The following is a 144,179-nucleotide window of genomic DNA, read 5'->3' as shown; positions in this document are numbered from 1 at the left end:
TGACATGGGCGTCAGAAATTTTTTGTAGTTCTCTTCATGATTTAGTAGCTCAGTTAAGCAAAAAGACATGACAGGATGTGTGTCATGCTGGGACGTTGCCATGTCCGTAGTGAACTTCACAAACCACACAAAACATGCATATGGGGAGCTCTGTGTGACATTGGAGGAATGGAATCTACCACCCTCAATCAATGGGCCGGAAATAGCAGCTGCAGCTGAGTAGTAACACTTTGTGGGGGTTTTGGACTTCTGGCTCCTTCTAAGTATACATCCAGTAGTCTCCCCTTGGGCCTACAGCCAACAATACCCCCATTCACAGAGCTTCATTTGCAGCCATTCTGCTCATGCCCAAGTGGTAGGGAGAAGTGGGAATAGTGGCATGAAAAGCCTTGTGCAGACCATTAGCAGATGGGTGAATTGCTGAAATGACTATTAAAGTCTATGTGTGTTTGTATAAGGATTCCAGGATTGGGCCCAGAAAGGGGAAAGAATGAGGAAGAGGAGAGCAGAGCAAAGATGACAGATGGCAATTAAAAAAGCACAGAAGAATGAATTGGGGTACAGCAACCATGGTCCAGAGAAATAAGGGAGCCTAGAACAATAGCTACTAACAACAGAAAACAGACAAAAGAGAAAGAAAAGCTTAATTATTGTTTGTTTGTTTTTATATCAAAATGTGTAATTAAAAGACATTCCATGGCATTAGAAAGTCCTACAGTTTGAATGGCCAAAAGCCATTCTTGTGCAGTGTATGTGTGATGCATTGCAGCAAGACAAAGTAGTTCCAAACTGACATTATGACAAAATATCACCTTGGTTACTAAATAGTCCGATGGAAGGATTTACAAGATTTCACAATAGTGCTATAAGAAGTGGGGGTGTTGGGATGGGCTAATGCTGTGCATCAGGTGGGTTGTTAAGAGGCACATGCCGAATACCACAACCACTCAAAAAAAAAAAAAAAAGTAAGATGACATCCTAGCACAGCAGCATTGTATTGGGATTATATCCCCGTGTAATTCATATTTGGGAGAAAGAAAGGAAAATGATTTGTTTGATTTTATTTTTAAATAAAAAGGTATCTGATGTCTCTAAAAATAATTCCAAAAAGATCAGTTAAATGAAATGAAAACTGCCTTGACTTCTGTTGTTTTCTAATGCAATGCTTTTTTTCTTGATTTTTTTCCTCTCTAAAAGAGTTTGACTAGGATGCCGTTAGCCTTTGCTTCACACCTAGGAAGCTGAATATGGGGCTGAACAGAGACTTGGCTTTACCCTTTACCGCTGTTGAAGTGGTGCTCCAAGCGATTTGGATCTGATGTGCCAGGCCACTGTTTCTCTCTTTTGGAACCCACTTTGTTTTGCTTTTGAGAATCAAGCCCAGTTCCATCCAATTCAGATGTGTTGTTTGTTCTCCTTTTTTCTGTTCACAGCTTTCTATAAGCACATATCCCAAACAAATCTCTAAGTACTGTATTTTTCCTCTCCTCAGAGTAAATACCTTGGGCCTGATTCTCCATTGCCCTAAAGACTTTGTCTAATAACACTGCTCTACAGCCAAAATGCTTCTGAAATAAATGTAGTCAAACTTTACTAATTCTGGGTCACTGAGAACGAAAATGATGCTTAAAATTGTTGATTGGCTCTAGTTTTCAAGATATGCTATTGGGTCAGTATATACGACCCTTGACTTGGGAATGGCGGAGGATAAGTGAGTTATAAAGGGAAGGGATCTCAATTTAAACCAGAAATGACTAAAATACATCTTTGACTGGATCTATGAATAAATCTATGACTGGGTTTGGACAGTACTTGCTTTTTAGGCAAAACAATGAATGATGCAATCTGAAGCTGGTATTGCGTCATACATGATATGAATTGCATCATGTTATTCCTAGAAGTCATGGATGATGCAATCATAACGAAGCTTACATCACTCTGCTGAACAAATTGCCCTATATCAGCTCTAGAAATCATACAGTGTTGTGCTCTCTTATTTGTCAGTGTTTGATTTTGCAAAGGGACACATTTCTGTTTAGCCAAAGTGAGCAGAGATGCCTCGTACTTGTGTGAACAGTGCAGATAACTTCTGCTATGTTTGTGGTGAAGTGACTTTTGCATCACAAAAGCGCAGTATAACCACTATGGTTAAGAAAGCCTATCACCTTTATTTTGGCTGCAAAATTGGAGATAAGGACAAGAGGTGGGCCCCACACATATGCTGCAACACTTGTGCAACAAATCTTCGCCAGTGGTTGAACAGGAAAAGGAAATCTATGCCTTTTGCAGTGCCAATGATTTGGAGAGAGCCAACAGATCATACCAGCAATTGTTACTTCTGCATGGTGCCTCCAGTTGGGAAAGGTGTGTCAAAGAAGAAAAAGTGGACTGTGCATTATCCAAACATTCCATCAGCTATATGCCCAGTACCCCACGGAGAAGGACTGCCGGTTCCTGATGCACCAGAATCATTCTCACTTGAGTCAGACGAGGAAGAGGAAGAGGATGAAACTTCTGGTCCTGAACCATCAATGTCACAGGACCCACATTTTCTCCCATCCTCCTCCTCTGAACCACACCTCATAACACAAGGTGAACTGAATGACCTTGTCAGGGATTTGGAACTACCCAAGAGTAAGGCAGAGCTGTTGGGCTCCAGACTACAGCAGTGGAATCTCCTGGCAGGTGATGTTAGGGTTTCCATGTTCCGTGACCGTCAAAAGGATCTTGTCCCATTCTTCTTCATGGAAGGTGATCTTGTAGCCTGCAACAACATCGATGGTGTGATGGCAGCCCTCAACATCGTTCACGATGCAGATGAGTGGAGACTGTTCATTGATTCATCGAAGACGAGTCTTAAAGCTGTTTTACTGCATAATGTCAATGTTTTGCCATCAATTCCATTTGGTCATGCAGTCCATCTGAAGGAAACCTATGACAACATGAAACAACTTTTGAGGTTCATAAACTATGACCAACATCAGTGGCAGCTTTGTGGCGATTTGAAGGTTGTTGCTCTCTTGCTTGGTCTGCAGACTGGATACACAAAGTTCTGCTGTTTTCTCTGCGAATGGGATAGTCGTGCAAGAGATTCCCACTACATCAAGAAAGATTGGCCACTCCGACAGTCATTGGAGCCTGGGAGGAAAAGTGTTGAGCATCCACCACTTGTTGAATCAAGGAAGATTTTGTTACCACGCTTACACATCAAGCTGGGTCTGATGAAGAACTTTGTCAAGGCCATTGACAAAACACAAGCAGCTTTCAAGTACCTCCGTGGAAAATTTCCAAGGTTAAGTGAAGCTAAGATAAAGGAAGGTGTCTTTGTTGGTCTTCAGATTCGTGAACTTCTTCGAGATGATGCATTTGACCATGCACTGCGTGGCAAGGAAAAGACGGCATGGAAAGCCTTCCAGTTAGTGGCAATAAATTTTCTCGGAAACAACAAGGCAGACAACTACAGGTTGTTGGTGGAAAACCTCCTCAAGGCATACAAAAGCCTTGGTTGCAACATGTCACTAAAGATACATTTTTTGCACTCTCATCTAGATTTTTTTTCCACCGAACTGCGGAGCAGTGAGCGACGAGCACGGCGAGCGATTTCACCAGGACATTGCAACAATGGAGAAACGCTATCAGGGCAAATGGAGCCCATCAATGCTTGCAGACTATTGCTGGACAGTGACAAGAGATGCTCCATTTAATGAATACAAGAGACAAGCCAAGAAGCGCCGAGTAGATACTGAATAGGACTAAACTATGTACATAATAGTTTTTGCCTTTTGTTTCATAATAAATTTTATTTATATAACCCTTTTGCTGATTTTTAAAGTGTTACATAAACAGGACAGGTGAAATATTATCATGTAAAGCAACCATAAAGACATGAAAAGACCTAGGTTTACAATTTATGATTAAAACTCTACTATCTACACAATATACATAGACATAAAATGTAAAAACTTAAATATCTTAGAAACAGTAGCCAAACAGTTGTTTTAATTGTCATCTTTGAATTCAGCACATCAAAATACATAATAAATAGCACATTTTATCTCTGAAGCAGACGACTTCTCAAAAATTGTAGACCAGTGTAATTACACCAATGCAAAATGAGAGTAAATTGCCTGTCATTGCCATTTGGTAGCATTTTACACCCACTTTGAACTGGTACAAATGACTAGACAAGATACAGTTCAGAACAGAATCAGGCCCCCGTCCTGAATTGGTTCTATAGAGATAGACGATACTTTTCTCTGAGATGCTCCCGTATGCTTTGTTTTAGGCCAGGTCTATATGTACAGTACTACAGCACGTCTGGTAAAGAAGCTCTATGCTGACAGGAGAGAGCTCTCCCATTGGCATAAAAAAACACCACCTTGAGTAGCAGAAGCTATGTCATCAGGAGACGCTCTCTTGCTGACATAGTGCTGTGCACACAAGCGCTCATATCAGTGTACATTATGTTGCTTAGGGGAATGGTTTATTCATCCCGCTGAGCAAGATAAATTATGCTGACATAGACTATAGTGTAGACATAGCCTTAATTTCATTTTGATTTATATTTTCTGCTAGTTCCTTTGAGCTTTCAGTGTGAACTGGAGAACCTAGGAAGGGTGGATTCAGGGGCAATCAAGCTCATCTCTTGTCCAAGTAATGACTTTGAATATGCTTTGCTAAACAAAGTTACTACAGCCCAATGGCTGGAATGAACTGCAGGGGACCTTTAGCCTCCTTGTCTTCACCTCCACGCCATAGCTGAGGGACAGGGGGATCTTTGCAGTGGCTCTTTCCAGGGCCCTGTCCACAACTCTCCTCCTACATGTCTATCTAGTACCCAGTCTGGCTACATAGCCAGAGCACTGGGGTCTAGATCTGGAGCAATGCCGTTTTGCTGCATAGGGACCCTCTGCAGCCATGGTAAAGGGGCCTGGCTTTGCCCTTCATTATTTAAAGAGGAAGTTGAGTGTTGAGTCATTGATGTTACTTAATTATATAGATGAAACCAAGCCAAAAAGCTCAGATCCAAACTTTCTAAAGTTTAGGGCTCTTCATAACCACAGGTTTAGTTCAAGTTCATCTTTAATGTTTAACTGCAGCTTTCACATGCCCCTTGACTCTTATACCATTAATACATTTTTGCCATGCCGCTTCTACCAACTCCACTGGCTTTTCCCCTTATATAAGGACATTACAGTGGCTTGCAGCAAGCACCCCAAACACTCCAGTATGACTACTGTAGCATACAGAGTTCTGGGTTTCTTTGTTGTAGAGCACAGTAGTAGGTTGTTGTTTTTTAAAAAAGAGCTTTCACTCCCAGGGTTTCCTCAAGTCCAATGTAAAAAAATCAGAATAAACAACCCTTAATGCAACACATTTCCTGTACCCCATCACGTGGCTTTACTTAGTTCTGATGGAGAACAATGGGGTTAACCAACATTTGGCACATCTGAACACGTGATCGTCTCGCCTCACAAAGTAGAGAACATCAGAAAAGAAAATACCACGAATTGTTTTGAATTACTAAGGCATTTTAACAAGATGTAATTGATAGAGATAAATGGGCTTCAAAAGCTTTATGAAGGCAAAGGGAAGTGTGCAGACAGTGGTGGTTTATTGAAACTATACTTGTGTTGTAGGGTAAAGCAAATAATAATGCTGGTTAATTTGGAAGTCACCACAGTTTTATTTTTTATCTGCTCTTTATACTCTTCATTTCTGCTGTTATCTTTATATCTGAGGCAAAATAGATTTTAGGCTGGAAGCTCACAGGTACTATTGGAGACAAGGAGTCAATACAAAATTCTAAGATACAATATAGACAGATGGAAACTGGATGGGGGAACCAAAACAAAAACAAACAACAACAAAAACCACACAAGGGAAGGAAACAAAGATACAGAGCTAACTTTGAAATGAGTAACTTACATAGTAACTAACCCTAAGAGCAGAGGAATCTGGACTTGAGGGAACAGTGTTTCTTGTGTTTGCAGTTTACACAGCTCTGTGCCACAGAGATCCATACCTTTGTGATCTCTGGGCTGGATGAGTGCAACGCACTATTGCAAAGGCAGTAATTTAAAATCATATATTGTACATACTAGGCAGAGTATTACTTCTCAAAACTGATGCTCTACTAGGCCAGAAGCATTGATGGAACTGGACTGATATGCTGGAATTAGACTTTTCCCAGATGACATTTACAGTTAAACTTCTTGGCATCTTTTAGAGCAATTCTGAGCCCTTCCTTAATGAACTCAAAACTCAAAACGAGTCAGTGTGACTTTTGCCTAAATAAGGAGTTCAGGTTCAGGCTCCTATTTTGGATAAAGTAAAATGAATATTCTGCCTGTTTTACTTTTTTAAGGTGCCTCACACCATGGTATCGGAAACACCATACAACAATTAAAATAGTCTGAAGCATGCCCTAAATGGCAATATTCTTGTAGCCTATCTTGTTCCTGGTATGCCTGCTTGGCTGTGTTTTGGGGATTTTTTTTACTTTTTTTTTTCCTTCTTGCCTTCTATTCAGTGCCATCTCCCCCAATTATGGGATGGGACTACGAAGAAGCCATTACTGACTTACTATCAAAGAGATGGGTGCTGGAGGTCTGTGAATGAAGAGGCAACTTCAGAGGTTGCATGGACCCATTAGGAGCCTTGTAAATCCTGTGACCTTAAATTCCAGTTGGTTAGCATGATGTTGTTACGTGAACTTCATCTTATTTGTGATGATCAAATTAGTCTCCAGCCAGAACAAGCTACTGGTGGTGACAAACGTGATATGAGTGGACTCTGCAGATTATTTTTGTCTGCTTTTAGAACCTTGACTGTGCTTAAAGTTGACTTTTAGGCTTCCATTCTAGTCATCGTACAATAGGAATTGTGGTTCAGGAAGTCAGGCATGTGACTGTTACTGCACTCACTTAGGGCCTGATCCAAAGCCTGTTGAAGTCAGAGTCTTTCCATTTACTTTAGTGAACTTTGATCAGGCTCTTACACTGGTGTGAGTGAGGAATAACTGCTGAAATCACTGCATCAGTGTAAAACTGGTGTTAATGAGAGCAGACACTTGGGTTCTATTTCCCCACTCTGCCAGTGACTCATTGTGTGACCTCAGACAAATCACTTACATTTTCTATACCTTACTTTTCCCAACTGGGGGGGGGGGGTGAGGAGGGAGAAGCTTTCCTAGTTTTGTAAAGTGCTTTGAGCTCCATGGATGAAAAGCAGATAGTGAGTCAGTATCCTAGTTCTACCAATGTAAATTCAAACATACTGAAGTTACTCTGGATTTACACTGGTAGATGCGATCAGAATCTGACTAAGCGACTGCCAAATATGATTAATAACAATGTTTAAAAAATTTATACTGAATGCAAAGTAAAAGTGGGTTAAGGCAAGAGGAAATAAGTTATGGCCGAAAGGGTAGTGTTAGCACACAACTCTCTGTTGGGTTTCTGTTAAAATGTTGATTTATTTTAGGGCTGTCGATTAATCGCAGTTAACACACACGATTAACTCAAAAAAATTAATCACGATTAAATACATTAATTGTGATTAATCACAGTTTTAATCTCACTGTTAAACAATAGAATACCAATTGAAATTTATTAAATATTGTGGATGTTTTTCTACATTTTCATATCTATTGTATTCTGTGTTGTAATTGAAATCAAAGTGTATATTATTTTTATTACAAATATTTGCACTGTAAAAATTATAGACAAAAGAAATAGTATTTTTAAATTCACCTCATACAAGTACTGTAGTGCAATCTCTTTGTTGTGAAAGTGCAACTTACAAATGTAGAACAAACGTTCACCTGGCACTTATGTAGCTGGTGTTGCAAGGAATTTACGTACCAGATATGCTAAACATTCGTATGCCCCTTCATGCTTCGGCCACCATTCCAGAGGACATGCTTCCATACTGATGACGCTTGTTAAAAAAATAATGCATTAATTAAATATGTGACTGAACTCCTTCGGGGAGAATTGTATGTCCCCTGCTCTGTTTTACCCGCATTCTGCCATATATTACATGTTATAGCAATCTCGGATGATGCCCCAGCACGTTGTTCATTTTAAGAACACTTTCACTGCAAATTTCACAAAACGCAAAGAAGGTACCAATGTGAGATTTCTAAAGATAGCTACAGCACTCAACCCAAGGTTTAAGAATCTGAAGTGCCTTCCAAAATCTGAGAGGGACGAGGTGTGGAGCATGATTTCAGAAGTCTTAAAAGAGCAACACTCCGATGCGGAAACAACATAACCTGAACCACCAAAAAAGAAAATCAACTTTCTGGTGGTGGCATCTGACTCAGATAATTAAAATGAACATGCGTCGGTCTGCATTGCTTTGGATTGTTATTGAGCAAAACCCATCGTCAGCATGGACGCATGTCCCCTGTAATGATGGTCGAAGCATGAAGGGACATATAAATCTTTAGTATATCTGGCACATAAATATTTTGCAATGCCAGATATAACAATGCCATGAAAACGCCTGTTCTCACTTCCAGGTGTCATAAACAAGAAGCGGGCAGCATTATCTCCTGCAAATGTAAAGAAACTTGTTTGTCTGAATAATTGGCTGAACAAAAAGTAGGACTGAGTGGACTTGTAGGCTCTAAAATTTTACACTGTTTTGTTTTTTAATGCAGTTTTTTTGTACATAATTCTACATTTGTAAGTTCAACTTTCATGATAAAGAGATTGTACTACAGTACTTGTATTAGGTGAGTTGAAAAATACTATTTCTTTTGTTATATTACAATGCAAATACTTTGAATCAAAACTAAATATAAAGTGATCACTGTATACTTTGTATTCTGTGTTGTAATTTAAATCAATATATTTGAAAATGCAGAAAACATCCAAAATTATTAAAATAAATGGTATTCTATTATTGTTTAACAGTGCGATTAATCACGCAATTAATCGTGATTAATTTTTTTTAATTGCTTGACAGCCCTAATTTATTTACAAAACAGTTTAGCCACTATAACTTAGAACATCGATATTTTTCAGACTAGCAGCTGATGAATACTTTAGGTAGGATATGTACAGCTTTATATAGTATGTCCCCAGTCTCCAAAGAGCTAATAGAAATTTCAGTAAAAGATGTCACCACAGATTGGAGGAAAAGGGACTTATTCTGATCACTCTAATAGCATTGTTTTTACCATTGTAATTCAACTGGCTTTACTCCTGCTTTATATCAGTGTAACTAAGAACAGATTCAGGCCCCAAAAGTCTATTTTACATCAGATGATTCCTTTTGAAACAAGACCCCTTAGTAAAATTTGTTTCCAATTGCTTGTTGCTTGAAGTATGTTCCCTTTTAACAACATCTGTTTTCTGCTTCTCATAGGCTGCATTTTAGTGTAGCGAAAAACTTCATCACAGAATGGAAAAAATAAAACCTGTAAAAATGTAGACATTTGTTTTCTGCATAGCCAATGGAGTTCCTAGTTGCATGTCCATGCAATCTCAGCACTGGGTATTGAGAACATAGGTTATTGATCTTCTTTTTCTGTGCCCTATGTGGGATTTTCCATTTTATAGTCAGAGCTGGTTATAGTGATTCAGCACATTGCAGAAGCCAGTCCTATGAGATTTACATTTACAAAAGTCCAAAGGAAATAGCTTATGTGGGGGAGGGAGAAGATGAAATTGTCTGTTAAGGGTTTACAGGTGACAGGGTTTTTGTGGAAAGTTAAACAGAGGATGGTCAGATCACTAACTGTGATTTCCTGCATCCTATGTCACAAATGACAAAACCAAATAAAGATATGAAACCCTTTTAAAAGAAATTAGTTTCACAGCACCCAAAATGCACAGAATATCCAGATGCTAGAAGCCTATATAGAGCTGGAAAAACTATCCTGTTGACTCAGTTTGAAAGCCAGACCAGGTGATATTAGCTCCGACCCAGGGTTGTAAAGGATTTCAGTGTCTCTCTTGTGGAACATGGATACGGAGAAGGAAAAAGAACAAGGAGTACTTGTGGCACCTTAGAGACTAACAAATTTATTTGAGCATAAGCTTTCGTGGGCTAAAACCCACTTCATCGGATGCATGCAGTGGAAAATACAGTAGGAAGATATATAGATATATAGATATATATATATACACACAGAGAACATGAAAAAATGGGTGTTGCCATATCAACAGAAAAGGAGAAGGAAAAGAGATCTTGCCAAGGAAAAGCCTAGGAACACCCAAACTGATGTGAAGGTGGGATTGATGGCAGCAGCAGCTTCTTAGGTTAACATTTGTAGTCATTATTATTTAATGAGCAACAAAAGCAGACTTAGGCGAGAGGCTAAGTGTGATGCTGGCAGACTAGGTGCCAGCTCAAGCCAAGGTCCCTAGGTCTCAGCTGAACACAGATAAATACATGGTGGGAACCAGTCTGGATCATTGGTGTGTTATTATTGTTAAAATAGGAATTAGAATTGTAGAATGAGTTTAGACTTTATTAAATGCTTGTAAGTTGCTGCATGCGCTAATCTCACTTGCAGTATCGGTATCCCATGTTATAAGGTAATATATAAGGTCTTGTTCTTGTCTACACTTAAAATGCTTCAGCAGCACAGCTGCACAACTGCAGTGTTTCAGTGTAGACACTACTTGTTGTGCCAACAGGAGAGACACTACCTATGCCAATCCTGCATTTACCTTTATATTGATTGATACTTTGTTAGTGATTGTATGAGGCTGATCCTTCTCCATGCAAATGGGAGTGTTGGTTGTTGAGGAACATAGGCCCCAGGTGGTGAGCATACATGAATGAGGAATGGGTTTATAAAAACAGTCATTACATTCACTTTCTATTTTCAGAAGCTGGTTAATATCTGAAAACAGACAGGTTAAAATTAACATGTAAAGTGCGCTCAGAGGCAAGCCAGGATCAAAGCACTATTGATTCAAAACAAGGTACTCACAACACATGACTTGCATAAGGAGCTGTCAGCTTGTTTCTGTAAAATGCCATGCATCTCAAGGAGCATCTCCTCCCACTTTCTCCACAAAACAACCCCGCATTCTAAGGGTGTATCGACACTGCGGCTGAGTAGGTAGCCAGGCCAGAGCAGGTAGACAGACACACACACTAGCTCTGCTTGAGCTAGCACACTACAAATTTCAGTATCGCCTGGGTAACACTGATGGCAGCTCGGGCTAGCTGTCTGAGTACAAACCTGCCTGGAATGCCAGCTGCCCATGCTATCCTAGCAACATTAGTTTTAGCACACTTGTACATGTCTGTCTACCCACACTGGAAAGCATGCTCCCAGCCACAGAGTAGACACATCTTAACTGTGAAGTTGTAGCAAAAAAGAGACATTGCCTGTCCCTCTAAAAATATTTTCTTGTTTCTTAAAAATATTCTAGCTGACCTACTAGGACAAACTCTGCTCTTACGGACACCAGTGTAAATCAGATGTATTGGAGCATAAGCTTTTGTGGGTGAATACCCACTTCATCAGATGCATCCCACGAAAGCTTATGCTCCGATACATCTGTTAGTCTTAAAGGTGCCACAGGACTCTCTGTTGCTTTTTACAGATCCAGACTAACACGGCTACCCCTCTGATCCTGGAGTGTAAATCAGGTCACTCCTTTGTCAGTGGAGTGAGTGCAGATTTACACCGCTGTGAACAAAAGTTAGACTTTGCTCTCTCGAGACTTTCTTAATAAAGTGAAGGAAGATTTTGGTTTCTAGTCTGTTCTTCAAAAGAAGCGTTCCCCTGAGATTGTGAATTGCTTGTTCTTCTGTATTCTGTGTTCCCTATCTAGTATATATATTATTTGTGGTTTGTACAGGCTTCTGGGGGGATTTTTTCAACCTCTTGTTTGGAACTCAACCTTTTGACGGTCTCTGGTTAGAGAACACATTAGGGTGTACATCCTGATTCTCTTTGAGATAATATGTAAATATTTTAGCAATAAGCTATTTTATGGTGTAACTTGAAATTGACAAGGAGGAAAGTGGGTGGGGTGGAGATTTCCCTGTGGTTCCAAATTTCCCTCAAGGGGTGTGGCTAAGGGCTGTGTGGGATCTCTTCTGTACAACATGTCAGAGTTAGTCTCTGAGGTCAGAAACACAATGTGTTTCTTTGGCAACTACACTCTGCAAGAATCTGTCCTACCTTTTACTATCTTGGAGTCCTGGAGGTGAACCTAGAGGAAGTGGTGTTGGGTACAGTATCCTATTGTCTGTGAGTTGATTTTTAATTAAAGCTAACCTTGGTTAGAAGGGAGATAAATCGAACTTCAGCCTTTACTAATAAAACACCCAAAACGTATTAATTTATTAAAATGTCCATAGCCCACAGAAACAATACTTATTTTAAATAACTATATTATGCAATTTCAGCAAAGGGGCAATGAAGATTTCTCAGCTACCATACTTCAAACCAGGTAGGACCTTAATTAAATATGCTATATTGCTTACCATATATAATATAACTGTATTCTATGATGTGCCTATTGGTTTCTGGATTGATTTTAAGGCATTGGCTTGACTTATCAAGCTCTAAATGGCCTAACCTATCTGTCCAAGACCCTGATGCAACGGACTTATTCACATGGGGAGACTCCTACTGATTTCAGTGGGGCTCAGTGTGAATGCAGGGGTCTATCCACAGGAGTGCAGCTGCAGGATCAGAGTCTGACCACCACAGTTAGTGATATATGGGGATGCATGAGCTGGAGCCCCATTGGTAGAAAGCTGAAAAAGCCTCTCAGGGTATTCTTCATTAAGGCCCCGACCTTTAAAACACACTTCCTCTTTGGAGTATAATAGAAAGAGATGGTTAATAGGGGAGGGTTGGAGTGAGTGAGAGATTCTATTGTGGGGGGGTTACATTAAATGTTTTGTTGTTGCTAGGTTATTGTTATCTAGGGTAACTGATGGATTGGTGGAAGTGGTTTATTTTAAGATTGTGTTTTGAAGAGTTTCAGGGTGCCCAGAACCTGCAATGGTTGTCTTATTGTGGAATAGTACAAATTTAAATAAATGAGAGGAGGAGATGAAGACATCCAGTAGAACATTGACTTTATGCATCAGCCTTTTTTTCTCTGGAAACTTGGGCTGAAAATCTGCTTTTGTCCCAAGTGAAGTGAGTTTGGTGGTCTGGTCTAGTCTAGTCAATACTGAACATTTGCCAACATCTCAGAGAATGACATTCAACCTGGTTTGCAGAAACCAGAAAAACTCATTTCACTTCTGATATAAGTCCAGGCCTGCAAGGGTGAAAGGATAAGATTGACAGGTTGCAGAAAGGGGCTATTTTTAAAGTACATTTTACATAGAATAATTCAGGCTTCATTATACATAAAAAGGTTACTATAGGAACCTGGCAGTGCTGCTATAATTAAAGATGAGTTCTTATTCATTCCTATTATAAATTCCAGTTTTCAGCATTTTATCATCTCGGCTATTTTGATTCGCAAGGTTCTATTATACTTGTTATATTTGGCCCAAATTCTTTATTTTTAAAATGGCATTAAAGCAATGTGGAGTTTTGGAGTGCCAATAAATATAATTTGGACTTGGTTTACGGTGTTCTCCTCTCTAAGCTTCCTCATACCCTACACTTATCAAATTCAATATATTTGCTGCTGAACTGTTTTGTTCACAGTGCAGGCTTTCTTCACTGGAAACAGGCTGCCTTAAATGTGATTATCCCTCTTGTTTCAAACAAGAACTTTGTATTTAACGAAGTTGGCTCTATTGTTTTCTCCTGATTTGTTTCATCTCTTGTCTTTTATCATCTAATCTATAACTCTTTGATCCACTGTTTCTGCCATCAAACTATAATTGACAAGTTGACTTTTATTTTCTTCTTTTTTGAGTTTTTCTTTAGCAATCATAACTTAATGATGGAAAACTATTCTTGAGTGGTTTTGAGCAATCCTATTTTTCAGTGACTCAGATTACTGTATCCTCCCCCTCCCTTTCTCTTTGGGACAGCCTAAAAAAATCTCACAACTAGGGACTTGTCTAGGGGGTGGTTTAAAATGGATTGATTAGACATGCATTATTTAACTTGCAGTATGTAAGCCACAGATGAGACAGCTGTTCCTCTTTCAATCTGCATTATTGTGTACACACAGCGGCATCTTGCTGAGTATTAAGCATACGGCATTCTCGGAGAGCATCCCACGGCTATTTTTTTTTTTTTTTTGCTGCTGAGCAGTGTGCATTCTGGGATTTTTCTTGCTCTGCATTTTGGGATGCATAGCAGAAGCCAGGCAGGTTTCCACGGGCTTCACCCCATGCTTCCTTTCTGGTTGAGCTAGCTCTGTTTTCGAATTGCTGTCAGCCAGCATGGACCCAACAATGCTCAGCAATACTATACTGGCAACTCAGAATAGGCAGAGGCTATTTGGGCTGTATTTCAGCACTCAAAGCTGGATGAATTCAGAGATTTGAGCTGGCAAACTGTGTTTGGATGTAAGGGGGTTCACCAGGTAGGACAGACGTGGAGAGCGGAAAGGAAAATATGTGGATGGGCATGGTGTCCTCCATGGCATGGGCCTAGATTTCTGGCTGGGAATTGGGCTCTGTTGCTCGCATCAGGATTCTCTGTCCCAGAGATCCTGGCTTTCTGGGGACAGCTCTTCACTGACCTCCTCATGCTCATCATACAATGAGTCTTACTGGCCATCCTTTGAGGGGTGGGGGAGGTTAGCAGAGTGGGCAGCAGCATCCACAACCTTCCTGGGTTGGGCAGTAGGGTAATTGATCAAAATCTTGTCCAACTCCTGAAAAAAGTGGACAGGTCACATTTCTACTGCCAGACTTTTTCCTGTCAGCCCCAATTTGAATGTAAATCCTCCTGAGCTGCTTGCTCTTTATCCTGCACTAGTCAGCATCCCAGTTGTGGCCCCTTGCAGTCATGTCCACAGAAAGATCCTTATTCCGGTGACTGGCCACAAGAACTTCCCACCCCGACACCCCTCCCCACCTGGGTATAACTAACAGCTGACTTTGAGTCTGGGTATCGCTTACAATCCAGTGTATCACCAATAAGCACCATAAGAGTCACTGGTATTCACCTGATGTTAGTGTAGTAGGTAGTGGATTGAATGGGCAGTTTGGAGAGCTTCAGCCAGAAGTGGACTGAAGCCCATGAATATACCCATACTAACGATTATGCTTCTTTTTAAAGGAGAAGATGAAGCGCTTCTTATTGCTTGTGTCTATGGTCTTGTTCACAACAGGTGAGTTTTCATTCACTGCATAACTCATCCATTTACAAACAGTAAAAAATGGTAATAAATTATTTAAATATGATCACCCCATGCCCAAAGAACTGTCTGTATTAACTCATGGCAGGAGAGACTATGCAAAAACTTTAAAAAGAAAGAACTTCAACACATATATTCTTTCCATATTTGTTTTACATTCTTGCTGTTAATTTTATCCTATGTTATCTTCCAGATTCTTCTAATTGCTTGGAATCTGATCTTCCATTTTGCAAGCAAGTTCCAGGTAAATAACTCTCTTTAGGCAATAGCCAGTTAATGGCAAGGAGCTCCACTGCTGAAGGAAATCCCCCAGTTGAAGTGATTGGGTAATCAATTTGGGTTTGAAATATTCATTAGTGTAAAGTTTTTTTGACTGCAATCCAATCTCCATTGGATAGGGATTTCTGAAAGTAGCACCAGAAGTTTCTTCAGAGCATGAACCTTTACTCATTGGTGTTCCACTGCAATCAATGAATTAATTCAAGGGCACGGAGCAGAGGGCTTTACTTGGAAAGATTAACTTTTTATGTTTGCAGATTTAGTGAAAAGCAGAGACATTCATGCCATTGAAATGGTTGACATATAACAACTGAGCATTACTATTGTATGGATACAACCAATCCATGCAAACATGCAGCTACTCCAGGCCATGGAGTCTGTCATCCTAGCTGGCCCTATTGCTATAATGTCAAACACTGAAGATTTTAGAATATTTGACAGAGAAAGACAGTGCTTCTGCATCTACTGACAAGTGATTGATATCTCATATCACAGTGATCAAAATAGTCTAATTTAGATAAACTATTTTCAACACAGTTGTTGAAGCAACTGACATGCTGCTGTTATTAATGTTACTGTCACATCTCTAAGCCTCCATAATGGACCAGGACCCTATTGTGCTAGACACTGTACAAACACAGAACAAAAAGATTGTCCCTTTCCCAAAATGCTTTTGCTGTAGGTAGAAGATGAGACAACAGATGGGGAGTGCAAGGAATCAACATGAAAGGCAGTTGTCTCAGCACCTCAGCAGCTTAACCATTGTCCATTTATTTTTGGTAGGCATTGTAGCGAAGGAGAATTTTGAGGAGGATAATGTGGTAGCTGTAGGGATGTTTACAGGGAGCTCTACCCAGCCACAAGGAGCATTATGAGAGAAAGCACAAAAGGGCTTGTTTGAAAATAAGTGACCAATGGAGACTGACATCAAGGGTCAATCTGAGGCAGGAATCAACACCTTGATAGTGAATGACACATAATAGGTAGGGTGGGCATTGACTGTGAAGGGCCTTGAAAATTAAGACAATTAGCTTATGTTTGGTTCCCCGTTCTCTGTTGCCTCAATGGAGAGATGTGACATGGTCAAAATGCCAAGCTAGGAAAATGATCTTTGCAGCAGAATTCTGAATGGGTGTGAATGGGGGTAAAATTGTATTTGTCAGGGCCAGAGAGAAGGATGTTGCAGTAATCGAGGTGCAATATGATGATGCAATAGGGAAGGGGGAGCCAGTGGATGAAAGTTTTAGCTGTGTGGATAGATAGGAATATCATAGAGATGTTATGCAAGATTTCGATGTAGCCTGGATGCAAGACCCTAGAGAGAGGTCCAAGTTGAAGAGGAAACCCAGGTTACAGGCCTGAGTGACCACCAGGATTGTGGAGTTGTCCACAGTGATTGAGAAAGGAAGTAGCAGAGAGGGTTTTGGGGTGGGAGATTAAAAGCTATGCTGAAGCCATGGTGAGCTTGAACTGACTGCTAGACAGCCATATGGAGTTGTCTGAGACACAGACCAAGATTTTAGTTTGGACAGAAGGAGACAGAACTGGAGTAGAGAGGTAGTTTAGTGAGCTGTCTGCATAGCATTGGCAGTTGAATTTGGATTTGTGGATGAGATTACCCACAGATAAAATGTAGAGTGAGAGGAGAAGGGGGATGAGGGACCGAGCCCTGTTGAACCCCCACAGACTGGGTCTGAGCTTTGCTAGGAAGGGGTCACTGAAGACTTTGGCAAGAGAGGTTTCAGTGAACTGCAAGGGATGGAAGCCAAATTGGAGAGAGTCTAGGCTGGAACTATGAAAACATTGCTGAAAAATCTTGCTGACTAATAAAAAGAGTTGTCAAAGTGAAAAAACTAGGCCATTTCCCCTTTGTCTTTTCAAAAGAGATTAGATTTCTGGTGGGAGGAGTTACAGTGGAGTGAAAGTAGAAGTCATTGGATGAAACTGCAAAGGAAAATTTAAGCTCAATAAGGAAACACTTGATAATGGGGAGCTTTATTTGACTGTAGAATGAAGTGGTGGGAACATCGTTGTTTGAATAACTGAAAACTGACCTAATCAAGGTACTGGAGAATGTAATGTACAAACAGACCTGCATTAGCGGGGAGAGGGATCAGCTGAGCTAATAGCCCTTGTCCATCTCTAATTCCTATGATTCCAAGTTGCTCATTATAGTGTAATCACCTGCAAACTGAAGGCATTTTTGTAAAGCCACCAGTACTAAGACTCAGATGATCTCCTCCACAAGCATAGGGAGCTCTTCAACACTATGGCCACTTCTTCCCTGACCCCACAAAAGCCCCATATGCATCCAGGGAATTTTGACTGGTGGAGTAAGGAGAAAGAGTTACTCTCTGCCCTTGCAAAGGTAACAGGTATCTGCACTTAAATTAATGCAGCATTAATTTAGACTCCACAGAAGCCCTTCTTTTGGGTAGGAGTGCAGGGGCATTTATGCAGGTGCAGTGTGCTTGACCATTGGCAGAGGAACAGATGCCAGCAAATAGCATGGAGGGGCTGGCTGTAGGACTGAAGCTTCCTTTCCCTGTGAAGCTTTAGGGCCACAGGAATTAAAGGCTGCACTCCGTCTCCACTTTGTGGCCCTAAAACTCCTTCTAACTGAAGGAACAGATTCCTGGGAACATCAGAAAGTCAAATTCTTGGAGTTTTCTGGCTCCCTGCTCCTTCCCATATCTTCTGCAGTGAAGACCAATGGAAAGAATTCATTTAGCTTCTCCACAAAGGCCTTGTCTTCATTCAGTGCTCATTTATCAGCTCCATTGTCCAGTGGCCCCACTGATTATTTGGCAGGCTTTCTGCTTCTGATATACTTAAACTTTTTGCTGTTAGTTTTTGTGTATTTAGCTAGTTCTTTACATTCTTTCTTGTTCTACCTTACTATACTTTTACACTTGCCAGAGCGTATGCTCCTTTCTCTCTTCCTCAATGGAATTGATTTCCAATTTTTAAAAGATGCTTTTTTTGCTTCTAACCACCTCTTTTACTCTGCTGTTTATCCATGGTGGTATTTTTGGTCCTCTTACTGCTTTTTTAATTTGGGATATACATTTAGTTTGAGCCTCTTATGGTGTTTCTAAATAGTCTCCATGCAGTTTGTAGACATTTTGCCCTCATAACTAGTTCTTTTAATTTCTATTTAACTAGCTTCCTTTGTAAACTTCCCTTTTTTAAGTTCAATGCTACTATGATGGGTGTCTTTGGCATTTTTCCCCCCACAAGGATGTTAAATATAATTACATTATGGTTGCTATTACCAAGCAGTTCAGCTAGATTCACTTCTTGGACCAGATCCTGGTTTTCACTTAGGACTAAATCAAGAATTGCCTCTCCCCTGGTGGGTTCCAGGACTAATTGCTCCAAGAAGCAGTCATTTAATGGGTCTAGAAACTTTATCTCTGCATCCCAATCAATGAGGATAATTGAAATCTCCCATTATCATTGCATTGTCTGCCTTTGTAGTAGGGCAGTCAAATGATAAAAAAATTATCAGAATTAATCATGAGATTAAAAAAATAGTCACAATTAATCACAGTTTTAATCACACTATTGACTATAAATATTTTTGGATTTTTTTCTACATTTTAAAATATATTGATTTCAATTACAACACAGAATTCAAACTGTACAGTGCTCACTTTATATTATTATTGGTTAAATATTTGCACTGTAAAAAAATAAAAGAAAGCATTTTTCAATTCATCTCAAGCAAGTCCACTCAGTCCTGCTTCTTGTTCAGCCAATCGCTAAAACAAACAAGTTTGTTTACATTTACGGGAGATAATGCTGCCCGCTTATTTACAATGTCACCTGGAAATGAGAACAGGCATTCACATGGCACTGTTGTATCCAGCATTGCAAGGTATTTACATACCAGATATGCTAAACATTCATATGCCCCTTCATGTTTTGACTTGTAAGTTCTAAAGTTTTACATTGTTTTGTTTTTTGAGTACAGTTATGTTAAAAAAGTCTACATTTGTAAATCTTTCATGATATGGATTGCACTACAGTACTTGTATTAGGTGAATTGAAAAATACTATTTATTTTATCTTTTTTACAGTACAAATATGTGTAATAAAAATATAAAGTGAGCACTGTACACTTTGTACTGTGTTTTAATTGAAATCGATATATTTGAAAAAGTAGAAAAAACATCCAAAAATATTTATAGTAAATTTAAATTGTTATTCTATTATTGTTTAACAGTGCGATTAAAACTGCAATTAATCATGACTATTTTTTTAATCTAGTTAATTTGTTTTGCTTTAATTGCATGCATTGACTGTGATTAATTGACAGCCCTAGTTTGTAGCATCTCTAATTTCCCTGTTCATTTCAGTCACCCTCACCATTCTGGTCAGGTGGTCGGCAGTATATTCCCACTGCTATACTCTTATTGTTCAAGACTTGTTTCTATCCATAGAGATTCTGTGGTACATGGTTTGATTCATTTAAGATTTTTACTTTGACACAATGCTTCCTTTCACATTTAGTGCCACGCCCCCACCAGCACAACCTATTTTGTCATCCCTATATATTTTGTACCCTGGTATTACTGCGTCCCATTGATTATCCTTATTACGCCAAGTTTCTGTGATACCTATTATATCAATATCGTCATTTAATGCCAGGCTCTCTAGTTCACCCATCTTACTATTTAGACTTCTAGCATGTGTGTATATATAACACCAACAGATCCCAGTCGTCAGCGGGTGGGATCGAACCTGGGACCTCTAGTGCATGAGCCTCTACTATATGAGCTAAAAAGCCATCTGGCTCTTAGATAAGGCTGTAGAACAGACTCATTAATCTCTCTCTCTCAGAGGTCTCTCGGTCCACTAGATGGGACAGAAAACCATGCCCAGGAGGTCAGTAGCGTAGCGGGGGGTGGGGGGGAGTGGCCGCTCCCACACTGAGCACAAGTGGCGCCTTTTTAATTTTACTCACCCGGGAGCGGGGGGGAAAAAAAAAAAGGCGTCCTCCGCGGCAGTGCTTTTACTGACGGGGCGGCGCTCTGGGTCTTCGGCGGCACTTCGGCAGCGGGACCTTCACTCGCTTCGGGTGTCTTTGGCGGCACTGAAGCTTCATCACCGAATTGCCACCGAAGACCTGCAGAGCGAGTGAAGGTGCCTCTGCCGAGGTGCCGCCGAAGACCCGGAGCGCTGCCCGGTCAGTAAAAGCGCCGCAGCAGGTGGCGCCTTTTTTTCCCCGCTCCTCCTCTTCCCTCCACCTAGCTATGCCACTCCAGGAGGTGTGTGGGTTACATACTTCTCCTAACTGAGGAAGCGCGTCCCAAGCTTCAGAAACTTCCCAGTTGAAATCCCAGATGAGCCCGCACTTGTAACACTGACACACCCTGGTCGTTGGTGGGATTGAACCTGGGACCTCTGAAGCTTAGTGCATGAGCTAAAAGCCATATGGCTCTTAGCTAAAGCTGTAGAACAGACTCATTTTCTCTCTCTCTCTAAGTGATCTCGGTGCCACTAGATGGGACAGAACACCTCACCCAGGAGGTGTGTGGGTTACATATATAAGCACTTGTACATTGTCAGTATTCAGTTGCTTACCTTCATGTGTTCTATTGAAGTAGGACTTTTACATTTGACTGTTCCTCAGTAGCTCCTACCTGTACTTTACCAACTTCTCTCCTATCCTCTTTACTAGGATATAGAGTTCCCCTTTTAATAAAAATTCATCCCTAAGGGATGTCTCTGCCTGAACCATGTTCTCATCTGTACCTGTTGGCTTTCTCCCACCCCTTAGTTTAAAAAATCCTGCATAACCTTTTAAATTTTACATGCCAGCAATCTGGTTCTGTTTTGGTTTAGGAAGAGCCCATCCTTCCTATAGGCTCCTCTTTTCTCCAAAGCCTCCCCAGTTTCTAATAAACCTAAATCCCTTCTCCCTATGCCATGCATTGAGACCCTGCAGTTCTGCTGTCTTCCTGGCCCTGTGCTTGGAACTGGAAGCATTTCAGAGAATGCTACCATGGGAGTCCTGGACTTTACTCTTACCTAGCAGCTTAAATTTGGCCTCCAGGCCCTCTCTCCTACCTTTCCCTATGTCATTGGTACATATGACCGTGGGCTCCTCCCCAGCATGACACAAAAGTCTATCTGGATATCTCATGAGATCCACAACCTTCACACCCGGCAGGCAAGTCACCATGCAGTTCTCCCAGTCATCACAAACCCAGCTATCTATATTTCTATTAAGTAAATCCCCCACTCTGCTACCTGGCTCTTCCTAGTAACTGGGTCCTCTTCAGTGGGTAGCCTCAGTATGAGGGGATATCATGACATCATCTAGAAGGTGGTCCCAGCTATGGAATCATTTTCCTCTGCTCCAGCTTTGTTTCCTTCCCTGAGACCTTCATCCTCCTCAGCAGTACAGACGCTGTCAGACTGGGGGTGGGACCGTTCTTCTGTGTGTCTGAAAGTCTCATCTACGTACCTCTCTGTCTCCCTTAGCTCTTCCAGTTCAGCCACTCTGGTCTCAAGAGCCCGTACTCAGTCTCTGAGGGCCATGAGTTGCTTGCACTGAAAATACACGTCACCTGCCCACAAGGCAGGTAATTGTACATGCTGCATTCAGTGCAATAAACTGGTTAGTTCTGACTTCTGCCGGTATTATTTTTACTCTTGCAGGGTTTGTTTGTGACCTAAGTTTAGAGAACGTTAGGTGTAGAAGATTGTTTTTGTTTGGTTTTTCTCCTCCTTTCTGTGTTTCTTTTCTCAAGGGTTTTCTGGAGTAGTTAGGTTAAAACCCCTCAGCCTCCTCTTCCTGCCACTGAACTGTCTCTGCTGCCAAACTCTCCTTGGTAGCTCACTCTGTCCCAGGGCCCTCTCTGCTTGAGAGCTGGACCTAGAAGGAATGCCTCTCTGAACTCCCTCACATAACTCCCCTGTTTGCTGCTGGTGGTCACTTAGGAGCTGGCTTTTTAAACCCCTGTTCTCATTGAGATACGATACCTTGACAAGGGCATGGGGCCAGGGCCGTAGCAACAAAGAATGTGGCCCCCTCCAAACGTGTCCTCCTCCGAACATATGTCCGGGCGGGGCCCCTTACAATGCAGAAACTGGAATGCGGTATTTATTTTGCCACTTTTAGGGACCCCCTTCCTTGTGGGGCCCCCTCCGGTCGGAGGGTACGGAGGGCGCTCGCTACGCCTCTGCATGGGGCTAACGGGCTTAGGGATCAAAGAATAGCACACTAGAGCCTCATTAGTAAGCTCTCAGCCTAGCCTAGCTGGCCGCTTGGCTCAGCACACAGCCCCCACAACAGATCACACCATGCTCTAAAATGTACCTAGTTGTAGTTAATTTCAAACAAGTTTATATTAACCTGAACTAGGTACATTTTAGTATATACCAGCAGGGTCTAGATGGGCAGTTAGAGCACAGCACACTTGTGTGCTTTACAAATCACACCCCTCTGGTGCTCTTTGTATAGACAAGCCCTAAAGTGGTTGGGTTTTAAGTAATTCCTGATTGTAGTCCTAATTGCATAGATGTCTGTTTTGCCCAAACACTATCATTTTGACAGGAAATCCCACTGGTTAATTAAGAAGTTGTATCCCAGTTCAGACTTGTTGCCTTTTTATTTTGAGAGTTGCCTTCCTCTTGTTAATGGAGTATTATAAATAGATGTCCAAGATAGGCCTTCACTATATAGTGTGATTGCTTATTTAGTTTGCTTTCATTTTGCAGATTGGCCTGGCGAACTGACTTGCTACACAGAGAGAAAAATAAGTCTATTTTGCTCCTGGTTGTCTGTCCCCTGTGCTCCAAAAACTACTACTTATACAATAATTTTAAAGTGGTAAGTTTGAAAGACATTTCAGAAAGTCTGTCGTTGCTTGGTGTGATTCTTTCTGGCCTGACTTAAGTTCTCTCTCCTATATTAGACAAGCAATCAGATTCAGGACAGTTAAACACTGAAGGTCAAAGTCTTCCCTCAGATTTTGTACTCACATGTAATACCCACTGATTTCAGGGGGAACTGCATTTTAGAAACAGATGGGAGAAATTGGTGTGGAGGATGAAAAAGATTCAAGGCAGGTGGGCTAGTAAGCAGTGCAGAAGCATACAGGACCTCTGCATAGATGGCTCTGGCCTCCACCAGTTTATGTATCTATCTCAACATTTCCTATAGAGTCCACCACACTAGTATCTAATTTCAGTAAGTAAAGGGATTAACTGCTCTGCTAGTTCCATAGGGGAAGGTGCGGGTGACAATCTCTTCCTTGTTGGGGACAAATCAATGGAAATGCCATGAATATGATCTCACAGGTTTCCTGTCCCTTGCAAAAGTTCTTCCTCCTTTGGGGACAACCTGCCCATGTATTTTTTTTAAAGTAGTAGTAGAAAGCAGCAGTACAAGTTGGTAGTTGTACTGGGGAGGAGGGGGAAGTAGTGGTCTGAACGGTGATGTGATTTTTCACCATACCGGGGGGGTGACACATACACCATTTGCTTGTTTACATTTACAAGAGCCGTGGTTAGGAGCACATCCTAATGCTGTGTAAATGGCTGTGCATTGAGGAATTCCCCTGGTCCCACTGGGGCCAGCGAGCAAGAGAATAATCTCTTACAGGCCGGTCTGGCAGTGGAGGTGCTTGGCAGCTGCAGTGCTCCCCACTGACTCCTGCACTCTCCCATTCTGTGAAGAATGGCTGGTGGATCCACCCTGTGGAGGATGCACTAACTCCACTCCAACTCCTCCCCTGCCCGGCTCAGTCTCCAAAGCGCCTCTATTCCCTGGAGTGCTGGGAACCGTTTTGGAGCACAGACTTGTGTTGAGAACCCATTGCACTTGCCTTGACCCAGCAGAAGCACCAAATCTGTTGCACTCTGTAGCCGTGCAGAGCAGGCAAGTCTTGCCTATCGTTTGCCTCACTCCTTGCTGAATGTGTGTTTCTATATATGTAGTGGATGTGAGTATTCCAATGGCTCCAGAAGACCCCAGCCATCATCAGGCCCCATTATGCTAGGTGCTGTATATACACATAGCAAGAGAGAGATCCTGCTCTGAAGAGCTCACATTCAGAACAGAGAAAGGAGATGAAGGGTAGGAAGAAGAGATACAGCATACAAGCAGAAGACTGAGAACCAAGACACAAAGAGAGTGTGACTTTTCCAAAGTCACACAGAGAGACTGTGGCAGAGACAGGATTTGATCCAAGGTCTCCCAAATTCTAGTCCAGAGCTCTTAACAAGAAAATATTCTTCCTTTTTATTGGGTTTTAAAAAAGCATTTGCTTAAGCCAAGCTGAGGACATTATTGCTTTCTGCAATTAACATCAGTTGGAAATGGGAAGAGTACTGTATTTGATTTAGCTGTCATGAAGGAAGAGATTAAAGAAAAATCTCACACAGATGCTCTAGCTGTGCACTCAAAAAATCATGCTTTGAAACATTAACCGCTGATCTACAGCTAAGCTGACTTAGAAGATGCAGGAGAAAACCTTTAAATGTTGTTCATGTATTAAATATTGCATTGTGATCACATATTGAATTCTAAAAAATCTGGTAGGTAAGTAATATCACTAGCCATAAAATAAATATTCCATTTTAAAAACAGTGTTGAGACTGCACACCTTAGCTGTACAAAGTCTCCTGTCCTCAGTGTGCAGGAAAGGATGTATAACCTTTTAGGGGGAGATAAAAAGATAGACACTGTGGGAACATCCTATCTCCCATTTTTGCTTACATGCCAGGAAATTCTATTAAAAGCTGTGTTTAAGTATCATTAAGGCTCCATGATTAAATCACTCAGAGGTCAGGAAATGCCAAAGTAAAGGTTTGTCCGTAAAGTTAATCTGCCCCCTTGTGAATATGCATTATAATGCAATTTTTAGTTACATCACATACTATTTCCCAAATAATGCCCTGTACTATTGTGACGGTGCTGCCCATGGGAGCCTGCTGAGGTCACTCAATTAGGGTGAACTGCAAACAAAACGGGGCAGACAAACCCCAAAAGCTGGTGGATATTCTAATACTTAGATTTCCCAAGCCAGCACAAAACAGCTTCTATAGTACCTCACTGCTTACTCAGAAGTCCAAACAACGCAATTCCCTTAAAGTACCCAGCCTCAGGCCTCCGTCCAGACACACCTGTTAGATATGATGATGATTACTGAAAATCTTATCTCATCATATAAAAGAAAAGGTTCTTCCAACCCCAAAGGGTTAGCCACATACCCAGGTTCAATCATAACTTAGATCTTACCCAAAATACACGCTTAAAGCCAATTCTTATTAACTAAGCTAAAATTTATTAAAAAAAGAAAAGAGAGAGTGTGTTGGTTAAAAGATCAATATACATACAGACTTGAATTCAATTCTTGAGGTTCAGATACATAGCAGAGGTGAGCTTGTAGTTGCCAAAAGTCCTTTTAGAAATAGTCCATAGGTTATAGTCCAATGTCCATATTCAGGGTGGCTCAAGTCAGTGACTGGGGATCTCAATCCTTATGGCTTAAGGTTTCCCCGTCTTGAAACTCAAAGCAGATCTGAGATGAAGCAGGATTGTGTCCCAGGGTTCTTATACATTTCCAGCAGCCTTTTGGCCTGAGAAAACAATAGGCTTAACTCTCCTTCTCCCAAACATCCTGGCAATTAGCACAGGGTAATTTATCTATCAAACAGTTCAGATACAGGTTACCACAACCTTCAAAGAGACATATAGACAATAATACTATTTCACTCAAGTATCATCATAAATGTTAATATTCCTTTTTTGATCTTTGAATTAAAGCTATAGCAATAGACAAGACTTGTTTGCTTACATCACAAGACCTGAGCAAACACCTACCCTTCTATCTCTAACAATGCATTCTATTCTATTTATGTCCAGATTTAAGTGTCTTTACAAATTTGACATGTAATTTTTGTTGAATATGAATGCAAATAAAATAATGCTAGCCTTACTTTGAGATTCCCTACATGAACTTTACAAACACTTGAGGCTTTACAGTCAAAGGTTAACTCTGCCCCCACACATATCTGAATCACATGGTTTCTCAGATATATCACTTTTCCCTTTTGGTGAGGGTTCTATCTGGGGGTGCAGGCTCTGGGGATGAGGGGGTTGGGATGCAGGAGGGGGCTCTGGGTTGGGGGGGGGCTCAGGGCTGGGGTAGGAGCTCGGTGTTGGGGCTTGGGCTTACCTCAGGCAGCTTCCAGTTAGCTGCACAGTGGGGTGGCTAAGGCAGGCTTCGTGCCTGTCCTGACTCCACACTGCACCCCGGAAGCGGCCAGCGGGTCCAACTCCTAGGCAGAGGCATGGCAGGCAGCTCTGCGCAATGCTCTCACCCACAGGCACCGCCCCCATAGCTCCCATTGGCCATGGTTCCCAGCCAACAGGAGTGCGGTGCTGGTGCTTGGGGCGGGGGCAGTGCATGGAGCCTCGTGGCCTCCCACCTAGGAGCCGGACCTGCTGGCCGCTTCTGGGGTGCAGCACAGAGCCAGGCCAGGTAGGGACTAGCCTGCCTTTGCTCCTCAGCACTGCCAACCGGACTTTTAACAGCCCAGTCAGCAGTGCTGACCAGAGTCACAAGGGTCCCTTTTCGACCGGGTGTTCCAAAAACCAGACACCTGGTCACCCTAATAAGAGGCTGGGTTAGCCAGCCTAAACTGCAACAAACCCAAAGAGACAGTTAAAAGCAATGTCCTAAACAGCCCAGCACTGGTACAAGTTTGCCAGGTCTTGGAGTGGCTGATAGTGTGCCTTGCCTGCATTTTTTCAGCAGTGAGATTACAAGGAAAAGTGAGCACCAAAGACAGAAGCTGCATTTTCTGTCTGCTGTTTTCTTCTTTCCCCGTTTGTATGCGGTTGTCTTGTTTTGTTTTCTAGGAAATGGGATTGGACGTTAACAGCGGCAACAGCTGCTCCAGCCCATCTCAACTAAATTTCTCTTTCACAAAAAAGGACAATTATCACCATCTTTAATACCATCTAAAAGACTGTCAGACAAGCAGTTTTTCTTTATGAAAATGTTCTACAGTTAAAGGGAAAGGGAACAAAGGATATTATTAAAATATAAGCTTTATTACTTTGTTACAAATTCAAATGCTTTAACTTCTTTTTGTATCTTTGGTAACAGGTTTAAAAGATTTTTAAAAATCCCTTTGCCATGGTACTAAGCAGGTTGAGGTGACTGAATTCCAAGCCTGAACTTTATTTAAAATTGTTTAATATTGGACAATAACAGGGTCATGTTAACACCACTAAATCTTTGGGCCCATATATTCCACCAAAATTAATACAAGTCTACACCTTTGAGATTGCCTTTTAAAGTTGTTGTGTGTGTTCTAACTGCCCCCCAAATTCACCAGTTGTCATATTGCTGCTTTAATAAGTTATAGTTCAATAATGTTTATTTTAATGCTCTTTGCTTCAAGGGATAAAATCTCAAAACCTTTTGCAAGAACTACAGCATCAACGTCCATCACAATAGAACGAAAATTCCTTTACATGAATCGTGCTGTAATTATTTGGGTATCAGCAAATTACTCCCATGAGAGCTGTGTGAAAACAAAGAACATCTCCATTATACCCAGCAAGGCAGGTACAGTGCCTCTAATATGGTTCATTATTTGTATTACCATAGCATCTAAGATGCAATAGTTTGGCTAAAACTACAGTATAATTTTATTAAAGTATGGATTTATTTGCTAAATTGTAACTTAGTATAAACTTCTTACCACCAAATCAAATAGTTAAACCATAATTTGGACCTCTGGGGTGAAATCCCCACTCTAGTGATGTTAATGTGGGAAGGATTTCACACCTGGAGTGTTTGCGAGACTGTAAAGGAGCAATATCCAGAAACATATACATCAATACACACACACTACGTAGGCTCTTATTTTGTTTGCTGGCTTTCTGAAGGGGGGGCTGGTTCAGCAGCCTGTGTTTAAGGAAATCTATATAGTTAGAATCTCTGTGTGTTCTCAGTCCTTTTCCAGGTTTTGGTCTGTTTCTTGGGCCGCTAAGGGTATGTCTACACTTAGGGGGGGGGGGGGGGAAAGGGCCTGGGGCCGGGGGGGGGGGGGAGGGTGCAAGCCATGGCAGTGAGTCTGAGGTCAGATCTACAGACTCTGGCTCACAGCGCTCACACTACAGTGCTTAAAAATAGCAGTGTAGACATTCTCACTCAGGCTTAGAGACCCACCCTGCTTGCTGGGTTTCAGACCCCCAGTGGGAACATCTATACTGCTATTTGTAATGTAGTGCCTGCACAAGTCTGTAGACCCAGGTTCTGAGTCTCGCTACAGTGGCTTATTTTTTGGGGAGGGGGCAGTGTAGATCTACCCATTGGGTAAGACCAAGTCTGATTCAGGTTTGAGCTCAAGTCCCCCTTCCATCCACACACAAATCAGTCTGACTTGGATCAGCAAACACCCAGGACCTGGGTCCTACGACCCTGCTATAGGGCTCGGTCAGAGCCAGAGTCCTACTGTGACTGTAGTCCAAGCCCTGCCATTTTTCAATGTGGACACAGCTCAAGCCATAGACCCAAGTCAGTCAGTCTGTGTAGTGCAGTATGGCCACATTAGCACAGCTGAGACCTGGGCCCAGCAATTGTAAGCCCAGGTTTACAGTGCAGTGTGCATGCTCGGGTGCAGCCTTGGAAACCAAGCCTGGGTCCCACAGACCTGGGTTTACAATGCAGTGTAGACATACTTAAGTTAGTTACACAATAATTTTATATAAAAGGATACCACCTGGTTACAAATGAGATATCAAGTCCTGTTCTTATGATTAGGTATTTATAGTGAATTCACCATGGTATCCAAGTATTGCTCTAATCCTCAAGTGCTGCCCAAAGACTGAGAGTAACTTTGGTCACGGGCTCTTCTAGGAGACATGGGATTGGAGGTGGAAAGGAGAACAGAGTCCTCACTACTGCAGCACCCTACCAGAACCACTCCACAGCTGCTACTCTAGCCTCTGTTGGGGGCCTTTGGCCACCTTACATGTGTTAGGTTATGTCTACACTGAGCTGGAGGTGTGATTCTCAGCTCGAGGAGACACCCATGCTAGCTCTCAATGAGCTAGCACACTAAAAATAGACTGTAGCCCTGACAGTGAGAGTGGTGGGAGGTGCTGCCTGTCAGAGATGCTAGATATGTAGTCTGGGCAGCTAACCCTTCCCATCACTTGCACTACTGCAACTACATTCTATTTTTAGTGTGCTAGCTAGCTCAGGTACTTCTCCTGGAGCTGGAATCACACCCCCAGCTCCAAGTGTAGCCATAACCTTAGAGAAAAAGAAATTGTACTTGAAATTACACCTCTGACATACCCATAAAATACAGAAGCAATTAGGGAGTTCAGGATAGTCTTTTTAAACAGCATTATTGCTGGTGCTGTAGACGTTCTGATTTGAGGATTGTGCCACTCATGCTGACTTTGAATGGTGTCTGATACCACAAATTCTCATTGAAATCAACAGGACTACCTGCAGAGAAAGATCTTACCCTCACTGAGTAAATGTGCCAGAACTGGGCCTTTGTCTCATACTGCAAAATTTTACTAATGAATTCTTTCTGGATTTGAAGATTTAAAATCAACATATTTAGTACTGAACAAACAGAAGGGAGAAAAAAATTGTATTTATCATTGGTTTCCTGCTGTGTGTGTGTGTGTGTTTACGGCTTCTGCATTGTTCATTTTAGAGAAGTGTGCTATACACTCCATAAGTGCTCACCAGTTATCAAACAAATTAATAATTAAGTGGGACGCACCAAAAAAGTCTATGCAATATGAACTGCAATATAAAGAAGCCCGTCCAACATCCTCACAGTGGATATTGGTGAGTATATGAAGATAGATATCAATTTAAAAGATTCAGCTGAATATTATTGGTTCTACGATACACAGCACTGTTCTGACAAGACCAAAAAATACTCCCTGTTAACCACCATTTAAATTCTGTTAAGATGTCCCAGGCTGTGGGACAGATCCTGAGCTAGTGTCAATCAGAATAGCTCTGTTGACATTAATGAAGCCATGGTAAATTACATCAGCTGAGGCTCTGACCCTACATTGTTAATAGCTAATTTCAGCTTGACAAAAAAGTGCCAAATGTTGCACCCTCTGCTCATGCTTAAACCCCACCTCTTAGACACACATTACATTTTTAAACTGGTGCTCAAGAAATCAGATACACAAGGCATTTTCAGTGCCAGAGCAAAAGCTAGCTTAGCATTTTGAGCATTCACAACTCTTACTAAAAATCAATCTCAAAAGTTGCACATGTGGCTTGAGGGCTTTGAATGTATTACCTCACCTCTTCCATGTGCCTCAGCTTCAACCCCAAAGAAAGTGGAAAGTCTCTAAATCTCTCCATGATTCTGTATTTTCCCCCAAATCAACTTTATTAATAGAAATATGTTACAAAACAAAATATTGTCTCCTAAAAATGCTTCTGCTCACTGTCGTAGCACTAGAGCAAGAGCTAGCCACCTAATTGCTTTTATTCATAATTATCGCAAATATTTTCATGGCAATAAAAACTATAATGAAGAGTAGTAAGGAGACTTTTAGGCCCACATTTTCAAAAGTCCATCTCTGCCAACTATGTACATTGCCTATGTGATCACTGTAATTGTACTACTATTAACTGCATACACAAATTAGCATTGAGGCACTAAGTATGTGCATGCAGTTTTGAAAATTTTTGAGCCCAATGTGCATTTCTAATACTTCATTTTACCTCATTTTCTAGCTCTTTTGAGCTCCTAAATGAGGCCCCAACTCAGTAAAGCTCCTAAGCTTGTGCTTAAATCCATCCTTGGTCACAAAAGTACTTAAGCTTATGCTTCACTTTCAGTACATGCTTGAGTCCCACTGAAGTCAATGGGACATAAGCACGAGCTTAACTTTAAACATGTGCTTAAGTACCCTTCTTGAATGAGGATACTTTCCTGAAATGGGACCATAGTACATGCCTTGAGTGTCTAATGGTTCTCAAAGTGCTTAGGTGCATAAGTCCCAGACTTATGCGCCACTGCAATCCCCAAAACCCCCACCAAACCCCCTAGGTGTCTACACTCACTCAAGTACCCTAGGTGCCTATGTCTCTGACTCTGAGCATACACAATGCTACCTCTCTCGAGGTGTCTGAATGCCTATCTCCTGCCTATGCCCCAGACCGATCCGCAAAGTGGGGGAAGATAGGTGCTCCTCCTTAGTCATGCGCAGGGCCCAATCCAATAGGCATGCTCAGATGCTGCCTACTGGATCAGATCCCATTCAATATCTGGCATTCTGTTGGAGCTGGGAAACCGGATCCTGGGACCTCCCAGGTGGATGACCTCACCACTGAACTATACAGTCATTCACTTTCTCTCTCTCTTGCCCAATGATTGTTCCACTGTGAATAAATACTTAAGTAGTCATTGGGCCAGAAAGAGAGAGAATGAATGTTTCTATAATTTAGGGTCCAGTCCCCCTGTTCCAATCACTAGTTAGTTATACACAGTAGAACACTTTCACCAGAAGAAAGTAAGAAACACTATGTCAGAATATCCCATAGCTCAGAGGGTAGAGCATTTTCCTGAAAGGTGGGAGAACCCTGTTCAAATCCTCTGCCCCACTCAGGTAGAGGGAAAAATGGAACCTGAAATGCTCACATCCCAGGTGAGTGATCTAACCATTGGACACTACCGCCTCCAGCCATTTTGTAAGGAACAAGTCAGGCTTCTAACTCTGTCCCAGAACAAATGACTTAGACACCTAAGCCACCTGATTCCAGGAGAGGCGTTCCCGTTCATGGATTACTGGCAGAGATAGGTGTCTCCCTGCAGCCTCTGAGAGAGAGCTGGAGCTTAGGACACTGCCCTCTTAATGGCATCTCCCATTGGCTAGCTTAAGCGGCTCCCTGCCTTGTGTGCTGGCTTTTGTGGCTTGCATTCTAAGGCACTTCTCTTCCCCGTTTGTTATACAGGGAGCCCAGGTGCCTAACTCAGGCTTTTGTGGATCACAGTGTTGTTCTTGTGATTTTCTAAGTGCCTAAAAGTTAGGTGCCATGATGTTTAGCATTGCAATACCTACATCTCTTTGTGGATCTGGGCCTTAGTGACTCCTGTATGTTGGTGAGTACCCTTAACTTCCATGGAAATTAAAGAATTGGGCCCTTAGAAAGGAGAGCAATGATTACAGAGTATAAAATTATTAAAAGGGAACTTTAGTTTAATGATGCCAAATATTGTTTAAAATTTGTTTGTTTGCAGGTGCCCACAGCAAACGATGCTGTCAATGTGACTGTCTCCGATTTAAACAGTACATCTTCATATGTTATTCAGCTCAGATGCTTACCCAGTGAGGATCACCACTGCGTTTGTGTTTGGAGTAAAGAGATTTTAGTCCCTCATAGTACGTGGCATTTCATTTGGTTGTTCTGGTGATTGGTATAAATCAGTTGTTGTTGCATAAAGTTATGTAGTATTTATAGATTGGAAAATATTAAAATCAAATTATGAGACTGGGTTTCCCCATCCTTCTCTTCTCTAGAGCTGATTGACAAGCCAACAATTTCAGCAAATGAAACCATAGAAATCTCTCCAGGAAGAATAAATGTTTTTCTTCAGTGGCAGGTAATGTATTTGTTATTATTATGGATATAGCAAAAAAGTTAATCATTTTGGGTGACACAGGGGATTTAGTTCATTATATTGAAATGTCAGCAAATATTCTTATGCAAGCAAAACTATATTTGAGTATTGCGATCTTGTGCACCTTTGCATCAGCAATTCCTAGCACTATATATATAAATTTGTACAGTCATGGTCTTAGAGAAGAGTGAGCAAAACCCCTTTGTAAACTTACGAAATGATTGACGCAGCAACATCTGAACTCTGGACATTGGCTTAAATGAAGCATCTTTCCATTCTACACTAAGTATTTGTAGGAGCTGGATTCTCAAGTCTCTCTCTCACAATCACCCGCACACTTCACCTTGAAAGATTCCCTTAGGCAGAGACACCTGAGGCCGTAGAGCTAAAAGACTCTCTTTGTCTCACATATTCATAAGGTGTCATCTTATTCTCAAATGGAACTACAGCTTTTGAAGGAGCCCCACTCTAGGAATTCTGAAAGCAACTTCCAAGTTTATTTATTCAAAAATCTAGATACAGCATAGGTTATGAGGCTCTTGCTGACAAAAGAGTGTCTATTCACCGCGCAGAGTGCTGCATATTCACCATAATGCCATTAAAACTTCAGAAGCTGAAATCTGGAAGTGTCCCTTCTTCCATAATGGACATCATGATCATCAATTGACTGACTACTGTACATCAGCCATTTTTGCTGAATTAATGATGTGAAGGTTTCCTGACAAAGTGAGCACATAAAAAGTGTGAGGGAAGTAAATCCGACAACCTTGAGTTCACTGCCAGGGGGCTAGCAGGACATTTTGATGACCAAGGAGCTATTATAGACTTCAAGGCCTGTGGTCTTCATGTAAAGACTCTATCTAAAACCCAAGGGAAAAAGAGGGCTTCCAATTCTAAATCAAAGGGGGCTGTCATGAGTGAAGCCAAGAGTCCAAGTCAGAATCAACAAAGACACCCATATCTGTATGTGAAGTGATCTATCAAAAGGGACATTTTGCAGCAATCTGCTGAAAAAAAAGAAACTTCTTAGGATGAAGCTAAACTAGAAATAAAATTATTCCTTTTACAGTAATGTTGTAAATCGTACATACTAATTCCAATATCAAACTGAAGGAAGAAATCATCTTTAGACTGAGAGCTTGAGTTAGAGCTTATGTAATTGTTTCATCTGATCCCATCTTCTATAAAATTGAAGGCCTTTTGTGCACTTTAGTCCCATTCAACTCAACTGGGATGCACTTAAGTGCATGCTTAAGTGCTTTCCTGACTTGGAGCCTAATGACTTTAAAGATGCACAATAGTGTAAGAGTAGCTGGGATGTGCTTCTGAGTCTTTAATAATTATAAAATGTTAAGAAAAAAAATGCAGACTTTCCTGCCATGGCTATTTACACAGCATTGGAGCAGAGACCAGTTTGTAACACAAGACTATAGTATCTAGTACTAGTATCTGGATGCTTAAGATGCATTTGCCTTGGTCAGTGCTCACCTTGTTCTTTTGGAGGATTGCTCTGCTCTGTTACCATACTAAACAAACTTAATATCAGTAGGCAAGGACACCTTTCTGCTGTAGCAGTTTAATTACCAGTCCCCTCCTCCTCACAAGATAGTTCAAAATGCCCTATCGAATCTAAGGGATTAAGATTTTCAAAGGCATACATGGCAGTTAAGCACCTAACTCTCACTGACTTTCAGGCTCCTAATAATTAGGGGCACATTCTGAGTGCAGCGTACAAAGTGTTTTAGTGGCTTCATCCTCATTAGCGTTTATTGGATTTACACAGGTAAGAACCCAATTCATCATCATCTCCACCACCACCACCACCCCCATAACCGCATTGGTCATTGGGGCACCATCATTGATGATCAATCAACCTATTATCTCCACCCCTGATGATTGTGTGTCAGTGCTTGAGTCTCTGCGACGTCCATTCCTATCTACTCTTTTATGTTGTCAATCCATCTCTTCTTCTGTCTACCTCTTCTTCGCTTCCCCTCTACTGTCCCTTGGAGGATGATCTTGGCTATAGGCCAGATGATCTTGTTACATGGTTGTACCACTTCAGCTTGCGCTTCTTCATGGTCGTCAGGAGGTCTTCATATGACCCAGCGCATTGGGTGATGATATTGCAGACCTCTTCATTAGTGATGTGGTCAAAGTACAAGATGCCCAGGATTTTATGGAAGTCTCTCATCTCTACTACCTGTATTTTCCATTCAAGTTCTGCTGTAAGGGTCCATGTCTCACACGTATACAGAAAAATGGAGATGACCAGTGCATGCAGCAGTTTCAGTTTGGATTCCAGGGAGATGTTCTTATTTTTCCCAAATTGGCTTTAGCTTTCCCACTGCTGCTGCTGCTTGCGCAGTTCTTGCCAGAATTTCTGCCTTTGATCCTTCATCAGTGATGACTGCCCCCAAATACTTGAACTGTTTCACTATCTCCAGCTCTTGTCCACTGACAGTGATATGTGATCCCGTCACGTTTGTTTGTCATCAGCTTGGTTTTCTCTGCACTGATTTCCATGACGTATTTTGCGGAACCCAGTTAAGCAAAGCATTTAAGCACACGATTATGTGCTATATATTTAAATAATTTTAGTCCCAAGAACATGCTTAAGTGCTTTGTTGAATCATTTCCTAAATCCCCAATCACAGCGCTAAATTTATCTCCTTTTGACAATCAATGTGCAAAGACAGGGAAGATTTGTTTATACATAATTTCATGTGTGTTTTGTGGCTTGCAATTTTTTGTAACTGTTCTAATTTTATTAAGAAGGGGATTGATATCTGATTGTTCAGTACTAATCTTTTTCTATTAGATAACACAAAGCAGGAATGCCATTGGATACTATGTTAATATTGAAAGAATACCCAACAGTTGCAATGATCGACCCGAACGCATCAACGTAACCGAGAGAAGAGTGCATCTGAATCTCTCCATGGCTTATTATCGGTTTAATATTTCTGCCTATAATGAAGCAGGAGAATCTCCACAGATCACTTATGTTGTCCCAGATTTCACCACAACAGGTACTTTATTACTTATTCCAGATAGGTGAAGAAACATTCTTTTGTGGGCAATGTTGCCTTGTGATAGCAACAGTTTGGGAATGATTGTTCCTCTTTATTTTTTTCTTTAAACCTGCACCAGATTAAGGACTCATATGAAAACTGGCCAAAAAGAGCAGTTTTATGGAGCTCTATCAGAACACGTTATGTCACGTGGTACTATCTATTATGAAGATTAAAGTTACTCTTATCAAATTAATGCCTGTAGGAGGAATTCAAACTGAATTCTGTGTGAGCTGATCCAAACCAAGAAATCTGAAAAATAATCTTGAAACCGGAGAGAACAGCTACATTTATTTCAGCTAGGCCATTGGATTAACTACTAGCAGACTAATTTTACTGTGCATTACAAACACTGTAGTATGAGGTGGTTATAGCTGTATATGACCTGTCAGGTGCATATTTACAATTAAATTATCATGCATATTTACAATTAAATTATCATGATCTACTGCTACTCCATTCAGTCTTTATCTTATGTCATCTTCTGGCAAGTTGCATGTGCGCACAAATTTCCAACATGAAACTAATATGATGGTAAGAACAAAATTGAGAGGATGGGGAGGTCCTTCCAAAAATTAGAAGGCTTCTAAGAAATCCAGGAAATATAACTGCCACAGTACAATTTCCATGCTTTGCTAGACACTTGCTTGTATATCTCCATTCATAGTTAAAATCAATGTTCCCATGGACTGGCACCTATAGTACATTGTATTATAAATGTAATGGGTATTGTAAAGATCAATGTTTGTCAAGTGCTTTATAGATTAAATGTGTCACAAATGCTAATTGTAATTATATATTATCTCATATCATGATGACTGTGACCTCTTTCCCTCTGGCCTCCTCCCATATTGCCACTCTCCAATCCATACAAAATGCAGCTGCCAAGAATCTCTTCCTGCCCTGTTACTCTGACCATGACATCCTCTCTCATTGTCCACCAGATCATATTCAAGATTTTTGTCCTTACCTTCAAGACACTGCACAACTCTACTTCTCCCTGTCTGTATGGGTTGTCTCTTAATCCCCTCCCCACCTTCTCTTCTCCATCAACAATGCAAGATTTGAGCACCCAGTTGCTCATTTCTCCCACAAATATCTCTGCACTGTCTTCTATGCGACCCAAACTCATAGAAGGAACACTCAAAACTTAACCTCAAGACCACTCCTCTCCCCTTCTCTCTCCTAAACATTCTCTCTTTTCTGATGCCTATTAAAAAAACAAAACAACCAGTGGTGATTAGGTTTAGTGACATCTGGTTTATTAAAACTTTCAAATGGTCTAGAACCTTATGTTGTGCAATAATTACCTTATGTAGCCACACCTTTGTTTTCTATTACCCTTCTTGTCCTTTCCTACCCATTCCTCCTTTTGTTTGCCATACTCAATCATTGAATCTTATTCCAAACAAGATTTTAAGCACCTCAGGGAAAGGCCATGTCTTCCTATATTTTTGGGCAATGCTAAGTGTACAGGACCTGCTACAGTGGGACTAGCATTTTTGGACTGATCATATCAAAGTTATAATTAGTATTGTGACAAAGTCAGTCCTGAGAGGTATACCAGAGTGGAGGAGGGCAGATATATCAGCCCTAGAATGGTAGAGGTCTGTTCCCTATGAGCGTAACAAGGGTTACCTCAGGTTAACTAGACACACTTGAGGCCAGTTAAGGGCTCACAGTGACATTTAAAAAAACCCTCCTGGTGAGAGAGGGGAGGGGAGATAAGATGCTGCTTGGAAAAAGGCTTCTCCTGAGTGGAAGGCTGCGCTCCTTCCTATAGCAACCATGCTAATGGACTGTTAGGGGAAGGACTGCACCCAGAGGCCAGCATAACAATGGAACCCCCCAGAGAGAGGGCATGAAAAGATATTCCCCTTTTTGTGTTATGAACTTGTTTCTTTTAAAACAAACAGAATGAAGTATTTCTTCACATAATGCACAGACAACTTTATCAGAGGATGTTGTGAAGACCAAGACTATAACAGGGTTCAATTCTGAGTAGTTTGCTGTAAGACTTTCTAATTTGAGTGTAGTTATTGTAATATTATTATTGAAATATTAGGACAATGTATTGTTGTAAGGTAGAATTTCCTATGGCCTGATACTGTGTGTGAGTAAGAATCAGCATCTGGGTACCTCTATCACTCTCCAGCTGATGTGTCTGCAGTTAATGTTTCATACCTTCTCCTTTCCACCCACCACCAGAATTTTCCAATTAGTCCTGAACACAATTCTTCCCCTTCCTCCAATGTCATTGTCACCTTAGCAAATCTCTCTTCTGGTTTCTCTTATTCTTGACTTAGTTCTCACCATAATTTTCCTCTACCTTTCCCTGCCACTGAGGAATATAGTATCCACCACTTCAATCTTTTCTGACTGATCCTACTGATAGTCAATGGTTTACCAAGTCTGCCCACTTAAGCGTCATGATTTTCCTTAGACATTTATTTTCAACTCTAGCTGTAGTTTCATCCTTTGTTTTCCCTAATGTGCCTGTCATAACTATAAAGGGAAGGGTAACAGCTCTCCTGTGTACAGTACTATAAAATCCCTCCTGGCCAGAGACTCCAAAATCCCTTTTACCTGTAAAGGGTTAAGAAGCTCGGGTAACCTGGCTGACACCTGACCCAAAGGACCAATAAGGGGACAAGATACTTTCAAATCTTGGGGGGGGAGGGGGAAGGCTTTTGTTTGTGCTCTTTGTTTTGGTGGTTGTTCGCTCTTGGGACTGAGAGGGACCAGACATCAATCCAGGTTCTCCCCATCTTTCTAAACAAGTCTCTCATATTTCAAACTTTTAAGTAAAAAGCCAGGCAAGGCGTCTTAGTTTTCCTTTGTTTTCTCAACTTGTAAATGTACCTTTTACTAGAGTGTTTATCTCTGTTTGCTGTACTTTGAACCTGAGGCTAGAGGGGGGTCCTCTGAGCTCTTTAAGTTTGATTACCCTGTGAAGTTATTTTCCATACTGATTTTACAGAGATGATTTTTACCTTTTTCTTTAATTAAAAGCCTTCTTTTTAAGAACCTGTTTGATTTTTCCTTGTTTTTAGATCCAAGGGGGTTGGATCTGTATTCACCAGGAGTTGGTGAAAGGAAGGAGGGGGGATGGTTAATTTCTCCTTGTTTTTAGATCCAGGGGGGTTGGATCTGTATTCACCAGGAGTTGGTGAAAGGAAGGAGGGGGGATGGTTAATTTCTCCTTGTTTTAAGATCCCAGGGGGGTTGGAACTGTATTCACCAGGAGTTGGTGGAAGGAAGGAGGGGGGATGGTTAATTTCTCCTTGTTTTAAAATCCAAGGGGGTTGGAACTATATTCACCAGGAGTTGGTGGAACGAAGGAGGGGGGGATGGTTAATTTCTCCTTGTTTTAAGATCCAAGGGGGTTGGATCTGTATTCACCAGGAGTTGGTGAAAGGAAGGAGGGGGGATGGTTAATTTCTCCTTGTTTTAAAATCCAAGGGGGTTGGAACTATATTCACCAGGAGTTGGTGAAGGTTTCTCAAGGCTTCCCAGGGAAGGGAATTAGCTTTGGGAATGGTGGCAGCGGACCAGATCTAAGCTGGTAGTTAAGCTTAGAAGTCTTCATGCAGGCCCCCACATTTGTACCCTAAAGTTCAAAGTGGGGAAGCAGCCTTGACAGTGCCTAAGGTCTTGCACATCAATAAAAGCATTACTGTGATGATATAGGCATTCAGTTTGTTTCCTGTGAAGTTTCCTTAGACCTGGTCTACACTATGGGGTTAGGTCAAATTTAGCCACATTAGGTCGATTTAAAAATGAATGCATCCACACAACCAACCCCGTTCCACCGACCTAAAGAGCTCTTAAAATCGACTTCTGTACTCCTCCCCGGTGAGGGGAGTAGTGCTAAAATAGACTTTGCTGGGTCGAATTTGGGGTAATGCGGATGCAAATTGATGGTATTGGCCTCCGGGAGCTATCGCAGAGTGCGCCATTGTGACAGCTTTGGACATCACTTTGAACTCCGATGCACTAGCCAGGTACACAGGAAAAGCCCCGGGAACTTTTGAATTTCATTTCCTGCTTGGTCAGCGTGGCGAACTCAGCAGCACAAGTGACCATGCAGTCCCCCCAGAATCATAGAGCATAGAATGTTTCTCCCCCTATCATCTCCGTCTGTGAGGTTGTTGCAGATTAGAAGGCGGAAGAAAAAAAACGCACTCGCAATGACATGTTTTCCGAGCTCATGCAGTCCTCCCGCACTGATAGGGCACAGCTTAATGCATGGAGGCATTCAGTGGCAGAGGCCAGGAAAGAATTAAGTGAGCGCGAAGAATGGAGGCAGGACGCGATGCTGAGGGTAAGGGGGGAGCAAATGGGCATGATGAAGCATCGGTTGAGGGAGCAAATGGACATGATGAAGCATCTGTTGGAGCTGCAGGAAAGCCAACAAGAGCACAGACCCCTGCTGCATCCACTGTATAAACGCCTGCCCTCCTCCCCATGTTCCATAGCCTCCTCACTCAGACGCCCAAGAATGCGGTGGGGGAGGCTCCGGGCACCCAGCTACTCCACTCCAGAGGATGGCCCAAGCAACAGAAGGCTGTCATGCAAACAGTTTGATTTTTAGTGTGGCTCCAATAAGCAATGTGGCCTTCTTCTTCCCTCCTCCCCCACCCCACCCGAGCTACCTTGTCCGTTCTCTCTTTTTTTTTTTTTTTTTAAAATTAATAAAGAATGCATGGTTTCAAAACAATAGTTACTTTATTTCAAAGGGGGGAGGGTGGTTGGCTTACAGGGAATTTAAATCAACAAAGGAGGCAGGTTTGCATCAAGGAGAAACACACACAACTGTCACACCGAAGCCTGGCCAGTCATGAAACTGGTTTTCAAAGCCTCTCTGATGCGCAGTGCGCCTTGCTGTGCTCTTCTAATCACCCTGGTGTCTGGTGCGAAACGATTGTCTGCTGTTGCTTTCACGGAGGGAGGGGCGACTGACGACATGTACCCAAAACTACCCGCAACAATGTTTTTGCCCCATCAGGCAATGGGAGCTCAACCCAGAATTCCAATGGGTGGTGGAGACTGAAGGAACTGTGGGATAGCTACCCACAGTGCACTGCTCCGTAAGTCGATGCTAGCCACGGTAGTGAGGACTCACTCTGCCGACTTAATGCGCTTAGTGTGGACATACGCAATTGACTGTATAAAATCGATTTCTAAAAATCGACTTCTATAAAATTGACCTAATTTCGTAGTGTAGACATACCCTTAGATCAAGTTCTCCTCAGCTAGTTTTGTCACTCTTTAATTCTTCCTTATAGCCACTCTCCTACTGTTTTTCAGATAGAAGATGAAATGGAGTTCTCTATCAACCACAACATTCCCTGATGTACAAGTTGCCCATCTTCCTTCTTAGTGTCAGTCAGTTACTCTTGCCCATTTTGATTATTAATGACTACACTATCTAGTGTTCGTTGGGAATTTTTAGATTAAATGTTTTTTTCAGTCAGAAAATGCTGATTTGTCAAAACCAAGACTTTTAGCAGAAGTGTATCAATTCAAATGAAGCTTTTGTTGGGAAAGTTTCTCAGGCCCTGGATGGAATTTCTAGGAAAAACCAGGGAAAGAGAGACAGACACTCAGGTTCAGATCCCCGCTCTGCCTAATTTGGATCCTTGAACCTGAGGATCCCACATCCCAGGTGAGAGTGTCCTAACCACCAGAACTTTGGGTATTCTGAGGTGGAGGAGCCCAAGTCTTTCCTGTTGGAGTGATTCCAATTTGTATAGATAATTAAATATTAATTGGATATGAGTGAGTGAGAGAGAGAGAGAGAGACTGACTCTAGCCTGGTGTTTAGAACACTCATTTGGAATGAGAAGGACTTGGGTTCCAGTCCCTGCCCCTTCTAACTTGGTGCCCTAACTACCAGGCTACAGTCAGTCTCTCTCTGGTTTTTCCACAGAGTTTCAAAACTTTGTGTCTGTTCACAGAGACACAAAACTAAATGCTGAAACCCCAGCTTTTCTTGTGAAATGGAATTCTCATTTTCTAGCCAGCCCTACTATTGTCAGACTTCACATAAAGAAGAATACCACAAAAACATCTTATTTCCCTCAATCTGAAGCCTAACATAACTGTCTCCCCCAGTCAGAAATGTCTCACATAGCAGCACTCCATTCAGTACTACGTATGACTTTCCTGGGGGGAGGATTCCTGTTAAGTAAGGGGCTCCCCTTCCCAAGGTTTGAATGTTCTCTTCCCCCTTTGTAGGAAAGGCCATGTCCAGAAATCAAATGTGGATCTTCGCTAAGGCAGTGCAAAGCACTAGACTGGCTTGAAACTATTTTATAAACTATATTGTTACTAGTGATTAGAGTTCATTAAGCCTTACTACTCAGAGTCTCCATGGCTTGCCACAGGATGCTGACTTCACAGTGAATTTTTTTTTAAATATTTGCTTTCCTATTTATTGATATATACAATATTTTGCTTTTCCCTCAGTTTTGCCTGAACAAATCACTGCCATACCACAGGGAAACAACACTGTTGTCACCTGGACTCCAGAATACATTCCAAAGTGTTTTGTGGTTGATTGGGGCACTGGTAAAGAAGATATGCACATGAAAATAATAACTAAGCCCATGGGAAATTTCACACTAGGTAACAATTCAACTTTCTTTCATGGATTGTCCAGTTATTTTATGGGAAACATGCCTCTTTCTTTCACTTGCAGTTTTAAAAACCACAAGACAGACGAAGATCCTTCCTCACACCTCTACTCTTCTTTGTTCTGTGTATATAGGGAAAAAAAATATTGAAGTACATGGGAGTTTCAGTCCTCCCTGGGAAGCCTACTGGTCATGGTCAGTGAAGAAATGCAGCTATACAAACACAGACTGTTTGTGCTATTCCCCTCCCCCAAATCCAGGATAGAGACTTATATGCTGCAGGCTAACAGCATAACAATGGTGACAACATTTTGCCTCCTAGGTAAACTTCACTTACATGACAGACAGCCGTGTCACAGGCTGCCCAGTAGATGACATTCCATCCCTTTCCCCATAACTTGTCCTTGTAAAGTCGCAATAACAAAACAAAGCTTGTTATGCAGCATATCTGAGTTATGTGCAAAGTGCTTCTGTTCAGGAACATTTTACAGGACTTGCATTCTGCATATTGACTGAGATCATACAAGTGACTCTGGCAAAGATCAGTCAGGATTAATGTCAATGTACATTGGAGACATTTGATCTGAGGGTCACAATTGAAATGTTACCAATAATTCATCCACTGTTTTATGGATCCTCTTAATACATGTGCACCCCAGTTTAAGTTCCCAGACAGAAAAAAAAAAAAATCCATGCTTGAGCCAAGAGGCCTCGAGCTATTTTACTTTCCTGCTTTCCACCCTGTAGCTCCATCTGTGCAACAGAAGCAGACTAGAAACCAATTTGGCATACTTTACAAACAAGGTTGTATATTAATATTTGTCATTTTAATTATGAAAAAAATCCAATATACAGGTTGTATGAGGGTGGTCTAGGAAGCCACCTGGAGAATGTGTACATTTGGACTCTTAACATGAAGACCTGGAATTTGTTAGACTATATTTGGGGGGCTATACAGAAAATCTGAAAGTTCCCTCCCCTTACCTGTTCAGCAAATACTGATTCTAACTTGATTGTTTTCCAGACCATTTACAACCATATAAATTGTACAAAATAATGGTGCATGCATCTGACATATGTGAATGTGAAAGTTTCATGAGACATGAGAGGACATTTGGAGTGACCCACTTCTACTCAGTTCAAGGAGGTATTTCATAGAAAATCTTCATTCCCCCCCTCGCCCCGTTTGTTCCCCTCCACTTTTTCTCCACCATCAGTAATAAGGGAGCTCCACCATAACATCTTTGCTGGGATGACCTAACATAACACTACTATCCACTCAGTCATGCCCCTAACTCCAAGCTGTGATGTGCTGGCTTTGTGTGTGAGTGAATGTGATATTGCTTGCTAGTGATGGGTCCACAGAGATGATGGGGTAACTATTACTATTCCTGGCAGAGATGTTAAGGCAACAGAGCAGGGGGTTTGTCCCTTCTTGCAGTGTGTGATTTGTGGCCAGATTCTGATACCCTTACCCACATTGACTAGCACCTTCCTAGGTGAGTAGCCATTCATGCCAATGTGACTATGGTGAGTAAGGGTATCCTTAGAAATTGTATCTGTAGCAGATGGATGATATGTCTCCACCTTCTTTGGTATTGTTTTAAGCAGGACTCAGCCTCCCACTGTATGTAATTGTTCTCTTTCCCTTCTCTGCCATTAGTTATCTGTGTGTCAGTCTGCAAATTGGGGAGATGCTTCCCATTCAGCAGTCAATGTCTATGTATGGATTAGCATGCTGCACATTGGATTACAGACAATAATTATCTGTATGATTTGAGTTATTTATTTTTAAATGACCTGATGCTTAAGTTCCTAGGACAGGTCCAGCTATTGTGAAAATTTCAAATATCATGAAGCATTCCGCTATTGTGAAATGGACTGAAGTACCTGCAGAAGACTGTTTGGGCTTCCTCCAGGGATACAGAATCAACTACACAGACACAATGAAGAATCTCTCTCTGGGTAGGTCACTATGTCACATCATCATAAGACAAGACCAACATTTCCCACATAGAGCAGTAGCAATCAGACATAACTGTTGCCTACAAATTACAAGTGTTGAGCTACTTAATACCTTTAATCCATACATAGAACTTTATTCACCTTTGATTTCAGTGGCAGTTGAGTCTATCAGCAGATCAACTGCAAGTGAACATTTTAATATTCTAACTGGTTTAGACTATCCAAAGACTTCTAATGATTACAGGGTATGTTCTCAGTTTATTATGAAATGTATCTTTAAAGATTAAGCATCAGCATCACCACAGGAAGCCAAAATTCAGATCAATTTAGGCCATGAAAGAAACACTCAACATATTTTGAATTCAGAAAAGTGTTCAAAGGTTCACAGAATTACCCTCCAGTTCAATACAATTTGTTTTAGTTTACAAGTGATCAAGTTGCTGTTAAAGCTTCAGCCATTTTCATTACACTAGGTTTTAGTGTCATGGCTAAACAAAAGCTTCAAAGATGCTTAAAACTCCTGCTGCTAAAAATATAGTAGCAATTTCTGTTAAATACTGAAAGGAAAGATATGCTATCAGCAGGTTTACCACTTAGCTTAAGTTATTGTGACAATTCACACTATTTCTGTGTTGCATTATGACTCAGCCCATCTTGTTTCTGAAGATCTCTACTGGGGGGTCAAAGATAATGCGTGATTCTTATTTGCTGCTTATTAGACAAAAATTAAATATAGTCTCAACAGTTTCCTGCTCGTATTGAAAGACAGATTAGATAAGTGATCGGTTATTACCAGCTCCAAAGAATATAGTTTTCAGTTGGTTCCTAGAGGCACTATATTAATTACAAAGAAAGATTCATTGAATAGTTGGAAGCTAATGAATGGTGGGCTGATTCCATTTTACATGAGCTCATATCAGAGAAAATTTACAACAGATTCTCTTTTGATTGATATCCTCGCTCTTGTCTGCAGGGGAAAGATTCCAAGCTGCAAGTTACAACACATTGAGGTTTAGAACTTTAACTTTCATAGCTAGTGCAGTCTGCATATCAAGAGAGATGACAAATATTTCCTGAAAACAATAGAAGAGCAAAATAGAAGAGCCACTCGTTTCTAGAACTCAAAAATATCAGCCGATGGACGTAATGGATGATCAAAAAATAATCTAAACTTGGTGGATGAAATCCTGGCTTCATTGAAGTCAATGGCAAGAGTTCCATTGACTCAAAGGGTACGTCTACACTTACCTCGGGGTCCGGCGGCAGGCAATCGATGTTCTGGGATCGATTTATCGCGTCTTGTCTAGACGCGATAAATCGATCCCGGATCGATCCCGGAAGTGCTCGCCGTCGACGCAGGTACTCCAGCTCAGTGAGAGGAGTACGCGGCATCGACGGGGGAGCCTGCCTGCAGCGTCTGGACCCGCGGTAAGTTCGGACTAAGGTACTTCGAATTCAGCTACGTTATTAACGTAGCTGAATTTGCGTACCTTAGTCCGAAGTGGGGGGTTAGTGTGGACCAGGCCAAAGGCAGATTTCACCCCAGGTGCCTGCTTAGAAAGTTTAGTATTTTGAAAAAACAAATCCCAGGGTTGCTTGAACTTTGTGGGCAGAAAGAGTTGAAAAACTGCTGAAGTGTAGTGACAATTCAAGTTGCTGCAACGTGAATTAACCTGACAGATGATTACTGGGTTTTCCAGAAAGGAAGGATGATAAGCTTCATTTCGCAGACTCTTTGCCTCACTCAGCTCTACGGTCACACCTTTTGCTTTCAGGAAATAGCCTATTTTCTTTAACATTAAAACTTCCATATCAAGCGTATCTAAATGCTTGGCAGCATTCTACAACATAAAAGGCATTGTTGTATTGCAAGTGAAGTTATTCTGGTGACAGCAAAATAATCCACTGCACCTTCAGAAAGGAAATAGTTTTGAACTAAACCAAAGCAATACAGCTGTGGATCTGAACATACAGTCCTTTCTCACACAAATACCTACCTGAGTAGTACATCACTGAAGTCAAGTAAGGTGAGTGTTGCTTGATGAATGAGGATTGCTCATGTTAGTAAAAGTTGCGAGATTAGGCCCCATGGTATGTTCCTACTATCACCTGCTTTGACAGTTACCAGGCATCTACAAGCTCTTTTGAGTCATGCATTCTACATTAGGGGTCAAATTCAGGGCCTAGACACTTAATGCAGATGTATAAGCACACTGATTAAGCAATAACATTCAGATAAGTCCTTATTCCGACTGTCACAACAGTAGATACACAGGAAACTCACTTTCAGTGTGTTTCCCGCCCCCCTCCCCCGCCCCCGCCTGCACCCTGTCTACAGAGTATACAAGCCTACCACGGCTACCCTTTAAGGATAGCTCAAGTGGTAGAGGCTTATGCTTTTAGCTCTTGAGATCTTGGGTTAAATACCCAGGCAATTACCTATGCTGGAAGTGTATGGCACACCATCTTCAAATAGCCATACACTGAGATTACTTGTTCCAGGACCCTGATTAATTTCAAGAAGAGAGGATACATAGTGAGTCCTAATCCCAGCATCCGCCATAGAATGCTTTCTCCTTTGGCACCAAGCATCGAAGGTCTGCAGAGTATGGTTTCCTACAGGTTTGGGATGAGGGCATGAAGTTAGGCCTCTTCTCAGCTACAGCTTTATGGGCTTGTTCCTATGTACAGCTTGAATTTGGCTCTAGTGTTCTACTTTTACTGATCCCTCACCCTCTTGTGTTGCAGCTGTTGCTGTCAATTCTTCTACCACCTGCTACCTGTTAACAGGACTTAAAGAAAAAACTACCTATAAAGTACAAATTTCAGGAGTCACCACTGCAGGAGAAGGAGCCCAAAGTCGTTCACAGTTTTTCACTACTCTGAAATATGGTACCGTGACGTTATTTGTGTGACTGTGCTGTGCAGCATTGATCCATACCATAAAAATGGGTTGTGGTATTTTGTTCCAAAACCTCAGTCCTGGGCAATATTAGCCATGAGTAGAACAACCTGTAAAACTGAGAGACAGAGCTAGGGAAAGGGTGACATCCCCCTACAGCTTTTTGCCTCTTTGACCTGAAGGAGGGGTAAACATGATAGACTCCCATGAACTCTCTTCAGCAGACAAGCAATGAGGGAGGCCTATAATTTCATTCCGGTCAGTTTTTGTACAGCGCAAAAACAAACAAACCCACACACCTAGGGCTTGAAGCAGACAGAAATGGGAAAGGAACTAAAATTCCCCTGCAAACATGAAATGGTTCATCATCAACTTAAACCAACTTTCATATGAGAACACTTGGATATAAATTGGCCATGAATAAATTTTAGGCTGGAAGTTAGAAGAAGGTTTCTATAAACCCTCAGAAGAGTGAGGTTTCAGAACAGCCTCCCGACAGGAATAGTGGGGGGCAAACAACCTAACTAGTTTTAAGAATGAACTAGATACATTTTAGTGGGATTTAATGACTGGGTTGCTTGGGAGGAGGAGTAGGCTGGGCTTGGTGGCCCAAAGGGTTCCTTTCGGGTTAGTTTTATGTTCCTAAATCTCATGCAGGACTTTAGCTAGTCAGCTGTAGATGTCAGGAAGGAATTCCTTCCTTCCCACCCATCCCTGGCATAGTCAGAGTTTTTTCCCCTCCCTCTTCTGATGCTTCAGAGATGACTATGCCCAGATGGGACTCTGGAAAAGGTGGGCTAGTGCGCTGAGGCTGTGTAGAGAATTTTCTTTACTGTTCACTTGGCTGGTGGGTCTTCCTCACATGCTCCGGGTCACTGATTGCCAGATTTGGGGTCAGGAAGGAATTTCTCCCCCAGGTCATGTTGGCAGGGAACCTGGGGTAGGGGGTTGGTTTGATTTGGGTTTTTGCCTTCCTCTGAAGCATGGGGCACAGGTTCCTTGCTAGAATCGTCTGGATATATCTCACCAAATCTGGATATATCTCACCAAATCAATTCCCTGCCACTGCAGGGGCTTCGGACATTGGTTTGCCTCAGTCCCTTGTACTCTCTACCTGTGGCACATAATAGTTTAGTCTCCTGAGGGCTGTATTACATTAGTTTAATCGCTAGGTTATTAGGTTCAATGTAGGGATAACTGGGTGGGTTTCTGTAGCTCGTAATGTTCAGGAGATCAGAGTACATGATCTGCCGGTCGCTTCTAGCCTTAAAAAACGGTGACATGCTGCTGCTAAGGAATCAAGCTTGGTACAATCAGTGAGTAAAGCAAGGACACACTGTTTGTATCAGATTCTATTTGCACTAACTTTCAAATGAATGTGACCGGTTACGGACATGGCTGGTTAAAAAAAAAAAAAAAAAAAAATTTTGTAAAGAGAAAAACTCAGCGTTTTTATTTTGAAGTGTTCATTTTTTCAAAGTTTCACAGTTTACTCATTTAAAAATATGAAAAATTATCAAAATGGATGATGTATTGTTTACCAAAATCCTTTTTTTGGAACTGAAAAAATTTACAATACCTATTTAAAAAAAAAGAATTCAGCCAGCTTTATTGCAAGTGTTGTTTGTGTCCACACAAAACTTAGTTAATACTCTGTTCTAATCATGCATTGACCACGTCAACAGCATAGGCTAGCATATGATTATCTTCCAGTAGCTAGGCTAAAATGCTGTTGGTTTTGCTGAGTATACAGGACTCTCTACCTGCCATCTAGGTAACCAAGATGGCATGTACTTCCTTACAGCTCTGTGCTGATGGTGGTCTTTGTGCGTCTCCTCTGGGCACTCAGAAAGGGAGACAGAAAGGGGTCTCTAGCAATACTTTCCCAGAAATTGTTGATGCAAATAATGGTAGGCCGTGTAGTAGGTGTAGTTGTACAGCCACAGTTGACATGGTTGTGTTGTGAATAAAGCTGCCTTTTTGTTGTAGCCAGGTCAAATTAGCAGGTCATCAGCTGATTACAGAATCAAAGTTATAGTTATAGGGGACAAAAGAGAAGATCCTTGGACCAAAATGGCTCCTGGTTTAATTTAGGGCTACTTTAAATTACGCTGGTTGAAGCAATCTCATAATCTGGGGCTACAGATCTGGCCCATAGCTTAGATGGGGCCTTAGAAGACAGAATACTCCCTACTCCACCCACTTTTTATATAGCTCCTTTCTATGGTCAGTGTGTGGATTTAAAGATTTATCATTCAGTCATATGTGGAACTTGAATTTAGTTTTATATTGATTTGATTGTGACTAAGCTCACAGGGATCCCATGCTATAACTGAGGTTTATGCTTTGTGCAAAGATAATTCCATTTCTTTCCAGTCTCTCAAAACCTGGTCCCATAAGTGATTTTCTTCTCTATTTATCTCCCATCAGATAAAGGGGAATTTGAAGGTATTGTTGCTGCCCTTTGTCTTGGCATCATATCCACCATGTTTTTTCTACCCATCATTTGTTCTTTGATGCTTAGAAGGTAAGAGAGTAATATTAATTGGGCTATTGCACAGCATAAGTACATTTTACTGACCTTGCACATTCTGTAGTGTTGAGTCATGTCTTATTTTTGCACAATTGGTCTTTCTAATTTGAAATTAGAAATGACAAATCCTTATGAGACAGGATGCAAAAAAGCAAGTTATACTGATAATTTACACAATTCTTGTGGTTTTGGAACAGCATTAACAAACCAAGAATGTGCGAGGCTTCTTTACCACAAACTCAGAATGTTTTAGTCTTTGATACAGCTGCCAGTCCAGTTACAATCTCAGACATCAATGGGATAAGTATGTAATACTTCCTACTATCCCAAAAATAGATAAAAGTTCTTATGCAAGGAATAATTGTCAAATTGATTATTATGGCCCATTTTTCCTGATGGACTGGGATCATCCATTTCCTATTACAGTAGAATTGTGGATTGATTGTTCAGTGCCACATACAGATGGATATAATTTAGAAAGCCCAGCTAGCCTAGTAGTGCATCAACTCCCACTAGTGCACATCTGGGACATGATCTCGTACCACCCCCAACATTATGTTAAATGAGTGAAGAGGAAACAATGAGGGGAAGACAGGGATAACAACACACCTGTTGAGATGTGATGGTGGTTTTTCCCATTTTGTGAGGAACTACTTTCTATAGTGGAAGAATGTTGCCTAACATCCTCTCCCCCCGAGAACTCTCTTTTTAAAATATTATTTTTACAAAATGTAAACTGAAGGAGCTATAATCTAATAAATAATAATAAACCATGACTGGTTGCACATTAGTAAACTATTGTTGTGATCTGAAAATGCACCAATAGTCTACTAATACAAAACCGGTCATAGATTGCGATAAGGAAACCCTGGAACCCTGCCCCCATCTCTGTTTTCTCTGCTTTAACTACTTCTCCTGTCATTATCTGACTTGATTGGTGCTGAGTGATTAGAGCAGACAGGATGTCAAAACCATGGCCTAAGGTCAAATATGGTCCATGGCATGATTTATTCTGGTCTACTGCTCCATCACAACCCTCCTCCCTGCAGCAACTACTCATCCTTGCTGGCCTCTCTCTGGCTTATTGCTACTTTCAGAATGAATTTGAGGCTCATTGGTATCTGTTCTGTAGCCGGAAGGGACAGCTTAAGTTTGTGTAGGCCAGAATCAGGGCACTGGGAAATAGTGTGTCAAATCATGTGAACATGATTTCCAGTTTGGAGCATTCCAAAGTTAAAAAAAAAAAAAAAGATAAACATTTTTAAGATTCCGGAAACCTACATAACAGTAGTTTCTGTTGTTTCTGACAGGATATTTTTGGAGGGTGGGAGTGGAGGGCAGGGTGGAGGTCTAAGAAAATGAAATCACTCAGTCACATGAGCTACGCTGATTTCATAAAAAGTGCATCTAAAGGGAGAGCAGACAGACAGCTTGAACTCCTTCAGTGACTCCAGGAAGCCTCTCAGCTCATGAGAGCAGACTCAGAAAATGTTTATACAGCCAACAAAATACAATCTAGCTTTGACTTATTGCACTGATAATATTAAAGTGAATAATTAAAAAAAAAAAAAACACATACAGAATGCTATTCTACCAATTTCATATGCAGAGAGAATTGAGGCCAGGAGATTCTCAATAGTGGACAAGTTAAATTAATTCTACTCACACTGACTTCAATAGGAGCAGAGTTAGGCCAACATTAATTGCTTTTGAAATTCCTTCCCTGCTTCCACATTTTGCTCTCCGCCATTTCCACTGGAAAATAATTGCCAGGAGCTCCGTTATTGTTATGGCAGTGCCAAACTAATCAAGATGGAGCCTTGTGTTGCTCAGAGGTAGTCTCAGTCCCTGTTCTGAGAAGCTTACAGTCTAGGATGACCCATATGAAGGTTGGGATGGGAGGGGTGATGACACTCTAGGATGTAATTTTTATCTACATATTGTAATAGATACTTACCCAATCTGGCTCTGGGCTGGTCTCCTGCCTCAGTTTCCCCTTGCCTGGAAATGGCTCTTTCTGCCTTCGCCTTCTGGTCAAGTCAAAAGTCCACCCCTTCCGGAGTATAAGCCAAGTCCAAACACACCCAAGTCTTCCATGCCGGACTCGCCTGACACAGTTCTTCTATCAAGGGTTCATCTTCTCTTCCACACCACACGCATTCAGCATTACCCTTCTCCTGGGCTCAGCTGTAGCCTTCCTGGGCTCTAGTCTGTCCTTTCATCCACCCTTCATTCACAGAGTTCACTGCATCACCTCAACAGGTGGCAGTTTAAAAAAAAAAGCCACTCCTGGCTTCCCTTAATAGCAGGGGTCTCTGCAACCCCTCACAGAGTGACAGCATAGGCACACCCAGCCTCCACTACAGATGCCCAGCCTTGGGAACCCAGAACACCTGGGCTGTTTGCCCTGTTATCCCAGGCTACCTGCGTTCTTTCCAGAGCCTCTTCCCACATCCTTCTAGCCTCCTATAGCTCCTTCCCAGTTTTTATAGCTCACAGACAGAGGCGTAGCGAGCACCCTCCATACCCTCCGACCGGAGGGGGCCCCGCAAGGAAGGGGGCCCCTAAAAGTGGCAAAATAAATACCGCATTCCAGTTTCTGCATTGTAAGGGACCCCGCCCGGACATATGTTCAGAGGGGGCCACCGTTCGGAGGGGGCCACGTTCTTTGTTGCTACAGCCTTGCTCACAGACCTACTTCCATGGAATCTTCCTGTTCACTTTTCACAGAGCATCCACTTCCAGCCCCTTACTAGTGAAGTCACCCTCATCCACTCTTGACAGGATGCTCTTATACCCACAGCAGGCTTGCTATTGTCACCTAACTTCAGCACGCATTTCCACCACCTGTGGGAGGTGAATATGGTTGCCAATTTTCTAATCACACAAAACCAAACACCCCTGCCCCTCCCCTGAGGCCCCGCCCCTTCTCCAAGGCCCCTTCTCCAAGTCCCTGTCCCCACTCATTCCATCCCCTCTCCCACCCTCACTTACTTTCACCAGGCTGGGGCAGAGGGTTGTGGTGTGGGGGGGTGTGGGCTCTGGGGATGAGGGGTTTGGGATGCAGGAGAGGGCTTCAGGTTGGGGGGTTAGAGTGCGGGGGGGTCAGGGCTCTGGGCTGGGGGTGCAGGCTCTGGGCTGGGGGCTAGGATGAGGGGTTTAGGGGGCAGGAGGTGGCTCTGGGCTGGGGCCGAGGGGTTCGGAGTGTGGGAGGGGGTGCGGGCTCTGGGATGGAGCCAGGGATGAGGGGTTTGGGGTGAAGGAAGGGGCTCCAGACTGGGGCAGGAGTTCAGGGGGGAGTGAGGCCTCCGGCTGGGGGTGTGGGCTCTGGGGTGGGGCTGGGATGAGGGGTCTGGGGTGCAGGAGGGGGCTGGGGTAGAGGTTTGGGGGTGTGCGGTCTCCGGGAGGGAGTTTGGGTGCGGGAGGGGACTCCAGGCTGGGGCAGGGGGTTGGGGTATGGGAGGGTGTTTGGGGTCTTGGCAGTGCTTACCGTGGCTCCCGGAAGCGGGCGCCAGGTCCCTGCAGCCCCCAGATGCATGGGCAGCCAGGGAGGCTCCGCGTGCTGCCCACGCACCCGCAGGCGCCATCCCCACAGTTCCTATTGGTTGTGGTTCCTGGCCAATGGAAGCTGTGGAACCTCCCTAGCCACCCATGGATCTAGGGGCTGCAGGGACCTGGCAGCCGCTTCCAGGAGCCACACAGAGCTAGGGCAGGCAGGGAGCCTGCCTTCGCCCTGGGCCCCCGCTGCACCGCCGACTGGACTTTTAATGGCCCAGTCGGTAGTTCTGACCGGAGTCGCCAGGCATTCCAGTTGAAAACCGGATGCCTGGCAACCCTAGTGAGCCAAGAATGGCACAGGTGCATCTGAGCCCCAACCCTCTTAAAGGCCCAGCTCACTCTGTGGCATGTATACTTATTTCCATTTTAGAGTAGTTTTGTATTTATATAAAATAGTATCACTTTTCCCCATCTGCCCCTCGGTTTAACCATCAAATACTGTGTGATTTCTTGTAGGTCTGGAGGCTTAGTTTGAACACATACATGGTAAAGTTAGCCAGAGTTAGAGGTGGATAGCTTAGGAGGGCTTTTGAAAGCTTGTTATTTCTCAGGTCCCAAGTTCAATAAGAGATTATAAACCACTTAGAGATGGTATTCATGAAGGCCCTCAGCTGAAACTAATTTGAACAAGGCTCATTAATTTGGTTTTACCTTGGAAAAGCACCACAGTTTTTCTCCCACCACTAATCCTAGTAGGATTTAAGCACAGAGGCAGACATACTATCTGAGCCCTGAAAATGCAGCTAGAATTTGGATTTTATATCAAGTCTGCATGAGGAAGTACCTATTGCTCTACAGCTAGTTCACTGAATACCATGTCTGATCCTTCAGTCAAGATAGGTGGAGCTCCCATTGTGTCTGAGTCCTAAGCAAGGGGTGACATGGGCTAATATGCCAAGATATCTCTGCTGCACTCTGCCTTCTAGTCCCTAGGCCTCCACAGGTTTGTAGCATCATGGGGGAGGAGCAGATGCTTGCTCTTGGGGGATGGGCAGATTTCTAAATGGAAACCTATCTATAAGTTGCTACTGGTAAAACAAACCTAACCTGCAAGGGAGGAATGGGGGTTGGAGGAGCCATGAAACAGTGGTGGATTAAAGAAAGAGAAAGCTGATATGTAGTATAGATGGGAAGAAAGTCACATGCTGATGGCCTTCATAGCTCTTGTTAATTACACTAAATAATTGTGCATCAGAAACTCACTAACTTACTGTGAAAATATGGACTATAGTTTTGGACCTCCAATTTTTGTGTGTCTTGTTAATAGCTGCTATAAGACATCCTGGTCTGATGTGCATGAAAACACTGATAAACTATGTACATGACTTGTGATGAAAACAGAAGTATATGAAGGCTCGGTTATTTAATTGGATCCTCAGTTTAATAAGCATGTCTTTCCAGGTCAAGAAAATTGTGCTGGCCGACTTTACCAAGTCCAAGAGACAGCAGCGCTATCCAAGATGTGGCAAGAATCATTCCACGGGTATGAAAAGTGTTTATGAATGGGCCCTTTCAGTGAATTACAGCAGCACTGATTACTAGGCATCTTCTCTTTTTAATTGTGCCTGGTAAATGTACAGCATTAAAGATCTAGCTGAAGCTCTGATAGTATTAGGAATGTAGTGTCAGGCTTTTACAGGGGATTTTCCTACTCCTTTTTTAAAAGGTTTTATTGATTTTTTCCCCAAGCATTATGCAATATGCACTAAGGCAAATGTGTGAAAAACAAAGACAAAACCATGAAGTAACTCAAAAGGGGGGGGGGGGGGAGTTACATTTTTTTGACTTAAACAAAGTCCATTATGTAAGAGTCAATAATCACCAGGATTGATGGTTACTTGAGAAATCCAGAGTGTGAAAGTTCATGTGAATCTGGAATTGTTCAAATCCACAATTAATAGAATCCCCAAATATATGAAAGTTGGATCAAAATATTTTGATCCAAATTCACAATTGCATCACAAAGGAGCTGGTTTCTGCTATCTGATTCTGGGACCAGTTCTTCACTGACCTCAGTTTCAGCACACTTTTGAGGGCTTTGGGGTTGCTCTAACTAGTCAGAGAGTAATCGCAGCAAGAGATTGTCTACCAACCAAGTATTGCCAGAACTCAGTAGGGTGCTCAAGTCATGCCCTTTCTCTATCTACACATGCCTGCCATATGCCATCTGCTGGGGCAGGGGCCAGAGGAGCTGGCTACAACAGCTCTGTGTCAGCAAATTGCTAGCTAGAAAGATCCATTCTTCAGGGTTTAAGAAATCTCTAGCTTGTATGCTGTCAGGTTTCTTGCACCTTCCTGTGAAGCATCCGGTGCTGGCCAATGTCTAAGCTAGGATACTGGACTAGAAGCACCATAGGTCTGATCTAGTATGGCAGTGTTTATGATCATATCCTACTGTGTTCCATAGCAGAGTGGATCTGATCCTTTCTTGTTTTGTTTTTTTGTTGTTTTTAACACTTCCAGATTTTTACAAAGTACAAGTAGGTAAAGTAGCATGTTCATGGTCAGTTAGAATCATAGAAGATTAGGTTTGGAAGAGACCTCAGGAGGACATCTAGTCCAACCCCCTGCTTAAAGCAGGACCAACCCCAACTAAATCATCCCAGCCAGGGCTTTGTCAAGATGGGCCTTAAAATCCTCTAAGAATGGAGATTGCACCACCTTCCTAGGTAACCCATTCCAGTGCTTCACCACCCTCCTAGTGAAATAGTTTTCCTAATATCCAACCTAGACCTCCCCCACTGCAACTTGAGACCATTGCTTCTTGTTCTGTCATCTGCCACCACTGAGAACAGCCTAGCTCCATCCTCTTTGGAGCCCCCCCTTCAGGTAGTTGAAGGCTGCTATCAAATCCCCCCTCACTCTTCTCTTCTGCAGACTAAATAAGACCAGCTCCCTCAGCCTCTCCTCGTAAGTCATGTGCCCAGCCCCCTAATCATTTTTGTTGCCCTCCGCTGTACTCTCTCCAAATTTGTCCACATCCTTTCTGTAGTGGGGGGCCCAAAATTGGAAGCAATACTCCAGATGTGGCCTCACCAGTGCCGAATAAAGGGGAATAATCACTTCCCTCAATCTGCTGGCAGTGCTCCCAGTAATGCAGCCCAATATACTGTTAGTCTTCTTGGCAACAAGGACACTCTGGTGACTCATATCCAGCTTCTCATCCACTGTAATCCCCAGGTCCTTTTCTGTAGAACTGCCGCTTAGCCAGTCGGTCCCCAGCCTGTAGCAGCGCATGGGATTTTTCCATCCTAAATGCAGGACTCTGCACTTGTCCTTGTTGAACCTCATCAGATTTCTTTTGGCCCAATCCTCCAATTTATCTAGGTCCCTCTGTATCCTATCCCTACCCTCCAGTGTATCTACCTCTCCCCCCAGCTTAGTGTCATCCACAAACTTGCTGAGGGTGCAATCCATAACATCATCCAGATCATTAATGAAGATGTTGAACAAAACCGGCCCCAGGACCGACCCATGGGGCACTCCGCTTGATACCGGCTGCTAACTAGACATCGAGCTGTTGATCACTACCCACTGAGCCCGACAATCTAGCCAGCTTTCTATCCACCTTATAGTCCATTCATCCAATCCATACTTTTTTACCTTGCTGGCAAGAATACTGTGGGAGACCATATCAAAAGCTTTGCTAAAGTCAAGATATATCACGTCCACCACTTTCCCCATATCCACAGAGCCAGTTATCTCATCATAGAAGGCAATCAGGTTGGTCAGGCATAACTTGCCCTTGGTGAATCCATGTTGATTTTTCCTGATCAACTTCCTCTCCTCCAAGTGCTTCAAAATGGATTCCTTGAGGACCCGCTCCATGGTTTTTCCATGGACTGAGGTGAGGCTGGCCACTCTGTAGTTCCCCGGATTCTCCTTCTTCCCTTTTTTAAAGATGGGCACTATATTTGCCTTTTTCCAATTGTCTGGGACCTCCCCTGATCGCCACACGTTTTCAAAGATAATGGCCAATGGCTCTGCAATCACATCAGCCAACTCTCTCTGCACCCTCGGATGCATTAGATCCGGGCCCATGGACTTGTGCATGTTCAGCTTTTCTAAATAGTCCTTAACCTGTTCTTTTACCACTGAGGGCTGTTCACCTCCTCCCCATACTGTGATGACCAGTGCAGCAGTCTGGGGGCTGACCTTATCTGTGAAGACTGAGGCAAAAAAAGCATTGAGTACTTCAGCTTTTTCCACATCTGTCACTAGGTTGCCTCCCCCATTCATTAAAGGGTCCCACACTTTCCCTGATAGCTAGTGACATTTAGCAAAAATAAATTAAAATATTTGGATTGTTGAATTTAGAAAGAATGGTTACTTACGCTGAAGAACACCAGGTTCAGTAAGATGTTTTAGCCACATGGACCCACTGTAGGTGCACATAGGCCCCATGAGCACAATATCAGATTATTTTGGCCGCAAGATCTGCTGGGAGCCACACATTCACCCTGGATACCCTTGTGCCCCCCCCCAAAGGCATAAAGGGAAGAGAGGGCACAACCATCCCTCAGGATTATGTATTAGTGAAGGCACTTGGGGTATATCTGCACTGCAAAGGAAAACCCATGGCATTGAATCTCAGAGTCTAGGTCACTTGACTTGGGCTTGCAGGGCTCGGTCTGAGGGGCTAAAAATAGCAGTATAGATGTTACCACTCGGGCTGGAGCCTGGGCTCCAAAACTCACCCTACCCTTCCTCCTCCCACCCTGCCAGGTTTCAAAGCCTTGCATCCAGCCCAAGCAGGAATGTCTATACCGCTATTTTTAGCCCTGCAGCCCAAGCCCCACAAGCCCAAGTCAATTGACTCGGGATTTGAGACTTGATAACACAGGTTTTTCTTTCCAGTGTAGACACAGTTTAAGACCACAGGACTCCACAGTAGCAAAACAGGAGGACCGGTCATGGCAGCCATGTGGACACGACATTTAAGAACCACAGTTACTGTAAGGTAAATAACCGTTCTCGCTTCAAGTATTTGTTCCTGCAGATTCTGCCCTTGGTGACTGGCTAGCAGTTATTCCCCTAGGGAGGTGGGTGCCAGTAGTTCTATCTACATAAAGGCTGTAGGACCACACTGCCAAATTGGGCATCAGATCTAGAACCTGCCACTAAGGAATAAGTAAAAATATGTACTGAGTTCCAAGTTTATGCCATGAAAATCTGATATAGGGACACTCCTAAAACATATCAGGGAAGTTCCTTGAAGTCTAGTAAAGTGTGCTTTAATTTGAGAAGCAGCAGCTAATGTATGTAATTCATAGGAGACCTTAATGCAATCAGATACCCATTGTGAGAAGCTCTAGGTCAAAATAGCCTGCTCTCAAAATCTGTCCCCAAACTCTATAAATAGCCACTGTGACTCAAAAAGATTTTGCTCTACTGAGGTAGGAGAAAGCTCTCAGAACAAATGTATGGAGCGTTGCTTCCCAGGCAGATGAATAAGGTTTTAGGAAAGAATACTGGTAAGTGTTTGTATTGATTTAGATGAAAGTTTGAGACCACTTTGGATAAGAGTTTTGGGAGAGGTCCAAGAATCACCTGGGTTTTGTATATAAGGTGGTCCTGCCATTAAACACGTGATTGAATTTGGCTCACCCTTTGAGCAGAGATACTAACCACCCAAAATGCTGTCATAATAGAAAGATGACATGATGCCATAGGCTTAAAAAGGGATGTTCCATTAGGGCCGGGATACTACATTTAGTTCCCAGGGAGGGAAAATTCTTTAACGGGTAGAAACACATGGATCGGGCCCTTCAGAAACACTCAGGTGAAAAAATACTGTGTGAACCTGAATGATGGGGCAACAGGCCGATATTGTCGAATGACTCCTAAATCGAGTTGGTTGAAAGTCCTGAATGTTTCAAGGACAATAAAATGATCCAGAACATTGACTCTGAGCAACCCAAAGCAAAAAACATTTCCACCTGGCTTTATATGTTAACCTTTCTGCTCTGCTCCAAAATGCCTCGCACCTATGCGAACAACTTCTGGCTGTGGAACTTAACCAGCTAGCCTCTATGCTGTCAGGTAGAGAGATGGTGAACGAGGTTTAGGAGCAGACAGCGATTCTGTGAAATAAGCATCCTGAAGATTTGAAAGAGTGAAGGGCAGTTTAATCAATAGGTGCATCTTCCAGAATACCAAAACTGACACACCCATGATCATACAGGGCACATGTGTGGCTCCGACAGACACGTCTGTCCAAAAGAATCAGATCATGTGTGCAAGGCGCATGCATGTGCCTACAGTGGGATCCAGGTGGACAAAAACTCAGTGTAATAATATTTGCCCATATGTAAGAAACCCAAAGTATCCAGCACACAGGTGCAAGATGTTATGATTTCCGTCTGCAAGATGGAAGACTTGTATAGAGAAGTTCAACATCCTAGAATGTCACTCCAAAATAGGTACTTGGAGGGAAAAATACATAGTTGTATGTGGTCATCATGTTACTGTACACACCACAGAGAGAGCTGTGGAAAGAAATCAAGTCAATTACACTGATACTGCAAGAAATATTGCGGTGCTGATAACATGGCAGAAATAGAAATAATGGTTAACAGATGAAGCATAAAAGCTTTTGGGTGAAAACAGGTCTCAGAGTGCCTAGTGGTAACCTGACATTAGCAAAGGCTCATGAAATATGATAGATGCACCCACATACACCAGTGAGCATTGTGAAGTTGTTGAATAGGAGCGGATTCCCTCAGAGAATTTCACTATAGTCAGAGCGCTCACAAAATTGCTTCAAGTCACGAACGAACACGGTCAAGTAAATCAGTAGTAAATTCCTAGAAGAAATAAAGGAGATCAAGCATAGGATTAAAAGTACCTACCGTATATAATTGTTCATAAGCTGAATTTTTTTTAGTAAAAAAGGGAAGCATCAGAGAAGGGGGTCAGCTTATGAACGGGTATAGAGAGGGGGAGAGGTGAGACACAGCCCCCCCTCCCCAACATAGGGGGCAAGGAGTGGCAGCACAGCCAGCAGAGACAGAAGGGAAGAGGCGGGGCCAGAGTCTCTCCACTTCTAGCCACGCTGCTCTCCCCCCAGCCTCCGAAGCAGCTGCAGCTCCGTGGCTGGCAGGCTGCGGCCGTGCCGCCCGGCCTGCCGGAGCAGCTCCAGCCAAGCCAGGGACATCCTCCCCTGGCCCTCCCCTGCTAAGGTGGGAAGGGATGGGATAGGGAGAGTGTGGGGGTCCCGGGCTAGGGGTGGGGCAGGGAGAGATTACCCGGGGAGGGGTCATGTGGGGGGTGGTCACAGGGGTTACTCCCTTGACCCCCAGCTTCTCCCCCCAAAAAAATTTCCCCACCAGAATCACTTTAAGGGACAATTATGGAGTAACTTAACCATAGGAAAGTTTTTGTTCCTAACCTCAGACTGCTAGAGGATGCCTTATGCCAGGAAGCAGGCAGATTTAATACCACTTATATTTGTAAGGTTACAAAAATGATATTATATGGGATCAATATAATATATATATATTTTTTTATCTTGGAAGACTCTAACTCAATGTTATCTTGTAGCAATGAGTTCCACAGATAACTATGCATGGTGTAAAAAAAAAAATTTCCTTTTATCACTTTTAAGTTTGCCTTTCTATTTCACTGGATATACCTTTGTTCTTGCATAATGAGGGAAGTCTGAAGTCTGTTCTTACTGCTTTTCAGATTCAGTTAAACAGACTCAGTTAAATAGTCTTCATTTTCTCTTCATCTCACTCATATGTGTATTGCCATTGAAGTCAGTAGGTCTATACACTTAAGCAAGATGATCAGGATTTTGCCCTAGTTCATCAACCTGCAAGCGATTATTTATTTTTATATATATATATATATATATATATATATATATATATATATATATATATATATACACGCATGCTACTCCTGCGTGACTGCACACCTGTAGAAAACGCCCCCCTGCAGAATTTATGTGCTTCCCTGAAGAAAACGGCAGGGAATTAAAAGAAAGCCATGGGGGGGGGGGGGGGAGAATGACCATGGGTGCAGTTTGGGGGGGGGGGATTGTCCCCCCCGAGGCAAGGCATGGAGGGGAACATGGGATTAAGTGCCACTGCCCCGCCTCATTTCTGTCCAGCTGAAGGAGGCTATCTCTCAGCTTTGCTGACTCTGCAGCTGAAAGCTGCCTCCTGAGTCCTAGTGCCAGTCATGCTCCATTCCTCTTCTGTGTGCCGGTAGTCTTCCTGTTTTCTGTGCAACAGTGAGTGCCCGCAGTAGGGCTGGGTAAGGGAGGGTTGGGGGAAGAGGCAGTGGGGAAGGAAGTGGGGTGGGAATAGGGCAGGGGGAGGGGGCAGAAAAGGGGAAGCAGGAGCCCGGCATGCGGCATCCCCTCGGCAGCAGCTGGGTCTCTCCCATTAAGCAGGCCCATCAAACCCTCACCCTGATAAGCCCTATCCCCCTACACCTGGACCCCTCTGATGAGCCTCCCACCCCACTGATCCCCAACCAGCTGCACCTGGATTTCCACCCCCATCAAGCCCCACTTCCCCAGCACCCAGACCCCCCCACTGAGTCCCCCCACACCCAGACCCCCCTTGTTAAGCCCCATCTCCCCACAACCTCTTGCTAAGCCCCAACTACCTTCACCTGGATCCCTGAAGAGTCCCATTGCCCCTGCACCTGGAACCCCCCAATGAGCCCCTGTGAATCCAGATCTCCTACTGAGCTGTCCGCACACAGATTGCCCCATACAGAAACCTCCCACCCCACACCTGGATCCCTCCACACTAGGATCCTGCTAGGCTGAGCCAGCCACCCATACCTGGTGCATCTGGTGCAGAGGGGCAGGGCCCCGGGGTGTTTCTGGGGCAGACGTGACCCTTGCACTGTGTCAGGGTTGGGTGCAGCCTCACTTGTGAGTCCCTATACCGAGGTAGGTGGGAGCTTCAGGGTGATCTCCCACCTCAATGCAGCCAGTGGCCTGTGCTCCTCACTGCCATGCTGGAGCCACATTTATTTATTGATAAATAAAATTTGCAGAATTTTTAAATATTGTGTGCATCATTTTGAATATTTTGGCACAGAGTAGAGTAAGAATATGCAGCTCATGCTTCTTCCTCATATGTTAATGCATCTTCCAGTTAGGAATTTGTGGAAAGCTTATTCTGGACTCATAAGGTATAGTGGTACAGCTGTTATCCAGTTGTCACCACCGGTGTATGTCAGACTATTCCATAAACCATGGAATATCATCAGTGCCTGAATCTGCAATCTCATTTTTCAGAGATGCAGAAATCTTGTAGATTAGCTGGGTCCAACAAAAATACACACACAATATGCAGGTCTTTATTCAAAACAGGACAGATTCTGAATGTGCTGAGGTACCTGCTGAACCCACTACCAATGCTGGTAAGAAAAACCTTGACATTTTATGTAGGACGGGTGAGATTTCATAGAAAGCTAAGCCCTGGCTGGGTGAATGGCCCAAAGTAGCAGTCATTCTTCCGCTCTTGAATGGGAGTCAGAAAGAAAGAATGAAATACAATAAAATCTTGATAATTTCTCAGGTCATCAGTGCTGTAATTCACCTGCTCCACTTAAAATAAGTGAAGAGGGAAGCAGTTACTGGTGGGTCAGAGAACATGACATCCAGTCTGTAATTTAAGATAGATAATGGAAAAACCAAGGCAGTGTCACCAGAAAGGAAGGATGCTGTTTATTGACTCTAAAAAGCCTTTCCATTCTATGTGTTTTGTGATAGTTTCTATGGCTCTAACAGGACACACACATTTCTAAGCAGGTAGTACTTGGCTTTACATCACACACTGCTCTGCAGTTTAGCCAGCCAAAATATACACAATCTTTACCTAGACCAAAGCGATAGTGAAGTGAATAGAAGGCACTACAGATGGACGTTGATATCAAAGGGTAGTTAGGCAGAATTGCACTGTTCAATTCAACCTGTTAAATGTTGATATCAGCATGCGAATCACACATATCGATAGTTATAGGGCCTGCAAGAACATCCTGCAGTATATATTTTATTAGTTATGTGTTACCTACTTCACCTCACGTTAACAATGAAGGGATGGAGAATATGGTCCTCTTGGGCAGAAATATTTATTTCCTTAATTAAGTTCCTCATACCGATGCACATTGTAAATGGAATTTAAAGATTAAATAAAATAGCTTGGCCAGCTTGATTAAACAAGAAAGTAATAGCTGAGGCCATGCTACCCATTAACTGACTTTGTTTTTCTGTTGCTTAGTATTAGTAAATTATTTATTTCAATATTGTAAGTTTACACTATGTGCAGAAACATGCAATTATTTTTTTCTTTCCATTTCATCTTGTTTGTAGGCTAACCAGGGACCCACTTCAAGGCTGTTGCTTCAAACACAAACAGACAATGATACTACCAGCCTTTATGTGATAGAAGAGGATTCAAAGGCTTCTTTGAAGCTGCAGCCCTTTATTGAGGACACAGAAGACAACAGTGAGTGTGCTGCAGGCCAGTCTGAAAGTGCTGGTGGTAGCCCAGACATCTGTCCAAGTCTTTTGAAAATCCCTGAAAAAGCAACTGCAACCGAAAAAGAAAGAGTCAGCTCTAGCATGAGGGCACCTCTCCTGAGTGATTACACCAGCATGGAATTCAGTCAGAAAGCCATGCTAAGTCTGGCGCTGAATCTCCCTCCATGGGCTGCCCATCCTCATATGGAGGGGAAACTGAACAACAGGCCAGGAAAAGTGGAGCAACACACACTGTTTATGCCTCAAGACTATGTGAAACAGAGCCAGGTGGTGTTTACACCAACTGGACCAACACTGATGGAAGAAACCAGTTTGAGCTGAGGTCTCTCATTGCATCCCTGTGACATAGGATCAAGCCCCAAAACCTTTGATGCTTGATCGGAATGGTTACAATATTGTAGGACGGTGATTCCGTGAACGTTGACGCTTCTTTGCTTTAATAAGTTCCACAGCTAAAGTAGTTTGTGTGTATAGTTACATTAGCCATTTCAGGCCCTTGCTCTTACCACAAATCATACTCAACTACCTCTTGCTGTCATGACATGGACAAAGCTCCAGTTTGGGTCCTCAAAAGATTTTCCAGCTGGATATGGCTCCTTGCTACTTTGAGTCTGATTATTTGTCAGGGTTAATGTAGTAAATGCAATGTGGTCTCGTGACTCAACTGCAGCACTGGTAGACAAGAACCCTTGATTCTAGTCCCAGCCTTGTTTTTGGTTTGCTGTAAGCAAGTCAAAATCTCCAAAAGTGGCATCTAATTTTGGGTGAGCAATTTGAGACAACTAAGATCTGCTTTTCAGAGCTGGTTAACAAACCCCATCAATCTGTTGGAAAGGAATCCAATCAACTTGTCTGTCTTTTGCATTTTGGGGGCATTGTGGCAACTTTCTCAACGAGGTTCCTGTTCATTCTTTCCAAAAGATGTTCCTGATCATTGTGTGTTGGTCATTGTGAAGGGTACAGAAAATCCTCAATAGCGGGAGAGCAAGCTTTCAGCCATATCACACTAGGCTCTGATAGTCTTGGCTCTCACAAGCCAGGCACTGAATTTGCTCAGTATATGGATGAGACATCTTCAATGAAAACCTAAGTGGTTACTGTAAGTGATGTTAGCGAGTCAGACTCTTTGAGTCAATGATATATCAACCCCCCAGGCAGATGTTTCGCTGGTAGGGGTGGCATCTTTAGGATGAGAAGGGGAAAAAAAAAAAAAGCCCTCATGGCCATTGGAGACCCCGTGACACTTTTTGCAAGAGTGGGAGTATTTGCTAGATGACCTAGCCAAACTCAGGAGGAGGAGGAGATGATTCCCCTGAGTTCAGCACTTCACATTGATGAAGCACCTTACATCCTGAAGTAGTGATGCTATTATGGGTGTGTTCCCCCTTTTGACTCAAGCAGCAAGTCAAAGTTTAAGGCCCCGTGGGTTGTTTCTACTAGGAAGAGAAAATAATAGAGGCAGGTATTTCTTTGATGCAATCCTGTTTATGTATACAGAATGTACAAAGTCCAGTTTCCATGAACAAAGGAGGAAGCAACAACAGAAGACAGCGTCCTTTCTTTCAGCCCATAGCCCCAACCCAAAACCTCTCTCTAGCTTCTTCCAGGGCCACATCATGCTATGTCTCTCTCTGTCCTGAGTTTGTTCACACACACACCACAGTCCTTCCACCTAGATTGTAAGTTCCTGAGCTGACCTGCCTGTTCCTTTGTTTTGAGATTGTTTAACTGTCTTTTACAGTTCTCTTAAGTGAAGGGTGGCAGTTAAATCTGCAACCAGCGTTATGAATTCCAGCTTTATATAAAATAGTTACTCACCTTCTTGTAACAGTTGTTCTTAGAGATGTGTTGTTCATATCCATTCCAATCAGGTGTGCACATGCCGTGTGCACGACAGCTGGAAGATTTTTCCCCTAGCAGTATCCGTAGGGTCAGCCTGGGCACCCTCTGGAGTCGGACCTTCATGGTGCCCAATATAGGGTCCTGCTGACCCGACCCCCCCTCAGTTCCTTCTTGCCGGGTACCCTGACAGAGGGGTAGGAGGATGAATATTGGAATGGACATGAACAACACATCTCAAAGAACAACAGTTATGAGAAGGTGAGTAACCGTTTTTTCTTTTTCAAGTGCTTGTTCATGTCAATTCCAATCAGGTGAATCATAAGCCCAAATTCAGGAGGCGGGGTAGGAGTTGTCCACCGACTGGAGTACCGCTCTACCAAAGGCTGTGTCGTCTCTGGCCTGCTGGGTAATTGCATAAAGTGTATATGGAGGATCATGTCATTGCCCAGCATATTTCCTGGGTAGGAACCTGAGCCAGGAAAGCCACTGAACAGGCCTGCGCCCTGGTGGAGTGCGCAGTGATCAGAGGGCCCGGCCCTCCTGCCAGGCTGTAGCACTCACAGATGCAGGACATGATCCACAACAAAATTCATTGAGAAGAGACTGGAAGACCATTCATTCTGTCTACCACAGCCACAAATAGTTGAATGGACTTCCGGAATGGTTTTGTTCTTTCGATGTAAAAGGCTAGCGCTCTGCGGACATCCAAAGAGCGAAGCCTTTGCTCCCTGCCGCTTGAGTGCAGCATAGGATAGAACAGGGGTTGGCAACCTTTCAGAAGTGGTGTACCGAGTCTTCATTTATTTACTCTAATTTAAGGTTTCGCGTGCCAGTAATACATTTTAATGTTTTTAAAAGGTCTCTCTCTATAAGTCTATAATATATAACTAAACTATTGTATGTAAAGTAAACAAGGTTTTTAAAATGTTTAAGAAGCTTCATTTAAAATTAAATTAAAATGCAGATCTTATCAGTTTAGTCCAGTGATTCTTAACCTGGGGTGCACACACCCCCTGGGGGTGCAGGATGCCCTTTCTGGGGGTGCAAGACATGCGAGATTTTTTTAGAAGGTAAATCATCGAAAACACAAATTAAGCACAGGCACATAAGTACATCTACTTTGTTTCATCAGACTTATGTATTTATTAACATTATACATGTTTTAACGATTACTGTAATATACAAAAAGTTTAAGGTTTCAAGTTTTTAAGCTAATTGTAGTGTAATTTTTGATAAGGGCTGCAGAGTGCTGGGACCAGGCCAGAAGCAGAGCCCTGGGCTGGCTGCCAGTACCCCAGGCCGGCAGGAGGGCTGAGCAGGGCCAGAGGCCCGGACCACAGCTAGCAGGGGGCTGGGCAGCTGGAACCCCAGACCAGCAGCGAGGTGAACGGGGCCAGTGGCTGGTATCCCAGGCCGGCAGCAGGCTGAGCGGGGCCGATGGCCGGGACCCCAGCTGGCAAGGGGCCGGCGGAAGGAACCCCAGACCAGCAGCAGGCTGAGCAGGGCAGGGGGCCGGCAGCCGGAACCCCAGACCGTCAGCGGGCTGAGCGGGGCCGGCAGACAGAACCCCAGACGCGCGCCGCCGGTTGCCGACCCCTGGGATAGAACACTGGGAGGAAGATGTCCTGGTTGATGTGAAACAACCTTTGGTAGGAAAGCTGGATGTGGCCTGAGCTGAACCTTGTCCTTGTAGAACACCATGTAAAGGGGCTCTGATGTTAGGGCCTTGAGCTCAGACACCCTCCTGGCTGAGGTTATTGTCACCAGAAACGCCACCTTGTACGAGAGGTAGAGCAGGGAGCACGTTGCTAGTGGTTCAAAAGGCGGCACCATCAGTCTGGAAAGGACCAGGTTGAGGTCCCAGGCCAGGACCGGCTGCCTGACTTGTAGGTATAGTCTGTCGAGACCTTTGAGGAAACGGCTGACCATAGGGTTAGCAAAGACTGACCAGCCCTTTGAGTCTTGATGGAATGCAGAGATGGCAGCCAAGTGAACCCTTATTGACGACATGGACAACCCCTGCTGCTTGAGATGGAGGAGCTAGTCTAACGTAAGTGGCACAGAGGCAAGGATCTGCCTTAGCCAGCCAAGACTGCTTCTTTTGTAATATTACTGTGAACCCTGTGACCAGAAAGCCAGCCAAAAGCCTTAACCTGACATACCAGTGTCAGGTTTGCCAAGTCTCAGAGTGCAAAAGGATGTGCTGACCCATGTGTCTTTAGCAGCAAGGTTGCAAGTAAAAATCAGCACCAGAGACGGAAACTATACTTTTTCTGTATCTTTAATAAAAGGTTAAAAAAATAATGGTGTGTTTGCAATACAACTAAGCAGGCCAAAGCCTTTGTACTCAAACCCCCAAACCATGTTTAACTGTTTAGTGTTGTACAGTGACAGGGTCATGTTAACACCTTTGACTCTATTGTCCCACTTATTCCATTTAAATTAACACAACAGCATGCTCTGGGAAGAACAGTTGCCAAACTCTGACTCTCTGAAAGGGAGAAGCAAAATATATATGAAGCCAGAAAAGTTAACTGTAATAGTTTCATGGACTAAAATATTATCACTATGCTGATTACTCATCTCTATATCAGGTTTGAATAGGACTGTGTTTTCTTGCTTAACAAGCTGCTTGTAGGGGATAGTGTCCTAGATGGACTCTAGCTAGTGGAGGTGATCTAGAGGCTAACATTTAGAGGAATTGGCAATTAGTGATCACATTCACTTTCAAGTGAGGGCATTTGGCTGCAGATTGTCAAAGTGATTTACAGTCTCAGGTCATTTATGGACTAATCTTTGTCACAAAAACACGTTTTTTTCATCTTAGAGATTGCACACCCTTCCTTCATGCGCAGACCTCGCTACATTTATCCATGCTTTCATTTTACTTTAAGGCCAGTCTACAACAGCTCTCTATCTGGGCTCCCTCAAAGGCCATGTGGCATTCAGTGAGTGAGAAACATGGCTGCTCAGCTTTGGTATATGGTAGATTGGCAAGATGTTAACACACCAAGTTTTTGTACTCTGTGCTGGCTACCAGTTCACATATGGGTCTAATTCAAGATATTAGTTACAGTCTATAAATCCCGGAATGGTCTAGGCTTTGTTTATCTCAAAGACCACCTCTCACTCAGCTCTACCATGGCATCTGTACTTGAAAAAACACTTCAGCTGTCTTCATAAAGGAGGCATGGGGACTGGAAGAAAGGTGCACTCTGTATTGGTTCCTCAGCTCTGGTACATGGGCCTATTGGACGTCACTCTGAACCCAAACCAAGTCATAGCTAGAAAGCTCTTTGAAATGCACTTCCTTGTTTAAGCCTTCTATAAGTGGCAGGCATTGATTTCCAAGCTTGTGTTACCCTATTTTATGCAGTTGGTTTGCCTAGATTGGGCTTAGTGGCATTGACATTGGCATCAGCATCCTACTTTGGGGAAGTACATTTCTTTTGTCTAAATTATGTTAACTGTGCTCTAGTACTGTGGTGAATCACAAAACTAAGTGATTTCTCACAAAACTAAGTGATTGGGCAACAAAATGGCAAATGAAATTGAATGTGGATAAATGTAAAGTAATGCACATTGGAAAAAATAACCCCAACTATACATACAATATTATGGGGGTTAATTTAGCTACAACAAGTCAGGAAAAAGATCTTGGAGTCATCGTGGATTAGTTCTCTGAAGGTGTCCATGCAGTGTGCAGAGGTGGTCAAAAAAGCAAACAGGATGTTAGGAATCATTAAAAAGGGGATAGAGAATAAGACTGAGAATATATTATTGCCCTTATATAAATCGGTGGTATGCCCACATCTCGAATACTGCGTACAGATGTGGTCTCCTCATCTCAAAAAAGATATACTGGCACTAGAAAAGGTTCAGAAAAGGGCAACTAAAATGATTAGGGGTTTGGAACGGGTCCCATATGGGGAGAGATTAAAGAGGCTAGGACTCTTCAGCTTGGAAAAGAGGCGACTAAGGGGGGATATGATAGAGGTATATAAAATCATGAGTGATGTGGAGAAAGTGGATAAGGAAAAATTATTTACTTATTCCCATAATACAAGAACTAGGGGTCACCAAATGAAATTAATAGGCAGCAGGTTTAAAACAAATACAAGGAAGTTCTTCTTCACGCAGCGCACAGTCAACTTGTGGAACTCCTTACCTGAGGAGGTTGTGAAGGCTAGGACTATAACAGAGTTTAAAAGAGAACTGGATAAATTCATGGTGGTTAAGTCCATTAATGGCTATTAGCCAGGATGGGTAAGGAATGGTGTGCCTAGCCTCTGTTTGTCAGAGGATGGAGATAGATGGCAGGAGAGAGATCACTTGATCATTGCCTGTTAGGTCCATTCCCTCTGGGGCACCTGGCATTGGCCACTGTCGGTAGACAGGATACTGGGCTAGATGGACCTTTGGTCTGACCCGGTACAACCATTCTTATGTTCTTATTAGGAAGGCATGTAACAACTATATTCTGGACTGTTCATGGCATGGTTTCAGAATACAGTTCGTTTTAGGAAGCCTTCCCCTGAAGCAAGTCATATTATTCATACCAAGAGACCAGTCTTATATCTGGGGAGCTATATCAATCATACCCATCCCCATTTCTATAACCAAGTGCAGGTCTAAGGAATAATATATGTTGGCGGTGCGAGACGGGGAAGGGGGGAACTCTGGGTTCATTAAATGGAGCCCAAGTCACATACATGAAAGACCCCTGCTTGCCCCCAACTATGCGTGAACTCCTGGTTCCCTACCATATCTTTGGGGAGGCAGGAATTAAACCCAGAAATAAATACTGCACTCAGCTATAAAACACTTTTAGCAGGGCAGAAACAATGACTCAATTAGACACCTCCCCCCAAGCAGTAACACAACGTACTGCGTCCCCACTGCCTCAATATACTGACGAATGTTCTCTAAGCCAATTAAAGTCCAAACAATCCCCCAACACCAGTCTTCTTGTTCCCAACAGTTTGAACCAGTCTATACAAGCCTCCGGAGGAGATGGTATCTCCCTGTGGGGTTTAAGACCTGAGTGATTCACCTTAATCACCCTGCACTGCTCTTAATCCCTCCAACCCGCAACTGGAGTTGTATACAGTCCCTGGCTCAGTAATGCATAAACCATGTATAAACTTGGTTACAATATGGTTCCCAAAGACATTGCATGCAGTTGCAATAGTTGTGACAGATATAGGTAACTCTAATTTAGTATTATTTGCTAAACAACAACATACTTAACTCTGCATAAGACACAAAAATCCAGCCAATTATCCCAATGAGCTCAAAAAAATGAACAAGATTGTTTAAGTTAATATAGAGAAATATAGGTTGAAAAGTTGAACAGATTGCGTTTTCATAGCGGTCAGTTCCCACACAACCTGGACAAGTGCATTGTGCGGTTGTTCACTTAATTCATTTGCCAGTGCAGTTCCCTGCCATAATTTTGTGGTACATTTGCCTAGTTTTTATTTTAAACGGTGGTTCCTGCTGCCTCAAAATGGAGGCTTTTCATTGAGTAGCTTTTAATGAAAGCACCCCTTTTTGGCAGGTCTACCGAATCTTATACTACATACCTTTCCACCTGCACTAATGACCCAAACTTCTGCAAAAGACCTGGTATTGGATGTACACGTGCAGATACTGCCAAGAAAGGAAAGCTTTCCGAAGTGCCAGTCCAGCTGTATGAAATGCAGCTGCCAGCAACTACAATATTAACCAAGGATATGAGCATCCCAAACTTGCCCTTTGGGAAAGTTTGGAGCTGAATTTTGCAGCTCGGGCCCAGCTTTATTATGAATATAATTCCATAATTAAGAGGACAAGTTTAAATGATCAAGGTTGAAAATGTGAGCTCAGGCAAAATTCCTCTATGAACTTTAACCAACATTCCTCTATGAGCAAAAGTTTTTAAAATAGCTACAGCAGCTGTAACTAAAGGGAAACTGAACATTCTGAGTAATCATCATTAGGAATATAAAATCATCTTGTGGAAAATTACCTGCAGGCTATAAAGGTTATGGGCAAAGTTGTTATTGCCATTATGTTGTAATGTATTTAACTTTCAACTCCCTTTCAGAGCATTTCAATTTCATGTGTTTAATCCAGTCTTTAGTTAGAACTTATTCTGCAATAAAGTCCCCAAAGTAATCGCTATTCCTATGAAGCTTCCACACTTGTTTGAGCCTTGTAAATTTCCTCTTAATTCAAACACTACAAAACACTCATTAGATGTTAAATAAGCCTCTGAAGGCTTCACAGCCTTAATTTATACCAACTTGATAATTACTTCACTTTTTGGCCCTGCCACGTGTCTAAATTTGCATAGCTGTAATAGCGAGACAACGGCATAATGTTTTGTTGAAAATGGCAAATGCAAAACTAATTTTGAAAGCTTCCCCCCCCATGCTCTTTTGTTGCGTTATGTTGAAAATGCTTGGAAAGATCACTTCTTAAGATTAGTGCCAACTTGGCCCTAGTATTCCACAATAAGAATACTACCTAACTCTTATACAGTGCTTTTCATATATAAATTTTCAATAAAGAATTGTAAGTCTTCTTCATGCTAGGTGAGAAAGTGTAAAACTGACATTGATGTAGGGCTTTGGGTGTTCAGCATGGAAAAGAAAATGCCTTAGTTTAAAATGTGTATGAAGTTCAACTTGCCAGAGATGCGGCCTAGACTAGACAATCTGCTCCACTCTGGCAGTTGCTATGTTACTAACTGTGTGTGGTGGTCTTTTTAACAAGGTCATGCATCTGTAGTAGAGGTAACTAAAGCTACACAAGTGATATCGATGAACAAAAATCATTCTGCCAGGGGACAGGCAAGGGAATAAAAGTGAACAATCTAGATACTGAGGGCTTATAATCAGCCCCCAGTACCTCTGAACACATTTTACAAATACTTTGTTACAGAAGGTGGCTCTTCAAAGCCAGAGGGTGGTTTCCATTTAATGTTTAACTTCTGTTAGTGCAAAATGGCAGTTCTAAGGAATGGACTGCATATTGCTGGTGTGATGTGAGGAAGATAGCAGTGTTAGTGGTTCTCCTCTTCCTGTTCTGAGTAACTAAAGGACTGTGGTTTCCACAGCTGTCATTCCTGTGAATTTCACACTCATCTGACATATATGAAAATGAGTAAATTCCAGCATTAAATTATCCCGATTCTCTCCACCAAAACCAGATTTGAAATAAAACATTGTAAAGCTCATGTAACTCCAGTCGTCAACTTCACATCCCCTCATAATAGGCCAAAATAACACTTTCTATATAACCTCTTCTCTCTCTCTTTTTGGCTTTTTCTTCCTCCACTCTCTTTTTGGCCACATTGTTGTCTTGAGCCAGTTACTACCATGCCCACATATTCACAACACAGAGCCTCACTCACCTCAAAATAGAGCCTGACATCAATTGTAAATACCACACAGTCTAAAACAGAACCTGGTTGAGAGTGAAACTGACAGTTTTATTAGCCTGTCAGATGTGCTCCTTCTTAACTGGAAAATGGAAATCCTGCCTTGCTCTTTTGAGAAACTTGGAGCAGCAAAGAGGAAAGGAATTTAACAGTTTTTCAAACATAGGTTGGAAACCTTAGGAAAAAACCAAAACAAATGCTAAGTCTGACTTATTGTTGGCCAGGCTGTTCTGTGGTCATGGATGAGTAGACACTGTTGGGGGATTCAAGACAATTACACACATACAGCAGTCAGGTTTTTCTTTTTGACTCAGCAAACCATCTGTCTAATTACGTTTTCTTGAACTTGGTTTCAAGCCATTTGCAATTGAGGCCATTGGTGCTGGAACTAGGGGTGCTGCTGCACCTCTGGCTTGAAGTGGTTTCCATCATATACAAGGTTTGCAGTTTGGTCCAATGGCTTTAAGCACCCCCACTATACAGATTGTTCCAGCAACCCTGACTGAGGTGGAGAGTAGGCTGAAAAGAAGTGTTAGAGGGATTTTTTTTAAATTATTAAATAAAATTAATAATAATAGGTACCTTACCAGGACACACAGAAATGGATATGCAAAATGAAAAGGCTAAAAGGATCACCCTGCCACCAACTGGCAGTACTGAAGCTACTGCAAACAAACAATCAAGCAACATATTCCTAGTATTCTATGCTTGCCATTTTCTATAATCATATATGGTAGAAACATATTAAAATGACAGCAAACTACAGCAGATAATTTCAATGGCCCCTTACTACATTTAGCCTGGTGTGTAAACAGTCTATTGCAATGTTAGCAAAACCATAGCAACAGGCCACCAGGTCAGTAATATATATGTAAATTATAGTGTGTTATTAACATACTGTTCTAAACCTCCGTTTTTGCTATGAGGTGTTGAACAAAGTGTGCCTGGCAGTACCCATAAAACATACAGAGTTGAATTATTTACCCTTGCACAGTATTCACTGTAGTCATAAAAGTGTGTGTAACGAAGTACCTTGTTGCTAAATGCAGAAGCAGGTATTTAATTACAAGGTCCATCTTGTCAGGTCCAGTTGCACTGGGTCTCACACACTCTCCAATTGTAACATTGAGATTGCCTCAAGATTATGTTGAAACTGATGTGACACATGATGCGTGTATTGGATGAAAACTAATAAGATTTAGCAACAAGTCCATTGTTTGTAGAAAAATAACTATTTCCACCAATCATGCATAAACTGTTTAGATGCTGAGAAGAAGAGTGAGGTCAGGAAATAGAAGCACAAATAGCCAACTCAGATTTTGAGCTATCAGTCTAATTTTTTTTAAATTGTGCTTATAGCCATATTAACTGAGCACCTTTTGGTAATTTTACATTTGGTTGCTTTCCCCGCACCCGCCCCATATTCTTTTTTATGTCTACTCAAAGGCCTAGTGTTGTTGTGACCTTCGCTCTGACCATAGCGCACTCTATAGTCCACCAGAAGTTTTACTAGCCACTACCATTGTTTATTTTGTATGTAGCAGTATAGGGGACACGTTGTGACTAGTTTAATTTGGACCAAAATATGAACTGGAATCCTGGTATATAGGGATGGGGGTGAGTGGGGGAAAAAAAAACATGCAAAAGGTAGGGAATGTTGCTTTGGTGGGGTAGCATTTATTTCTATAGAAAGTGAATTGTATAGGCCTCAGATCGTGATAATTAAAGTTTTATTTTTTATTTTTTTTAATATTGGTAGGTATCATTGGAAGGTTTCAAAGAACAAGTGTATCTGAAGGCAGGATTTGAAAGACGAGAAAGCATTGACTGGTACACAGGCAGTGGAAGGCTGCTCCAACCACTCCAATCATAAGGAGAAGCATGGAAGACAAACACAAAGCTCTCTTTTCCATCTGTCCTCTGGCTTAAGTATGCTGCCTTTGCAATGCACCCAACATCTGGCAGCTTTGGAACTAGTTCTGATGCCTGCGTGCCAGAGCATTGCTTATTATCACAGAGTACACAGTATGGCACAATGTCTAGTGTTGCTCAGGTGGAATAAAATCCTACAGTCCTTATTTAATCCTTGCTCAGGAAAAACTCCCATTGCACTCAAGGACTGAGTAAGGCCTACACGATTTACGTGAGTACATACTTTATTATTATTATTTTTCATGTAGAACAACAAAAAGTATCTACCTATACCCAGGCTCTGAGTGTACTGGCAGCCACTTAAAAATAAAGCCGCAGTTCAATCAATCAACCATATGTTCTATCAAGCAGCAGCTCATAATCAAATATTAATCCTTGTGTGACTGGGTGCTCCACTCACCACTAGTTTGATGCCTCCTCCTACCTGCTCTGCAGATTAGCTCATCAGGTCGACACCCCATCTTGCGGTTACATGCCATGACTCCATCTCTCTCTCCTTGTTCCGCAGTCCCTCTCTCACTCCAGAAACCACATCATCCTCTTCATGACTCAGCCCAGGTCACTCAGCGTTCCCTCTTTCCAAGGTATATCAGTCTTTCCTTCAGCAGCCCTAGGCAGTCTTCCCATTCACCCCCTCAGGTGCCATTCCTTCAGTGGCTGATAGGGAAACTTGGGCCCACCTGCTACTCAGGTTCCAGCCCAGGGACCCCTACCAACACACAGCCAAGGTCTGTTCAGTCCCCAACCTTGCTGCTTACTCCCTGGCCTGCTTCCTATTCTTCTGGTTCCTCCTCCTCCCCCACTTTCTCTGGCTGTACCAGCGCCAAATCCTCTTCCCTCTCCTCAGGGGGTAACTACAGGCTACGTCCCCGAAGCCTCCTTCCTCTCTCAGTTCCCTGGTTTTATAGAAGCCCTGCCTGTCCCTGCACAGGTGAGCTTCCCCTAATTAGGGCTTTCCTCTCAGCCTTCAGTCTAATAGGCCTATCTAGCCTCCATTAACCCCTTCAGGACAAGTGTGTGGTGGACACCATATCATACTCTGCCACAGCCAATGCCTCAATCCCCTACCAATCCTAAAGGCCCAGTGAAACAAACGGACCTTACAGAATGTCCTGAAAATCAAAAGGCTATTTCAGATCAATCTGGGAGGGCACTGTAGAGACCTATGCCCTTGTGGAAAATCCCTCCTGTTTTATAGTGGGAGGGGGGGGGGATCCACAGCTGTGCCTTTACTGGGCACAGCTGTGATAGTCTATAAAGGGGAGAGAGGCAGTCTTTCTAGAAGGCTAGTCACAGGCTATTTAGAGCTTTATCAGTTTAAATATTAAAGTGTTTCTAATGCTACTTTCATAATTACCTAAGCGTAAGATTTCACACTATCACAAGCCAGCAATATGTTGGCCACTAACCCTGTCCATCTTAGATTGGTGCATGCACCTGGGAGTCAGAAAAATCTGAATTCTAATTGCATCACTGACACTGGCTTGCTGTATGGCCTTGGGCAAGTCAATTACAGACCCCTCTGTACCTCACTTTCTCCACCTGTAAAACAGATCTAATGATACTTACCCACCTTTGTAAGCACTGAGATCTACAGCTGAAAATTGCTATTTAAGTGCAAAATTATTTAAAAAAACATAGTGAATGCAGTAACCAGCAAATAAACTAGTTGAAGAACAGTGTGCTAGTCTTGCCAGGATGCTGCTGGGAGCATGCTGTTGCAATTCTTTGCAGAGAGGTACACTATTTGAGAAAGATGGACAAGAAAGGTCCTGAAACAAACAAGTAGGATTTCCAACATTTATCCATGAACCACTCAGTTTAATTAATTCCCTAGCTACAATTAAAATGTATACCATATAAGAACAATCAAGGGGGAATCTTGAGTCAGCACGAATTTGAACCTCTGCAACATTTGACTGCAATATTTTATTCCAAGCGTAATAGGTAGGCACAGGTGTCTGCTTCTCATATTTTATATGCATTTCACAGACTTGCTATAGCACCTTCCATCTAAACATCTCAAAGCAATTTTCAAACATTAATAAATTAAGCCTTGCATCACCCCTATGTAAAAAGGTAAGTATTGTATCCCTGTTATGCGGATGAGAAAAATGAGGCACTGAGCATTTAAATGACTTACTGAAGGTCACACAGCAAGTCTGTGAGAAATGAAAGTACACCCAGTCTCCTGCAACCCTTAAGTATATGGCCATCCTATGATTCCTGAGCATGTTTAAGTTATTGTCTTAAGCAGTCAAATGACCACAGCGTATCTTCAGGAGTGGGGTCACTTTCTGATCATAAGAGCCTCAAGGCTGAGGTGAAATGAAATTTGGCTAAACGGAATAGTAGTCTAATACATATCAAGCCCTTAGGCTTTTAGTGGGGTTAACCAAAAAGAAGGGATACTCCATCTTTCTTGTCACCCTAACAGACCAGTTAAAAAAAAAAAAAAAAAAAAAAAAAAACTTTCCCAAGACAAAGTTTATCAATGGGATCTAGACCGAGCAGCTTAAAACACTAACAACGAAAGTGGCTCTGGGCTTCACATCTGTTCCTGCTCATACAAAGCACATCTTACCTAACCTCTCTTCTCAATGTTATTCCTTGTGATGAGTTCTAGTGATATATAAGGCAGCTAATTTAATCTCAGACCTCGCAGTTCAGCTGGATATATTTTAACAGCATGATTTATGGAGATGCTTATTGCTGAACTGCTTTAGCTGTGGGAGTATGATGCTCCATAGCTAAACACAACTAGGGGAAAAAATGTTAACATAGCAGAAAGGCAAGTTTCCTGGATTTTACAAGAGCAAAAAACTTTTAAAGGCATCTTGGTAAAATAATGAATGTTCCCCTTTAAAAAAATCTATGAAAAATTGCTAGTCTAGACAGCTAGCGCAGTAAAATAGAAGTGTAATGAAAGTATAAGATTAAACACTTCAGTGGGCATGTTCTACATGGAATACTAGATTCAATCTGAATTTCTGACCATGACGCTATTAAAAACAGCAGGAAAGTGCAAGTATCAAGGAGTCTGGATCAACCCTTTAAAATATTGATCCAATTTGATTTAAACCTAAAATCTTTTCTTCCAGACTCTCTCTCAAACAATGAAATACTTCTGTCATTTATACTTGACTGGTCTTATAAACTCAAAGTTAAATACAAGAGGCATATCTTATTTTTAAAACACTCCCTGTCCACTTGCCATTCCCCTACTTGAATATAAATATTTGTCCTTGATTTAAAAATATCTTTGCTTAAATTAACCTATTTAATGAAGCCACAAGGCACATGGTTCAAACAAGCAGGACATGATCTGGGCCCAATGCTGAGGCATCACTTTATTTCTCACATGAAGAAGATTTTTTCCCCCTTCACCCTTCAGAGGAGAGCAATGCAGTCTCCTCACAATGAAACACAAGCACCCAGAGTAGAAGACTGTGGTCAGCTGGAACGGGAAGAGTTGGAGTCAAACCAGCCAGAAAATGTACCATAAATAGGGTAACTTTCAAAACCAATATGGCAAGATTCTTATTGACACAGGGCAGGATTTTCAAGAGTGCCTAAGTGACATAGGAAAACAAATTGGATTTGTGCTCCAAAGCCACTCAGAGCCAGATTTCCAAAGATATTTAGCCCCTGGAAGATGCAGATAGGTGCCTGATGGGATTTACAAAGTGCCTACACAAGTGAAGTGCTTAACTCCCATAGACTCTTGATACTTTTGAAAAAAATCACACTCTCAATGAATTGATATTATTTATTGTTAGCACTAAAGAACTTGGGTGAAATTCTGACCCTATTTAAGTAAATGTGAGTACTGCCATTGACTTTAATGGAACCAAGTTTTCACCTCTTTTGTTTAAAAGGAAACGCATCCTTGGTGGAACTGGGCTTAGAAACAAGTAACCTCCCAACCAGCCTCTCGGGATCGCTTAGCACTCTGAGGCCTTGTCTACACTAGAGAATGTTGGTGTGCTAAACACTGTTTAAGCCTCCCACCCCCATTCCTGTAATACACTCTCCGGTTCTAGCCCTCAAGTTCAGTTACCAGCCATTCAATTCTCTGGTGTAGATGCAGCCTGAAGGCACAAAAAGGAGAGCTTCAGAAAGCTGAGCAATCTGTCATGCTAGCCAGCCAGCAAGAAGGTAACATTTTTTTCACTAAAATCAGACTGGGTTAGGCGAGAGAGTTTCCAAGACACACATAAATCAAAAAAACCTTAGGACTTATTTATTTACAAAAATAGCAACATAATAGTAGCAGCATTTGACAGTTCTTTACTCATACTATTTAATCATTACTTTATTAACACACAAGTATACATAACCCACACAGAACAATTTTACTTTTTTTTTATCAGAAACATCTAGTATTAGGAGAAGGGAAATTATTAGTAACAATTTTTATTACAGTAGTGCCGAGTCCCCAGTCAGATCAGGGAGCTTTTTGTGCTAGATATTGTGCAAAAAGTAAAACATGGGCTCTGCACCTTAGAGATCTAGAGAAGAGGCAAAGGATCCGCTAATGATTAATGAAATGAACTGTGCATAACTACCTAGCTACCTACCTATCTCCAGTGCTCCACCACCAGGTTGTTTTGTTTAAATAATAGTGGAGTTATGAATCTGTTAACTGGCAATTTTTCAGCAGTTCATGAAAAATAGTTGTTTGGATTACAGAATTGATGTAGATGTATGAACCTTTTACCTTAACTCACCAGTTCAAAGCCAAATTCATTAGTCACTGACTGAAAGCCCAGTGACCTGAGAGTTATGAATTAGTTGTCCCAAATCTAGTTTGTAGTGGACAGTTCTCCATATCCTGGAAACCACTCTCAATTGGCACCATTGAGCTGGAAGTCTCATTAGTGACTCTAAGGGCTGAATGGATGGTAAGACTAAGCTACGCTCTTACTGCTGCCAATGGCAGTCCTTTCAGGTCAGATGTGAGGCACATCAACCAATCTGTGTGAGAAAGATTGTACTACTACTGCCAGGGTAACAGGGGCGGCTCTATGTTTTTTGCCGCCCCAAGCACGGCAGTCAGGTGGCTTTCGGCGGCGCGCCTGCGGGAGGTCCGCCAGAGCTGCGCCTTCGGCATCCCTGCTGCCGAATTTGCGGGACCGGCGGACCTCCCGCAGGCATGCCGCTGAAGGCAGCCTAACTGCCACCCCCACAGCGACTGGCAGGCCGCCCTCTGCGGCTTGCCGCCCCATTCACGCGCTTGCTGCGCTGGTGCCTGGAGCCACCCCTGCAGGGTGATACTTATTTTGTGATCAAAAGACTTCAGTATCCATGTCTGTCAAAACGTGGCACTAAACTGACTCTTTAAAACAATATACAATCAAAACAGGCCAAATATTCTCAAAAATAATCATAGGATAAAGATTTCTAAAGCAGAAAACAAGCAAACAGCTAGAGTCCATTTTTACAAGGCACTATCATCCTGCAGTAGGCCCAATAGTCACAAAATAGTCAAACTTTACTGGGACAAAGCTCTTTTTCATCTTCTTAGATTGTAGAATTGATCATTTCAAAACAGTCTGTGAGAAATAGTTTTTAACATTTCTGAATTGTAGAATACCATTACAAATACAACTGATAAAGTATAAAGGGGTAAAATGGTTTCCCTCTCAGACCAGGCCAGTGTCTTACTGGGTCGTGCTTTATACCGAATGTAAAAGATGCACTGGGGGAAAGGTAGCCGACACATCTCAAGACCAGCTTATTCAATTGTTGAATATGGAATGCAGTAAAGGAAAAAAACATACACTGATGTGCTCAGATACTTAGATGGCTCTCATCTGCAGGGTATGATAGATAGATGCCTAGAGCAGCACGAGCTATGCAGAAAACGTGATGACAAGCCTCCTTGTTGTTGGATTTGAAACAGGATATAAATACTGTATGCAAAGGAGCTCTTGATAAGTTTGGAATGAAATGTTTGTGGCTGAGGGGATGCCTATCTCACACAAAACTACATTTAAATGCTTTACTTTTCATTTTCAATATATAATAAACATTAGATGGAGGTTGACTCAGCTTTTTTCATGATTACACAATCAAATAATCGCCATCTGAAGATAAGTTGACTGTAAGACTAAGGCCTGGTCTACACTAGATATTAAGCTGGCATAACTAAATTGCTCAGGGGTGTGAAAAACCATACCGCTGAATGGCATAGGTAAGCTGACCTAAGTCTCCATCTCACAGTGCTAAGTCTACGGAAGAATTCTTCCATCAACCTAGCTACTGCCTCTCAGGGAGGTGGATGCCGATGGGAGAATTCCTCCCATCAGTGTAAGTAGTTTCTACACTGAAGAGTTAAGTGTAGACAAGCCTTTAATGTAAAACAAACGACATACATCTATGAATTTCACCTATCCATTCTCCATATTTTGGGGAGGAACACTACATCTTTCTCAAATAAGCACCTGCTGATTTTAATGGGAGTTTTACCGGAGTGAAGATTGGAGGATCAGACCCACTAGGTCCAATTCATCACTGTTACTTTTGTCTCACTCCCATTTTAACCTGGTTGAAAACGCAATGAAATCAATAGTCACACTAAAGTAAAGCTGGAGGAGCAACATGTGGTGAATCAGGTCCATCATATCCCCAGACTTGCTTGTAATAGTGCAGATATTTAAAAATGGTTCATAGTTTATACTGCTGAAACCCAATTTTCAGGCTAACAGCTACAAGAGACACATACGATTTCATCATCTTTTTTAAAGAAAGTCTAGCAAAATAAGAATGGGTTAGCTATAATCCTATTTCATTATAAGATGAACAAACAAAAACAAACCAGATATTTCAGTTCTAAAACCCAAGTAGAAGATAGCTTCTTGAAGAGGCAACAACTACTTGCGTTTAATTATTATTTAGATGAATGGAAAAAATGAAGGCATTCTGAAGAGAACATATATGTGAGCAATTTTTTTTTACCATCCAAAATTGCCTTTGCTTATTATTTTCTGCTTAGGTAAAAAGTACTGAAATTCAAACCTTTAAGTTCTACAATGGATAAACACAACACATTTTTGCACAAAGGATGAAATTTTGAATTTATGAGTTCTACCCTGAAAAGTGACTATAACCATGGAATTGTGGGATCTAGGATCTTCTTTCCCCTTCCCCAATAAAGGTTTTGCAGGGAAAATTATTTCCTTCGTAACACCTGCGTAATCCTATTTACCTCAATTGATTTACACAGAGTTAAATGCGTAGCCCTGTAATTGAAACTTGAAAAAACCAACAACAAAAAACCAACAACCTTGAAACAGAATCCAGCTCACTTTTTCTTAGCTGTGTCATCCCTACAAGAATAAGTTGCAAAAATAATGTTAGTCACTACTATTCGCAGATAATTCTGAACAAACATTCAGATTTGTTGGATAAAAGATGCCATTTTTACAGTCTCTTTTCAGAGTGGAAAAATCCCAAAAGTTAAACTATGATTCGCCAACACTTTCAGCTACAGCAAATGTTGATTCAGATGAAACCATATTTAAAATATTTATCTAACTATTATTAAATACGTTGTTCTTGAAAATATATACGTCACTCACTTTCAGCTAGTTTACCTAGACTGGTGATAAAAAATGCAATGTGACATGGCAGCACAGCATGCAACCCTGCTATGAAGGAGACACTGGTTATCTAATGGAGGCTGTGCATTTTGAATAGTTGATGCACACGATCCTTGGGGAGCAGGGTATGAACTGTATTACTAGGCAACAGCCTTATAAATACAATCTACCTACTGCAGAGGCACTATTCTTGGATGAGGCTAATTCCCTGGTGGTGGGCTTTTGGGGAAGGGAAAATGGAGTAATAAAATAAAAATTATTTTAAAGAAAAACTGAAAATAGAAATGAAAAATATTTACAAAGCAAACTGAAAAACTAGGGCTTGTAAGAAAACAGCAATTTCTATTTTTTTCAGAGAAAGAAAACTATCATGCTTTCTAGGAAAAATCCCGCAGTACAAGAGAGTATACTAAATTATGGAACACATACTCCAACTAGCTAGTAAAACTGCTAGTCTGCTGTTGCAAATTTTCAATTTTTCAGATATTGTTCTTAGACAACCATAGGTAATCTTTTATGAATTTCTACCATATTATAGATCTGTGTAATTTCAGAATACTAGAAAGAAAAACAACCAATAGGAATCAAAATAAATGTTGACATCTGAAACATGAAGCCATGTGTGAAAACCATTTGACTTCTCACAAGGAAAGATATCATATAAAAGCTAATTTTTTAAATGCTATGTATATTACTGGCATGCACTTTCCAAATCAAAGCAACCCCCTGAGAAAAAGTAGATGAATAATAAACTAAGAATGTTCCTTTCAAATATATATATATATATAAGCAAAAACTTCCCTCTAAAATACTTAATTTTATTAGTGAAATGGTACCAAAGATAACAAGTATACAAACAATCTTTGCTCTATGCTACTTACACATAAATAAGACAGCTGTTGTTGCAAGACCTGATCCTTCACAGTCTTTCTATAAGCATACAGATTTGTCATTCTTTTATTGGAATAAGCTGTTCACCAGCCAACTGCATGTGGCTTAAACATCACAAAAATGACCATTTATACTTTACACGGTAAAGCATTTTCTATAGTTTTAATGGTACACAATGGCGAGATACTTCAAATCCTAACAAAAATAAAGAGTGATTAAGCAGCTGCACAAACTGGGTTTCATTACCTTATAAAGTGGGCAACTTTTAATTCCCCATAAAACACTTAGGCTTCTGTAAGTATTAACTTTAAAAAGGAAAATCAAATTGAAAGTAACTAACTAATATGCTACTTAGCTTTTAAAATTGATAGAAATAACTCTTCCCATGAGGTAAGGCAATTAAGTCTTTTGATTGTATTACACTGTATTAAAAATAAGTCTACTTGATTTTAGTATTAAACAAGTTTTAAAGGTCTGACTTTTAAGAAATCTTACAATGATGAGATTACTTCAGAGCACAAGTCACATTTTTACTTGACAAAATATTTGCAGTGTGTCATTCTCTCAAGTTACATGCTTTCTCCCCAAAGAATGGATCCAAGAAGGACATAGAATCTCTATCATATAACTCTAATGTAAATTCAACTACTATTCTTTTCAAACAAACTTTGCACACAATTCCTTTCACATCACACAACCAACATTAGAGAAGATGATTGAGAGGTAATGATTAAGGCCATTCAATGTACAGAAAAAGTTTAAAGAGCTCCCTTTGATTTTAGTGAAATTAGAGCATGCTCTGTATTCAGTTACCATACTTCATAGTACGATGGTCTCCAAACTGCACTTTTGCATTCATTTATAAATCTCTTCTTAAAAATGGAGCTTCAATCTTGTACCAAGTGAACCCAGCACAGCTTTTCTGACAAACCACTCACATTCTTGTCTACTGGTGTGGTGTTGGTAGAACAGCCATCGAGATTATGTAAGATGTAATTGAAAATTAATAGCATATATAAAGTTCCAGAAAATATACCATATTTTAAGAAGGCACTAAAGCTTTAGCTTGTGCTCCCATATACTATTTTGAAAACAGGGGTATTGATTTTCATGACACCTGAACCATATGCAGCTGAACAGACCCACTGCAATATGGCTCAAAACAAAACCAGAAGTTCTGATACCACTATACAGATGTGCTCACTTTTGAGGGTAGGAGAGGGGGAAGAAACCCAGTAAGCTAAACTATTATATACAATATGGTGGTTGTTCCTTCTATAAATAGGACAGTAGCATGCCTTGTTCAACTACTATTAAAAGAAATATTCATTTTAGGGATAGTAATAAGAAAATGACTTTAAATAAGAAAAAATGAATCCAAGCAGTGAGCAAATGAAAACTTAATAGTCAGTGGGCGTTTAACGCAATAACAGCAAAACTATGTACTAAAGTAAAAACCCTTTTTTCCATAGCTGTCATTTACAAGGGAAAGTGTGTATTTTTGCACCATTTCCAAGCACATTATCAGAACAGTACACATTGAAATTAAAAAAAAAAAACACAAGGAAAAACAATACAAAATTCATTAACTAGCAATATTTTAACAACTTCCAATGCATACCGCCAGCTTATACAGGTCTACATCTTTCAACTTCCACTTATTTGAAACAGTTCTTGGCAAAAGTTAACATAAATCATTTTACAAATAAGTACAGCCATCATGGAAATGCATGGATTCTCACAGATGAATAGTTCTGATGGCATTTGCCTTTATCATGGCATATATTACTGGTCCATGGTCTTTCTTGCTTTCCAGCTATCACAAGAATTGACAAAGCTATCACAAGAATTGGAAGAGCTACTAGTACATATCAACCTGCTCAGTAGATTGCTTTGATGTTTTCTTCCTCTTTCAGGGAAATAAAAAGCTTTGGATTCACCCCACAGTTGAGTCAGAGGTCCATTCATTACTTTATACCTCTTCCATTTTAACTGAGAGGTTTTCTTCATTTGGTTGACAGTTCCCATTCTGTTGTAGTTTGACTTCCTCTGTCCTTTGTGTATCATTGTTGTCTACTGCCTTGTTAATTTCTGAATTCGGATCCTCTTTAGTGTGATCTTTGTCCTACCAAGAATGTTAAAAAGTTATATTTTCATAACAACAATATTCCTTATTATGCCAAGATTTCCAGAAGTAACTGGTGATTTTGGATGTTTACATTTCTGGATACCCAACGTGAGACAGCTTAAAGAGGTCCAGTTTTAAGAGTGTGGGTGCTCAACAGCCTCTGAAAATCTGTCCCATTTAAGGGTGTCTGAAGTTGGGCACCCAAAAAACACCAATCACTTCTGGAAATATTTGCCTTAAAGAATTATATTTTGCTATATACAATTATTCAAAAGTGAAATAAAACAGAACAACAATACTAGGGAGATATCACTAACAACTCCATAGTTAAGACTTTGCGGAGTTTCCATTTAAACGAGGACTAGATCTCTCTATTTCTAGTTTTAATGGTTAAATATTTTACCAAAATGTCTGTTCAGATGTCCACTACATTTTTATGATAGCTCTTGGATAAAATAATTATTGAAGTCTGTAGAGGAAGCAATTAAAAGTCAGTCACTTTTTAAATTGGACACTTGCCGTCTCACTTTTTCACTTCTATAGTTAAATAGCCACAATTACAATTCTCTCAAGGATAGGCTACTTTTGAAATGTTAAAATCAAAAGATCACAAGGTAATCAGTCTGAACACTTGATTTTTGCTAATAATATCCGTATACCTCTATTCCCTGACCCACCTACTGAGCCTGCTCCTCCAGCTTTGCTCCTTGTAGAGTTCTCTAGCCAGCCTTTAACCCTGGGGAACCAGGAGGCAGCACTGTGGAAGGGAAGTACAAGGTAGACACATAGTTCTGAAACTGAGCTGCCTTTTTTGGATGGCTACAGGCAGCCAACCCACTCCTTACCCTATGCTTCTTTATTCCATCCCACTCATTTCTCCCTACCTACCCACTCAAGCACCTGAAGAGCTGGGAAGGTTCAAGTAGGGAGACCTAATCTAATGGATCTGTCAAAGTCACTTTCTTTTGCAGCACCTGTCTCTTGCTCGTAGGAACTATACTTAACTGTCCAAACTAGCAAAGAATGAAGACAGAAATGACAGATTTTGCCAAGAATCAATCAAACTCTACTGCTTAGTCACTTTCCTGTTCATCACTTGTTCACAAGTGCTTACCTTCAGTGTAGTAGTGGTTTTGTCAGACTTCTCCTTCCCATCTTTTTCTTTGCTACTTTTTTTCTTGGATGTGGATTGCTCTCTCTCTTTTCTTTCATTATTTGAATCCCTTTCTTTCTCTCTCTTTTTGTCCTTCTTATTTCTGCTTAAGAAAGTTTTTAGACATTCAGTAATCGAGTAAACCAACTGAATACTAAGAAGTTATCTTTAGAAAGCTGTAATTCTTAGAATCAACCCTTCATTTTCAGTGCTGAACTGTAACACTAATGTGTTTCAACTGGAGGCTCCTATGTAAGAGACTGTTAATTCTGCAGCTTATTTTTAAAAATATATTTTCTGAATCATCCAGGTAGCATACTTCTAAGAGACCCTGAAGATGTACAGGTGGCAGAATTTACTGAAAGGACAAATCTTTTCATGCCAAATAATAGTGATCAGAAGTATTTCTAACTGAATACATATATGACTTAGCTAACAATGCTAAAAAAAAATCTGAAGTCCATATGTGCAAACATGCAAAACTTAAGTACAGTAACTCCTCGCTTAACGTTGTAGTTATATTCCTGAAAAATGCTACTTTAAGCGAAACAATGTTAAGCGAATCCAATTTCCCCATAAGAATTAATGTAAATGGGGGTGAGGGGGTTCAGTTCCAGGGAATTTTTTTTTCGCCAGACAAAAGACTATACACACACACACACACAGTATAAGTTTTAAACAATGTAATACTGTACACAGCAATGATGCTTGTGAAGCTTGGTTGAGGTGGTGGAGTCAAGGGGGTGGAACGCCTTACTGCTAAATGATGAACTAGCACTCGGCTGAGCCCTCAAGGGTTAACACAATTGATAGCCTGCTGGGCAGCTGCTGCACAGAGAACTTAGGGGAGCTGATAGCGGGGCTGCCGGTCCATCCTGGTTCCAAGCCCTCACCAGCTAGCTCCAACGGCTGCTTTTCCTGCAAGCAGTAGACAAAGCGGGTGGCTGCCAAACAACGTTATAAGGGAGAATTGTGCAACTTTAAACGAGTATGTTCTCTAATTGATCAGCAACAAAACAACGTTAACCAGGACGTTAAATGAGAAGTTACTGTGCTGTATTGTATACTTATATCCATTAAAAAAAAAAAAGAAAAAAAAAAGGGTAATTTATCTTACACTCCCAAGTCACTCACATTGATCTGGAAATAACTGCTCACACATATAAGGTTTTTCATCATTTGCTCTTTTGTTTAATAGCTATCAGACTTTGGGAAAGTAAATTCACAATCTTTTTCTTATGAACAACTGACTGAAGCAGTTCAATGGTTTGCAGATCAGTAACTGCAGTTTGATTCCTTTAATCTCCAATTAGATCTAGAATTACTATCAAAACATTAAATTGCAAACCAGACCCGCATCTGTGAGACTTTCCAAAACAATGGGTAAAAGAGAGAAGAAATTAAATATTTGTAAAAATGCAAAACACTGTCAATTTTCTTACTCAAAAGAGCTAAAGAATTTAATTTTCAAAAATATACAAAGAGGGGAGCAAATTGACAAAGGACAGCTGTACAGAGCAATAAGGATCTTTGATTGGTTTGTAGGTAAAGAATGTAAAGAGCTCCAAAATAATAAATCAATGCAAGATTGAACTGAGACTTGAATCACTTTGACCAATTGAAATTATCTGCAGTGACGGAAGTGTAATAAAAGAGACTCAGGCAGGGGTGATAAACTGATGAGAACAGTGTTTCCAAACAAGTTTTTTTCCTATTCCCAGATTCTCCATCTAAGATTCTGTTTTGGAGAAAGAGGGCTGATCTTGTCATTGTCATTTACATACAAGACAGGTAGAAAGCTTTTTACATGTACTGGAAAAAAAAAAAAAAAAAAAAAGAACTGCCCAGAAGAAATCCAAATCTCCTCAACAATTTTTTTTGCATGATATTGGTACTGATACTGGGAAGCTGATAAAATTTCAGTATGGGAGAAAGATCATTAAAGATTTTCCTTTTTAGCTGTCCATTTTAGTTCTAATATGTATATAAATCCCACCTCCTTGGTGATGGAGACCGAGAGGACTTTCTCTTTGATGTTCTGGATGTTTTTGGAGACTTGGAAGGACTTCTACTCTTCCTCTTACGCCTTTCTCTGTTAAGACCAAGAAGTTCAAAATTAGGCAATGAAGATGCACAATAAATTAGACAATGGCATAAGAAAACAGATGGTTCTTAACATTATTCTTTGGCATGACAACTGGTTGACACTGTTAATGTCCTGCAACATGTTGGCCACTGCTAAGTGTATGCCTCACTGATTGTACATACATTACACAAGTCAAGAAATTTAAAGCTTTGTGTAAGTGAGTTTTGTGAGAGGAGGAATGGCAGAGGGAAGTAGCAGAGGGAGATTATGCTTCTTCAGATTTCTGCTATATCACATTTTGGAAGGGAATAAATTTACCTTCTCAGCCCAAACACCTCTATCAGGTGATAATGGGAACCTGATAAGAGTTAAATTTATTATTACCTATTGTCATTACAGTAAAGCCAAGGATGAGGACCTCATTGTACTAGAAGCTATTGACCTCAGCGAGGCCAGGGTCACCTATGGTCCCTACTCTGAAGAGTTTGCAATATAAGAAATGTTCCTCCTTCAACATAAGAGCCAAGAATTATCATTATTAAACATGAATCTTTAAATTATCAGCTGAATTGATGAGTAATGAAAGATAAACTATTACTAGAACACATACCTTAAGAATTACAAATACATACATTTTAAAGGGGAAATGAAAGAAAGCTTTTTAACCGTCTTGTCTTGAGTTTGGAGATCTAAATTTCCTCTACAGGAGCTGATGAAACCACTACAATTTACCTTGTATGGAGCTGCATGCCTTACAGTGATCTGAAGCTCAATTGTAAAATATGATTCCTATGGCCCTGATCAAAGAAAGCACTTAGGTATGTGCACAGATTTTAAGCATGTGAGTAGTCCCACTTCAATAGACTAATGTATTTAAACTTGAGTACGAGCTGAAATGCTTTGTGGGATCAGAATCAGAGGACCCAGTTCCACACAGTATCAGTCCCAGAGGTATTTGTTGTAAATCATGACAGGGAACATTTTAATATAGATTAAAACATTTCTATTATTATTACTTCTCAAAGGATGACATGCTATCGTTAAACAATGCTGTGTAAAAAAAATAGGATACAATAGTTGTATGGGAAGGTTGAAGCCCAACAAAATCCAACAAACATAGGAAATTCAGATTAAGTCAGATTCTTAACATTTTATTTAAATAGGAGTTTGGTAGGGTTTTTTTTACTAGTTACCAAAGTTTGCTATTCTAGGATCTAATCCAGGGTGTTGCTGAGTTCTCATAACTCCCTCTGACTGCACGTACAATGAACCAGGCATAAAACAAAAGTAAGTTAACTAGATCTAAAGACAGTTTAATATTAAACTAGAGTAGAAGTGATATCAAAATGGATGCCCCCTTCCTGTTGGCATTTTTCAGAACAGAAAATTGTGTCATGGTTTATTTCAGAAATTTGACCAAGCAGGACAAAAAGAGTTCAGGAGAGCTGGGAGTTTCTCAAAGAGACAATATTAAAGGCACAACAGAAAACTATCCTTATACAAAGGAAAGATTGAAAGAATAGTAAGAAGCCAATATAGCTCCATCAGGCGCTCTTTAATTACCTTAAAATCAAAAAGGAAGCCTACAAAAAGAGGAAACAAGGACAAATTGCTAAGAAAGAGTACAAAAGAATACCACAAGACTGTAGGACAAAATCAATAAGGCTAAGGCTTTGTCTACACTGCCAATTGAACGACAAAACTTTTGTCATTCACAGGTGCTTAAAAAAGCCCCCAAAAGACAAAAGTTTTGCCACGGCAAGTGGCAGTGTAAATGGCTCATTGTCAGCAGGAGCGCTCTCGTTTCGACAACATGAACTCCGCGTGTACGGGGTGGAAGTATTTTGTCAGCAGAAGTGCTGACAAAACAGGTTTACACTGCCCGACTTTTAGCGACACGGCTGAAGGGTTAAAATCCATGTGCATTTTATATAACAATCTGGTATATGGATTGTGCCAGCTCTTTTCCAGACCCAAAGTCCAGAGTTTGGTCTGGAGACCAGAGGCCTTGCAAATAGTGATTAGCTAAGAGAAAGGCAGAATAAACAAGACAACATTGCCTTTGCTAAGATATGCTTGATCAGTAGAAATGCCAGATGTTGAAGCAATAACTGAATAATTATGTTTCAGCCAATGTTTCAAATTGAACAAAGGATCCCTGTTCCTATTGTGTTTCTCCTGAAGGGAAAACAGTCTTCCCACAGATCCAACCTTGAGTTTATGAAAAATTGGCACATGTCACTATAATGATATGGCATCCTTCCACCTCCCTTCCCAGGGACCAATGCCCTGCCTTAAGACATAAAGGAGACGATCTCTATTGCCATATGCTTTCACTGTTTCTTTGCTTTAACCCCTAGGAATGTACCTGTTGGACAATCAAAGGAGTTGCTCCATTCCTATGGACCGCAAATCAGAATTCAACATATATATTTTATACTAATAACATTTTATCAAAGTATTAATTAAATGTTAACTTGCTAACTTGAGACCATGGGCGGAGACATTATGTAACCTTTTTAACCATTGGCTACTGTGCTAACTTGTCTTGCTGCAAAACCTATCCCGGGGTGTGGAACTGCCTACCCCGTCACTTTCCCCCGCCCATGGAAAATCTATATATTCCATTGTAATCAATTGATTGACAGTGTCTCTGAGCCTAATAAGCCAGGTGACACTCCGCCAGCGCTGTGTGTAATAAATTCCTATGCTTGACCTCTACACGGTGTGGATTTATGTCCTTCAACGGCCGTGTTGCTAAAAGCTGTGTAGTGAAGACAAACCCTAAGATACAAAATGCATTACACCTAGCAAGGGACATAAGAGGTTCTATAAATACATTAGGCGCAATAGCAAGACAAAGGAAAGTGTAGGTCTACTACTTAGGGAAAGAGAGCACATGGATGACATCAAGAAGGCTGATGTGTTAAATGCCTATTTTGCTTTAGTCTTCACTAAAAAAGTTAACTGTAATAAAATACTTAACACAATTAATGTTAACAACAAAGGGGAAGGAACCCACAGCAAAATACAGAAAGAATAGATTAAATAATATTTAGATAATTAGATGTATTCAAATTGGCAGGGTATGATGAAATTCACTCTATGGTACTTTTAAGGAACTAGCAGTCTCAAAACCATTAGCAACTATTTTTGAGACTCATGGAAATGAGGTTCCAGAGGGCAGGAAAAGGGCAAACATAGTACCTATTTTTTAAGAGAGGAACAAAGAGGACCTGGGGAATTATAGACCAGTCAGCCTAACTTCCATAGCTAGAAAGATACAGGAACAAATTATTAAACAATCAATTGGTAAGCACCTAGGGCAGGGGTGGGCAAACTTTTTGGCCTGAGGGCCACATCTGGGAATAGAATTGTATGGCGGGCCATGAATGGTCACATAATTGAGGTTGGGATGCAGGAGCGGGTGAGGGCTTTGTTGGGGGTGCGGGCTCCAGGGTGGAGAGCTGGGGATGAGAAGTTTGGGGTGCAGGAGGGTGCTCCAGGCTGGGACTGAGGGGTTTGGAGGGTGGGAGGGGGATCAGGGCTGGGGCAGGGGTGCGGGCTCTGGGGTGGGGCTGAGGATGAGGGGTTTGGGGTGCAGGAGGGTGCTCTGGGCTGGGATCCAGGGGTTTGGAGGGGGTTGGGGCGTGGGGAGAGGCTCAGGGGTGCAGGCTCTGGGCGATGCTTACCTCAAGTGGCTCCCGGAAGCAGCGTCATGTCCCTTCTCCGGCTCCTATGTGGAGGTGTGGCCAGGAGGCTCTGAACACTGCGCCGTCCACAGGCACAGCCCCTGCAGCGCCCACTGGCTGCAGTTCCTGGCCAATGGGAGCTGCGGGGGCGGCACTTGGGCGGGAGCAGCATGCAGAGCGGAGCCCCCTGGCTGCGCCTATGCATAGGAGCCAGAGGGGGGCCATGCTGCTGCTTCCAGGAGCCGCGTGGAGTGGCCCCCGACCCTGCTCCCCGGCTGGAGCATCGGACCAGGGCAAGCCCCAGACCCCCCTCCCTAGTGGGAGCTCGAGGGCCGGATTAAAATGGCTGGTGGGCCGGATCTGGCCCGCAGGCCATAGTTTGCCCACCCCTGACCTAGGGGATAATACAGCGATAAGGAAGAGCCAACATAGATTTGTCAAGAACAAATCATGCCAAACCAATATAATTAATTACATTCTTTAGGGTTACTGACCTACTGGATAGAGGGGAAGCTGTATACGTGATAAATCTTGATTTTAGTAAGTCTTTTGGCACAGTCCTGCATGGCATTCTCATAGGCCAACTACAGAATGCAGTCTAGATGAAATTACTATAAGGTGCATGCATAATTGGTTGAAAGCCCATACTCATGAAAGTTATCAATGACATGCTGTCAAAGTGGGAATATGTATCTAGTGGGGTCTCACAGGGGTCTGTCCTAGATCCAGTGCTACTCAATATTTTCATTAGTGACTTGGAGTAAACAGTATACATGTAAAATTTGTGGATGACATCAAGCTGGGAAGGCTTGCAAGCACTTTGGAGGACAGGGTTAGAATTCAAAATGATGATTTTAGATCAGTTCTCCAATTTAACAAGATGAAACTCAATAAAGACAAGTATTACACTTAGGAAGGAAAAAATCAAGTGTACAAATACAACATTGGAATAACTGGCTAAGCAGTAGCACTACAGAAAAGGATTGGGGGGTATCATGGATCACAAACTGAACATGAGCCAAAAATGTGATGCAACTGCAAAAAAGGCTAATATCATTCTGGAGAGTATTGACAGGATGATACATAACACACGAGAGGTAATTTTCCTGCTCTATTCAGCACTGGTGAGGGCTCAGCTAGAATGGCATGTCCAGGTTTGGGCACCAAACTTCAAGGAAGATGCGGAAAATATGAAAGATCCAGAAGTCAGCAACAAAAATGATAAAAGGTTTAGAAAACATGACCTATGAAGAAAGATTAAAAACATGGAAATGTTTATCTTGGGGAAGAAAAATGACTGAGGGGAGGACCTGATAATCTTCAAGTACATTAAGGGCTGTTATAAAAAGGACGGTGTTTGATTACATCTTGCCCTACCCTCAGTGGACATAAAGAACAATTGGCTTTAATCGCCAGCAAGGGAGATTTAGGTTAGATATTAGGAAAAACTTTCTAACTATAATGCTAGTTAAGCCCTGAAATAGGCTTCCAAGCAAGTTTGTAGAATCCCCATCATTGAAAGTTTTAAAGAACAGATTAGACAAACAACTGTCAGGGATAGTCGAGGCGTATGTATTCATGCCACAGCACAGGGGGGTGGATAAAATAATCTCTCAAGGTCCCTTCCAGCCCTACATTTCTATGATTCTACACAAAGGCTTGGTCTACACTTGAAAGTTATAGAATCATAGCTACATCGGTAAGGGGGATCAAAGTAGATATGCCAACATAACCCTCAGTGCAGATGCAGCTAGGTTGACAGAATAACACTTCAGTTGACGTAGCTAATGCCATTCCTCTGCTGACAGAAAAACTCCTTATGTTGGGGTAGGCTGCATCTTCACTACAGAGCTATGCCAACACTATGGAAACTAACACTATATTCCCTCTTTCTGAAAACGGAAGGGTGATAAAACCTTTATCCAAACTTTTCATTAAGCACCACAAAACACAAATAAATAGACCTATAAAAGATAGGGTAGCCTGCCTAAACCTTCAGTCTTGTATCAGGGATTTATTCTGACTTTTAAGGACTAATTCTTTGACATTCTTGGATTCTAAGGATTTGTTGGGTCTTTATTTGATCTCATTTCTGATACCCTGAATACAAAACTGTCTTTATTTCCTGTTTACACAGGCTCTTATCTCCTTACTCTCAGGTCCTTAGTGGCCATCCTGAATAGTAGGTCTTAACACGACAGTGCAAAGAACAAGAAGATTAGGTGATAGTCTGAAACGGATCCTTCACTGAGTGAAAAGGGTCAAGTGAAGCCCAGTCTGGATCCTGATGCAGTAGTCTACACCATTATTCCCACAGCCAAATTTGACAGAAACAAGGGAGCAAGTGGGACATCCTCATGGAAATGAGAACTCCCACAATGATCCTCAGTCTCCCTCCGAGATGGCAGTCCACAGAACTATTCTAAAGAGGAATTTCTGCACATTCATAATTGGTTCCCTGCTTATTTGAACAGAGGAGTATGGGGAAGGCTCTGAGATTTGCCTCAAACCAGCAGCATCCTCAGCATCACCAGAACCTTTCAAGTACTGAGACAGAGGAGGATGCGTTTCGGTTTTTTTTCCGCACACAGAAATATCTCAATACTGATGGCCTCTTTCAGTGCGTCCAATTTACAGAATTCAGAAGAAGAGTGACATTTTTTCCCCTTTTTGACTCTTCTTAGTCCATGAACTGACTGGTCTCTTTTTGCACTTTGGAATCCATATTCAACTTGGCCTTCCATCAAAAAAAGAAGGGCCTGCTTCTGATGTGGATGGAGAGTCCTTCTGAGCTAGCCTATCAGAAATTACCAGAAATTGGACTATCAATCCCTCTGAACTCTTCAGGTGAAAGTGGCACTAGAGAGAACCTCACAGATAGGCAAGTTTCACTAAAGTATAGGAGGCATTGTGTCAGTGAGTCTGCCATGTACACCTTGGCTTTACGCAAAGGGCACCATTGAAGCCAGATGTATTGGCCCTCAGTTCCAAAAGAAGATCCCCTTGGCACAAATACAAAAAAACCAAACCAGGATTAAACTGCACAATGCAAATTCACACTAACTTTACTAAACTACAATAAAAGCTAAGTAGAACAAGATAAATAGCTAATATTCCTCTGCCGTCTCTTGGCTGTTTTTAGCATGTAGGGAACAACTCAATAAGGCTCTAGTGGCTAGAAGTAACTGAGGAACTATATAACCTGGAGCCCAAATGGTTGGTGAGACAAGGGAGCATGCACGCTGCCTCACAGACAAAGCTTTCTAAAGTAACCCAGTGTACAATATAGGTGCATCTCAAGAGTGTGTCTCGAAGCAGGCAACCACCTCAAAAAAGAGCTAACTATCACGCTGAGAGAGGATACTGCACAATTATCTGAAGGACCAGAGTTGGAGGCGAAATCTGAAACCAACTTTTGTCAGTCCTGTTCTATGTTAATCTCATATGTGACATAAAAAAACCAAACTTCCTGCTGATTATTTATGTCATAAAGCTAAATGCAATAAATGTTGCTTTCCCTGGAGTTGAAATAAAACATGTAATAATTTCTGAACAGAAACAAAGCTTCAAGGTTTCCTCCCCAGAATCAAGTTAGAGAGAACAATATCACAGAAAATTAAATTCTATCTTATTAATAAATGACATTGCAATACTGATGCAGAATATTCAGGTTTTGTGTTATCTCATTGTACTGACAGGTTAAGAAATAGCACAGCAAAATTATCAAACAGAATCAAACCTGCTGGAACTACGAGATCTTCTTAGAGAACTGTAGCTTCTGGGAGGTGTTCTGGATCTCTTCTCTTTCTTCTTTTTATCATCGCTCTCTTTGGACCGCTCTTTTTCTCTTTCCCGTTCCTTCTCTTTGTCCCCTTCCTTGTCTTTGTCCTTCTCCTTGTCACCCTCCTTCTTCTCTCTGTCTTTCTCCCTGTCCTTCTCCTTAACCTTCTCCCTTTCCCCCTCTTTCTCCCGATCCTTTTCCTTGTCCCTGTCCCCCCCTTTCTCCAGGTCAGTTTCCTTCTTGTCCCGGACTACCTCCTTCTCCTTGTCCCTGTCCTTCTCCCTATCCTTCTCTTTGTCCCTGTCCTTCTCCCTATCCTTGACCCTCTCCCGGTCTTTGTTCCTCTCCTTTTCTTTGTCTCTGTCCCTCTCTCGGTCCTTGTCCCTGTCTTTTTCTTTATCTCTCTCCCTATCCTTGTCCCTGTTTCTCTCTTTGTCTCTGTCCCGCTCCCTCTCTTTTTCTTTATCTCGGTCTCTCTCCTTCTCCCTGTCTCGGTCCTTGTCCTTCCCTTTGACCTTTTCTTTTTCCTTGACCTTTTCTTTGTTTTCTTTGTCTTTTTTCTTGTCCCTATGAAAAAGAAACATTCATTCATCATTGAAATGACCCTAATAAAAAGCTGAATTCACTCCTTTACTCTACTAATAAACGCTCAACAAAACTCATAATTCTCGCCTTCAAAAATAATCACAACTATGCAAAATGTAAATTTCCCACCCACCTCATTCCTAACAATCTAGCTTTTTTTCCCCCTGCAGCAGCTGAAGGCAGAGGTATAAAAAAGAAAGAAAAAACAATTAATCTTTAGACTGATGACATTATAGCTTAGGAACAGACTATGAATAAGTGCAGTATACAGCCTATGGACATTTGTAGGAACCTGATTGCTGAAGTAGACTTTCCAGCATTTTGTGGGAAATCAGATTTTTTTAAACTTGGCTTTTAAATATTTCTTCTCATAACAATGAGGAGTCCAGTGGCAGCTTAAAGACTAGCAGATTGGGGATAAGCCATGCATCTGAAGAAGTGGGGTTTTTTACCCATGAAAGCTTATGCCCAAATAAATCTGTTAGTCTTTAAGGTGCCACCGGACTCCTCGCTGTTTTTGTGGATACAGACTAACATGGCTGCCCCTCCGATACTTCTCATAACAGGGAATCCATCACCCTAAAATGGACTATAGGACAGTGTTTCTATTTGTGGTTAGGTCCAGTAAAGAATAGAGACAACTGTACATTATTTTTATTGAGTCTGCAAAAAAGAAACCCTACACAAATAAAGTACAATGATTTGGATGTATATATGTGTATATTTAATTCCTCCCCCCTCAAGTTAATTAAGTATTTAGAAAAAATTGTAAGGGCTACCAGCAGCAAGAGTTGGTGGCTACACTCTGAGGTCACCAAAAATTTTGTTGTGAGAACCTCTGCTATAGGATAATCACATCCTCAGGAACTCACAAAAGAAGCTCAAATTATAAGTTTTAGTCCTAAACTGCTCCACCATATATATACATACATATATACATATACATACATATATATCCTGAACTGTGCCACAAATCCAGGATAATTGTTATTGGACTTTAAACAAGGGAAGTTAACGTACATATTAACAAAGGAGGGAAAAATATACAGACCGATGGATTCCCTGTTATAAAAAGGCAAATTTACAGGCAAAGGCAACATTGTCTTATTCTCATATAGAGGCAATTCATCAGTCTGGAGTAAGCTATTAGGAGTTGGCAAGCTACCCAAAACACAGAAAGGGAGGAAGAAAACAGAAACATATGGCTCACGGAAGGATGGCAGACTGTAGAACCTGATGACTAAATGCTGTACCTGAGGAAAATGGGATATCCACATTGCAATATTTTGTGAGAGAGTGGACAGATGCCCAGGGTGCTGCTTTGCACATTTCTTTGTAACAAACAATTTCAATATGCATGAGAAGTGGATACAGATTTTGTAGAATTGCATCTTATAATAGATGGAAGGATTTTACCATCTTTTGTATAAGACATCTATTACTTGTAGCCACCAGCAGATGGTTTCTTTTGCAGCTGGAGATGGTTACTTTTGGAGCTATGAGGCCTTTGGTTTTGCCAAAACGATCTTTTTCCTGAACAAGTTTGTTCTGTCCAACTAATATTTAATGGATTGACAGACATTTAACTTCCCTAGAAGAAGAAGAAGAAGAAGAATTGGGACAGAACCAAGATAGAAAGAAAAGAAAATGAGGAAGCACCCACTGGTTCCAAGGGCAGCTCTTTTAGTTCAACCAAAAAAATTCAGCTTCCAGCTGGCCACAAAAGCTTTGATTGGAGAATGAAATTTTGCTACTGCCTTGGTGAACCTGCAAATATGAAAGTCTGAACACAAACTCTCCTTTCCCAGCTGAGAGGGCTCATAATGCAGCCATATGGATATATAAGAGGCTGAGGTTCAGACCTTTACTTAATCTATCAAAGAAGAAGACTAATTTTGAGTTATTGAATATGAGCCAAGGCTTTCTGAAGACAAGTTAGACACATTAGTAGGCCTGACACATACAATTCTTCCTGGATTGGAGGAATACATCCAGTATTTGCTTGGAGTATCCAAGTTCCCACAGATTCATCCTCTCAAGTTCTTCTACAAGCTAGAACTTGTCGATGTCTTGACAACAAAATGATCTCTGAATCAGAAGGTCTCTGGTGAGGAGTAGTCATCTGAGAGCAGAGGTTGCTGAAGAGGCATCAGAATCACTTTTCAGAAAATGTTCCAATCTTTTAGCCACTGAGCTTTTGGAAGCAATTGTTCCATCTTGCAGTATTGGTTGGTTTTGTTTTGGTGGTTTTTGTTTACGAGTCAGATGAAATCTGAAGGTTTCTCTTGGCTGTGGGGCTCATTTGGGATGATCCCTCCAAAAAGAGACCCAGTGAAAAGCTTATGTGATTGCATAAATATCTCAAAACAAATACACTGAAATTTCGGGATAAGTAAGAACTCTGTGAGGATAAATGCCAGAAGAGATCACAATAAGAGGAGCCAGTAATAGGTTTGCAAAGCCCAGGATAGCTAGACTGGTTGAGAAAGATTAAGCTGCTTTGGCCACCAGTATGGGACTTACTCTAGGAGGCTCATAAGTGTAGCTAGGGCTCCCTTCAGACAAAGTCCAGCCATGTCCCCACGATCCCTACCTTTCTCCACCAGAACCAGTGTTTGGTCAAAGTTCTTTCCACGTAGGCCTTCAGATGATCAAGATCCAGTGGCCAAAGGCTCTGGTGGGGACACCTTTTAAGAGGAGCCTGGGAAGACCACTGCTCCCACCAATGGGACATACCATCCAGAAAGGCTGAACAGGTCAGGAGCAGGGGAGTGCTAATACCCAGTGGCCAGAAGGAGCTAGTCATTGATGGATCAGGCCCAACCAATTCCACCATTGAGGTGCGTTGCTCTCTGACATGCTGGAGGAGGAGTGTGTGTCATGGGGAGAGAAGAGGCCAAATTACCTACAAAAGCAAGTCTGAAGCCCCCCTAAGGTAGAGCAGCGGTTCTCAAACTTCATTGCATCGTGACCCTCCTTCTGACGACAAAAATTACTACACAACCCCAGGGGAGGGACCGAAGACTGAGCCTACCCAAGCCCCACTGCCCCAGGTGGGGGGGGAGGGGGGAAGGGGGGAAGCTGAAGCCCAAGGGCTTCTGCCCTGGGCGGGGGGGGGGGGGGGGGGAGCATGTAACCTTAGCCCAGGGCGCTGGGACTTGGGTCCTGGGCATTGGGGCTTGGGCTTCAGACTTGCTGGGGCCCAAGGCCAACACCAGCCTTGGCGACCCCATTAAAATGGGGTCTTGACCCACTTTGGGGTCCCAACCCACAGTTTGGGAACCCCTGAGATAGAGTATATAGAGATGCTTGTGCCAGATGGAGGCAGGACACTAAAGACCATTTTGGCGCCAAAACTTCTATCCAGTAAGCTGCGTTAATGAGTACCTGTTGATGTGGATATTCAATAGTCCATCCCAGAGTGATGGATTGCCTGTGTATGAGAATTATGCTATTGTTCAATAAGATGAAGAATTAGCTTAATGGAATCCTGTAGTTGGCCAAGCCAGATAGTCAAGGGGACTGATCATGAATAACTGGATTTGGATTAGGCTGGTAACAAGTAAATATTTCATAACACAAAGATGTATAGTTTTATTTATAGGAGGGAAAACAACCACCCCGAAATAACTAGAAAATTGGCAGAGCTAACACACACACACACACACACACACACGGTGGATGTCTGTTTTGTGAATACTTGCTGATTTGCGCCCAAATTCAACCCTAGTCTAAGCCAGTGCAACAACTTTGGAGTGATAGTTTGTGCCCACTTACATCACAGTTGAATTTGTCATGTAGAGCAAAATTTCCAAACTTGGTTGCCTAAGGTCTGGCATTTAACTAAAAACTATCTTTTTTTTCAATGATGCTGAACAACTGTAGTGACCACTGACTTCAGTGGAAGTTGAGGAAGCTCAGTACCTAAAGTTTAGGGACCCCAGTTTGAAAATTTTAACCATAGTATTTATTTTGCATAGTTTTCTTCTTGGGGAAATAAACATTATTTCAAACACCATGGAAATCTTCACATTTCTACAGCCATGAAACTGATATCACAAAGGTAGGTATAAAATAGAAATAATTTGAAAATTCAAGACAGAATAGCTTAGAGATGAACTTAGAGATTTCATTTTTCACCTGCAGTCTAAATTTTCTAAGTTCAGAAGCTATGAACTAGAGAATAACACCAACTGTAAGCAAAGAAAGCTCACCGGGAACGAGAACGACTTCTTGACTTCTGCCTTTCCTTAGACTTGGAACGTTTTTTGGGAGGACTTTTGGATCTACGCCTATCCTTCTGACTAGAGAGTGATCTATTGTGTGATCTACTCCTGCAGCAAACAACATCAGAGAATAAATACTACATTTAACCTTGAGACTTCAGAAAAGAAACAACTGAAAAAAATACATAAACCATGGAAATTAAATACATGGTATTTCATCTAATTATTATGCCTAGCCCACAGTGAACTTTTTCACAGTTCTCCAAATTTAAAATTTGATCAGGCTGTCCCACCTCTTTCAAAACAATATACCATTTAAAAAACTCTGTTACTGCAATGTCATAGCAAAGAATTAACACAGAGAAATGTCAGGAAAAGCAGAGTTATGAATCATACAGCAAGTGAACCTCCTTGAATGTACTGTACAATATTAATGCATCATATTATCATCCCAACGAGGGTGTGAAGTTTAGTGCAAATTTAATTTTGTATTAATCAGTCCATGTTGCTGGCATGCAATATAGAAACTACGCCTGCTCAGTTAACATATTTTTACCAAAGGAGTAATTATGTATGATTGTGCTATTTGAATTTTACTGTAAGATAAACAATTTAATTTTACAATATACTGCTGTTAAATCTATACCTTTGTATGTATACACAATATGGCTTAGTTACAATATTTTGGATCACCCTATTCCTGTGTGTTTAAATTATTAAATGTAACATTGTATTAATGTTTTCTCTTGCATTTCTTCAATCATTCAATGTGTGGACAGGCAATCTTAATTTTTGCATTTTCTACACCCAGAAAGAATCAACCTCCTATGTAACACAGGCCACAAAATTTCATCTAGCAATTCTTGCATCAAAGTTCCTAACTTCTGGTTCAGTTAGGGCATATCTTTTAGAAAAAATATCCAATCTTGATTTAAAACACATCAAGCAATCGAGAATCCACTATATCCTTAAGTAGGTAGTTCCAATTAAAGGTACCATGATCAATCGCCTCGTAACCTTCTCTTGAATAAGCGAACTAGATTGAGCTTTTAAAGTCTCCCAATGCAATGCAGGTTTTCCAGACCTCAAACCATTTTCCTAGCTCTTTTCCAAAGCATTTCCAATTTGTCAATTTTTTTTTTTTTAAATAGAGAGATCAGAACATAGTTTTCCAGTACTGGTCTCAGTCTGCATAGGTATAATCATAGAAAAAAAAAAGGGGTGCAGAAATACAATAGGAAGAATGTTATTCAACATAAAGATCAGTAGAGAGAAGAGACAGCCAGGTAGGATTGATTCTAGGTGAATTTCTATCCCCACCCATTTCACACTCCCATCCCTTTTAACACAACTGTATCATTTTGCATGAACAGTATCTATTAGGTAGAATTTTTTCTCCCTTGCATTTGTTCTTTTCTTTTATAAACTTCCTTAACTTTATTTTTCCCTTTCTACCACCATGATTCTTATCTTTTGTCTTTTTCAATATGACTTTTCTATGTTGGGTAAATATTTATCTTTTTTCCGCTCCATTCTCTTTCTTTTCCTATGTTATTTTGTCTTCTTCCTTCCCTCCTCTTCTTCTATCATTCTTTTCTTCTCTTGTGTTCGACGTTCCCAACCTTTGTATACTTTCTCCACCTTCACCATATTCTGGGACTACTGAACACTTCAAATCTCAGAGTGGGTTCCCCCTCTCCCTTTTTCTTTTTTAAATCTGCACCCTTTCCTTTCCCTCCAAAGTTATCCCAGTATGAGATACAGGATAGGCAATATTCACTCTGGACCAATAACAAATTCAAGGTTCTACATCTGGCACCATCAAGGCTAGAAAAAAGTGCAGTATACACATACTGATGGACACAGCACTTAATTTTTACAATCCTCTAAAAATTAATTACATTTTCCCCTCCCTCCAAGTCCTGTTCAGTTGGCTCATGGTAATTAAAGCAATTTGGCTTTACAGATTTAATCTAGCTTGGCTTTCCAGCCTTAGTACTAACATACTTTTAAAAACTCTCTGAAACCTCTCAAGTGGTTTTTCTGTAAAAGATGGCAGATCCAAAACATATGATGGTGTGATATAAAGTTTTAATAGTCCTAATTTTGGATTATCTGCCCAACCTATCTGTGGCTTTGCACTTGGGTATAACATGGCCATCTCAAATCCATGCTAATAAATCCTTTATACCATATCATCATATATTCTCTCTTAGTCTGTATATATGACATTCCAATATAGTGTATGCATTTATTGAATGCCAAATCATAGAAATAAATGCAAATAGATTTATTCCAATGTGCAGACACTTAAGTAGAAACATGCTTGACTTATTTCTGTATACACATACTCAGTATTCACTCAGATTGGTGTAGAAAATGACATGCTGTGATATTCTCCACATTATTTTCAATAAATTATAATTTACTGATTTGAACCTTTTTTCTTTTAACTCTGAAAAAAAGTACACCCCGCTCAGAAAACTTTGTACTAGAGCTGGGCAGGAAATGTTTGTTTGTTTTTGTCCCACAAGAATTTTCAAGATTTTGAAAGTTTCCTGTCCCAAATCAGGATGAAAATCTTGAAAATGTTAACAAACCAAAAATCTGGGAGGTTACGGGAGAAGAAGGATTGGATCAGACAAATTCATTTAATGAATTTTAAAATGCTTTGTTTCAATTTCAAACTTTCGCTTTTCCTTTTTTTTAAACCTATAAATTAACTTCAATTTAAAAATTAAATGTTGTGTCAACCCCCAAAAAGGAACTTTTGTTTAGAAAATGTCAAAATTTCAAGCCTTTCTTTCAAAAAAATTTCAAAACAAAAAATTCATCAACACCTTTCCCATGAACAGTTTAGGATTTGACAAATCAGCATTATCTGACAAAAAAAGAAGTTTCATCAAACAATTCCAGATCAGTTCTCCTGAGTTTGATATTTTAGGGACCAATTTTAAGTTGCCTTGCCCCATCTAAACTTACCAAGGAAAGTGGAGGTTGACAGGAAGCACTCATGTTTATTACTGTCTAAATCCTGAGGAACAAAAAGTTGCACAAAATGCCAGCACTCCCTGTGTTCTGCAATTCAAGATGCATACTCAAAAGAGGGTATACCAGGGGAAAGGTTAGGGTTGTTTTGCCTACAGCTGTGCTTCACATATTAATGTGGAATAGACTGTCAACTAATTCCAGCTCACTTAGAATAAGGCCTCTGTGATTGATGAATTTGAGATGAAAGTAACTCGGGGATGACAAGCCACCAAGAAACAGGGTATGACTGAGGGAGGTTTATTCTGAAAATGCTGTTGACTCTCTGCCAGGATCAGAATGATCTTTAGTTCAATAAGTCCCCAGAACTGACTTCAAAATAAATCCATCATGCTACTATGCAAAGCATTGGATTCAGACATTTATTTACCTGTATCTAATTTTGAAATAGGCAAGTGAGAATTTGGCTCTTAAAGCATAGTCAGTTCTGAGTTATCCATAGACAAAAGAATCTGAAAATTGTAGTGTGTGACATGTAAAGCTTTCCTAAAGAGAAAAAGCTGTCTAGTTATGTGCTGACTGTCCCAAATAGGCATTCAGCAAGTAACTGATTGTAAAAAAATAATTCTTCCATCTTCTAACATCATAGAACACAATCTCTGGTTACACCTACTGGAACAAGCCATAAAACTAAAGCCAACCCTTCAGCGGTTGACAAATCGCTTCTCTTTGGTAGTATATGGATGTGGTGAGTCCCTATGGGTCACCTCATTGCCCACCATGGAGTTCTGGTAGTTGCCACGTGACAGGACAATACATTCAGGGGCATAACACAACTGCAGATGCAATACTGAGGAAACAACTTTAAAAAAAAAAAAGTTACTTTACATTCACTTCTATGCTAAATTTCTCTCACTCTTTTGCTATCTGAGGTAGTGGGTACATAACTTTGATTATCCAAATGGCTATGGGGATATTTCTAAGTTTCAGAGAACAGGAATTCTGATTTCAGGAGACATTTCCAAAATCGAGATAACAAGAGTTTACCCTTGTCTCATTTATGGGTAAAAAAAAGTTTGCAGGTAATTTTTTAAGAGTATACAGACAAGTTTTCTTCCACTTTTAGATAACTTGGAATTTAGAACCTAGCCAAATTTTAAACATTGAAAATCAAAACAAATTCTCAGACCAAAATAGCGGGGATTAAGTATGAAAAAATTTAGCCAGAATTGGTGCGGGGGTTTTGTGTCAGAAGCATTTTCAGACTGAGTCCGTTAAGTAACATTTATAATTTTGGGATGCTAGGAGTATCATATCAGTAAAAGCTACCAAACCATCGAACAATCCAGGCCATCAATAGAAAAAAAAAAAATCTGACTACATTGTCCACCAGCAAAGCAATTAATTGTATCACATTCTGAAATCCAGACCTTTCAAAATTTAACAAAAAAATCAAACTACTAAAATGTGAGCATTTTATCTTCGTCTGCTCTAAATCAGTCCTGTATCTTTTCAACACTGTCCAAAAATAGCTTTTCCATGATGATTATCTGGTTTTGGGGAATGAAAATCTGTCCAAACACAGAACGTTCTTATTTTGGTCCAGTCAACAGTATCAGGTAGTTCAATAAATCTCTCCCAGCAGAATTCAAAGACAATCTCAAAAGCTACTGCCATCAAGAAACACAGTGTAATCTCTTAGTGTAAAATGGAAAGTATTCTCACCTGCGTTTTGAGTGTGATCTTTTCCTTCTAGATCGGGATTTTGAACTAGATCTGGACTCTGAACGAGAATGGGAACGAGATCGACCGCCTTTTCTTTCACTGCTCTTTCCAGACTCTGAGAGGAAAAAACCACTTTGCAGTGTAAGCTCAGAACATTTAAAGATCCCAGTTAACAATCTGGCACAAGTGGAATGTACCACATATAGTGCAATGGGCCTACTCTCTGCACATCTTCCTTCTTTGCAAAAATCCTTCAGAAACATCCAAGAAAGTCATTGCATATACTCGTTGAGTGCAGCCATCCTGCAGCAGTACACATAAACCAGATAATTATAAACAGCTAGCTGAGTAAGGAATGGGATTTATGTTGCTGCCACAATGCACAAGTTTACAACATGTTCTCTTCTTGGCTTATTCAATTATATAAATTACTTTTTCTGAAAAAAATTAACTTCTGAGAATAGACAAAATTCAGAGAGTAGTAATTTTGAAAACGTGCACAAAAAGTTAAATGACACTCAGCACTTAAAGCACTGTATAAATATTAACTACTTAATCCTCACAACCCTCTGGAGAAGTAAGTAAAGGTATGATCCAAAAACCCTGTAGTAAATGGAAAGTTTTCCATTGACTTTGATGGGCAGTGAATCAGGTCCCATCTGATGATACTATGAGTAGTATTAAAGCATTAAAGAAATAACTAGGAAATTTTAGAGTGTTGTGTCTTCCAGTTTTGTACAAGGCAGATAATTATGCAGCATCTAGGTTTGTTAATGATAATGAAACATCTCAAAGGTCTATGAAAAATCTTCATTGTTATCTTAATTACAAGTTTTTTAAAAAAGATAAACCAATTCATATTCTTTAATGACAAGCAGAGGACAACAAAGAATTGATAGAGTGAAAAATGTAATGTCTGTAAAGCACTTTGAATATAAAAAAGCACTAGCATTAAGCATTATTAGGTATTATAATAGTATTGACTTCACAGTTTTAAGCTATTGATAGCATTCATTGAACAATTCTTTGAAAACAAAATATGTCAAAACAAATTTGAAAAGAAACCTGGAATCCACTGGCTTGTCACATAAGAAAATAATTTAGATTATTCAACTTTTACCAAAGACAAATACTGCTCATCTTGGGGGAGTCCTTTTCTCTGTCTGAAAATGCTCTATAAATGCATGTCAAGATACACTGTTTGAGATATACTTGTTTCCTCCTAACTAGTGAACATAATGGATTTACCTGGCTCAATAGCTGCCGATATGAAAGACTGGGCTTCCCTTACTCTCTTCATCACTTCTTCCAGTTCCTTGGCAGCAGCTTGTGGAGTCATTTCAGGAGGTTTCACTATTGCATTATTGGAGTGATTTATTCTAAAGTAAGGAACAAACCTAGCTTTAAATTTATGCTCGTGCACACTTTGTTTTAAACTTGATTAAAAAAAAAAAAAAACAAGATAAATATACACTGCACCCTATCCAAAATTAGCGTGTCTATAGATTTTTTCCTTATAATCACCAATACAATCCAAGTATTTACACGTAGTACCTGGTTTTTATTGCCTAAAACCTTTTTTACCTTGAATAAATGCACTAATACACATGGTGATGCCCATATTTGTGTGGCATACAAGCATACTTTCAAACAATACAAGAAATTTAACTTTTTTTTTAAATTATTATTAAAGGTGAAATTTATATCCTGAAACCTATTCACCACATAAGCACCATATTTAGGGCTTAATTAGAGTTTAGCGCGGATTATCTACAAGGTGATGGATTTCACCCTCAGAGATTAAATATTAATATAGGCTGCTCTGTTCTACCCGTATCCAGGGGAAGTCACATTTCACTCTTGAAAGTGTAAAACAACAGGTATCAAAGGCTACAGAAAGCAGTACCCTGCTAATACAGGCCTTGCAAACTGCTTTGTATGGCAGACCTCCACAAATGAGAGGCATAATTACAGACACATTTATAAAGATACTGAGAAATCTTTCGTTCAGAATTCATTTGGATATTTTCTGTTTAATTTCTTACTTCAGTGGCCTGTCTCCAAACATAACTCCATTAAAGGCAAGAGCACGAGGTACAGAATTTTGGTCTGCGAATTCCACAAAAGCAAACCGTGTTGGTTGGGTCTCATCACCTGCCATTCGCACAAACTTCACTTCTCCAACTTGTTTAAAAAATTCAAGCAGCTGATCTGCTGTTGTAGTCTAGAAAAAGTCAAAAAGCTCAGGTGAAGTAAAATATGTAATGAAAAACACTTATCCAACATACCAGGTAACCTAAGAACTTCAGAGATTAGAAAAAAGATTTCATTAGTCAAAGGCAACGTGAACCAAAACTTTTACATTTCTTTCCTTCCTCCATACAAGTTATTTGGAAACTAGCCAATTTAGAAAAGGGAGGATCACATTTTATTTCTCCACACATCTAAAAAGTCTGCTTCTATTTAAAATGGTGCCACTAATACAAAGATATTTTGAAAGGGTGATGTTTGGAAATTATACATTATTGAAAAAAAAAAGAAAAAAGAAAGATGTTAACAGAGGTATGTTAATCCAACAAATTAAAATAATCAAGGAAAGGAAAGGTGAAAATGCTTATCCTCCCCCTCCAACTGCCTGTAGAAATGAAGGAAAGGATCATTGCAAGCCCTGAACTCATCATACCTGTGAATAATTAACGTATTTCCATACAGATCTGCTTTTTTCAGGGTAGTTCATTTGAAATCATCAATTAAAAAGCAATTTATTTATACTTCAAATTGATTAATTTCATTTGCGTTACATATACTGATTGAAAGTGCATCAAAATAATATTTTTAATATTTTTTAAAAAATGTTGTTTCTATCTATTCACCCATCCAGGGTTTTAGAATGGAACCCATCACAGTAGTGACTTTCTACTTAGGTATATTGTTAGGCAAACAAAACAAAAGCCACATTTACTCTTGACTGAGTGGCATTTTCATATTTAAATAACCCTCTGATAAATAATTGGCCATTTAAGGAAGAGGACTTCATTTCCCTGTTATGGATACAGAGGACTTTTCATACTAGATTATACAAGTCCACCAAGACGAGCCTCCTGTGATGGCCAATTATTCATACTTGAGAAAAAGGTAAATTCCTTCCCCACAGTGCACCTACCCTACAGAGCAATGCTGCACATGGATGGTGGGATGACACTAATTCCTTCATAATCCCTGAAGTGATCAGTTTATTTATTCTGATGCAGATCATCATTATTTCAGAATACACAGTGATAAAACCATTAAAATCTGTAGTATTTGTTTCTTTGCAGCAGTGAATTCTACAGGCTGTCTTCTCCCTCTCACCCCACGCCATTTCCCAAGCAGCATTCACAACACAACTAATAACCACAAAAGCATCTTCTTTTATTTGTCTGAATTATCTTCTATTATCTTCTATTTTTACCATGTGGAACAAACTCATTATGCACATATGGGTCTTTTCAAAACTGTTTAAGATTATAAATCACAATGACGTGGGCTAAAAACTACATTTAACATTTCAAATTTGACAAAAAGGACAATACCTGAGAATTCAGATTTCCAACGTAGACTGTTCTCCTAATTTCATCAATTTTGGAAGGATCCACATTTCCCATAATTGGTGGCTGTGGTATTTCTCCAAGTGCTGTAATATTAGGGTCCAGTGCTGCTGCTGGTATAGCTCCCAAAGTGCCAAGTGAAACACTAAGCTAAAAAAACAGAACATGATTTATAAACAAATGGGAGATTGTGTGTCCCAGCAAGGCTTTTATCCCAAGTACATCTGAGTAATAAACAAAATACAAATTAAGTACAGAGACAATATTTTTACAGTTAAACCCTCACCTTACAAAAATTCTATCCCCCAAATTGAACCTCTCATATATTAAATGTTCCAAAATTCGGCCACAGTCACCATCTTATTTGAGCTTTTTGGCTAGTGATGCTATAGCATAATCAAACAGAAAGATAATGGCAGAATTCCCCTGTAGAATATAAAACATGAACATTTATGCCCATGATATTAATAAACATAGAATTAGCATCTAGGGAAAAGGCAACTTTCTACTTTGTGTCTATTGCACCTTCCTAGCATGAGACAATAAACAAGAATTCCATAGCTATGCTGTCAAGAATGACATAATTCCCTCCCAAGTCTTAAATTGTAGAGAAAGAGACCAGATTACATTTTCTTTTGTGAAACACGTGCTTAGATTTGAGTTTTTTCCCTAGATTAATATAAAAATTGACAAATTGGAGGAGGAAAGACTAATATTGCTCAACAAAGGAGTTTCTTATGATTAATGCTTTGGCTGCAATGTTTACAGGGCCATGGAGAGCCCAATGGGAATAATTAGACACACAGTTCTCCTTAATTTTAAAGGAAAATGAGCATCCAAATCCCCTACATGGCTTTGAAATCTCAGCCTAAAGCTTTTCTAGCTTGGACCCACTGCTAACGTGAAAGCTCAGAAGAGGACCTAAACTGGCTGAGGTCTAAATATTTCTTATTCAGTCCTGGTCCAGAACTACAGAAGCAGCATTAGTCTTGGGGATCAGTGATAGATCTTGTGCAACATCAGAGGGGTAAATGAACACCGTGTACCAGTGGAAAATAGAATTCCATAGATAGTATATAGCAGTTGTTTCTATCCCTGGTAGATTGAGACAGATTAGGTTTTAAAAATCCAACAATTCAATTAACTATCACGCTTTTCGTTACATACATACACACAATTGAATTCCAAAGTGATTTTAACAAGTATCTTGACAATTGCTAGATTTTCATATTCCTTATGTTGGTGGAAAACCTGGAATTCTAGCATTCAAACAGCATTATGCAGCAATTCTGTGGACTGTAAAGCACTAGCTGGTAGGCAACAGAGAGGTGGTAAGTAACATGGTACCATTTCCTCCTTATTTCCAATTGCTTCTACATGAGTTCAGGTGTCTAAAAACAAAGACGTGCCAGTCTAGCTACATCCACCAGGGGTTACTGCAACATAAGAAAAAGAGGAGGAGGAAAGTAAAGAGTAATTGATCTCAGGGAATGGAACTGCCATGCACTAGCACGAGAGGTGCAGGGAGCCCTTCACCAGGTGAAAAATGTTCAGGGAACAAAGAAAACAGGCAGGTGGGGAGGAGGACCACCAGGCAGCGTACCTCTGGAAATGGAGGACAAGCCTGCAGGGGAGCAGAGAAATGAACCAAAAGGCCAAACAGATTATGCCCGTAACAAAGAGGAACAGGCAGCAGCAAAGCACAAGTAGGGAGAGATGATGATCAAGCAAAAGAGAAATACATGTAGCTGACTGGGGGAAAGAGTGGGAAACAGGACAGATGACAGAAAGAAATGAAACAAAGAGCAGGAGATACTTTTTTCCAAAACAGACAAAACACTAATTGCTTTAAAAAAAAAAAAAGCAATTAAAGTACCTAAGACTTTCCTAATACTAGCATTCCATGTAAGCATGCTGCACAATTGTATATAGGATTATGACTGGAGAGATGGGAGGAGTTGGTCTACACCAGGCACACTCTCCATTAAGATGTAATGTATGCCATGAAAAAGTTGAGAATTTCCTATTATAAAGCATTTAGTCTTATTTCTAGCAGCTCTTCAAGATATCAGCTGCAAAAATCATGCCACAACTCCTGAAGAGGAATAAGTGAGATAGTAATCAGAATAATGTGACTTTTAAAATCTTCTGTATTCTGAGCTGCCAGAACTAAATATCTATTGTTGGAGTACAAAGAATGTTCTTATGATTTCCCAACTACTGCTCCTGAACCAGAGATAAGAAAAAATGTATGTCAATCTCTGGTTCAGACTTCTAGAATTATTTCCAAATCTTTATACGGTATAAACTTCTGTGTTTCTTTTTAAGTAACACAGAAATACTAGTTGATAACTGAAGTTACAAACACAAGTAGTTAAGATCTGCTCCTTTTTCAAAATGCAGGGATGAGGTATTTTCTAAGATCATGTATAAATCACTATTTTCCTAATTCCAGAATGGAAATCATGAGCGTTAGTTTAAATTTAATGATTCTCCAGTTTTAGGTCACTGGCACCAAATTTCACCCTCTTTCCTCTTCTGCCAGAATGTATTCATTGGCGAACAGCAGCTCACTTTGGCTTGTATTCACTCCTTTTACCTTCTGGAGAATCCATAAAGAATACAGAACTAGGATTTTTCTAAACAAACATCAAATATTGTCAAATGCTTTACACAAGCACAACTGTCAGTCCTTTATCTGGCATTTAAAAGGTCACTCTTTTGTGGTTGCAAGGAGCTCAGATCACGTGTAAGTAGTCTCTCGGCCTATTAAAGGCTATTATCAAGTGTCTCGATGTGTTTGGTCTTTTGGCCCCGAGATGAAAGCCTGGTCTGTGTCTCTTGAACTGTGAAGTACAAACATTATCTTTTGATCTAATCTGAACATGCAATGGAAAAATAAATACACTTTTGGGGACTGGAAACCCTTTTAATTTTAGTCTGTAAACTACCAGAGATAAAAATGCTAAGAGTAATGGTCTTCCCTTGTACATGCGTCTGAAAATACCTGAGCGCTATTTACAGCAAATCTGGTTTCCCAAACATGCATTGACACTATTAAAAACAAATCTTTAAAACTGAAATAACACAACCACCACATTGGTGTTGATGAGAAATTTTCTTAAAATATGTTAAAACATCCACATTTACATCCATCCACCTATAGGGGAATTAAAGTGGATCCAAACCAATTACCGTAATTAATATGCCAAATGGCTCTAAGGCAGGGGTAGCCAAATCCAGACTGCCAGATGCTTTTGAACACACTCCAAAATCTTTTTATTTACTTATTTTTATCATTATTGTTATTATTTTTCTCTGGAGTCTGGACCTTGACTATACCTTGACCAAGAAATTTGGACCCTGACAAAAAATAATTGACTACCCCTGCTCTAAGTGCCTGATCCTGCAAAGTGCTGATCACCCTCAACTCCAATTGGTTCTGGAGGGAAGCCAAGCGCCCCTGCACCAGAAGAGGGCACTCATCATACTACAAAATCGTGACCTAGTGCAACACATTACATCCTTGTCACCAGGAACTCACTATGTACTGGAGAAGGCTATTTCCCAGTGACAGAAACATTAGATGTCTTTGAAGAGAGTTGCAATCCACCACAAAATGTGATACCTCATTTTTTCACCTTATGTCCCTTATTAACATGCAACAGAATGACTGAAACAAAGATTTCACAGATGGTTGCCTACTTGGCCTTTATAAGAATTTGTAAACTGGGGGGAAAAAAATCTCTGACTGAGAAATATTTGCCTTACTTAGACTGAATGACAAGGGAAGATGCTGAATCAAGTTGGAATCCGCAAAGCCTGAAGCAAGGGGTTAGAAGTTTCCTGGTTTTGATAGGTGTGATTATTTTCCTAATCTGCATGTTTTCTAAACAAACTACATCCATCTACCCAAAGGAAAGGTTAGATAAGCTTTTAATTGAATAAGAGAAGTGGAAAAGGCATACAACAGGTTATGCAAGCCAATATCCTCTGGACAAAATTTCTTTACCATCTCACTATCTTCAACTATAAATTAAATTATAAATTATTTTCCTTACAAAAAATAGTCAGTCATTTTCTGCAGCATCAAAGTGGAATAATGCCTTCACTTTCCAAAATATGGAAGTGATCTCTCATGACAGATGCCATAACATTATGTGGTTAGTAAAATCAGTTGACCAGTTGAGTCCAAGTCTAAGCATTATCTTCTTCACAAAGAACAAAGCAAGTTCCTTGTTACTGAAGAAGTATTTATAAGAAATGTCATAACTCCTGATCAGTCTAAGCACTAGGCCTATTCTATCATTCTCAGTGCTATAAAAATTAGTACCTGAATTTATTTTAGGCTGCAACAGAGTACTGCTCAATGCGTCTTTTAAATTCTTCCTGAATTACACCTCTACCCCGATATAAAGCGACCCGATATAACACAAATTCGAATATAAGGCGGTAAAGCAGTGCTCCGGGGGGGGGGGGGGGGGAGGAGGGGGGGGGGATGGGGGGGGGCGCGGGCCTGCGGACTCCGGCAGATCAAAGCAAGTTCGATATAACGCGGTTTCACCTATAACGCGGTAAGAGTTTTTGGCTCCCGAGGACAGCGTTATATCGGGGTAGAGGTGTACTTTAATAACAGAAAATTCTGAGAGTAGAATTGGGCAGAGATTCTAAAAAAATATTTAAAATGCTGAAGGTTGAATATTTTCTCTTGGCTAAAGTCCTAGAGCGCAGATAAACTGAGTAGTTAACTTCTGGAAGATGACTTATAATAAACAGGGGTAATTTCTGCTAGGTGATTAGATTAATCTGGTTCAAAATCCAAACAGTGGATTATTTATGGCTGGAGCAGGGGCATTTATGGGCACAAGGCATTAAAGTGTCAGTAACAACATTTTTGACTAATGAATTTCCCTGGCATGTAAATGAGGATGGGTACTGTTTACAGGAAATTACAAAAGGATTGAACTATTGATCATTTTGCAGGAATTTTGTCTTTTCATTTTAGAAGGAAAATTTTTAAAATACTACAGTGTCCCTTATACAACTACTAGGGTGAGCCGGTGTCATTCTGTGCATATTAGTTTGCAGAAGGTCAGTAGGAATCTATCATGTGTGTCTAACTAGTGGCTTGATGACTACTGCTTCTTTATGAATATTCACATTGTCTACAAGGACTAATAGGGCAGAAATCATCATATTCTAAAAAGGAATAATGCTTACCAGAAGGAAGAAAAGAGTCCTTTCCAATGTTTCTGAAACTATTGCCTGAGCCCTTAGCCAAGCCTGCTTTTCTTATGCCATTTTGTATATGAGGAAGAGACCTTAGAATGTTCATTTCTTCTAGAGGTTTGATCAATATCAAACCAAGAAGTTGAAGGTGTTGTTAATGATGCCAGTAACAGAGTTTGGTGAGGAGCCATTCAAGGGCACACTGTTGTTGCCAGTGTCTGTAGTGGTGCTGTCAAATGCACAATGCAGAAATCTAGGATGGTACCAATAACGGTTCTGGTGAATGCAGAGCTGCAGCAAGGTCAGTAGCTCAAGGCCCCATTTCCTCAAATAACGTGGGGCTGATGACAGGGGAACAGAGGGAAGACTCATTAAGCGCAGTTTTGTTGAAGGAAGGTCTGCTTATTCCTCCGTTCCTGGTGGAGAGGGAAGGGGGATGGTAGCCTGTTGCTGCCAGAAAGGGTTAGCAGAAACAGAAGGGAAGTTGAATATGCAATAAGTAGAAGCTAGAGAATATAAAAGCCTCCGTTCTTTTTGCAGTGATAGCATTTTGAGGCAAACATGCAACAGCCCCAGTCACTGGAGGGAGTGTGCTTGAGCATCCTAATGTGGCATTCTAGCCTTCCAAAGGACTGAATATGTTTAATTCTAGTATTTTAAACTTTATTATTATTTGGGGAAGGGGAATGGTTGGTAGTATACGCATTGGGTCAGATTTTACTCCTGTCTATACCCATTCAACTAAGATGGATGTAATCAAAGACAGAATCTAGTCCAGTACTTTGCAGAATAGGAATTTGGAAATAAAGAAAAACAGAGTGAATGTGCTGGCCATACTCTAGCCTGACCTCTTGAGAAAAATCAAGACAGAGGGATTTAGTGTCTTCACTGACTTACTAAGTAGGGTGTGATGTCATGGGACTGGGCTATTCCAACTTAGTAGGTAGGATGTGATGTCATGGAACCGGGCTATTCCTTTTCTCTCAACCCAGAAGGGGAGAATTCTTGGTTGGGCTGAAGGAGGGAGCTAGAAGAAACAACAATTTATTAACTCCAAGTCAAAGAGATTAATTTTACTTACAGTAGTCAGAGGAGTTGGTGTGGGTATAGGAAGCAACCCTGCACCAGGCATCAGGCTTGTCATAGTAGGAGCAGGAGCCAATAAAGAGAGGGCTTTGGCTTCATCTGGGATTTTACCTGGAGAAGCAAATGGAAGTGTTAGAGAGAGTTTGAACACCAAACTAATGTTATTCTTTTTATGATTTTACTATTTACCCTTGCACTTAAAAACAATAGTAAAGAAAAATGAATCTATCTACCAGATCCTTACAAAAAACAAATAAGAACTTAAGTTTTTCCTTTTACCCTGCTCTACTAGGAAAAACAAAAGTGAGCAAAACTTCAAAGACTAGCAATCTCATTAATGGATTATTATTTTAAAAACTGAATAATGTAGACAATTATTTAACACTTTGAGCTATGGGTCACCTGTACTGGAAACTTAATGTTCATGAACCAAACGATATCAAGCATGGACGCTTTCCCAGGGCGGTGTTTTCGCGGTGATCGAAAGTTGTGTTACACATGACAACCGTTCGTGTAGGCTGCATCACTAATAGCACACAGAACATCAGATACAGAAAAGAAGAACATTTTTTAAAGTTTAATCCCCAGAAATGGCAAATAACCAAATTAGTTAAAAAAAAAAAAAAAAAAAAAAAAAAAGTATGTGCTAATTGAAATCTGTCCCTTTTCTTTTACGGCTGCTACCTGCTTTTGATAAATAAATAAATATAAAAATTACCAATGACCCCATACAAACTCTGTACTGCAGGTAGAGTCAATAGGAGGGAAAAAAAAGACCTGCACCGTTTCTCTTTCTAGGTTGTCTCAATGTAACTGGGACTACAAGACTTAAGTCTCTTGTCATCTAATTGTAAATTTACTGAGATGGTTGCTAAATTACGTTTCCCTTCTAAATGCACTACACTTTCATATATATTGCAACTGTGACTAACAAACTCCCCCGTTGTCATGCCAATAGTTTATTAAAATAATTTCTCATCTGAATAAAATGAATGATGGTTATATGTATAGTTATAACAAAAATGCTGGGCTAAGAAATCTTCAGAATATTAAACTCTATAATATTTAAACAATTTGCTAAATGCAAATACTGATTTCCAATTTAAGGGAATTAAATCACCACAAAATCTAAACAGTGAACTGAAAAACTGTCAGAGAATTCCTAATCACACTAAATAATTAAGGACTTCATAATCTGCACCAAATTGCCAAAGTAACCATAAAACAGCCCTCATACATTACCTCATGCAATTTAGAGGTGTTAATGGCTTTCTACAATAATGAACTTTATAAGTACTATAACAGTACTCTTCTGGTAGTACTTCAATTTGCACATACATTTTCATTACAGATCTCTAACTTCAGGAGTTTATAATGAATACATACAAAAGGACTCCTGATTTTAAAGTAAAATATGGGGTAAATTTTCAAAGCACTATGAAAAGTTTTGGCAGTGCAATTCCCATTAAAGCCCACGGGAGTTATTTGACTAAAAGAATGTTTTGAAAATATGCACCACAATTTGCAGCTCTAGAATGTATTTGAGTTGCTCTGTCCAAAAGAAAATAAATGTAAATAAACTCAATTTTAATGTGAATAGATGTTGAATGAAAGAAATAAAAAACACAATTTCATCTAAAATTTATGTTGCACCCCTGTTAATCAAACACACAGCTATTTAACTTTAAGATACATTCTGTGAAACTTTGGTCCATAATGTACAACAGACCAACCCACATTGCTATCTTAAAGAGAAAAATAAAATCAAATTATTAGTGTCTGAAAATTACCTTCAAAGTAACTTCTTCCATAACTTTTTAAAAACATATCTGATCTAAAGCCAAAATTGTATTTAGCATGAATATAGCGCTTTACAAGCCTTGTTTTAAAATTAGACATGCGATAGCATGTGAAGTTATAATGCCTGATTTGCATGACTGCTCATGAAAAAGCAGGTATTTGCTTGCACAAATTGTCAGTTATGCAGCTGAACAGATATTTACCTACATAACCACAGTAACTGTGCATACAAATTAGGCATACATTTACACAGCTGATTTTAGGGAAAACATAATTTATGTTTTTAAATTGCTGTTGAAACATGAACTAGCCATGAAGGTCGATATTACAGAGCAATGAGGCCCTAATCCTGCAGAGATATCCTCCCGTCTTTACACTTGGCACCTATATAAAATCCCACAAAGTCAATGGGACTTTACATGGGTGGATCCACCTACAGGAAGCTAGTAGTAATGCTGCATTCTAACGTAGTCCCCATAATGCACATGCCTAATTTAAGCATGCACTTAAATCTATCCCTATTCTGCAAGCACTTAAACATATGCTTAACTTTAAGTAGATGCTTAACATGCTTAAGTGCTTTGCTGAATAGGGATTGAATTTAGAACATGCATAAATATTTAGTTGAATGAGGGTCATCAGTTCAGAAAGGTACTTAAGCATGTGCCTAGACTTCAAGCATAAGAACAATGCCACTGAAGTCAATGGGACTATTCATACATTTACAATTAGGTACATGCTAAAGTAACTTGCTGACTCATGACCGCATAAGGTAAACTATTATAGCAGTCTGCCAGGTGGATAACATGCATTTTAAATTGAAATTTTTATTGAAATTTCCCTAATACTTTTGATTTCTCACCTATGTTAAAAAAAATTAAGTAGATCTGGTCAAAGTTTTTCCATAGTTTTACTTAAAAAGAAAAGAAAAGAAAAGAAAAGAAAAGAAAAGAAAAGAAAAGAAAAGAAACGAAAAGAAAAGTGGCTTTTTCTCAAAGAAGATCTTTTCATGAAAAATTATCAACATCTGGGTTCTGCAGATGTTTCTTCAATATTTTCATTGATTTTTTAAAATCAAACTCATGCTCAAAAATATTAAACAAAAATTTCACACACTAAAATCCTGTGGAAACTGTCCCAAAAAATGAATCAATTTAGAACCCTGAAAAATGGAAACAGTTTAGAAATTTCAGAAATTTTCCACCAAAAAAACCCACAACAACCTGTTTTCCTTTTTCCCCCACCCCCCCAACGGAACTCTAGTAAAAAACTGATCAGATTATTTAGCATTAAAAATCAATTTAAGAGCTCCAAAGGAACCGGTTATGTTCTTGAGTAAATATATATTTTATTACATCCCTTAATCTTTTTTATAAAAAAGGAATACAAACCCAGAAAAAATATAAACAACATTTAGGCTACTGCACAATCTGACATCTGTTAAGACATTTAAATTTAAGGCTCACATGTTTTTCTTAATGCATATTGCTATGGGATGGGTGAAGTCAAGCCTTAAAAGTTGAACTGAAATGCTTTCCCCAAATATATGTATTTATTTAAAAAGTATATCATTTCAACTTCATAGATCAATTTCTTGACTTATTTCAATTTATGCCGGTGCCTTAAAATAGTTTTAATGACCTTTGGGTGTTCAGTGATAAATGACAGATCTGATTCTCATTTGCAATAAGGCCCCTTTACACTGTTCTAGCATTACAGAGGGACCTCTTAAGTGGGGCGTAAATTACTTTTACATCCATTTTAAGACACTTCAGTGGATCAGCGGCTTGATCTACATTTCAAATTTATACTGGCATAGCTATATGGGTCAGAAGTGTGAAAAATCCACATCACCTAGCGACATAGCTATGCTGTCAAAAGCCCCAGTGTAGATACAACTATGCTGACAGAAAAATGCTTTCGTTAGAATGTTGTTCAGGGAGGTGGTGCTCTTGCACATGGAGAAAACTCCTTCTATCAGTGTGCACTGCAAGTTCACTGAAGAGCTATGCCAGCATAGCTATGATAGCATTGGCTCTGTAGGGTAGACATGGCTTGCCAGAGCAATATAAAGTGGCCTTAGTGTAAATGACAATTAGGCCCGAGATCAGTAAAATTATAATGTATAGTCACAAGATTCCATTCTCATGCAAGTGTTCAGAAGGGATCAGTTTCCTTGTGTTTTGTACTATAAACTGATGGATTATAAAAACAAACAAACAAACAAAAAAACAGCTTCAGTGATGAACAAGTATCTTCAATCAAAGACACTTTATGCTCATATCTAATCTGGAGATTAGAAGAATAAATTATTTTCCTAATATGTTTAATCACTGGGAAATACAAATTTATGGATGAAACCATTTCTTAGAAAATCCCTTTCTGTTGCATCTAAATGAAAATGCCATTCTAATGTGTAAAGGTTAAAAAACAAACAAACAACGCTTCCCCCCTCCCCCCCCCCCCCGCAAAAAAACAAACAAACCAAAAAGTTGTTTCCATCTTCCCACAAATAGCAATGTTAAAAGACAACATATCTGACAAAATACTCTCCCATCAAAGCCTCAGAATCCATTTACACTAATGTGTGGTAAAGGTTTTTCTTAAACAAAAGTAATACATGAAATCCCAACCCCACTGAAGTCAACGGCTAAACCTCTGTTAACGTAAATGGAGTCAGAATTTCACCCACAGCGAATAAAAATTCTAGAATGTTCAGAATTTTCTCAAGAGTCATTCCAAAATAGATATCTTAACTTCTTCATATTAAAAATTAATACAGAAACCTTATGCTGTGCTGGTTATACAGCTTAAAATAAAACTGTGCTTCTGATCATGGGAAAGAGACTGATTAAGATCCACGACTTTGTTTGGAAAAGCTAGATTCTTAAGAAAGAAGTAATAAGAAAGAAAGTTTCAGCTGGCTTTTTCAGAGACATACTTTTGAAAATATGGTCCAAGGAGGAACACACACATGTGAGAGCTGATATATCTTTATCACTATTTTAGTCTTCAGACGTCAAATACTGATCTGCCTGTCATAGTTGAATTAAGATGCTTAAACATATCTCTAAGGCAGTGTTTATCCCTAGTTTACAACAGAGAATTTAGCTGACCTAATTCAACACTTGGTGTATATACCATCCACCACCCTCATAAACAGCTTCAGAAAGTCAACTTTAAAATGAAACATCATGACCCCTTTATGAAACACCATTTTTACAGAACTGAAGAACCAGTTCACAAGTAGAAGTGAAAGAGATTTAGCAAAAACAAAAAACAAAACAAAAAAAGGGACAAAATTAAAAAAAAAAAAGAAAGGAAAGCAAAATAAAAAATAAAAACAGAGACAGGGCGTCCATCTTCAGCGGGCCAGACTTCGATCTCATTTCCCCCATGAAGGTTTCACTTGACGGCAGGTTTAGTGGCATGGCAAACAATGCCTAACTCAGGCAAGTGTAACAGGTCTGCCTTGGCCAGTCTAGTCATCTAATAATGCACACATATCACACAGAGAAAACATACAAAACCAAATTAATAGTCAAAATCCATCTACCAGAAAATGTGGACATAAAGTTTAGAATGATGGTTAGGGCAACATCTTTGTTACGTTTCAACCTTTGCTTTCTAAAGGTATAACATTTAAAAAACAAACAAAACAAAACCAAAACCCAGAAAACCTGTGATGCACAAACAAAGAAAAGGGTAACATTTTGACAGTGCAATGAAATTTAACTTCATTTAAAATATCATTTTTGGTTAATAAAGTAGCAATGGTGAAGTACATATATGAACGTTAAAAATGAACATTATTTTCAATGCTTAGGGGTTCCCTCTTCACACACTACTGAGGTTGCACTGTTGAAAGGCATTCTAAATTTGTTTATTTTTTTTAAACCAAGCTTTCTGTATCCTTTTCTCTTTTCTATCCATCCCATCAAGCTTCGTTTCTGTACACCAAGCCTTTCAGAAATGGCACTTTTGGCCAACGGCAGAATTTAAACTTTGCAGTAGAACACAGCTGTTACTGCTTCAGCAGCCCATAGTATCAATCACGTTTACAGCTATATCACCAAATATTGCACTGTGCTCTCCAGAGCCATATATATCAGCACACATCTCCTTGGAAAGTTAAACTATCATCAATACAGATAGTATTTACAAACTAACATGAATGGTTCTGTAATAAAGTTGCATAGAAACAGCATATTTATGGTGTGAAATTTTCAAGTGGGTTTGTCCCACAACCCAATCATGTTCAGTTAGTTGTACACAAGCTCTGTATTATTCTGTAGAGTCCACAGTGACTTGTAAACAAACTGCTATACAATAATAGTCCTGCTTTCAGATTGCCTCTGTCAGCTATGAAATGGCTTGAACATGATTGGGGAGGTAAAAAATATGTTCTCATAACTTCTGTTGTATTCTTCCTCTATTATTATCTATCACCAAGAGACACAGAAAAATTCACCTTTACCTGCCTGCTGCCATGCCACCTCAGACTGAGACCCCATCACAAGGAAAACCCAAGAGTGGTGTTGATTCATTAGGAAGCAATCTTCCCTCTCTGGCAGTACTGAACCAGTGTTTGAGTTTTCTAGATGAGACATAAAAACTAAAATTGTTCCCGATCATCCTCATGAATGATCTTGTGGGACCTTTTCAAGTGTATCAACGCTCATCAGATATCTTCTGCCTACCTGGATTCCTTTTGCAGTTTCAATTGGATACAGTATTATTCTTTTCTCCCTGACTTATAGATTCATAGACTCTAGGACTGGAAGGGACCTCGAGAGGTCATTGAGTCCAGTCCCCTGCCCTCATGGCAGGACCAAATACTGTCTAGACCATCCCTGTATTGAAGGTAAATGTAAAAAATCAAAACCTATACTCCGTGAAGCTCAGAAATATGTGCTGTATGCGCAAATTAACATGGTTGTGGGTGTAGTAGCACATAAATAAGATTTAAATAACCTTTAAAAAAATACTTTCAAGGATCCATGAAAGTCTGCTTGCTCTGCTGAGTTTGCTACAGACATCCCAGTACGGATCATTCTGTAGGCCAGAGATGGGCAAATTACGGCCCGTGGGCCACATCGGCCTGCGTGACCGTCCTGCCTGGCCCTTGAGCTCCCGGCTGGGGAGGCTAGCCCCCGGCCCCTCCCCTGCTGTTCCCCCCTTCCCCACAGCCTCAGCTCGCAGTGCCACCAGCGCTCTGGGCAGTGGGGCTGCAAGCTCCTGCTGGGCAGGGCGGTGGCTGGCTCCGGCCGGGTGGCGCAGCTGCCAGTCCTGGTACTCTGAGCAGCATGATAAGGGAGCGGGGAGGTTGGATAAGGGGCAGAGGGTCCCGGGGGGCAGTCAGGAGACAGGGGGCAGTTGGATAGGCGTGGGAGTCCCCGGGGGACCTGTCAGGGGGCGGGGGTGTGGACAGGGGTTGGGGCAGTCAGGGAGCAGGGGGGGTTGATAGGGGGTGGGGTCCCAGGAGGGCAGTTAGGGGCGAGGGGTCCCGGGGTGGGTGGGTGGGGGAATGGTGGCAGTCAGGGGACAAGGAGCGGGGGGGTTAGATGGGTCGGGGTCCTGACAGGGGCAGTCAGGGGCAGGAAGTGATTTGGATTATATGGGAAGGGGCAGGGCCAGGCTGTTTGGGGAGGCACAGCCTTCCCTACCCAGTCCTCCATACAGTTTTGGAACCCTGATGTGGCCCTCAGGCCAAAAAGTTTGCCCACCCCTGCTGTAGCATAGAACTCAAGCAACAACTCTTGGTATGTTTGCTGTGCCAAAATAAGGCTTTCTGGGGGGTACTGCTAACAAACCCAAAGAAGCCAAAAATAGACTTTGTGGAACCAAACAGTATTTTTTTTTAAAGATCAATTAAGACTTATTAACTAACTGATTATTTGGTTAGTGGTGGCATTCTATAGATGTATTAGCTTTGCAGATTACCATTAGCTCACTCTGATTTCCTGTGCAAGGTAAGACAGCTGGTATGTACACCTAAAGATGGCTGAATTCCACTGGTTTAAGAAAGTGATTTCTATGGACTTATGGCCCAGATCCTACAATCTGATCTATGTGGACAGACACTTAGGGCTTGCCTATACTACAGTCACTAAAGCAGCATAGCTATGGCACTATACCTACGCTGCTGTAGTGCCATAATGTAGACACTTCCTACAGCGATGGAATGGGTTTTACCTGTCACTGTAGGTAATCCACCTCCCTGAGTAGCAGTCGCTAGATTGATGGAACCTAACTGCATCGTCAGAGTGGGTTAGGTCAGCATAGCTATGGTGGTTAGGAGTGTGGATTTTTCAAACCTCTGAGCAATGTAGCTATGTTGATCTAAATTTTAAGTGTAGACCTGGCCTAAATGTCACATGGCATCCCAATGAAGTCAATGGGGCTCTGCATATGTGCAGGGATCTGTCTATGTGCATCAGATTGCAGTATCAAGACCACAATTTGCAAAGCGCTTAACTAGTAACTCAAACATTTTATATTCAAGTAGTAAATGGAACCATAAACATTGAAAATATTTCTATTGGAGAAACCCAAATTGACAAAATACTTAGTCATGTCTGTACTTCCATTAGAACTGGAATTCCTGACAACAGTCCAGTTCGGAAGTTTTATTTAAAGATTTGATTAAATAATTTATCTAAAAACTAGCTTAAGGTTCAGATTTAAAAATGCATATAGGCATTGCTGCACTCAGCACTACAATGTTTAACTCATTTAGAAGTCTCAGTCTCATTTTCTGAAGGATTTAGGCTCCATAGTGCCTAAATTTCACTAGAAAAGGAGACTGATTTCTAAACTAGTTAGGTATTGCAATGCTGAGTGCAGCAATTCCTATATATGCCTTTACAAATCCGGTCCCAAATGAAGTTGCAGCTTAATTGATGCTATAATTTAAGAGGTATACTAAAAGGATTACTAAACTTTTTTAAAACAACAATAAACCGAAGCACAGTTAGGCCCTGAACTGCAATCTGATCTGTGCAGGGAGACTCCCTCACCTTTACAGGAGCACACTGATGTGAATGAAGTCTCTGGATAGGCATAAGGGTCTGCTCATGTGGATCAGACTGGAGGATAGCAGTCTTATTTCATAAAGTTTTTTCAAGTATTTCCATATACAAGTATGGAAAACCAGAATAAAACTACTAATTTAAATTAATTTATTAATTTTGCTTATGCATAGTTACAGCTAAATGTATACAAAAGATGTTTAAAAGTGTAGCCAACATATTTTACTTCTTCTTCTTCTAACAGTTTATTCTTTTTACCTTTTTCGAATCTAAAATTTTGCTTACAAAAAGATGAGGGGGAAAATAAAAAGAAGAGCATCAGTTACTTGCCAGTTTCTGGGAAAGCTAAAGGCAATTAACATACAGGACAAAGACCAACATTACAGAAGAATGTCTGAAATACCAACCTTCTGCACAGGGTACGACTATCAGAGCTCTATCAATAAAAACGGTGTTAGTTAGATGCTGGGCCACACCAACACTCGATGCTTCACGAAACTTAATATAACATACTTTGGAGGAAAAAGCAAGAGGAGCGTTGCTGCAAAATAAAAAGGAAAAATCAATTAGTGTCATGAAAACACAGATTTTAGTTTTCCTCAAAAGTCTTTTTTAGTTTACTTATATACATTCACAGGAAGACACCTATAGCAAAAATTAACTGAATCACTCATTTCTCATCCACACACACAAAAATGGTACTATCTTCCTCTTAGAAAGGATTTAGTAGTGGCAGAGTGTAGCTATGAGTTCTATTAATAAGGCACTAGTGCCTTTAGAAAACCTGCTATAGAACATTTATCAGTATAATCCAAAAATCAAACTGTAAATTGAACTATAGCACACTTGTCAATAAATGGAGAACATTTAATCTTTCTTTTCCCAAATAGCCTTTGTTCACTTACTGTAGAGCACAAAATTGAGTCATTTGTAGTGGGTCCTCCAGACATCAGCACATATTAATTGACTTTCGTGTCTACGCCCTTAATTAGACCCTGTTCATTCTTATTAATAAAAAAATGTTCTCCAATAGCAGGAAAATTGGTCTTAGCTTACTGGTGGAAAGAAGGGCTCTATCTGCTACTTTAGCATGGTGCATTAAAGTATGTAATAACTTTGTCATGAAAAAACTCACAGATCAGTTTAAGATGAAACACAGTAAGACAAAAAACAAGAAATATCTGTCAGCACATTCATTAGACACCCTATCAATCAAGGTTTTAGCCTTATTTCTTCTAAATGCCATGGTCTTGACCAGTCAAGTTCATATCTGTGTACCATATACTCTGCATAGGCTTGGCAGAAGTTAATGTTTTTAAAAAACAATTTTGAGGGATAATATTGATGTTAATTTTTAAGCTTTTTTTATTTTAATCTATTAAAATTTTTGCAATTGGGGGAAATTATAGGGTGGTTGGACAATACTTATTTAATTTTAGTAGATGCTAATATTCAAAAAGATAAAACTTTATAGTAATAAAAAAACAAATTGTATATTTTAACATGTGATATTGACGAAGTAAAATATTCTTAAATCAAACTCTAGTAAATTCTCAAGCAGCATTTTTCTAACTTTGCTTATCTGTAAATTTTTATTGTTATTGAGGAAAATATTTGCATGCCTAGGGTGAAATCGACATTTGCCGACATGTACTGATAAAAATATATAATCCTTTAAGCCTAACTATGCACAATGAAATCAGTTAAAATAATTTTAAAATAAATCTTTCAGAAGTGTTCTCTAAACAGGTTTTGTATCCATTGTACAAATATTTACTTTATATTCCTCATGTCAAAAGCAGATTAGTGGTATGTTGGAGGTCTTAAAAGACTAAGAACAGACACAAAATGGGATATTATTGGGATTTGCGAATTGCATTCAACAAGACCCAGAAGAAGCTCATATGATAATGTCTTTTAATAAAGCAGCCAACAATGGAAAATTTGCTATTTGATTATTTCCTTTCTGAGACTGGCCTCTACCCCTGTCAGATATATTTAAACAGTGGCTCTCTTCCTGCAAATACTGGAAACAGTTCAGACCTTCCATGAGGCACTTGAGGTTGCTTACACCCTTTAAGTCCTCACTCCAGTTGAGTACTTCCAGAACTGTGTGCAATTACTAAATCCTAATTAACAGAACATAAACTTCTCAACAGAAATGCCTTATTTCACCATATTAACTATGTAAATGAACCTGAAATATCATTGCATAGCAACCCAAGGGCACTTAAATATTAGAGCATGAGTAGATTGGAGTGGAGGGGGTCATTTCCAGAAAGATAATCATTAGGTAAAAAGTTTGCCATTCTGGATCTGACCTCTCCCCCAGTCAGAGGCATTTGGGACACAGCAAGAGGGAAGAAAAAAATAAATAGGTGAGTGAGAGATTAGGAGAACAGAAAAAAGCATGTTTCCCCTTCTTCCCTAAAATTAGCAGCATTACGCTACTTTGGAACCACTTCTTGGATTCACCTTCCCACAAAAGAATGCTCCTGCGGAGCAATGTAGGCCTGGTCTACACTAGATAATTAGGCCAGCATAACTATGCTTCTCAGAGTGTGAAAAATGCACACCCCTAAGCAGAATGGTATACCAGAATGGTATACACAGAGAAACATGTGGAGTGGGCTCTGAGCTCTATTGGAACTGGTTTATCTGCAGCTGAGTAAGCTTCTGCGACACAATACCTGGCTATGGAGGATTAGGGTGGCCCAGGCATTTAAGGAAGGAATGAAATTGATAAGAAATCAATTTATTCTTGGCTCACATTTAAAAGGCTAACTTTGAACCCCTAAGGACTAGAGATTTACTGGGTTTTTGGGGTGTTTGGGTCCCCACCCCAAAATGCTTTAGAATCAGTAGACTCTGACAGGTTTCAGAGTAGCAGCCGTGTTAGTCTGTATCCGCAAAAAGAACAGGAGTACTTGTGGCACCTTAGAGACTAACAAATTTATTTGAGCATAAGCTTTCGATGAAGTGGGCTGTAGCCCACGAAAGCTTATGCTCAAATACATTTGTTAGTCTCTATGGTGCCACAAGTACTCCTGTTCTTTTTTTAGTAGACTCTGAATATGCCATGTTGCTAAATAAATAAATCAAGCAGTCAGATCTGGCCTGTAGGCCAGATGTTTGACATTTTTGCTATGAAAAAATCCAGATGACCTTGAACTCTTTGTTTTCAAAGACTGATCTTTCTATCTTGACACCAGTTGCAGAATTCTGTCTAAACACTTGCATAGCTTAAGAGAGAGTGGAAACCTTGCATGAAGCTAAGAGTCTTTACTACTCTAGAGGACTCTCTTATTTTGTTTAGGGTTTGCTACTAACACCAAGCTGTTAGGTTCATGTAGTTTTGACTGGAATGCATAAGCAGGCCTCCAGGAAAGATGATGTCCCAGAAATCTCCATGCAATCTTCCACTAGGTCGGAGTACAATGGACCCATGACCACTGCCACCTCCTTTTTTATCTTCTGAATCACTCTTATTAGAAGAGTAGTGGAAAGCTGAGAGAGAAGCCAATTCAGTCATTTAGACATTTTAAAGTCTTGCATACAAGAGTTTTAAAAGAGCAGGCTGAGGAGCATTCAATAAGCCTTGGAACACTGGAAAAATCCCAAAAGATCAGAAGAAAGGTAACATTATGCTGATTTTTAAAAAAGGGTAAAAGGATGACCCAGGTAATTATAGAACTGTCAGCCTGACATCGATCCTGAACAAGATAATGGAGCGATTGATATGGAACCTGATTAATAAAGAACTAAAGGAAGACAGTGTAATTAATGCAAATCAACATGGGTTTATGGAAAATACTCCTGAGAGAATTCTGTGCCAAAAAATTAGAAGTTCTGCACACAATATTTTAAATTTCTGCAAATTTTGTCAATAAATAAATGTGGTTCCAGCATGGCAGTGGGGAGCACAGGCCACTGACTGCATTGAGGTGGGAGATCATCCTGAAGCCCTAACCTACCCCGGTGCAGGGACTCGGCAGTGAGGATGCACCTGACCCAGACACACTGCAGGCTGGGCCTGCCCCTCTGCGCCCGGTGCATGAGGTGTGGGTGGGCAAGCTCAGCCCAGCAGGATCCAAGTGTGGAGGGGCTCAGTGTGGGGGGATCCAGGTGTGGGTTGAGAGGCTTCTGTGTGGGGCAATCTGGGTGCATGTGGCTCAGTGGGAGATCTGGATGCACAAGGGCTTGTTGGGGCGGTTCCAGGTGCAGGGGCAATGGGACTCTGCAGGGGATCCAGGTGAAGGTGATTGGGGCTCAGCAGGGGGTGGGGGGAGCTCCGTGGGGGGGTCCAGGTGCTGGGGGAGTGGAGCTTGATGGGGTGGGGGTCCAGGTGCAGCTGCTTGGGGATCAGTGGGGTGGGGGTCTGGGTATGGGGGACTCAGAGGAGTCCAAGTGTAGAGGGTTCAATGGGCCTGCTTAACAGGTGAGCCCCAGTTGCTGCCGAGGGGACGCTGCATGATGGGCTCCCGCTTTCCTCCCGCAATTCCCCTATCCCTTTCTTCATCCCCCTCCCCCGCCATTCCACTCCCCTTCCTTCTGCACTGCTTCTTCTCCCCAGCCTCTCTTCCCTCTTTCCCCCCCCCCACCTCTTACCCAGCCCCTCCATGAACACTCATCGTTGCACAGAAAACAGGAAGGGTCCCAGCACACGGAAGGAGAGCGCGATTGGCATTAGGACCCAGGAGGCGGCGTTCAGCTGCCGAGGCGGCATAGAGCTGCAGAGTCAGCGGAGTTGAGAGGAAGCCTCCTTCAGATGGGCAGCTCTGCGCTTGCAGAAATTGGGGGTGGGGAGGCCAGTGGCACATAAACCTGTGTGCCTCCCCATGCCTTGCCTTTGTTTGGGGGGACAACCCCCCCAAAAAACTGCACCCATGGTCATCCCCTCCCCCTGGTGCGGCTTCCCTTTGCTTCCCTGTTGTTTTCAGCAGGAAAGCACAGGAATTCTGCGGGGTGGAGTGGGGGGAGCATGTGAAAGCTGAAGCTAGAAAAATTCAGACTGGAAATAAGGCATACATTTTTAACGGTGAGAGTAATTTACCAAGATTCTCCATCCGACAATTTTTAAAACAACAGTGGATATTCTTCTAAAAGATATGCTCTAGGAAGTACTTTGGGAAGTTCTATGGCCTGTGTTATACAGGAAGTCAGAATAGATGATCACAATAGTCTCTTCTGGCCTTATGATATATGAATTTATTAATTGTATTTGTCATGGTTCTGAGGGTTGAAACTGTTTAAGATATCCCACCTGAAAATTGTGGATCTGACACGGTTGCCAGTGAGGCTTTAAGAGTTAATGAAGAAGTTTCAAAATTCTTTCTAAGGGTTTCTTCTATCACCCAGTCTGTTGAAGAGCGGTTAGGAAGAAATTCCCCTTAGCAGGAGTTACCACAATCTTTGCCAGGGACGTCACTGCTGCATCAACTTTAAGGAAGATCAAGAAGTTGAAGAATTGAAGAACTTTTTGACTGAGCCTTCTCCTTTGTCAGGAGTTTCCCAAACGACTTCTTAAACGGAGGAAAGAAGGAAAAAGGTGAATTCTGATTTAATTTTATGTATTTGCTTTAGCCTGCACATGCACATTTACTCTATGGGGCTGAGAGAAAGCGAGACGTCTGCTTCTCTGGTTCAGAGTTATTGCGATCCAAAACTAATTCTTTAGGAGAAGAGCTAGAATTGAAGGAAGGAGATGAGATTTTTGGCTTTTAGCGTTTACTTTGTCTTTTGTGGGGGTGTAGTCACACTCATAAGGAAGATGTTCTTGTATTACCTTAGAGGACCTAGCTTGCCGTCAGAGGGAACTTCAGCTAAGCAGGCTAATCATCATCTAAAATGTAGGTGGAGAGAAAGAACAAGGAAACATCCCTAAGAGCCCAGATCTTTCTCTTGGGGAAAAAGGATATTCAATTTTTTGCCAAGTGACTCATTTACCTACTTAAGAGATTAGGATGGGACCAGACGCCCTTCAGGGGTGGACTGGAGCAAGTGATCAGGTAGCTTTTCAGATTTACCCCAAAGAGTCTTGATTGGTGTGAATGGTCTGGTTTGGTGAGACTCAAGAGCTAAAGAGGACTGAACAGATTTTGCAGTGGTCTCTCCAGAGGAATCTCGGCTGCTGCAAGGGAACGGAGAGGTTACTAAAAGCCATACAAAACACTGAGCCTTAGCAAAGCAACAGTGGGTTGGGACCAAGTCTGGCAGAGCTTCTCCTCTGTATTTTCTGGGCGTCTCCTCACATAGGGACCTCTTAACCTTTGGCTTGCTCTGCCATGATAACGCAGGAGGAAACAAACAGAGCGAAGGAAGGTAGTGGATGGTCCTGTTTGGGAAGTAAAGCCCCTGAAGCCATTTGGTCCCCTAAGGCAGACAATGGAATGAGGTAAAAAGATTCTGCTCACTACTACCAATGCTTAAAAGCAGGGAGTTCAATGGGTGAGGGAGGAGTGCTGACAGCCAGTCTGAGGTGTGTGAGCAAGCCTTTGGGTCTTGTGAACAGCTATAAACCGTCTCCAGTACTGGCATTAAAAAAGAAGAGTCACAGTCTTGGACTGAAGGAGATGGTAGGACCCATAGTCTATTAGCACAAGAAGTCCTGGTACGCGGAATATACATACAAAAAATATTGTCCACGGAGACGTTAAAAGGAAAATTATATATATATTTACTCTCAGAGCCTCAGTGCTGGCACACACAGGGGGCAGAGAGTGCCCACTGGGGAGCAGACTCCCAGATCCCAGCTCACGAGGGGTAGAGAGAGGGGTTCAGACCACCCAGATCCTGGTACATATACAGAAGGGGAAAATGTGAGGTCAACAGTCACCTATACCTGTTTTCCCCCAGCCCTTCTGCCACTCACCCCCATGTGTACCTCCCCAAAGCCCCCAACCACTCTCACATCCCATACTACCCATCCCCATTTATCCACCTCTTCTTGCACTTCCAAACCTTCATCTTACCCTTATTCCCCCCATTCCTCTACTCCCCTGCCAGCAAGCATTCGCATATTTATTTTTTAAACAAAAATACTTTGATTATATTCCCCCAAAATAAAATTTGAAAAAGCCTCACTCAGAGATTTCAGCAATATGCCACCCAATCTTTTCCATATTGCTACACAAGATGTGACTTGAACCAAGGTTATGTCTACACTATAAACACTACAGTGGCGGAGCTGCAACTATGCTGCTGTAGTACAGACACTTGCTACAGCAATGGAAGTGGTTTTTTTTGTTTGTTGCTATAGTAAATACACACCCTTGAGAGGTGGTAGCGAGGTTGACTAGCTGCATCTATAGTGGGGGTTAGGTCGACCTAACTGCATCTCACAGGGTGTGAAATTTTTCACAGGCCTGAGAGATAAAGCTAGGTTGACCTAAGTTTTAGGTGTAGACCAGGCCTGATGCTGGCAGAATGGGTCATGTTCAAAGGACTACTGGTTATACTGCTGGTGTGAAACTTTAAAGACTAACAATCCTGTTTATTCCTCTGTCCACACATGCTCAATATAATCCATTAGGTGTATAAATAAGCTCATGAGCCTTTGGCATGACTAACAGGAGAAGCAAAATTTCTTTCAAATGTTGTTTTAATTTGATTTCCCCCTAAGGGCTGGTGGGTGCCATGCACTCTGTTGGAGTAATCCTCAAGCATTTGAGACCCTTATGCAATGATCTAAGACCTGGTTTGATTTGTACCTGTGAGCAAAAACAGGTTGCCAAAATCTGTCCACTTTAAGAGAAGCCTCCTCTGATCCCAGAGGCTGTATCTCAGGAAGCTGTTGATCAAATGGTCCCAACTTTGGGTCACTAGTCATATCCCATGCTGTACACCAAATTTCAAGGCAACTAAGCTGTAGATTTCAGACCCCTCAGAACAGTCAAGCTTTAAACAGAAAGCTGGTCTTAAGCTTAACTACAGCAGAGCTGTGACACTGCTACAATGACCAGAATGCCAGCTGGACAGTGCCAGATATTCCAACCAAGCCCTTGTCCTCCCTATACAGGGAAGTTGGGAGTAGGGTGGTCTGTAGCCAGTTATGCTGGGTTCTATGCCACCAATTCTCCTACAACAGGGGCATCCTTCTTCTACCCATCACAGCACTGCAAAGGGGCTATACTGTTGGAAAGAATCTGAAACTATTATATAATGATCATTCCCTGCAAGAATGGAAAAAATTAAAGACTTCTGTTAAGCAGTGAGGAGTGCTCCCCTACAAACTTTTCATTGTGCTTCCTGGTGGAAAATGGGTTAAAACTTAATTCTTTCCATTCAGTTCATAGCACTATTATGGGATAATAGTTATAGACCCATTTTTCTCTTTTTTTTTTTTTTTTAACCACAGCCCATATTTTTCTGTAAGTTAAAAACAATCAAAAGATAATCAAAATTGGTATCACACAAGAATAGCATTGTAACTTTGAGAGATTTAAATATTTATATGTAACACATTTTAATTTAATGATTGGACTAAAGATTTGATAGCTTGTACTGTGCAAAGAGAAAATATAAGGATGACATAAGAACATAAGAGTGGCCGTACTGGGTCAGACCAAATGTCCATCTAGCCCAGTATCCTGTCTTCTGACAGTGGCCAATGCCAAGTGCCCCAGAGGGAATGATCAGAACAAGTCATCATCCAGTGATCCATCCCGTCACCCATTCCCAGTTTCTGGCAAACAGAGGCTAGGGACACCATCCCTGCCCATCTTGGCTAATAGCCATTGATAGATCTATCCTTCATGAACTTATCTAGTTCTTTTTTGAACTATGTTATAGTCTTGCCCTTCACAACATCCTCTGGCAAAGAGATCCACAGGTTGACTGAGCGTTGTGTGAAAAAATACTTCCTTTTGTTTGTTTTAAACCTGCTGCCTACTTATTTCATTTCGTGACCCCTAGTTCTTGTGTTATCAGAAGGAGTGAATAACACTTCCTTATTTACTTTCTCCACACCAGTCATGATTTTATAGACCTCAATCATATCCCCCTTAATCGTCTCTTTTCCAAACTGAAATGTCTCAGTCTTATTAATCTCTCCTCATACAGAAGCTGTTCCATACCCTTAATCACTTTTTGTCGCCCTTCTCTGTACCTTTTCCAGATGTAATATATATTTTTTTAGATGGGGCGACCACATCTGCATGCAGTATTCAAGGTGTGCGCGTACCATGGATTTATATAGAGGCAATATGATATTTTCTGTCTTATTATATATCCCTTTCTTAATGATTCCCAACATTCTGTTAGCTTTTTTGACTGCCACTGCACTTTGAGTGGATGTTTTCAGATAATTATCCACAGTGACTCCAAGATCTCTTTCTTGAGTGTTAACAGCTAATTTAGACCCCATCTTTTTATATGTATAGTTCGGATTATGTTTTCTAATGTGCATTACTTCACATTTATCAACATTGAATTTCATCTTCCATTATGTTGCCCAGTCACTCAGTTTTGAAAGATCCTTTTGTCGCTCTTCGCAGTCTGCCTGGGACTTAACTATCTTGAGTAGTTTTGTATCATCTGAAAATTTTGCCACCTCACTGTTTACCCCCTTTTCCAGATCATTTATGAATATGTTGAATAGGACTGGTCCCAGTACAGACCCCTCTTTCCATTTTGAAAACTGACCATTTATTCCTATCCTTTGTTTCCTATCTTTTAACCAGTTACCAATCCATGAGAGGACTTTCCCTCTTATCCCATGACAACTTACTTTGCTGAAGAGCCTTTGCTGAGGTTCTTAAGTCAAAGGCTTTCTGAAAATCTAAGTATATTATATCCACTGGATCCCCCTTGCCCACATGCTTGTTGACCCCCTCAAAGAATTCTAATAGATTGGTGAGGCATGATTTCCCTCTACAAAAAACATTTCCCCTACAGATTATATTCATCTATGTGTCTGACAATTTTGTTCTTTACAACAGTTTCAAACAGCGTGCCCAGTATCGAAGTCAGGCTTACTGTAATTGCCGGTGTCAAGTATCAGAGGGGTAGCCGTGTTAGTCTGAATCTGTAAAAAGCAACAGAGGGTCCTGTGGCACCTTTAAGACTAACAGAAGTATTGGGAGCATAAGCTTTCGTGGGTAAGAACCTCAAGTGACTTGCATCTGAAGAAGTGAGGTTCTTACCCACGAAAGCTTATGCTCTGTTGCTTTGTAATTGCCGGGATCACCTCTGGAACCCTTTTTAAAAATTGGCGTCACATAGCTATTCTCCAGTCATTAGGTACAGAAACTGATTTAAATGATAGGTTACAGATGACAGTTAGTAGTCCTGCAATTTCACATTTGAGTTCCTTCAGAACCCTTGGGTGAATACCATCTGGCCTTATTGTCCTCGAGTGCTCCTTTAGCATCTCCATCATCCAGTAGCCCCACACTGGTTGTTTAACAGGCTTCCTGCTTCTGATGTACTTAACTTTTTGCTATTACTTTTTGAGTCTTTGGCTAGCTGTTCTTCAAATTCTTTTTTGGCCTTCCTAATTATATTTTTACACTTCATTTGCCAGAGTTTATGTGCCTTTCTATTTTCCTCACTATGATTTAACGTCCACTTTTTAAAGGATACCTTTTTGCCTCTCACTGCTTCTTTTACTTTGTTGTTTAGCCACAGTGGCACATTTTTTGTTCTTTTACTATGTTTTTTAATTTGAGGTATACATTTAAATTGAGCCTCTATGATCAAAAATGATAGAATTTTTTTTTTGGGGGGGGGTGTTACTTTATAATTTTATTTAATAATAAACATTTAATCATCTGGAAGAGGCCATAATATTTTGATTCCTGATTAGAAAATTGGGGTTTTGCTATACTTAATGTTATTTATGTATTTTTATATGGCACCCATTGCTGAGACACCTGGGTGCCTGACAACCATTAAAATGCAGTTCTACTCTGTACTTTCGTATTCAACTGATCTGCTCCTGATTCATGTTAGGAATCCTAGCTATTTACTTTGAGCTCCAATCATGTAACTTCTTGCATGCTCTCTCCAGATACGAAGACTGCTGCCCCCTACACCCCCCCGCCCCCCAACAACAACAATCTTGCACAATTGAGGCTCTAGAGATCACAACCTCAATCCTGTAATCTGATCTTCACAGGCGGACCGTTGTGTCTGCACGGATCCAACTGCAAGACTGCAGTTTAAAATGAACTTGTATTGAATTTTACTACTATTAGCACTGTATAGCTTCCACAGCAGAGAGTGAGAGAGATGGATTATAGCAATTCTTGTGAATCACCAGTAGAACTGGAACAGAAGTTAAAATCAATTACATATGTGCAAACTCGTTAAAGGCAAGGGATTACAGAAGCACCTCTTTAGCCCTAATTTATCCTACAGAAACTATTACTGGAGAGGATGCATACATGGGAAAAAACCCACGCTGACTCTCAGAGTTGAGATTTAGTTTGCAAAACTGGCCATTAACATATTTTTTATTTGTGAAATAAACATTCAATATGGTTTCAATGACAGAAAATGAATATTACTGAGAAATCTTGAGCACATTACTTAATATCGCTCTCTGCCTCATTTCTCCATCCAGAAAATGGGGATAATAATTCTCCCTTACTCATACCCCTTTTCTGTGTTGTTCAGTTAGGCTGTGAGCTCTTCGGAACAGGGACTGTCATTTACTATGAGTTTGTACAGTGCCTAGTACAACAGGGTCCTGATCTCAAGTGGGGCCTCTAGGCGCTACCATAATAAAAATAATAATAGAAGCCCCCAGAACCATTTTTAAACGGTCACTTTTAAGCATGAAACAGCACTTCAAAAAATGTATCTAAATATTTGTCACTTAAGAGTTGCTATTCATGGCAGAACCTGAGGTTCACTTATTCTATGCACTGAATTATGCCATTCACTTGGAGATCTAACTGAAAAAAGAGTTGTTTCCTTAAGGTCATCAAATCTGGGCTCTGGCATGTCAGAGACAGTTTATTCCCAAAGTGAGCCCCTTAACTGAGAATGCCCCATCACCATTGTTGGACATAGCACAATTCCAGGAACTACCAACAAGAGTGATCCTGAAGATCACTGAAGTATTTTTTGCGGATACAGACTAACACGGCTGCTACTCTGAAACCTGAAGATCTTAATTGCCACATAGTGGACAGGTGATCTCTAAGATAACCAATATTATGAATTCCATCTGAAAGTATGGGAGTTCAAACGGACACTGTCAAGTTAAAACAATGAAACTTTTTTTATCTATGCACCAATAGCTCAGATAACTGAAACCAGACAAAAGTTTAAAATCTAACTTTTTTATCATCATTTCTGTTTGATTTATTTTACTTGGAAACTGAAGACAAAATAGTCAGCTTCACTTTTTTTAGTCAATTTCACTTTCTTCTTCTCAGGTGCAGTACCATGCTGCCACACTGCAGTTGAAATTGCTACACCTAAATTTGTAAATCCAAATAAAAGTTAACATCACTTGAATTTTTAAAAAATATTAAAATATTCTTCTATTTTGAACCCAAGCTGCTTAACAGTGACCCTTTACTATTCATAATGTGTACTTTTTTGTTCTTAAAGCTTTGAGGAAGATTCTTGGAAATGTACTTCCATTCTAAAATCTAAACCCAATAAATATGTAACAAAAAGAAAGCAGAAAAGTATTCTCAACATTCTGTACTGAATTCCTGTCTGATATTCGTTGCTGTCACTTTGTTAACTCAAAGGACTTTTTCCTAAATATGCTTTTGTTACTAATGCATATATATTTATTTATTTTATTCCGTGCTTGTCTTAATGTTTAAAAAAGTGCTTTTCAAATGACTGCTGTGTTTAGAAAGCCTACTTTTAATTTATTTTAATTTTAATTGTCAACAACAAGTATGTTATTGTTGGTTCACAAAAGAAATTAGTTAAAATCTTCAGTTTTATCTAAAATATTAATTGCAAACCATGTCAAGTATTGGAACTCCAGTACCATTTGGCACTAGATTATGTATTTCTTTTTATTTTAAAAGAGATTTAAATAAAATAAAATCTAAAATAAAATTACAGAAAAATGGGAATATATCCTCTATCCCACAAAATTTCTGAACATAGACTGGATCCACCATAGCTGAGGTTTAAATCCTTTTAACATGCACATGTAAATTAAGATTTGCTGTGGTATTGGGTTTCAGTTTAATTTAAGTTTTAAATATATACTATATATTGCATAAACAGATTTCTCTATGGTGTGAAAGGAGCATCCACTTTATTTAAATCTTATAATATAAAACAATAATAAATGAGATCAACAGCTACATCCAACCATACATTTGGAAGAAAACTCATGTTAATTAGCAAATATCTGTAGAGCACTTTTAAAATAAAATATAGCATATAAGTGCTATGTTAAGGCTATTTTAAGTCTCTCCCTGTGGGTATAGAAGATTGTATTGTATGTCAGTCAATAAGATCTTAAATCTCATTTTGGATTTTTTTTAAAAACATTCCTCATTTAGAAATTTCCTAGTCCAATATATTTTGATGGAAGTATCCTTATTTCCCCCTACCTCCCATCCCTATTTATAGCTTTCAAACGTTCAGTAATACATATACTTTCAGTTTCAAAGGACAGATATGTCATCTGGAAAAAGTGCCTTCTCCCTTTTCCTATTTGCTGCTGTGAAGTCCTACCCATAAGCCCAGCAAATATTTAAAAGGAACACATTTAATTTAAACCATCAAAAAAAATCATGCTAATGTCTGAAAATGTTTTACGTACTGTGGTTACACATTCACACAGAACTCAATATCTTAGTTATTTTTCTCTTTTTTCAATCTTGTTTAGTGTAATCATTTCAGAACACTTAGTGTAAGGCCAGTTTCATTATTTAAAGTGATAATCACTTTCCCCTTTGTGTATACCTCTTACAGAGCAACACTTACTGTAAAACAAAAAAAAATTGGTAGGTGGGCTTAGGGACAGATATAGTAGTACCTGTTAACCTGGAACTACTTCTGAGTTTATATTCTTTATAAACAGATGAGATTCCACCACCAGAGTGAGGTTTAGGGCCAGATGGTAGAGAGGAGACTCCCCCATTGGGGTGGACTTTAGTTTAGTCCGAGAGAGGGGGTAAGAAACGAGGCCCCCCTCATCGGGCAGGGACGGGGGGAGGGGGAACAGTTCCACTCACTGGGGAGGGGTTTAAGGCAAGGGTGAGAGTGGGAGGAGGCTCCCATCATTGGGGGTAGGTTCAGAGGAGAGTCCCCTCACGGGGGGCGGAGGGAGGATTCAGGACTGAAACCAGAGTGGGCGAAGGTTCAGGGCAAGGGCCAGAGTGGCGGTGTAAGGAGGAGGAAACTCCCCACACTGGGGGGCTCAGGGAAGTCTCGGGACAGCAGGCGGGGGACGACTCAGGTTCACTTTTCTACAGTCGCTGAGCCCAAGGCACTTGACGCGTCGGGAGCCCGCAGCCCTGATTCCGGTTACTAGGCTACAGAGGCCGCTCTGGGTCGGAGCGGAGACAAGAGACCCCACGGCTCCCTCCCTGTGGCTGGGGGAGGGGCAGGTTCCCAGGCCGCGGACGGCGGCCGCCATCTTAGCTTCGGGCAACATTCCTTCCCATAGAGCGGCAAAGCGCAAATAAATGGGGTCACGTGACCCCATCGCCGTGGAGATGGGCCGGCCGCCCATAACCAAGATGGCCTCCGCAGCATCACACAAGCCTCTCTGGGCCCCTCTCTATGGCCCGGGCAAGGCCTCACTTACTCTGGGGGATAAAGGCGCAGCTCCTCGATTTCTCCCAGGAAGCCGAACAGCGTCCGCATCTGCTCGCTGGTTACCGCCGAGGAGAGGTTGGTGACTTGGATGACAGAGGTAGGGCCCAAGGGGAAGCCGAGCGGCACCCCGATTCCACCGCTGTTCATCATGGCGGCACCTACACAACCGCTCCGTGCTGTGCACTCGCAGCCCAGGGCTCAGGAGGCGGGCCCAACCATAGAGAAGAGCGTGCGGTGCTTGTTAGAGTGTCCCGGCGTGGGGACGCTCTAGCCTCGACATCGGCTGCTCAGTGGCAGTGGCGGTTTTTCTCTTTCCAGCCTCCCTTAGCCCCGTGGGGGAGGCGTCGAGTTGGGCCTGCGGGAAGATCACGGAGCTGCTGAGTGCCGACCCCGCCCAGTCGCTTCGCGGGGGGCTGCTGCGCCGCCGCGGCCGTGCGTGCCTCCTGGGTCCGGCCTGTTCCGCGGGTCACCCACCGGGCACGTGCTGTGCGCTACCCACGGCGGCCAAAGCAGCTTGGGCGGGCGCTGTGCTAGCGCGGAGCCGGGAACCTGCTGGGGGCTCGGCCGGCGTTAGGGGAGCGGCATCCAGCCCAGTTCCATTTGTGCCCTTCCCGCTTGGACAGCGGGTGTAGCTGAAGGAGTTGCCAGGCGGGCGCCGCCGGCACCGCAGCACGCGCCTACACAGGGTGAAGAACTTTGTCCGTTGGCTTTTTGAGTAACAGGGCCCTTCAGCTCCCCCCATTGGCAGGGGTCTCCTGGCTAAGGCAGAGCTGGGCCCCCAGTGGAGTTTTGGTTCCTTGCCCAGGTGAGCTGTTCTCAGTGTCTGTCAAGGCAAACCCACAATGATTTTTTTAAAACTTTTTTTGGCAAAATGAAACGTTGAAAATATTTTGTCAGATTGAAACAAGGGTTCGTTCCACCCAGATCCGGTCTTTTGGGTTTGGCCATGTTGAGAAAAGCAGCCTCCGTTGTAGCCTTTAGCTGAGTGGTTAGGGAACCCTCCCAGGCAGGTTCAACAATCTGAATTTGGACCTCCTACATTGCTGGAGTGTGCTCCCTAGGCAATGGGATATTCTGGTAGTGGGCTCTTTCCATTTCTCTTCAGAAGCGGTGCCACTTTCTATAGGCATTGGAGCAGGCACTTGAACTTGGATGCCCCATATCCTATCTGAGCCCTGCTGTACACCTGAAAACTAGATTGATATAGGCCACAGGTTGAGAACCACTGAGCTATGTGACATCTTCAGGGCCATACAGGTAGATATGGCCCACACTGGTAAATAGTAGGGCTGTCAAGCAATTAAAAAAATCACAATTAACCACACTGTTAATAATAGAATACCATTTATTTAAATATTTTTGGATGTTCTTTACATTTTCAAATATATTGATTTCAATTAGAACACAGAATACAAAGTGTACAGTGCTCATTTTATATTTTTTTATTACAACCTAATACAAGTACTGTAGTGCAATCTCTTTATAATGAAAGTTGAACTTACAAATGTAGAATTATGTACAAAATATAACTGCATTCAAAAATAAAATAATGTAAAACTTTAGAACCTACAAGTCCACTCAGTCCTCCTTCAGCCAATTGCTCAGACAAAAAAGTTTGGTTGCAATTTGCAGGAGATAATGCTGCCCACGTCTTGTTTACAATGTCACCTGAAAGTGAGAACAGGCTTCCACATGGCACTGTTGTAGCCGGCATCGCAAGATATTTACATGCCAAATGTGCAAAAGATTCATATGTCCCTTCATGCTTTAGCCACCATTCAAGAAGACGTGTGTCCATTCTGAAGACGGGTTCTGCTTGATAATGATCCAAAGCCAAGTGGCCCGACGCATGTTCATATTCATCATCTGAGGCAGATGCCACCTGTAGAACGTTGATTTTCTTTTTTGGTGGTTCAGGTTCTGTAGTTTCCACATCGGAGTGTTGCTCTTTTAAGACATCTGAAAGCATTCTCCACACCTCGTCTCTCTCAGATTTTGGAAGGCACTTCAGATTCTTAAACCTTGGGTCGAGTGCTGTATCTGTCCATAGAAATCTCACATTGGTACCTTCTTTGTGTTTTTTGTCAAATCTGCTGTGAAAGTGTTATTAAAATGAACATGTGTTGAGTCATCATCCGAGACTGCTATGACATGAAATATGTGGCAGAATGTGGGTAAAACAGAACAGGAGACCTGCAATTCTCCCCCAAGGAGTTCAGTCACAAATTTAATTAAAGCATTTTTTTAATGAGCATCATCAGCATGTAAGCATGTCCTCCCGAATGGTGGCTGAAGGACGAAGGGGCACATGAATGTTTAGCATATCTGGCACGTAAATACCTTGCAACGCCAGCTACAAAAGTGCCATGCGAACGCCTGTTCTCACTTTCAAGTGACATTGTAAATAAGCAGTCAGCAGTATCTCCCGTAAATGTAAAATTTGTTTGTCTTAGCAATTGGCTGAACAAGAAGTAGGACTGAGTGAACTTGTCGGCTCTAAAGCAGGGGTTCTCAAAGTGGGGGTCGGGACCCCTCAGGGGGTCATGAGGTTATGTGGGGGGTCGTGAGCTGTCAGCCTCCACCCCAACCCCGCTTTGCCTCCAGCATTTATAATGGTGTCAAATATATTTTTAAAAAGTTTTTAATTTATAAAGGGGGATTGCACTCAGAGGCTTGCTATGTGAAAGGGGTCATCAGTACAAAAGTTTTTGAGAATCACTGCTCTAAAGTTTTACACGATTTTGTTTTTTGAGTGCAGTTACATCTCTCTTCTCTGGCTGGGATCTAGTATCAACAGCTAAGCTGGTACGGAAGCACTGAAATAGTAAACCTCATGGAAAAACTTATTTGAGGAGATGTCTGAGATGCCCTCCCTGGAGCCACTTTGATCATGATTATGATAAAAAATAACCACAGCTTGCACCTACACCCGCCTCCCCCCAACAAAAAAATGCTATGTTTAACAGCCCAAACTACAGGGCACAAAATTACCCATTTAAAAATAGTAAAAATTAAATTTTGTCCCCAAAAGAGTATTAAATTATTGTCACAGTGGACATAGAGACCAAAAGAAACAAACTTTGGGTCTTGCTCTGGCCAAACTCTTCAAAGTATATATATATATATATATTTCAAAAAAAAAAATCAATAGAAGAAATTGTATTGTCAAAGTGAAGGTAATTATTCTTGAATCTAATATGGGAGAAACAGAAAATAATCAACTCCAGGGGAAACAACAGAAACTGGAAGAAAAAAATTCAAAGATGGAAACAAAAGCTGTAAACTACATCAAGAAAAAAACAGATGACTTGGAAACCCATTCCAACAATATCTGATCAACAAGACTGCTTAAAAATATACACATCAAGAAGAATTCTTAGAAAATATGCTGAAATCATTATTACGGACAAAAGACTAATATCGCTATAACAAATGTGAGAGTCCACAGAGGATCTGAGGGCAGGGAATGTTAGTGTGCCAAGGCCTACAATTTGGCAGACTTCTTGCTCTGGACCCGAATATTCTTTTTTACACAAGCTAGAAAAAATGGACATCACATCATAATTCTTCTCATAATTTTTTCTAAATTTTAGCACCAAAATACAAAATAACAGACAAACCTTTGAAGTGAAAATAAAGTTACATGGAAAACATTGTTAAAGGAAATTCCCAGACTAGCTTTGCTGAGGGAACAGTGATCAAATTTGGCTTACAATTGAGGTTTTGATAAACATACTCATGAATAATCATGCTCTTTGGATCCTGGGAATTGTCCATTTTAGCTCCTCTCCATGCAGTGATTGTAAAACAGACAAGTAAAACATTTACATACTTAGGTTAACTATAAAATATTAGAGTAGGGATTCAATTACATTGTAAGTATAAGACTTAGAATGCCTTGTTTTAGGGCCAGTTTCCATAACACACCATAGGATGACAAAGTGATTCTGATTCTAAACTCAAAAGTCTCTGCCAAAGTAGGCAATAATTAGCCTGAAAAAAAAAAAAACCCCATACAAACAAGCTTAGAATAACAGAAAGTAGTAACTGCTACTGTTCACATGTAATCCTTGCAGAGTCTGTGGGACGTACAGCAAGTTTGAGGATTTTCAGTTTATTTACCTTTATCTACAGCAAAGTTTTCTTTGTATCACTGTTAAATTTGTTTCCTGCATTTGTGGAAAAAGAATCTCCCTACAAGCAGCCTATTTCATTATTTCCCCTTGTGTCTCAAGTGTTGCGTGCACACTGGTGCTGTATCCTAA

General features: G+C 41.0%; 1 protein-coding gene across 1 annotated transcript; it reads right to left on the bottom strand.

Moving 5' to 3' along the window:
• Positions 1-85,966: 85,966 nt before the first annotated feature.
• Positions 85,967-140,101, bottom strand: SREK1 (splicing regulatory glutamic acid and lysine rich protein 1). The gene is made up of 12 exons (XM_065406249.1): positions 139,904-140,101; positions 125,574-125,707; positions 116,331-116,446; positions 110,006-110,170; positions 108,479-108,657; positions 107,682-107,812; positions 106,434-106,548; positions 101,709-101,828; positions 96,868-97,476; positions 89,347-89,442; positions 87,312-87,453; positions 85,967-86,194 (listed from the first exon to the last, which is right to left on the bottom strand). The coding sequence occupies exons 1-12, from the start codon at positions 140,062-140,064 to the stop codon at positions 86,042-86,044; spliced, it is 2,121 nt and encodes a 706-aa protein (XP_065262321.1). The 5' UTR covers positions 140,065-140,101; the 3' UTR covers positions 85,967-86,041.
• Positions 140,102-144,179: the final 4,078 nt, after the last annotated feature.

Source organism: Emys orbicularis, chromosome 6, assembly GCF_028017835.1.
Source record: "Emys orbicularis isolate rEmyOrb1 chromosome 6, rEmyOrb1.hap1, whole genome shotgun sequence".
NCBI lineage: Eukaryota > Metazoa > Chordata > Testudines > Emydidae > Emys > Emys orbicularis.
This window is presented reverse-complemented; position numbering and strand designations above follow the sequence as displayed.

Coding starts and splice junctions, on each gene's coding strand:
- SREK1 (XM_065406249.1), bottom strand. CDS start 140,064: ATGATGAACAGCGGTGGAATCGGGGTGCCGCTCGGCTTCCCCTTGGGC. Junction 106,549..107,681: donor ATCGGCAGCTATTGAGCCAG/GTAAATCCATTA, acceptor TTTTCCTCTCAG/AGTCTGGAAAGAGCAGTGAA. Junction 97,477..101,708: donor AGAAGTCGTTCTCGTTCCCG/GTGAGCTTTCTT, acceptor TCTTTTTCATAG/GGACAAGAAAAAAGACAAAG.